This window comes from Pinus tabuliformis, chromosome 8, assembly GCF_031772625.1.
Source record: "Pinus tabuliformis cultivar Carrire ecotype Pingquan chromosome 8, CPIR1, whole genome shotgun sequence".
Taxonomy (NCBI): domain Eukaryota; kingdom Viridiplantae; phylum Streptophyta; class Pinopsida; order Pinales; family Pinaceae; genus Pinus; species Pinus tabuliformis.
The window spans coordinates 1203807717-1203951895 of NC_142294.1; the positions used below are offsets into that span (position 1 = coordinate 1203807717).

Consider the following 144179-nt stretch of genomic DNA (forward strand, 5'->3'; position numbering starts at 1 on the left):
CTTGGTTGATGTGTCTCCTGATTGGGGCTGTTTTTTCTGACAAATTCGGAATGTATTTGTGAAGATAATTCAGTACTCCAAGAAATCTTTCAATTGTCTTTTTGTCCTTCAATTCATCAGGAAATTGTGTTAATTTTGTTAGCACATGGGGCTGCATTTGAATAGCACCATTAGCAACATTAATCCCCAAAAAATCAATGCTATCCTGAAATAAGGACATCTTTCTTTCTGACAGAACAATTCCATGCTTTTTAACTTCTTCAAGAAAAATCTCTAAATGCTTTAAATGAGTCTGTACATCAGGACTATGTATCAAAATATCATCTATATATGTGACTATAAAATCATATTTAGCAAAAATATAATCCATCCTTCTTTGAAAAAAGGCTGGAGCGTTCTTCAAGCCGAATGGAACAACTTTCCATTGATAGAATCCTGCTGGGCATATGAAGGTTGTTTTGTGTCTATCTTCTGGCTGGATCTGGATTTGATAGTACCCAGACTTCATGTCAAATTTGATAAACATCGTACTGTGCTGAATCTTTTGCATAATCACTTTGGGTCTTGGCAATGGATAATTAAAATTCTGAGTGATGGCATTAAGAGGTTTATAATTAATAACCATTCTTGGTTTACCTCTTACGATCTCAGAATGATTTCTTACTAGAAATGTAGAACATGCATAGTGAGATTCACTCGGCTCGATCAGCTGCATCTTTAGTAATTCTTGAATCTGATTCTTTATTTCTTGTTCATCGGCTAGTGTGCACGGAATCAGCTTTCCCTTTACTCCATTGTCATGTAAGGTGACTATTTCTTGCATTGGATTTTCAGTTTCCCAAAATTGTTGTGGATTATCCGAGCAACTCTGTAGAAGTCTCTGGTAGATATCTTTCTGCTCTGTAGACCAATTACTGTCAATGCATGCTAACTGTTTTGTTTTATTTTCTACTCTGGCTTCATAAATTTGTAGGACTTCCTGCCAGTCATCTGAATCTTTTACCGGCTTTCTAGTTCCTACTCTTTTTTAAATATTCTCATGCCTAGCTTCAGAATTTGCAATACTCAATCTAGGTACTGATATAGCCTTTTTCTTTAAGTTTATTATCAGCTTGTCCTGGCTGATAGTTACTGGTAGCACAGAGTTTATGAATGGCATGCCTAACATCAAGCTTGCTGAAGGGTCGTAATGCTGAATTGCTGAAATTTTAATAATACTCCCCCCAAATTTCAAAGGAATATTGTCTACATAATGGGTGAGCTGAACAGATCCTCCAATTGTCTTTGAAACCAGTATATTTTTTAACGGTTTCCACAAGGGTTTGAACAGAGATGGCCTAGCCAGATTGTTAGAACCTCCAGTATCTACAAATGCATCTACAGAAATCCATTCACCTTTTACTTGCACTTGCACTGGAATATAAATCAGGCTATCTGTTTTAACAATCTTTTTTAACAAATTATTATGTTCTTCTTTAGTACCCTCTAGTTGTGACATACTGGTTGATGTCGTTATTTTCTTTTCATACGAACAGAAAGAATTAAATTGAGATACAGGCACTGTAGGTTTCTTACCTTTATCTCTACTGACTGATGCTATGCTCTCTGATTCATCGTCTGAATCATCTTCTGTCTCGCTTGTCGATTCAAGATCTGAAGAACTCTCTATGTCACTGTAATGTTGTTCACTAGAATAATCTGAACAAGATGTACATACATTCATTTTCTGTACATTATCATTTTCATCTTCATCATCTGAAACTTCTGTAAGAATATATACATCAGAAATTTCATCATCGGTCTCTACAACAGACTAGTCATCTTGAAACTCTTCAATATCTACACAAGCTTTGAGTTTACTAGATGATTTCTGGGGGCACTTTCTAGCAAAGTGTCCTTCCTTTTTACAAATGAAACAACAATTGTTGTTTCTGGGCTTGTTCCTTTTCTTCAAAAATTTGTATTTTCTAAAAGGCCTCTTTGGGTTTGATATTCTTTTGGGTTTGTATTTGCCATATGGAACAACTTTTCGTTGATAGAATCTTGCTGGGCATATGAAGGTTGTTTTGTGTCTATCTTCTCACTGGATCTGGATTTGATAGTACCCAGACTTCATGTCAAATTTGCTAAACACCTTACTGTGCTGAATCTTTTGCATAATCACTTCGGGTCTTGGCAATGGATAATTAAAATTCTGAGTGATGGCATTAAGAGGTTTATAATTAATAACCATTCTTGGTTTACCTCTTACGATCTCAGAATGATTTCTTACTAGAAATGCAGAACATGCATAGTGAGATTCACTCGGCTCGATCAGTTGCATCTTTAGTAATTCTTGAATTTGATTCTTTATTTCTTGTTCATCGGCTGGTGTGCACGGAATCAGCTTTCCCTTTACTCCATTGTCATGTAAGGTGACTATTTCTTGCATCGGACTTTCAGTTTCCCAAAATTGTTGTGGATTATCCGAGCAACTCTTTAGAAGTCTCTGGTAGATATCTTTCTGCTCTGTAGACCAATTAGTGTCAATGCATGCTAACTGTTTTTACATGTATGAAATTGTTGCAAAGTACATATTTGACTATTTTTTCTGTGACTAATTTGATTGTGACCTTGAGCAACCCAAACAAAGGCCAGTATCAAATGAGAGTTGGTTCCCTTCTTATTCAACAATTAACACTAGTTCATTTCTCATATTTTGGCATTAGTTTTTTGAGTGAAGACAACAATAAAGGAAGTAGTCCATTCATGAATATGTTGGGAAAGCCTTTGGGATACATGACAATAGATGAAAAACATAGAGTAATGAATATATCTTGCAACTATTTGCAATTACACCTTCCCACAGTTATGATTCAAGAAGTTCTTCAGTTATGTACTCGACCACTGATTTTGCAATTAATGCAACAATAGTAACAACAGAAGCCTGAAAGGAGTTTGACCAACACTGAAATAAATATTTGAAATGCCATGAACCATTGTTGAGATGTCTATTTGATTGGACTAATATTTGTTTTAGTCTCCAAAACAGAGAGGAAGCAAAAGAAGAGAATATGACAAGAGGAGTAGCACAATGACAAGCGAAGCACCCTGTTTGTCATTGATGTCAAAGGGGGAGAGAATGCCAAAAAAAGGAGGAATGACCAACAATATTACGTCAGCGAAATAAGATGGAGCAAGGAGATGAAATCTCCACCTTAACAATGCATCATAATAGGGTTACCTTTCCTACCCAAGAATTTTTCGAAAGCCATCAATCCCCTGCGAGTGCGTTTGCAAATTTGAATTTTCAAAAAAAAAAAAAAACAACAACGACAACAACCACCGATGTAATTGAATGATCTTGCCCTCATGTCAACCCCTTCACCCAACAAACGTGTCTATTCATAACAATTCTTCCTCTCCATTTGAAGAACAGGAACTCGGCTAAGATACACAAAAGTAGATCATATCTAATGAGTTCACAACTCGTGAACTAAGAACTGTTCAAGGAGACAAGATGAGGGATCAAGGAGCATTTTTTCTGGTTTTTGGTTTTACTTTTTGTATCTTGCAAACTCGGCCCTAAAAGCAGATCTATGTAGCCCGACCCTGAGGCATACTTCTACAACTATGTGTCTCAACCCCTACCATTATGTATTTCGGCCTCTGCAACCCTATATCTCTGCCATATGTGACTCAACTTGTGCACAGATTTGGGATCATTTGTCATATCGATGATTCGTCTGTGAGGCATAGGACCGAGAGTCTGAAGTAATTTTTGTGCAAGGAGATCAAGATATCTCTATGGGAAGGGGTCGAGACCCTATGGATGATATCTGAAATAAGACTGATTTTTGTGATGCGTTGATATTTATGACAGAGGTCTGAACCTATGGTTGAATTTTGTAATAAAGGGCCAAATCATTCTGAGTGAACCTGGTAGAAGACATTGAAGAAGATTCCTTTGGTGATCCTATAATAAACCGTGCAAACTTAAGAACAAGCTTTTTAGAAGACCTGTATACAAATTGACTTGTTGCAGACCTGGAGTTGATTTGTGGACCTGAAATAGAAAGCCTATTGAAGACATTATAGCAGAGAATATTGGAGACATCATTGTAGACCATTGAAGAACTGGCTAGTGCAAACATTGGAGCAGATATAGTGTGGACCTTTATTGCATACAATCCTTCTAGAAGATGTTGTAGCAAAGACCGTTGTTGCAGACAGTGTTGCAGACCCTTTGAGGATTGTAGTGCAGACCGAGTGCAGACCTTGGAGCAGGTCATTGAAGATATTGTTGGAGATCTTGGTGCAGACCTAGATGCAGATCTAATTGGAGACGTATAGTCCAAGTGGCGATATCTAAGACAGAAAGAAGTAACCTGAAGATTGCTTGGAGCATGAAGAACATTAGTTGGAGAGCAGATTGAAGACCTGAAGATCTAGACATCAGATTAAATAAAACTTGTAGTTGTGTTGGTGCTCAGCTTGGAGATAGGAGTCTCTCGTGGGTTGGTGCCCACATTCACTGAGTTGATGCTCAGTTTGGGGGATTGGAATCTCCTGTAGGTTGGAGCCTACAAAAGGTACATGTTGGTGCCTATAGTTGTTGTTGAGGATTTGTGTCCTTATGATGTAGACCAGGTTGGTGCCTGGAGTTGTATGTTCAGGCTGGAGCCTAAATGTGTTAAAGTGGTTTGGTGTCCTCATGTCCTCATACATGTACTCAATTATTCTTATAAAAAGCTTTGGAAAATAAGTATGTGTGTTCATCATTGTTTATTGTTATAATCATTGATGTCATTGTTTTGAAGTGAAAATAGTTGAGATATTGATTCACCCCTCTCAATATCTGTGTGTTCTCCAACACCAACCAGTGTTGTGTCCACCGTAAGAATGACATTTGCAATACGCATGCCAACCAGTGTTGTGTGCACCGTAAGAATGACATTTGCAATACGCATGCCAGAAATACAAATGAACTATTAGAAAATCCCTTGGCAATGGTAGCAATTGTGATCCATATTGCATTAATCATTTCATACAGAGATCTGTAACCTGTACTATCAATTCCATTAGTAATTGTCCAAGTTGAGTTAGGATCCCATATGCTTAGTCCATCATCTTTAAAGACTGATCTCTTGTTGGCTCTGTCTTGGGGCAGCAAAGATATCCTTCACATTAATTCAATAAACTGGCGAATAAAGGAGTGGATCAGTCCTGTAGCAATGCGCTCAGATGCTTGATCATGGACGCAATCTTGGAAGAAATAATGTACCTTGAGTCTGAGAAAGCAATTCCCAGTCAACAATTGCAAAGCTGGAAAGGAACTTGGCCAATTTGGCTTCCAGGAATGACAGGTCGGCTTCATCCAAAGAATAAACTCAAGTCAGCCCTACTATGATCAAAATCGTGTGAATGAATATGTATAAATACGTGATGACTCCCTCATTCAACCCCATTGAATTTGGTTAAGCAGAAGCAAGGAACTCGACGAGAAAAGAAGATAGGAAGATTCAGACTTGAGCACGATGTGAAGAGATCGAAGAAAGAAGTTTTTGGATGCTATATTCTGTTCTGGATCAAAGGTTATTGGTGAAATTTCTTCGTAGCTATACTGGAGAGTTGAGCTCAGCCTATGCATAGCAGATATCTCTGCCTTTTCGAGAACAAGAAATCGGCCTGTGGAGACTTGAAACAGACCTCGGTATGTGAACAAATCTCGGACTAGAGTGATCTGTAGCAGACTCAGCCTCTGATGACTTGTAATTAGTGTGAAAATTCGGTCTGGAACTCGTGCCCTGTACTTAGACTCCTGTGACAAATTCAGGGTCTGAAATATCAACCCTCCTATGGATATTCGGCCCTGTAGAAGAGACCTAGACTTCGGCCTCATATCTTTAACAAAAATTCAGTCTCTTTGTGGTAGAATACAGACCTGTTGACTCGGCCTCATATGTGAGAAAACTCGGACCTTATGAACAGAACTTTAAGCAGCACAATTAACTCTGTATTGGCGTTGTTTTTGAAATTTAATCTGACGATGACTTGGGAGTGTTTGGAACATAATTGAATACATTTTGAGATTTTTGAGACCTTTTTGGAGGAACTCTTAAATTCATATTTGAAGCAGATCTGAAACAAGCAAACTTGGAAACATTGTTGTAGATAGTTGTAAACCCATCTTGAGCAGATTCTTGAAAACTTCCTGGAGCAGTTGTTGAAGCTGATTTCGGAGACTTGAAGACACTTGTTGAACAGATCTTTAAGAGTCTTTATAAAAGTTTGGAGCCTTGTGAGAGATGAGGTTGGAGCGTGGATGTATATTTGAGGTTTGGAGTCGTCATACAAGATTGGAGCTTTGGAGCTTTGTGAGAAAACATGTTGGAGCTTAGATTTATATTTGAGGATTAGAGTTCTCATTAAAGGTTGCAGCGTTGAAAAAGTTAGAGATTTTGTTGTATAGTTAGGGTAAAAGAGGATTAGAGTGCTCAGTGTCTTTATTAATAAAAATATTTTTTTGTTCTACTTCTAATGTTCAAAAATATCAATTGGCATAACATAACAATTGAAAGAAATATTGATTCACCACCCCCAACCCCATCTCAATATTTTCAACATGTTAGGCATATCCAGCTAATTTTAATGGGCAATTGCATTTTTAGGAAAGAATGTGTTCAAAAATCTTAATTGGCATAATATAACAATTGAAAAAAATATTGATTCCCCAACCCCCTCTCAATATTTTCAACATGTTAGGCATATTCAGCTAATTTTAATAGGCATTTGCATTTTTAGGAAAGCGTGTGAAAGGTGAACGAGACGAAAAGGTCAAGCATAAAGGAAAAGGTCAAGCATAAAGCATATCACCCAAGCTTGCCAATAGAGTTGAGAGCACTAACTTTGGAGAATGATAGGTATCATTTGTGGCAAATTATTGTTAAATTGGCAACTAGGGCCAAACTCCATGTGGGTTGGCTTATTTCTGGCAGCTGATATTTTTATTGGATCTCTCTCGTCGAGAGGTGTAGGATTGATCCAAAGATCATCCGATTCCGATAAGTATTTATGGAGATATGAATTTATTTTGTTTATGTAATTATTATCAAGCCGATCAGCACATATGTAGGCTCTAGAAGCCCAAACGACGTGTCTATTCAACCTCTACATTTTTAGTATAAATAGATGAGGATTTTATGTCATTTAAACATATATTCTTGAGTGATCTCCTCCTCTCCATGTCTTGGGTTCTTGGAGAAGGAGTGATACACCAAGAGTGATATGTTGGCCTTATGAAAATACCCTAGCCACAGTACAACGCAGTCATGGTAAAACGCTGGTCCATACGCTGTTTATGAAAACTTATATTCATAATATACGTTGTTCACATTGGATACGTCATGGATGCTATACGTTGGTTTCATGTAGTCATGGGATCACGTTGATTATACACGGCCCTTGCAATAAACACAAGAAATTTGTATTCTTCTCTGGAATGTCGTGGGTGCAGAGGATCCGAAAAATGATGGACAGAACGTGCAATCCCTTCTGTGATCATGGAGCAGATCCGCATTAGGGCAAGGAGAGTGTAATTGCACCTCGGATGGGTTTAAGGTGTAGTAAGACTAGCCCTCGAATGGAAGCAAAAAGATTGGTTTTCGAATGGAAGGAGGATGACCCCGCACTATAGGAAGACTGGCTCTCGGATGACCTCGCATTACAGTAAGGCAACAGATCAGGTCTGACCACGCACTATAGGAAGACTGGCTCTCGGATGACCTCGCATTACAGTAAGGCAACAGATCAGCTCTGACCACGCACTATAGGAAGACTGGCTCTCGAATGACCTCGCATTACAGTAAGGCAACAAATCAGGTCTACAGATGGAATAGCATCACTGTAATCTTCACATGTCTCGACATTACAGTGTGGAACACTCAGCTTCCCAACAGCCCTAGATCATGTACATCAATGCATTCGTTACAGCAATTACTCCATACGCTGTCAATAGATAAGTCTTGGCATTTATTTATAGAGATACTATATTAGTCATATGGTCTCAGTCATATGCTGTCATAAATTCATAACACGTAGGGTCCATACGCAGTCATGAAGATACCCTTACACATGGTTCATATATATGATGTTCAATGTTGCTCATGTTATTACACGTTGTTCATATGTCATATATATATATATATATATATATATATATATATATATATATATATATATATATATATATATATAGATATAGATATAGATATATAGATACGTTGTTCATGTTATGCACAGAGATATCCAAATGCAGTCATAACAACAATCAAGGTATGGGGCCGTTGTAAATTCCTATAGCCGCAGTCATGCACTCACAATGACAAGGATCATGAGCAAAGATGGTTACAGTATCAACATAATGAGAATGATAAGAATGATATGTCTCCGATCATGATGGGCATGGGCAGCAAGATGATGCTAAGAGTAGATGAGAGCAGCTTAGTCATAGGGTTGCATGATAAAAGGCAGCAAGATAATTAATAAGATCATGGACATGGGAAACATGTTGATAATCATGATTAGTGCAGCATGGTGTAGTATGCAGTGGTGCAGCAAGAGAACCAGATGCAGCACAATGATAGGTGAAGGAGTCACCTTGGAGGATTAGTTGAAGCAGAATGTCTTCAACTGATCTCATCATTATAGGAGATGATCTATGCTCAGATCTAGACAAGTCAAAGTGTTGACTTCTGTTGTAAATGTACTCTCTCTCTCTTTCTCTGCTGAACTTTGAAGATAAAAGAAGATTTGATCAAAGGGTTTCCCCACACATTGTGGGGTTTGTCCCTGGCTCGCACCATATCTTGTGTCCTCTTGCCTTGGCTTGTCTTCTGCGTTTTATATTTATGTTCTATCTACAGTTTATCGTAATGCTGATGTGATTGCTAACTATGAAAATTTTATAAATTGCTCTAGCATAGAACATACCCAAAACTTAACATGGTATCAAAGCTGAGGTGAAGACAATGCCCAAGCAAGAGTGAAAGAGCTATCACCGAAGACAGTTGGGACAAGACAAAAGGATCAATGGGTTCCTCATAATTCACCTAGGGTGAAGTTGAAGCAGAGAATGTTATTAGAATGGCGCAGCAAAACTTCTGATGGCATCACTTCATTGGGAAGTTCAGATCTAAGGGTAGGAAGGAAAGGTAGATGTCTTGGTTATGAGTTCGGCCCTTATGCGAAGGAGTGCCCGAATGACAGAGATGCGGGTCATCAAAGACAATGGTCGATTCTTCCACGAAAGCAAGGAACCCCAAAATCTCTTTTATGTACCTAATTGAACCTGATGTCTATCTCGGAAATGGAAGTCAAAGGTTACAAGGTGGCACTTATCGATGGAAAGGTACGTGTTTGAAAATAGATTTTTTTAAAGATGTTTTTGAGTTCAGGGTTGTATCAAGTTGCAGGAAGTCCACTGGGGACCATGTCCATTGACTCAGCACCGGAGGTCTGTGAGACAGATGGTGACTAGGATGCTTGAATTCAAAAAGAAGCATGAAGGTACATGTCTGAAATGTACCGAAGGAAAATATTATAAGGGGACCATTCCCCTCATGCAGCAAGTTCACAGGTTTGGATCAACCCGAGGAGTTTGAGAATCATGATCAAGGAATCTCATGTATACAGGTGGAAGAAAGCCCTCTATGGCTTGAAGAAAAACACCTCGGGCAGAGTATGAGAGGATCAATAGCTGTCTAATGCAGCTGAGATTCACTAGGAGTGAAACCGATCCAAACCATTACTCGAAGGTTGTGGATGATAAACCTCTCGTACCGGCACTTATGTCTAACAGGTGCAGACCCTCTCATTTATAGGAGACAGAGGGAGTTGGATTCTGAATGTGAGAAGATAAGCTGCAAGCTTGTGACTGCCTCGAAGATCTTAACTTTCAGAAGTTATATGGTAATGATGTTGGACCAGATTTGGGAAATGCCTTTGAGTTTCATAAACTCATTCACATTGATGTACTTGGAGAACCTCCGTCTGGACATATGGGATGCAATTAGCATGGTGAGCTCATATTTGAGCCTCACTGGATTGGTGCCAAGAATCTTCTGAGATATCTTCAGGGCACAATCTCTCATGGATTGAGATACACTGGCGGAAATATGAAACCACATGATTATTCGAATGATGAGTGGGCAGGAAGTATGGAGGATCACTAGAGCACTTCCCAGTGTTGTTTCTCTTTGGAATCTGCCTCGATATCCTGGATGAGCAGGAAGCAGAAGTCAGTGACTCTGAGCAGAATACATTGCTGATAGCATGGCCTTCTGTGAGGCAGTCTGGTTGTTGAAACTCTTCAATGAACTGTTTGTACACATGATGGATACCACTGTGATTCTCTGTGACAACTAGAGGTGGGATTCGATTATTGAGGAATCTCGTATTCGACAATTGCTCCAGCAGATAGACATCAAATACTGCCTTATCTGGGATATGGTAAGTCGATGATCAAGGAGGCTCCATTGCACTGAGATGATGTACAGGACAAAGCCCCGAGGAAAGATCAAATTTGTGATTTTCCCGAACGACTTGGAGTCATCGAGAGACCTTTGTAAAAGGGTCCTGCATGTTGCATACATTGAGCTCTGGGAGCTCTGGAGGGCTTGCAGTTCTACTGGAGCAACATACAACCACAGGGTGACTCACCCTCCCCTGGTGGTGCGTACTGGAACAAGATGATTCGCTCTCTTGCGGGACAAGATGATACGATTTCTTGTGTATCAGGATGATTAGTTCTCCTGTGAGGCCTGGATTGATGTGTTCTCCATGGCGATTGTAGCAGGATTGATGTGTTCTCCTGTGAGGCCTGGATTGATGTGTTCTCCATGGCGATTGTAGCAGGATTGATGTGTTCTCCTGTGAGGCCTGGATAGATGTGTTCTCCATGGCGGTTGTAGCAGGATTGATGTGTTCTCCTGTGAGGCCTGGATTGATGTGTTCTCCATGGCAGCCTGGATTGATGTGTTCTCCATGGCGATTGTAGCAGGATTGATGTGTTCTCCTGTGAGGACAGGATTGATTAAGTTCTCCTGTCGAGGCATCCTACCCATGCAGTCTGGGACTCATGGGAAGTACCTCTCATCTGATCAATGAGCAGGGAAATGAAGTTAGGGACCATAGTAGTACCGATGGACGCATCGTTGTATCTATTGTACTCCCTACGCTAGGATGTCCTCCATTGATCTGGGATCAATGATATTGGTCTGGGACTAGTGGTAGGAGTTGTACATACTATGACGCTGACTTCGGGTCGGTTGAGACTGGTCTGGGACCAGTGGTACATACTCCGAGACTGACTTCGTGTCAGTGCAGTACTGGTCTAGGACCAGTGAGAGTGGTACATACTATGACGCTGACTTCGGGTCCGCTGAGACTGGTCTGGGACCAGTGGTACACTCTCTGAGACTGCGATACTGGTCTGGGACCAGGAGTGGTACCTACTATGACGCTGACTTTGGGTCGGTTAAGACTGGTCTGGGACTAGTGGTACGCACTCTGAGTCTGACTTCGGGCGAGTGGAGAATGGTATGAGACATTCTCAATCAATTCTTCTTCTTCATAGTTCAGCGGATATGAGTAGAGCAGAGCAGAGCCAGCAGGGCTGAGCAGAGCAGAGCTAGCAGAGCCAGCAGAGCTGAGCAGAGCCAGCAGAGCTGAGTAGAGTAGAGCAGAGCTTAGCAGAGCTAAGCTGAGCAGAGCAGAGCTAGCAGAGACAGCAGAGCTGAGCAGAACAGAGTTACCAAAGCCAGCAGAGATGAGTAGAGCAGAGCTAGCAAAGCCAGCAGAGCTGAGTAGAGTAGAGCAGCGCTGAGCAGAGCAGAGCTAGCAGAGCCAGCAGAGCAGAGCTAGCAGATCCAGCAGAGCAGAGTTGAGCAGAGTTGGGCAGAATAGTGCAGGGCACTGATGGCAGAGATAGTACAGTCGGACATATGGATCAGCAGATGGAGTTTCCCCTAGTTGAGAGGGAGTGTTAAATTGGCAACTAGGGCCAAACTCCATGTGGTTTGGCTTATTTCTGGCATCTGATATTTTTATTGGATCCCTCTCGTCGAGAGGTGTAGGATTGATCCAAAGATCATCAAATTCCGATAAGTATTTATGGAGATATGAATTTATTTTGTTTATGTAATTATTATCAAGCCGACCAGCACATATGTAGGCTCTAGAAGCCCAACCGACGTGTCTATTCAACCTCTACATTTTTAGTATAAATAGATGAGGATTTTATGTCATTTAAACATATATTCTTGAGTGATCTCCTCCTCTCCACGTCTTGGGTTTTTGGAGAAGGAGTGATACACCAAGAGTGATATGTTGGCCTTATGAAAATGCCCTAGCCGCAGTAAAATGCAGTCATGGTAAAACGCTGGTCCATATGCTGTTTATGAAAACATCTATTCATAATATACGTTGTTCACATTGGATACGTCATGGATGCTATACGCTGGTTTCATGTAGTCATGGGACCACGTTGATTATACGCAGCCCTTGCAATAAACACAAGAAATTTGTATTCTTCTCTGAAATGTCGTGGGTGCAAAGGATCCGAAAAATGATGGACAGAACGTGCAATCCCTTCTGTGATCATGGAGCAGATCCGCATTAGGGCAAGGAGAGTGTAACTGCACCTCGGATGGGTTTAAGGTGTAGTAAGACTAGCCCTCGAATGGAAGCAAAAAGATTGGTTTTCGGATGGAAGGAGGATGACCTCGCACTATAGGAAGACTGGCTCTCGGATGACCTCGCATTACAGTAAGGCAACAGATCAGGTCTGACCAAGCACTATAGGAAGACTGGCTCTCGAATGACCTCGCATTACAGTAAGGCAACAGATCAGCTCTGACCACGCACTATAGGAAGACTGGCTCTCGGATGACCTCGCATTACAGTGAGGCAACAGATCAGGTCTACAGATGGAATAGCATCACTGTAATCTTCACATGTCTAGACATTACAATGTGGAACACTCAGCTTCCCAAAAGCCATAGATCATGTACATCAATGCATTCATTACAGCAATTACTCCATACGCTGTCAATAGATAAGTCTTGGCATTTATTTATAGAGATACTATATCAGTCATATGGTCTCAGTCATATGCTGTCATAAATTCATAACACGTAGGGTCCATATGCAGTCATGAAGATACCCTTACACATGGTTCATATATACGATGTTCAATGTTGCTCATGTTATTACACGTTCATATGCCATATATATATATATATACGTTGTTCATGTTATGCACAGAGATATCCATATGCAGTCATAACAACAATCAAGGTATGGGGCCGTTGTAAATTCCTATAGCCGCAGTCATGCACTCACAATGACAAGGATCATGAGCAATGATGGTTACAGTATCAACATAATGAGAATGATAAGAATGATATGTCTCCGATCACGATGGGCATGGGAAGCAAGATGATGCTAAGAGTAGATGAGAGCAACTTAAGCATAGGGCTGCATGATAAAAGGCAGCAAGATAATTAATAAGATCATGGACATGGGAAACATGTTGATAATCATGATTAGTGCAGCATGGTGTAGTATGCAGTGGTGCATCAAGAGAACCAGATGCAGCACGATGATAGGTGAAGGAGTCACCTTGGAGGATCAGTTGAATCAGAATGTCTTCAACTGATCTCATCGTTATAGGAGATGATCTATGCTCAAATCTAGACAAGTCAAAGTGTTGACTTCTGTTGTAAATGTACTCTCTCTCTCTTTCTCTGCTGAACTTTGAAGATAAAAGAAGATTTGATCAAAGGGTTTCCCCACACATTGTGGGGTTTGTCCCTGGCTCGCGCCATATCTTGTGTCCTCTTGCCTTGGCTTGTCTTCTGCGTTTTATATTTATGTTCTATCTGCAGTTTATCGTAATGCTGATGTGATTGCTAACTATGAAAATTTTATAAATTGCTCTAGCATAGAACATACCCAAAACTTAACATGGTATCAGAGCTGAGGTGAAGACAATGCCCAAGCAAGAGTGAAAGAGCAATCACCGAAGACAGTTGGGACAAGACAAAAGGATCAATGGGTTCCTCATAATTCACCTAGGGTGAAGTTGAAGCAGAGAATGTTATTAGAATGGCGCAGCAAAACTTCTAATGGCATCACTTCATTGGGAAGTTCAGATCTAAGGGTAGGAAGGAAAGTTAGATGTCTTGGTTATGAGTTCGGCCCTTATGCGAAGGAGTGCCCGAATGACAGAGATGCGGGTCATCAAAGACAATGGTCGACTCTTACACGAAAGCAAGGAACCCCAAAATCTCTTTTATGTACCTGATTGAACCTGATGTCTATCTCGGAAATGGAAGTCAAAGGTTACAAGGTGGCACTTATCGATGGAAAGGTACGTGTTTGAAAATAGATTTTTTTAAAGATGTTTTTGAGTTCAGGGTTGTATCAAGTTGCAGGAAGTCCACTGGGGACCATGTCCATTGACTCAGCACCGGAGTTCTGTGAGACAGATGGTGACTAGGATGCCTGAATTCAAAAAGAAGCATGAAGGTACATGTCTGAAATGTACCGAAGGAAAATATTATAAGGGGACCATTCCCCTCATGCAGCAAGTTCACAGGTTTGGATCAACCCGAGGAGTTTGAGAATCATGATCAAGGAATCTCATGTATGCAGGTGGAAGAAAGCCCTCTATGACTTGAAGAAAAACACCTCGGGCATAGTATGAGAGGATCGATAGCTGTCTAATGCAGCTGAGATTCACTAGGAGTGAAACCGATCCAAACCATTACTCGAAGGTTGTGGATGATAAACCTCTCGTACCGGCACCTATGTTTGACAGATGCAGACCCTCTCATTTATAGGAGACAGAGGGAGTTGGATTCTGAATGTGAGAAGATAAGCTGCAAGCTTGTGACTGCCTCGAAGATCTTAACTTTCAGAAGTTATATGGTAATGATGTCGGACCAGATTTGGGAAATGCCTTTGAGTTTCATAAACTCATTCACATTGATGTACTTGGAGAACCTCCGTCTGGACATATTGGATGCAGTTAGCATGGTGAGCTCATATTTGAGACTCACTGGATTGATGCCAAGAATCTTCTGAGATATCTTCAGGGCAGAATCTCTCATGGATTGAGATACACTGGCGGAAATATGAAACCACATGATTATTCGAATGATGAGTGGGCAGGAAGTATGGAGGATCACTAGAGCACTTCCCAGTGTTGTTTCTCTTTGGAATCTGCCTCGATATCCTGGATGAGCAGGAAGCAGAAGTCAGTGACTCTGAGCAGAATACATTGCTGATAGCATGGCCTTCTGTGAGGCATTCTGGTTGTTGAAACTCTTCAGTGAGCTGTTTGTACACATGATGAATACCACTGTGATTCTCTGTGACAACTAGAGGTGGGATTCGATTATTGAGGAATCTCGTATTCGACAATTGCTCCAGCAGATAGACATCAAATACTGCCTTATCTGGGATATGGTAAGTCGATGATCAAGGAGGCTCCATCGCACTGAGATGATGTACAAGACAAAGCCCCGAGGAAAGATCAAATTTGTGATTTTCCCGAACGACTTGGAGTCATCGAGAGACCTTTGTAAAAGGGTCCTACATGTTGCATACATTGAGCTCTAGGAGCTCTGGAGGGCATGCAGTTCTACTGGAGCAACATACGACCACAGGGTGACTCACCCTCCCCTGGTGGTGCACACTGGAACAAGATGATTCGCTCTCTTGCGAAACAAGATGATACACTCTCTTGTGTAGCAGGATGATTAGTTCTCCTGTAAGGCCTGGATTGATGTGTTCTCCATGGCGATTGTAGCAAGATTGATGTGTTCTCCTGTGAGGCCTGGATTGATGTGTTCTCCATGGCGATTGTAGCAGGATTGATGTGTTCTCCTGTGAGGCATGTATTGATGTGTTCTCCATGGCGATTGTAGCAGGATTGATGTGTTCTCCTGTGAGGCCTGGATTGATGTGTTCTCCATGGCAGCCTGGATTGATGTGTTCTCCATGGCGATTGTAGCAGGATTGATGTGTTCTCCTGTGAGGACAGGATTGATTAAGTTCTCCTGTCGAGGCATCCTACCCATGCAGTTTGGGACTCATGGGAAGTACCTCTCATCTGATCAATGAGCAGGGAAATGAAGTTAGGGACCATAGTAGTACCGATGGACGCATCGTTGTATCTACCGTACTCCCTACGCTAGGATGTCCTCCATTGATCTAGGATCAATGATACTGGTCTGGGACCAATGGTAGGAGTTGTACATAATATGACGCTGACTTCGGGTCGGCTGAGACTGGTCTGGGACCAGTGGTACATACTCCAAGACTGACTTCGTGTCAGTGCAGTACTGGTCTAGGACCAGTGAGAGTGGTTCATACTATGACGTTGACTTCGGGTCCGCTGAGACTGGTCTGGGACCAGTGGTACACTCTCTGAGACTGCGATACTGGTCTAGGACCAGGAGTGGTACCTACTATGACGCTGACTTTGGGTCGGTTAAGACTGGTCTGGGACTAGTGGTACGCGCTCTGAGTCTGACTTCGGGTCAGTGGAGAATGGTATGAGACATTCTCGATCAATTCTTCTTCTTCATAGTTCAGCGGAGATGAGCAGAGCAGAGCAGAGCTAGCAGAGACAGCAGAGCTGAGCAGAGCAGAGCTAAGCAGAGCTAGCAGAGCCAGCAGAGCTGAGCAGAGCAGAGCCAGCAGAGCTGAGAAGAGCCAACAGAGCTGAGCAAAGCCAGCAGAGCTGAGTAGAGTAGAGCTGAGCTAAGCAGAGCAGAGCTAGCAGAGCCAGCAGAGCAGAGCTAGCAGAGCCAGCAGAGCTGAGCAGAGCAGAGTTACCAAAACCAGCAGAGCTTAGTAGAGCAGAGCTAGCAAAGCCAGTAGAGCTGAGTAGAGTAGAGCAGAGCTGAGCAGAGCAGAGCTAGCAGAGCCAGCAGAGCTGAGCAGAGCAGAGTTACCAAAGCCAGCAGAGCTGAGTAGAGCAGAGCTAGTAGAGCCAGCAGAGCTGAGCAGAGCAGAGTTACCAAAGCCAGCAGAGCTGAGTAGAGCAGAGCTAGCAGAACCAGCAGAGCAGAGCTAGCAAAGCCAGCAGAGCAGAGCTAGCAGATCCAGCAGAGCAGAGTAGAGCAGAGCCAGCAGAGTTGAGCAGAGTTGGGTAGAATAGTGCAGGGCACTGATGGCAGAGATAGTACAGTCGGACATATGGATCAGCAAATGGAGTTTCCCCTAGTTGAGAGGGAGTGTTAAATTGGCAACTAGGGCCAAACTCCATGTGGGTTGGCTTATTTCTGGCAGCTGATATTTTTATTGGATCCCTCTCGTTGGGAGGTGTAGGATTGATCCAAAGATCATCCGATTCCGATAAGTATTTATGGAGATATGAATTTATTTTGTTTATGTAATTAATATCACACCGACCAGCACATATGTAGGCTCTAGAAGCCCAACCGACGTGTCTATTCAACCTCTACATTATTAGTATAAATAGATGAGGATTTTATGTCATTTAAACATATATTCTTGAGTGATCTCCTCCTCTCCACGTCTTGGGTTTTTGGAGGAGTGATACACCAAGAGTGATATGTTGGCCTTATGAAAATGCCTTAGCCGTAGTACAACGCAGTCATGGTAAAACGCTGGTCCATGTGCTGTTTATGAAAACATCTATTCATAATATACGTTGTTCACATTGGATACGTCATGGATGCTATACGCTGGTTTCATGTAGTCATGGGATCACGTTGATTATACGCAGCCCTTGCAATAAACACAAGAAATTTGTATTCTTCTCTGAAATGTCATGGGTGCAGAGGATCCGAAAAATGATGGACAGAACGTGCAATCCCTTCTGTGATCATGGAGCAGATCCGCATTAGGGCAAGGAGAGTGTAACTGCACCTCGGATGGGTTTAAGGTGTAGTAAGACTAGCCCTCGAATGGAAGCAAAAAGATTGGTTTTCAGATGGAAGGAGGATGACCTCGCACTATAGGAAGACTGGCTCTCGGATGACCTCGCATTACAGTAAGGCAACAGATCAGGTCTAACCACGCACTATAGGAAGACTGACTCTCGGATGACCTCGCATTACAGTAAGGCAACAGATCAGCGCTGACCACGCACTAGAGGAAGACTGGCTCTCGGATGACCTCGCATTACAGTAAGGCAACAGATCAGGTCTACAGATGGAATAGCATCACTGTAATCTTCACATGTCTTGACATTACATTGTGGAACACTCAGCTTCCCAACAGCCCTAGATCATGTACATCAATGCATTCGTTACAGCAATTACTCCATACGCTGTCAATAGATAAGTCTTGGCATTTATTTATAGAGATACTATATCAGTCATATGGTCTCAGTCATATGCTGTCATAAATTCATAACACGTAGGGTCCATACGCAGTCATGACGATACCCTTACACATGGTTCATATATACGATGTTCAATGTTGCTCATGTTATTACACGTTGTTCATATATATATATATATATATATATATATATATATATATATATATATACATATACGTTGTTCATGTTATGCACAGAGATATCCATATCCAATCATAACAACAATCAAGGTATGGGGTCGTTGTAAATTCCTATAGCCGCAGTCATGCACTCACAATGACAAGGATCATGAGCAATGATGGTTACAGTATCAACATAATGAGAATGATAAGAATGATATGTCTCCGATCATGATGGGCATGGGCAGCAAGATGATGCTAAGAGTAGATGAGAGCAGCTTAGTCATAGGGCTGCATGATAAAAGGCAGCAAGATAATTAATAAGATCATGGACATGGGAAACATGTTGATAATCATGATTAGTGCAGCATGGTGTAGTATGCAGTGGTGCAGCAAGAGAACCAGATGCAGCACGATGATAGGTGAAGGAGTCACCTTGGAGGATCAGTTGAAGCAGAATGTCTTCAACTGATCTCATTGTTATAGGAAATTATCTATGCTCAGATCTAGACAAGTCAAAGTGTTGACTTCTGTTGTAAATGTACTCTCTCTCTCTTTCTCTGCTGAACTTTGAAGATAAAAGAAGATTTGATCAAAGGGTTTCCCCACACATTGTGGGGTTTGTCCCTGGCTCGCGCCATATCGTGTGTCCTCTTGCCTTGGCTTGTCTTCTGCGTTTTATATTTATGTTCTATCTGCAGTTTATCATAATGCTGATGTGATTGCTAACTATGAAAATTTTATAAATTGCTCTAGCATAGAACATACCCAAAACTTAACAATTATTAAGATATTTCACAATGAGCTTAAATTATAACTACAAAAAGTTGAGATTTTAGCATTATATAATGTTCATATGGATATCAATTACAATAATCTCTGGTTATATGTAATTGATTTGTTTAAAGTAATGATGGAAACACAATTGAATATTCACATATGAAAATCAAAGCATTACATAAATTAAGAAAGGTGTACTTCTTAGTGGATTGGATAATCAAATTAATTTATATACTTAATCTAAAACCTTGAAACGATGTTATAGAGTTATTTATCTCATTATGGACATTTTCACAGAAGTTTAAAGGATTTTCCTTTCTACTACATGAGCTAATACATATTGTTTCATCCATTAATCTACCAATCCTTTACTCTTAACTCTTATTTTAGGCATATCCAACTAATTTTAATGGGCATTTTTAGGAAAGCAAGTTAAATGTGGAACACTGACAGTCATAGAATTTGTTTTACAACATAGGGAATGAGAGGAAAAGGTAAGGCAGCAAGGCTATCACCAAAAGTTTGTCGATGGAGTTGAGAGAACTAACTTTGGAGAATGATCAGTATTGTTTGTGGAAAAATATATAAGTTTTCACAATGGGCTTAAATTATAACTACAAAAACTTGAGATTTTAGCATTTTAAAATGGTTACTGGTATCAATGGAAATAATGTTTGGCTATATGTAATTGATTTAACCCAAATAATAATGGCAACATAGTTGAACATTCATATATGAAAATCATAGCATTACATAAATAAGAAAGGCATACTTATTAGTGGATTGGAGAAGCAATTATTTATATACTCTATCTGAAACCTTGAAACAATACTATAGAGTTGTGTCTCATCGATTAACACAATCCCAAAAGTAGTGACATTATGCCATTTTTCTTTTAATAACGATTTATAAAGCAAACGATGTGTTTACTCTTGTTGAATAATCACATCGGAATTAATGTTACATGGCTCCCTACTCATCAATGTGAGGATAATATTAAATAAAACACATGTTTAAAAATAAGGTCTTTACATTTATGTGTTAGAAAAAATGCATTTATTTGTTAGTATGTGAATTTGATGTATGCATATGAATGTCTAGCAAAGGATAACATTTTATATTTGAAATTTGAGAAAACATTGTTACTTTAGCATTCCTGAGTGCATTTGAAAAAATTTAAAAAAAAAAAGGTCATGCTCGAAAGGAATGAAAAGTTGAGCAATTCAAATTCCAAGAAATGTTTCTCAATGCTTGCATATCCATATTCTATATCTAATACATGGACCATACACGGGGATTCCTCAATCAAGGTTGAATACCATCATATTTTCTAATTATTACGATTATCACTGTTAGAGTGAAGCGGGGCTTCTAATTGTTGTTCTGACTTTTTCTAATAAATAAATAAATAAATTTGTACACATGCTTACACTGAAGGAAAAATGGCTTAGAAAAGACACAATGGAAACCTAGGTGGAACTCCAAAATAATGGAAGTATATCTTCTAATATTTACATTTTTAATAGAAGGATAAATGTTGTCAAAACATTTCATACAAAATTTCTTCAAAGGCCAATCTTTGCAAAAGGTAATAAACCATGCACTATTCATGTTGACAACTCAATAAACAAACCATCTATGCAAAGCTTGATGTTTAAATGATTTAAGTTTGAAGGAAATATTTACTCATTTTATGCACGCAGTCACATTACTAAAATTGATTTCTACACAATAAGGAAGATATGTTAAATTGTTTTAGATTGCCACCTACTTATCCATATTTATTTAAGTCTCAATTATCTCCTCACAAATGACTCCTTTTGTGATTGTTGTGTCCCTCTATGGTAGTATTCATTGCTCTATAGCTAATAGCCCACAACCTCCCTTGCATGTGCCTTTTGGCACTTTAACTACTTGTAAAAGACTTGAGATTAAGCTATGTATCAATGTAGAAACAACATTTTTACACTAGAATATGATGTCAAACATGTGTGTTCTTATCACAACGGCAGACCTAAAGATTAAGTTGAAATTCAATCATAAACAAAATATCATTACTTAAATATCAACAACAAATCACTCTCTATCCATGCATTGAAAAAACCAAACACCTTTTCTATTGTTATTCAAACAAGTTTACTCTATTCCTAATATTCTTTCCAATAAAATCAATCTAAATGTGAGTTTTTAAATTCTTTACCTCCGCCTTATCTTTTTGAAAGCATAATTGAAAATTTTCTATTATCCTTTTAAACATTTTTGCTTTTTAATTTTTGTATGCAAATACATCATTGATTACCAAAAATAAGTCAAAATAACACAATTTAAAATGTAATTTTATTTTAACCTAAGCTATTCAAACAGGTTTACTCTGCCTTATCTTTTTGAAAGCATAATTGAAAATTTTCTATTATCCTTTTAAACATTTTTGCTTTTTAATTTTTGTATGCAAATACATCATTGATTACCAAAAATAAGTCAAAATAACACAATTTAAAATGTAATTTTATTTTAACCTAAGCTATTCAAACAGGTTTACTCTTCCTAATATTCTTTCCAATCAAATCAATCTAAATGTGAGATTTTAAATTCTTTACCTCCGTCTTTTTGAAAGCATATTTGAAAATTTTATATTATCCTTTTAAACACTTTTGCCTTTTAATTTTTATATGCAAATACATCATTGACTACCAAAAATAAGTCAAAATAACACAATTTAAAATGTAATTTTATTTTAACCTAAAAACTAGATTTTAGATGTAAAAGAAATTTTAAAATATCCACATATAATTCATAAGAATTTGAAAATGAAAATCCTATTACCTTTAAGAACTTATTGGAGATCAAATTCTTAAATTGCATAAATAAATTGTCACTGTCACCTAACTATATTAATTGGATATTCTTTTACTTTCTCGAACAAAATACTTATATTATTTCAAAATGTGACCCATCACAATAAGATTTATGGTGAATGTAAAACCTCATGAAAATAAGCCAAATTTTCAAAATATAGAATGCTGCGAATACACTACGAAATGGATGCCAACTCGAGTTTAATATAGCCAAAAGTCGGTCACAAGGTCTCCTGACTGCTCCAGGTTCTTTAATATGAGCTTATACTTTGTTTCCTCTTAACACCAATAAGTGCCTTTCTGTATTCGCACCCGTAGTGCCTTCTTGTGGTAATGCTCGCACCAAGTGGTCATTCATAGTATGTTATTGAAGAGAACACATACATATCACTTTTCAAATATCTATTCTTCATCTCATGAAGTAACAAAAAGGTTTTATTTTAAATTCAGAATAGCTCAAAAAAATTATACATCAACAATGGTCCAGTAAATTCTCATATCCTGGGTTGTGGGCAATTCAGACATTAAAATACAAAAAAATGCAGGATTGCATACTTCAATGTGAGTAGCATCCTTGTATATGGTTGGAGAAAATCCATTCAACAATTGAAGCACAGAAGCGGCAGTGTCCAACAAATTATCAGCATTTATAAGCAAAATTGAACGGCCAAAAATATAAATAAATAAAACATTATATCTGCGGGTGATAAAGGTGCTATGTAAACAGCATCACTTAGTGCTGAATCCCATCAGGGCAGGGGAAGACTCACGAAGTTAAATGTAGGGTAAACCCACCTTCCTCAAAATTGCTGATTTGATATGGCCTGTGCTTCTCAGGCCAATGAATGGAATCTAACTTTTAAGAAAAATAATCAGACTTGTTACAGGGAATAGAAAAAATTACATATACAGAACTCCAAAGGACCAGCCTAACCATGAAACAAACTTCGCTGTAACATGCTTTCCAGGTATCAACTCTCGACTATTTAGCTGAAAATCAAGTACCTGGATAGGTTTAGTTCGAGAATGAATGAATCTAATTTACATTATATAACAGGCTACACAAGTGAAACCTGCCTGCCTTATCACGGAATCAAATATTAATGATCATAATCTGACTCATTCAGAAAGATCTCATATTTGGTTCCCTTAAGTTTCTTGTACACCTCATTCCAATTCTGGACGTGATCTGAAAGAGGCCGTGTATGAATCTTCACTTGCTGGCTATTCAATTGCCTCGGTGGCACTTTCAAAAACTCTTGCACTTCAACCATTTTCTGCAAATAGCAGCCAATCTTTAAATGACCACAGTTGAAGAGGAGGTTTAATGAAAGTATCCCCTCTTTACTATCAAAAATAAATAAATAAATGCCTCTTTTTCAGGAAACGAGGCATTCACTTTTCCATTTTCTTTCAGATTTCTACAACTTACTGGAAAGGAATTACTTCAATTCCAGCAAAAAGCAGTCAGCATCAGCTTAATATGTAAATTTATTGAGGAAAAGAGAGAATGATCAGCTTCATATAACAATTGAGAATTAAATAACAGGGATACCTTTGGGTCATTGACCAGGTCTTCATAATATAGGACTATGTGATTTGTGTTCTTGAAAAACTCTACAGCATCACGAGTCACCTCTTCTATTCGATTCAAATTGGCTATCAAATATGTTGCATTGATCACTGGTTTATATGCTGCTAGCAACTCTGCCTGCAAACAATTATAAACCTGAACAGTTAGTGATCAAAGGCTCAACAAAGTTACAGTCTTGACAATCTGAATCATCCAATGATTTGTGATAGGCATTTAAAATTTGTAAAATAATTATGCATACCTCTTGCTTTGAATGTACATGTGACTTATGTGTGCCATTTAGCAGTTTTGCTTCACGGTCATAAGCATTAGCCAAAACAGAGATCAAACGTCGCAAGAGATTCCGCCTAAATAATAAGATGACAGAGACACCCCTTTTGATGAAATATTTAACTATTTCCCTGTTATACTCCATAGCACCCTGCCATGTTTATATTATATATATTGTAAGCCAAAGTGACTGAAACACTAAGCCAGAGATCCAAAGCTAACCACAAAACAAGCATAACCATGGATCTAGTTTGTCAGGCCAAAGTGAAATGATGCTACAGATATTATTTACAATGAGAATATAATCACAGGTCAATAAGCAAAAAATTGATTTAATTATCTCTAATAAAACTAGCAGACTACGTCCAGTTTTCTGCTATTTTTTTATATAGCTGGTGGTCAACACATCCCAGGAATGTACCAAAGTACATTGTATGCATTCTATTCAACTGGATACACAAACCTGCACTTCAAATTTAGTATAATTTGTATATATCACTCTGTAAAATAAGACATCAGATCCATAACACCAGTGCAGGGTCCCATGGAGAAATAGGAATTTATACTCCATCTCATGGTCAACTAGTACATTAAAATTTAAAATACACCATGGACACCAAAGTTAAGAAAAAACACGGCATTCTAAAGCACACACAACTACTTACATATGGAAAGCCAAATGAGCCAAAATAGTTTCATAAAAAATCAAGAAGGCAGAGAGAAAGGTCAGAAATGATTATGTTCATAAAAGCCATGCAACTTGCAAGCATTAAACTTCCGAAAAAAAGAACACAACACCTTTTCTTTAAGTATATATAAATATTCATGCCAGTAATAACACATAAAAATATCATGACTTAAGTAATTCCCAGGCCTTTCCATTTCCAAATAAGTGGGACATGTATGAATTCATTTATGTAATAGTTTAAACTTTAAAGTATGAGTCAAGTTCAGTCTAAAGTTTAAACTCTAGTGCTTAGATTTTAAACATTTTTTCCTCTTAATCTAGTTGAAGAAAAACAGGCTTGGTCCTTTTTGGTTGACGGCAAGAAACATGGTGTATTTATTCAACCAAGGAAAACTTCAACGACCTTGGTAGATTGTTTGCTACCCATTCAATGGGATAATACACCGTTTTCTGCAAGAAGGGCAACTTCATAGTCTTTTAAATAGTCAGCGCAGAACAAAGTATGGCGCAAAACAGCTACTAAATATAATGGAAAAATTTGAAAACTGGATTAATATCACAAAAGAAAAACACAAGCAAAAGGAATGCTCTTCACTTTCAGCCACGTAAGGCCTATCAAGTCAAACTTCTAAAGGCTTTATGGAGGCTTCTTTGCAATGCACATTTGGTTGTGCGCTCTATAGATCAGTCCTCCTCCACTGGACAAAAATGAATTGCCGACTCTAGAAAAAATAGGCCTATGACCAAACATCAGCACTTTCCCTCTAATTTACAACCAGCATAGACCCATCTTAACTTTGGATTTACCAAGTACCAAGAGGGATCCAACCTGTCAAGATGCAAACCTCTTTTTGAGTGCAAAACTTGATGAAAGGTTTGCATCTCGAGAGATTTGATTCCTCTCCACACTTGGTAGATCTGGAATTAAGATGAATCTATGTTGATTCTTAATAACACTATTTACATTTCTATAAATTTCACATCTCTCTATATAGATAGTCTCATTTTTAATTTTATCAAAACCTTAATAATACATTTTTCTTTGACATGTTTTCCTTTTATCTTTTTAAATAATTTTTTAATGTGATATACATAGATTGATTTCAAACATAGGGAGAAAGAAAATTTATTGTAAACATTTAGTTTTTACGTGTTTATTAATTTAATTTAAATATGAAGTTTTGAAATATCATGGTTATAAATACGAATCATTATTATATTAATTTATATAGAAAAATTGATCCTAATTTATATATACTATTTACATTTTATATATATTTCACATTATTCTTATTTCTAACTATATGTTTATTAATTAAATTTAAACATGATGAGATGAAATATCATGATTATAAATATGGAACATCATTACTTAAGTTTCTTTTAATGTGATATGCTTATTATGAATTTTTCTGGAAGAAATTGGTTGTAATTTTATTAATAAAAACATAATTACAATATAACAAATTGAATTGAATCAACTTTATTTTTATTATTGCTTTTATTACATTTTATTTTTTATATATTTTTAATTGAGCCAACATTGTGTTTTATTATTATTATATTTTCATCTAACGTTTCACTACAACATCTCATCTAACAAATCACTATGTCTCTACAATACCGAGTTGTAGAGCATCTCCCGGTGCAATAACACCAAAATGAAGAGAGAATAATAATGGTGATAACTCAACCTTACCAAGTTCAAAGTATGGTGATGCCATAGCTGACTCTGCCAAGTTTGGATAGGTCCATGTTCCAAGAATGGACACAATCTTCTTTCTACTTACAACATCACTTGCACCACCAAAAAGGTGGAATTTTGGCCACATCAACCGTTATAAAGGCAATACATGATGGTTTTGATGTGGTTTCCTTAGGTTATTCTAATAAAGTTTCAAGTCATGGTCTACGAGGATCTTTTCCACAACTTACAAATGATTCACCTAGAATGATTCTTAGCATGTTTTAGTGGTTTTCTCTCCTTCACATTAAGATGTTGATCCTCCTATAGTGATCGTGTAGGAAAATGTTGATGACAATGACTTATTATCACTAGTCCAAATCCCATCCAATTAAATTCACTTCTTATATACTTGTGCCCAACGTCATCTTCACCAACTTGTGGAACCATGCACATTGGTGTGGGAGATGATGTTTAGGGAGGATAATATCTAATGTCTTCTTTATGTAGCCCTTATTCAATGCTAAGGAGGGAATGTAAACCTTGTGATGTATTGCCTTCTCTCCATAGGCCCTTGTTCAAATTAAGGAGGGATGTTAATTGACGCAATCCAAGCTTCCATAGCATTCACAGGAAACTACAAAACCAGAATCATTGTTATAGAACGCATAGCCCCAGCAATTTGATTTTGGCTACTATATTAAACTAATTCAATGATTAAATCACTAAGAATAAACAGAGAGTAATTCTAGACCTACCCACAAGAACTCATAATGGATTTCAATTTTTTTTAATCATTTAGAATGTGTTGTTACATACAAGAATTCAAATATGAGAGTGGAGTCCTCAAAGTGCTTGAAATCCTATGTTGTTACACAACAATACCACGCAATAACCAAAACACCCTCTCTAACTCATACAGCAGCCAATCACACTCTCTCCAAATCATACAGCAACCAAAACCAATACCAAAGTCCAAGAGCAAGAAGCCAAAATCCCAAGAGCTCGAGGCAAACAAGCAAAAGCCAATAAGCCAAAAGTTACTTTTCTTCCTTGTTCCTACAATTTATTTTCACATTGTTGACCTCTTCGCATTCCAACTAAACAATTTGTTTCCCATACTATTGACCTCTTCACATTCCAGAGCTTAATCGATTCACTTCCTCTTAGTATGCAAACAAACCAAAATTTGTAACCTACATCCCATTTTCGTAGTGCGTCTAGTAGTGGTTGTCTTGTAGTAGTGTAGTTAAATAACTATCAATTTGAGTGTGTCAGCAACTCCATGCAACAGGTGTATCAGAACGTGATCATGGGAGTGTCAGCGACTCAAAAGTAGTTGCCGCTTTGATAAAACACAGCCACATGAGTAGCAATAACTACCATCTAGGTGTATCGACAACTAACATAATAGGAGTATCAACAACTCCAATACATGGGAGTAACACCACTTGTTACGAACTCAAACATAAACTTGTTTTTGGTTGATGAGGATTGCCCAAGGCCAAGGATGCTCCTGCATCATTAACAATGAGGGTGTAATCTTCTTTTTAGTCCATAATTGACCTTATATTGAGTTGGGTATCTATACACCTCTTCCCATTCATATTCATCAATCTTCTCCATGTCCCCTTATTCAACATAAAGGGGGATGTTGAAAATGGTGTAAGCTTTATTCCTAGCCACGACCAACCTTATATTGTAATCATAACCTCTCATACACATATGCTCATAATCCATCTTGGGTAAAGCACCCTACCCATTGAGTTGTGCGTTTATACGCAATTCTCATTTGTAATTATCATCATGTGATTCTTTTTCCTTCTTAATAATGTGGATTTCCCAAGGGCACCTATCAAGTGTTGTGATCTCTTGTTATTGGGTTTATTTTTGTAGGGCCCCAACAAGTGGCCTCAGATTTCCCTCTATTATTTTTTTTAACTAAATAGCTAGTTGTGATCTCTTGTTATTGGGTTTATTTTTGTAGGGCCCCAACAAGTGGCCTCAGATTTCCCTCTATTATTTTTTTTAACTAAATAGCTAGTTGTGATCTCTTGTTATTGGGTTTATTTTTGTAGGGCCCCAACAAGTGGCCTCAGATTTCCCTCTATTATTTTTTTTAACTAAATAGCTATACATACAAAAATGTAATATCATCAATTTACAATAGCCATATAGATGTATTACAGTATGGTTGGATCAATATTTAAAATCCAAATCTACAATACCAAAAAAAAAACCATTTCAAAGTTTATAAATATTTCATTAATACCAACAAGCTTTGCTACAAACATTGTTAACACTAAACTTCAAGTTATGCATTCTACTAAATGGTCCATACAAAAATTACAATGAGGGTACCATTCATTCAAGTGAATGTAGAATCCTTGATGCAAGTTGTCTTGATCCTCATCTCTTGCTTGAAGTCGCTCCAACAATCAATCCTCCACAATTTCCAATGCACAAGACCGAAGTTGATAACCCACTCGATTGTCCGCCCTACCAATGCCAATGTACTCTTCTTCCCTTTGGCCCCCCAAGTGGGGTTGTAGGCAAGAGAAGAGAACAACACTAGCTGATAAGAATTAGGTTGTAGCCCTAGTCTCCCTAGATCAACAAATTCCTATCCAACACACTATCCAACAATACTCAAGATCACAATTTCACAACAATATCATAGGTTCTATCTAGAAAAATTAGAATGTCGACAACCATTTTGTTGAAAATGTAACTAGCATTTGTCTTCACAATTATTGTCTAGCCCATGACATGATGTAATTCATATGTATTTGTAAAAGGGAAGAAAAAGAGAACTTCGAGTAAAAGAAAAGAAAAAATATTTTTATAAAGCATGGGTTTCATGCTCATTTTATTTTGCTTCTAGGTCCAAGCACCCATTGAGTGCTTCTAGGATTTGTGTCATAAGTCATTGTCCTTATCATAATGTACCAAGTCGACCTACCCTCTATTCAAGTCGACCTCATAAAGGGAATTCGACCACACAAAAAGACTATTTATAAGCAGTGCATTTGACCTATTTGAGTATTCATTCAAGACAAAAATTCGATCATCACATCTTAAGTTTCTAGCGAAGGTATAGAACTGAGCCAAAGGTGCAAAACAAGCCGAAGGTACAAAACTGAGCCGAAGGTGCAAAACAAGCCGAAGGTTCAAAACTGAGCACGAGGGACAGAACTGAAAAGAAAAAATATTTTTATAAAGCATGGGTTTCATGCTCATTTTATTTTGCTTCTAGGTCCAAGCACCCATTGAGTGCTTCTAGGATTTGTGTCATAAGTCATTGTCCTTATCATAATGTATTAGACCCTTCTTGGCCTTATTATGTCAAAGAAATAAAATTTATTTTATGTAATTTGGTCATATATTACTCCACCAAGTCGACCTACCCTCTATTCAATTCGACCTCATAAAGGGAATTCGACCACACAAAAAGACTATTTATAAGCAGTGCATTTGACTTATTTGAGTATTCATTCAAGACAAAAATTCAATCATCACATCTTAAGTTTCTAGCGAAGGTATAGAACTGAGCCAAAGGTGCAAAACAAGCCGAAGGTACAAAACTGAGTCGAAGGTGCAAAACAAGCCGAAGGTTCAAAACTGAGCACAAGGGACAGAACTGAGCCAAAGGTGCAGAACTGAGCCAAAGGTGCAGAACTGAGCCGAGGGTGCAAAACTGAGTCGAAGGTGCAGAACAAGTTGAAGGTACAAAATTGAGGGAACAGGCCGAAGGTACAGAACTAAGGTAACAGGTCGAAGGTGCAGAACTAAGGTAACAGACCAAAGGTGCAGAGTTTTTTTCTTGGGAGGCTGACTTGGTGGTTGGAAGAGGTCTTTGTCAAAGGGTCTCGGTTGTCTCAATCGATTTGGTTCTAAAGGAAGAGGAGAATTTTTGGGTTTTCCCCTAGAAGAGGGGTTTTTCCCTAGATGAGAGCATACATCCTGTCTCCTTGTTGTTTTGATCTTCATGCATTTATGTTTTGATAGTTGCTTGATGATAAGGAAATAAAAGAAGACATAAAAGTTAATAAGATTGCAAAGAAACCACAAGTAATTATCAAGATAAGAAAATCTTTTTGTCTTTCTGATTTTATAACACATCTAGGACTAGGGAGCTCCAAGATTTTCCCTTCACAAGAATGTGTTCCTTTTGTAGTTTCCAAAACATAATTATCTCAAACTCTCACAAGTTAACCAAGAAAAAGTATCCAACCTGAAAATAGAAAATGTCAAGACTCCTATTGCATGAGGCTATGTTGCATGAGTTTCTGAAAGGTGGGAGTGTTGGGAACCTAGGTACAAGTGTTTGGAACATCTAGAAGCTTCATGCAAATTTACAATAAATGATAATAATATGTTAAAAATAATAAATAATACAAAAAAATGAATATTAAAATAGGTTCTTTTTTATTATGCGATATATATGTTTCAATATAAAATTACAACTATAAAATAACACAAATATTAAACTTTAACAATAAATGTTTATAAATATTATTCATATATAGGATTTATATTGATGAAATATATCATTAATTACATATATATATATAGTAGATATTTTCTAAATAATTAAGTTGATAAATAAAAAATTAGCATATCATAATAATAAAGTTAATACTTGTTGGAAAAAGTAACTATGTTCGGTCTTCAATAATGTACTTGAGTCATTATGTAATGTACTGGTCAAAAGAATAAAGAAAATAATTTTTATTATTATTGTTGTGACTTATAAAAGCATGGATTTCATGCTTGGGTCACCATGTTTTAGGTCAAAGTCCCCATTGAGGACTTCTAGGATTTATTCTAAATCTATAGAATTATTGTACATTTAAAGAGACCCTTCTTGGGCTTTTAAATCATGTAAATTGGTTTATTCTTGAGTCAAATATGAATTATGGAACCTCCACACCATGTCGGCCTAAGATAAGATCAAGTCGGCCAATTATAGATTGCCCTGGTCAAGAATCTAGTCCATGGCATTGTAGTGCCTAAAATTCTTCATGGTTCATATAGTTTGAGATCTTCCATTGTATATGTACATTATGAATACCTCCCAAGTTAAGAGGGAGTGTTGGAAAAAGTAACTATGTTTGGTTTTAAATAATGTACTTGAGTCATTATGTAATGTACTTGTCAAAAGAATAAAGAAAATATTTTTTATTATTATTGTTGTGACCTATTAAAGCATGGGTTTCATGCTTGGGTCACCATGTTTTAGGTCAAAGTCCCCATTGAGGTCTTCTAGGATTTATTCTAAGTCTAGAATTATTGTACATTTAAAGAGACCCTTCTTGGGCTTTTGAATCATGTAAATTGGTTTGGTATTGAGTCAAATATGAATTATGGAACCTCCACACCATGTCGGCCTAAGAGAAGATCAAGTCGGCCTAAGGACCCATTCTACCCCACAAGAAGCCTATAAAAGGAAGGACTGTGAAATCATTTGGAGTATCACTTCTCATCTTCTCAACGACTAGGCAGAAGTGCGAAAATTTTCTTGTTGGGCAAAAGTGCGAAGTGGATAGCTGGAAAAGTATGTTGTCGAGAAGCCGAAGTGAATGTGAGTTTGGGAGAGTCTAAGGAGAAGAGAAAAATCGAAATTTTGGTGGTGATCTCACTATGTTCCATGCTCTAGATTGGGAGAACGAAGTCTTCCAAGTTGGATTGCTGGCAGAAGCTGCAAATTGCTGCATAGTCGAAGTTGTTGAGAAGAGGTCAATCTTTTAGAAGCTGACTTGGTGTGGATGGAAGGTCTGGTCAAGGTCTAGGGTGAAGAGTCTCAAATAATACATTTGAAAGGAAGAATTACTTTGATTGGGTTTTCCCTCGAGGAGTTTTTCCCCTGGCATGTGCCTACATCTTGTGTCCATTGTTTTATGTGTCGCTGCTTTTGGTAATTGTTTGATGAACTAAAGAAAGAAAATATAAAGGATCGTAATAATAAGAAACATCACAACTAATTATCAAGATCGAGAAAATATTTACTGCCTCTCTAATTTTCCAACAATGCCAAACCAAACTAAATAAATAGAAATGAAAAGAAGTTAAAAACCTCCAAGTCATGTTCTATGTAAATTAACAATAATAAAACTTTTTGTTCCCACCATTGCTCAAGCTCTACTAAGACGGCCCCTTACATCCCACGACGCCAATGCAACCTGTTATTGTCTAATTTAGCGGCCTCGACAAAGTCCTTCGATGCGCTATGGTGGTACCACGTACTATAAGTGCCCACTATCAACTCAATATGAATCTCCATGCTTTAGGTCAACTCCAACAAAATCCAATGGAGGCTTCCCTAATCTAAATATAGATAACTACACCAAAGATAAGTGACGAGTGCCTAAATGTGATGTCTAGGGTGAAGGCTAGAGTTAATTAATTAATTACTAGTTCTGAAATTTGAAATAAACTGCAGAAAAAATGCAAACCAACAAGCTAAAAATCACTCGAATCTTACAATACTTTGCTCTAATGACAACAAAAGGTGAATGATGGATGCCCTTACCAAATGATAGATGAATTCCTTAATTTACCCTTTGATAGCTAGCTGAAATTGGAAAATTGTGTTGTTGTCCTGCACTTTTCAGACTTGATCAAACCATTGAATGAGGGTTTTGCTGGATCTAGAAAAAAAGAATTATCATGCCAAACCACATATCTGCAACACTTCTTTTTATAGTCTTTCCAATGGGTGCAAGGGCCTCTTCAAGGCCGACTTCAAGGGGCTGGCCGACCTGATCTCTTAGGTGGTTTCTAAACTTTTCATGACATAAAATATTTTTCTTTACATTGATACATGAGCCCTGAAGGGGCTTTACATCATGAATTTGACTTGACTCAATATACAAACCTAGAGCACACAATGGATGTTTGACCTAGGACCGAAAACCTTAGGCAAGAAACCCATTTACAAAAAACTTCTACAAAATATTTTTCTTTTCTTTCTTTGGGATAATCTCTTCTCTAAAGTGCTTCATTAATTGCTCTTATCATCTTGTGTTGTCATTGTGAGCATCTTGTTTCAAGTAATCTAATCTTGTTGAATCATTTAATGTATTTATAATCTCATTGAAATCATTCATATCTTGCACCTTCATTCTAAGTTAGAAATGCATCTCTAAAATTTACCTCCAAGCATAAGCTTGGTTGAAAGAAAAATAGGACCACCTTCTTCATCTAATTTGAGAAGTTTAGACCCTCATTCGCAATTAACACAGGTGACCTTGCAGTTCTCTTGTGGACAATCCCTTGTAGGAAAAGAGACACTTGACTGGTTAGAAGTCCTAGGTAGGAATCGTTAATGAGGCCTTAGCCTCCTTCCCCAGAACTTCTCTCTACAACTAGCGTTGACTAGCTTCAAAATAATTGAGAGTAAGGATTCACCTAGAGTAGGCATTTAATTAAATTAACCAATATCTTGCATCACACGTTAGATCTAGGTCTTGCACTTCATTTAGGATAGAATTTGCATCCCGCAGCAATTGTTCATCTGGTAACTTGGAATATTAATCTATATTGTGCAAGTAATTAATTTAAAGGCACTGGTCTATCACTTATATCTTAAGGAATCTAATCTAATTGTGCTTAATAATCATTCTTTCCATTCAATTCTAAAACCAAGTTGCTAGGTCATTCAGTTGTGTCTCCTGTACTTATTGGTTCCCAACAAGTTTCTCATCTTCTCATCCGTAGTACTACCCCACTTAGCCGGCATTTAGGAGACAACATATATGGAGAGGGCAAGGATCAGAGTGACAACCCCTTCCCTGAGTGTTGTCGCAATTCTGTGTACAATTTGAGCAACAACAAGATGCAACATAGAACTGTGTTTTTGCCAATGATCCAAAGCCACAAACAAAAACACACGACGGGCAAGATCCAAGGACTTCAAAGCATTCCTACAGTGAGACCTCCACGTATTAATGAAGATAGAGGATTTCAACATCAGGTAATCCAACACAAGGATTTCCCCTAGAGGAATCAAGTTTATGATAAAGATGCACGAAAAAAGGATGCTTGTATATATATATATATATATATATATATATATATATATATATTAACGTAAGCAAGAGTCGACATCATTGCTAAACGTATTGACATCCATCATCCAGTTGATGTAAATGGATCCTCACACCAGCCAAATGATTATCATGACTTATCTTAGTGTGGCATTAATCTTAGATCCAAAGGGACTCCCTGCGTTCCAAGCAGTTTCCCTTATTGGGAATGACTCAACGAGCATAAGATTGGGGGTACATCGTTGATTGATCCACCAAGGAAGCTTCTCTAGGGCCAGAGAGAGCTAAGGAGAAAGGCTCCCTCATATCAAGCAAAAAAAGAATCTAGTTTTTATAAAGATGGTTGACCCAAAAGATAAATTGGAAGTTACAACTTGTATTAAAAGGTCCTAAGGGTTTGTGAAACCCTAGAACGAGACCTATAGACTTAGTTGCAGTGAAGAAGTTTGCAGGGCCATCAGTTACTTTCTTGCAGGGCAAAATCAGTGGCCAAAAGTCTTGTCTTTAGAATTATGGTTTTCATATTCACTTGACTAGTTTATGTTCTTGAACATTGTAAGTGGTTAAGATTAAAGTGTGGCATCAAATCTCTGTCATATTTAGCTATAGGTTTTAATTCAAAGTTTGAGAATCAGAAATTGATGCTCAAAATAATGAACGCTAATGTCAGGGTTTGAAGTTAAAATTATGATAGGACCATGTGTTATTACTGATTCATTTGTTGATGAATACGATCAGATCGAATATGACTATTGCATAGATCAGAATATGTATTACAAGGGAAAGCGCAGCCAGGTAAAAGAACTAGAAGATTTAGGGTTTTTAAATCCTATAGCAAGATATAGAGTGTTGAATACAAGGGTAGATATGGCATTGACGCTATCCTATTGTTGAGCTCTTATAAGGCTGGATATATCAAGGATAAAGAAACCCTAGCTCATACAATTCATACAAGGAAGTAAAGGAAAGTAGCATACATTAGTAGTTGATGAGGAGGACGAGGATGATGAGTTTGTGGACGAATTTCAATGATTTCTGCAAAAAGGAAAGGATCAAGAGGGAATTGACAACTCCCTACAATCCTCATATAAAAAGATAGGTACTTCATAACTTTCTTCCTTGAGTATTGCTTTATTTTTTTAATGATGAGCCGCTTGTCTTTGTCGTTTTTTTGCAGATACATCGTAAAGGATGCCTACATAATAATTATGGCAGCAGACAGAAGCATCGGGAAGAACAAAGCAATTTTTTGTGGCAAGAGGACTCTCCTAGGATCAAGTTCAAGAGGGAGAAATTGTATTGACATCTAGAACCGTGCAAGATGACCGAAAGAGCTCCTAGTTCAGAGGGAGTAGACTACCATCAAGTTTAAAGGATGCCATGATCAAGGAAATTGTGTTGAGACCTAGAGGGAAGCCAGTGGTAACTTCCAAGTGGATTTACAATATCATGCATGCAACATAGAGAAGTACAAAGTGAGATTCGTGAGGTCCTAGAAAGAGGGAGAGGACTATGAGGAGACATTTGCTCCAGATGCCAAGTACACTTCTATTAGAATTATTATTTCTATTGATTATGTTATGGATTGGAGGTTACATCAAATGAATATAGAGACCACTTTCCTCAATGGATTAATTGAGGAAGAAGTGTACATAGAGCTACCTCAGGGTTTTGAGATACATAAGAGGGAATATAAAGTCTGCAGATTGAAGAAAGCTTTGTACAGACGCCGAGCATGGTATTCTCGAATTAATAGATATTTGTTGAGTGTTGGTTGATCTTGTTATTATATGACTTATTTCTGACAGCAGCAAAAGGACTCACATGACAAAGCAGTGTTACTTGGGAGCGGGAGCGGGAGCGGGGAGCGGGAGCGGAAGCGGGAGCGGGAGCGACCATTTTCAGAAGCTCCCGGTTTGGGAGCGAATCCCGGAGCGATTTTTTAAAAATATATATATTTTTTATATTTTTTAATTTTTGATACATATATGTCAACAAAAACATGTAGAATGATGAAATAGACATAAAAAACATAAAAAAACATAAATTGATCATTGAACCATATCACATCAATCATCTAGAAATTATAATCGTCATCAACCTTAGTAAAATAATAAATTAAAATAACATTCAATTCAATAACATTTATCATCATTGATCACCAAAGTAACAAGTTGTACTTGTAAGCCAAGTTTAACCATTACAAGAAGTAATATCGAAGATATTTCTAAGTCCTAACTTCTAACTGTTAACATGATATGAAATGTTAAAAATTTATAAAATGAAACATGAATAATGAGATGAAATGAAACAACTTTAGTCTTTCACAAAGCATCATATTCATAATTCACAATCATTACCAATGAGTTATAATTGCCAAGGCCCAACTTCAAACTTCAAATTTTCATTGTCACAGTGATATAATGTTTACAAAAAATATCATAATGTCATAATGATATGAAAGAGTCAAGAGTCAAGAGTCAAGGACTCAAAACTCAACACTGAACAGTTATGAAAACTAAAGTGACAAGTCTAATAGAAACTAAAAAAGACAAGTAAACTGTAAATCTACAAGTGGCCCTTGCCACGAGAGTCTCCAGGAGTATAAGTAGGTCTTGGCGGTCTTCTAGGAGTCTCCCTCCCAGACCGACGACCAGAACTCGAGCCTCCACGCGAGGGTGTCGATGGAGGTGGCGACAGCAATGGAACAAGACTCGGGCCCCGAGAACTGCTACTGGATGGTGGAGGTGGAGGTGGCATGGCTGCTGCAGCTGCTTCAGCTTCATCCCGTACAAGCTCATCTTCTAGTTCTTCCATATGTACAATGCCATCCTCTAAATTGTCGTCCTCAGGGTGACTGTCCCAAATTTTATATGTGGGATCTTCATTGGCCCGATCACAGTAATGGCTCAACAACCTCAAATTGTAGTGCACATAAACCAAGCTTTCTGCTCGGTTTTCGTTGAGCCTGTTTCTTTTCACATTATGTATATAACTGTAGGTGCTCCAACACCTCTCTGCAGAAGAAGAATTTACAACCTGTGCAAGAACTTTCAATGCCAATTTTCGCAAAAGTCCGTCGCCGCCATATGTTTCCCACCATGTGAGAGAATCAAATTTATCTTTGTCGTCCATTGCATGGAAGTTACCATACAAACCACTGCCAGTGAAGTATCTGCCTATTTCAAGGCGCACAGCTGCACATTCCTCCCTGTCAGGCACCAACTTTTCTAATGCATCCAGATATCCTTTAGTTACCTCTCGATCTAAATGGGGTTTGGTCCTAACACCACCCCCTGCTGCAGGTTTGCCCAACCAAGAATCTGAGTAGTATTTTGGCGTAAGGATATACGCCAAGCAATGTAGTGGAAGGTTAAGCTTTTTCCACCGTTCACACACACAATCGTGAATCAGATTGTACAAGTCGGGATCTCTGTTATTAACAATGTCTTTTATTTCCCCCAACATGGTATCCATTTGCTCATACACCTCGCCAATCACCGGTTTGTCTGTATCTGCAAACCGAATCATGTTATAAATTGGCTTGGTGAAATCCAATACCTGTCTCACAGCTGTCCAAAACTGCCCATCAAGAGCGGCCTCCTCCACCGTATCAAAACCTGCAATGTCAGCTACATTTGTAGCCCTTTCCTTTAACACCTGCCAATTTGGACTTGATACCATGCTAGCTAAACCCTCTCTTACCTTCAAAAGGCGCCTGAAGGTGAGGTAATAGCTACCAAATCTAGTCCTCGCAATCTTCAGCAACTCCAATCTCGAGTGACTGCGGAAAAGGCCATGGGTATTGCTATGATTTGTAATAAATTTTATCATTTTTTTTCCTCTCTTGTACAAATCCCCAATCCATTGGTATTGTTCATTTTTGTTTTTGACAATATCATGCAACAGAAGGTTCAATGTGTGAACCAAACATCCAGACCAAAATATGTTCGGGTATCTATCCTCAATAATTGCTCCCGCTGCCTTACAATTAGGAGCATTATCAGTGATGACTTGGATGACATTGTATGGGCCAATACGCTCAATTGTTTCAAGCAATGCTTCTGCAATGTTGATAGCGGTCTTGAACTTGTCTGAGTAATCATGTGCAGCTAGAAAAATGGGACCACTTCGGGACACAGCAAGAACACTTATCAATGGCTTGCCTTTTACATTTGTCCATCCATCAGATACAATGGACACCCCATTGTCAGTCCAAGAACTTGTCATTTTATTCAAAGAATGTGATATTTTTGCTTTTTCATGATCAAGGCCAACTGTTCTTGCCTTGTCATACCCAGGGCTCTTGTATCCTTTAGGGGCATCATTTATGGCAGAAACCATTTCGTGCCAATAAGGTGAGCGTAGAACATTGAATGGTATCCCATTTGCATAGAGGAACCTGTAAATTTTTGAATCCACATCATTCCTACACCCCTCATCAAGGAAATCTGATATGCTTCTACGGCGTAAAGATGATGACCCTGAGCCTCCATGTCCATATCCACTGCCTTGGGAGGATGCTGAAGGAGTTCTTTGTGAGCTTGGTTCAAAGAAACCCTTGATCTTTTTGCTTTGTATTGGGCGTCCTCCTCTTCCTTTATGTATTTGGCTCTATCAACTGTTGACACCCCGTTGCAAGTTCTGATTCCTATTTGTTTCTCTCCATCCCATGCCCTTTTCCCGCAAAGGTGTCTTCTCAAACGGGTGTATGAGCCTGTGAAATCAGTGTTGCAATGGGGGCAATGAAATTTAGTGGTTCCACCCCCTCTCCCTGTTTCAGCCTCTGAACATATTTCCACAATGGAGTTTGGTCTTATTTAGTTTTTTCACCCTCATGTTCACCCTCCACATCCTCCTCACTGGGGTTTTCACCTATTTGACTTCCTCCGGCTTCTTCATCCACCTCTTCAGGGTCAGGCCCCCTCCGTTTCCTACTCTCCACCACCATAATAACCAGAAAGGGGACCAGGAAGAGGAAAATGCCAATAAAAATGCTCAGGTCCATCGTGTTTGATGTTTGTAGGGTTTGAGTCTTGAATCTGCAAATTAATTTAGTTTATTGGGATTAATTCATTTAATTTATTAATTTAATTTAAATTAATGATCTTTAAACTCAAACAGGTAAATGAAACTAACCAAATTAACTACCTAACCAGCTAAACTAACTAAATGATTAAGTTACATACCTCTGCAAGCTTGCTCCTCGCTCCTTGGCACTTGCTCCTCGCTCCTTAGCTCTGGCTCCTTGCTCCTCAGCTCTTGCTCCAGCTCTCAATCTCTTGCTCAAGCTCTCAATCACTTGCTCAACAAAGTTGTAATGACAAGTTTTTGGCCCATTGGGCTTATAAAACAAAAAAAATTAGCTAAATTTTTTTAATTTTTCGGGTCCGGCGGATTTTTTTTCCGCCGAACCGCTCCCGGCCGGTTAAAAATCGCTCCCGGAGCGTTTTTTAATGCCCGGGAGCGATTAGGGAGCGATCGCTCCCCGATCGCTCCCGGGCATTAAAAAACGCTCCGGGAGCTCGGGAGCGATCGCTCCCTGAAACGCTCCCTATCAGAGCAGGGAGCGTAAATTTTTTTAAGGGAGCGCGCTCCCGAAAATCGCTCCCGTCCGGGAGCGATTTTGGGAGCGCGCTCCCGACCGCTCCCGAGCCGCTCCCGCCCGGAGCGCGCTTCGGGAGCGGGTTCGAAGGGGGGGGGGGCGCTCCCCGCAACACTGTGACAAAGGAAGCAGCAGTGAAAGGAGGATTTGCTTCAGTGATAAAGGGAGAAATCAAGCCCTATTTCAACTTCAAAGGGAGCTGACCTCTAAGTCTTAGATAAAGGATCTAGATTAGATGCATTACTTTCTTGGTCAAGTGAAGTATATTATTGAGATCCTTCATAGATTTGGGATGATGAACTATCATGATATTGAGTTTGAGATTGTCAGGCTAGATGCTCAGAGACGGGAAATCTCTAAGAGCAACATACCTTCTATGAGTGGACCATGCCAAAAAACAAATATGCTTCAGTGACTAGAAAACAGTAGTGGCAGAGGAAGCAGCCAAGATTGCCACAATAGGATTTGTTTCAGAGGGAGCACCCAATCAAGGTGACAAGAAAGAAGTGGTGGTAACGAATCCAATGAAGGAAGTCAGTCAGTTTATGATTGAGCCAAGGCATATCACTCAAGCATGTATTGAGATATTTGCATGGCATAGTCAATTATGGATTGAGATATGTCTCAATTGATGAAGTACAGTTGCAAGAATATATAGATCAGGCAGAGAGTGCAAAAGACAGGAAGAACACATCAAGATGTTATTTCAAGATGACCAGGAAGCAGATATTTGTCACACTCAACATTACAAAGGCCAAGTATATTGCAACTAGTTTGGCGAGTTGTAAAGCAATGTGGCTTCGAAAGCTACTCACAGGATTGCTTGATCAGTTGTTGAAGACAACCCTAATGATAGGTCAAAGAAAATGGAGATCTAGTAGCACTATATCTGAGATATGGTACAGAAGGGAGTAGTAAGGCTCCAATGCATTTCTACAGATGAGCAGGATGTTGATATTCTCACAAAGCCTTTGTCCCAAGGTGAAGTTTGTATACTTCAAGGACAAGCTTAGAGTAGTTGATAATGCTTCCCTCAGTTAGAGGGAGTGTTGATGTTGTAACATCAAGGACAGACATTCTTCCTAGGTCAAAGGTACTAACCAAGTTGTCATGTAATGTGGTTAGGGAGAATGGTCCCGAGATCATCAAGGCCCATAGTGCTCCATATTGCCAAGAGGTGATTGGCTAGTGGTTGGAGTGAGTGTTGAAATGGTCCAGAGAGCATAAAGGCCCAGAGTGCTCCCCCGGTCAGAAGGTTTTGACCATATAGCCAACAGGTACTTGACTAGTGGGTAGAGTGAGTGCCTTTAGCATCAGGAAAGTGTACTTCAATTGAGATGCAAGAATGGTGATTGCCCAGGGTTTCACAATAGGTCAGGTGTTGACTATGTTCCAAGTGACAACTTGTATAACTGATGACCCGGGAGTAGTCTGGTTGACACCAGAAGATCAAAAGGCCAGTGGGTGACTAGATCCATCTACAAAGGAGAGTTGACTAGTAGGAAACTAGATCCCTTTGCATGATGTTGAGGTGGCATGCTTTCCACATGAAGTGGATGGATACATTAACATAGCAAGCTCATTCAATCTTTTCTTTGGATGGAGAAATTGCTCAGCAAAGAAGACATCTGAGAAAGTCAAATTTGAATGCCTCCCTACCCAGGTGGCTATACAATCAGTGTGCAAGTTGGCCCTCAAAAGGAGTTAAAAGGAATAAATTTATAATTTAAATTTGAATTTAATTTGCCTCCAAAATGCTCAAGTCAGCCCAAAAAGATTAGGTTGGATCAGCCATAAAGACACACCAATTTGGACACCCTCAATCATTATATAAAGGCACTTGACCTCATCATTTGGAGACCAATTCGGACCACCACCATATATCTTTTGATTTTCTATTCACACATGCCAGTTAAGGAGGAGCTTTTGAGGCAATTTGATCAAGTCTATTTTTTACTTGCATTGACCAAATTTTCTAAAGCATGGTTGACCGAATTTCAGAGGTACAGTGGACCAAAATTTTGAGGCCAATTGAACGAATTTTAGAGGCACAATTGATCGAAATCATGAGGCCAATTGACCGAATTTCATAGTTTGTTGATCGAGTTTCCTGAGGTTAATCTGACCGAGTATGTTATGGGAAGTCTGACCAAGTTGTTGATTGAGGTTTGACTTTTGGAATCTCGTGGTTTGTTTGACCTAATTTGACTTATGGATATGAGAATGTAAATTTGCTTAACTGAAGAATTTCTCCTAGAAGATATTATTGGGTTTTCTCTCGAGTTTAGGTTTCCCAAGTGAAAATTTTGTGTCTCTTCGCGTGCTTCACTGTCTCTTTATGATCCTACTACCATTATTGCATTATTGTTGAGATTTTCTATGTATAATTTCTTAATGATGTATGTGACATAAGTGAACTTGGTTAAAGAAATTATTGGAAAGTAATTATCAGTTTAGAAGATCATGAAAATCAACAATTGTAGGTGATATCCATCTAGTAGATGGAGCATATTAATTTAGATAAAGGCATTGTAGCTGAGTGCATTGTAGAAGTAGAGGCCAAAGTGGTGAACATCACAACAACAAGGAATAAGTAATAATCTCCCTTCTAAGATACAACTCATGCCAATTTCAATTCAAGTCAAAACAATGCACATAACCATTTTAACGTTTATGGTCCCTGTATTAACCAGGTTGCATATTGGGAAAAACTTCTCAATTCTTCTTATATGCAAGCGGACAACATCATCTTGGGGGGAGATCTCAATTTCTCCATTGGACATGCGGAATCTTGGGGACATAATGCACAGGTTGATCCACTTTTTGATTCCATTAGCCTCCTATTGGAAGATCACCACCTCATTGATATCCCTATGGCTCGGCCATGTGAAAATTCCAGAACCAGAATCCTTATTTCAGCAACTGATGATATTACCCCTATTTGTTAAATTCCTTTAAACAAATTACTTGCAGTTTCCTATGGAAAATATCGTAATACTTAATTAAATATTATGCAGAAACAAGAGACTGAGCAAGAAAGAAAATACAACACAATTGAACCGTTATTTTTGGACAAATATCCCCGAAAAAACCCAATGTGGGAAAACCGGTGTAGCAGTTCTAAGGGTTTATTATTATTAAGCAATAGCAAATTTTGAATACATCTCTGAATACCTCTCGGGTTATTCAATTACGGAGAAAGAAATACTAGCAGAAAGATTTGTGAGATTACCTCACACAATCACTGAGAAAATCCCAACAAATCTGAATACTAGATGAAGTGCCTTTGGCAGGCCCTACATTGCCTCTGCGTAGTCCTCACACGGTCTCTTGATCTCTCAGTGTGTGTTTTCCAATGACCCTCAAACTTCCTTAAATAATCTTCTCATTGACATTCAATGGCCCAGATTAAAAGTTGATCAATGGCTAAGATCATTTTAACTTGATCCTCTTCTTCTTCTAGAAGTTACACCCACAATTAGATTAATACCCATTAATATTTTTAATATCCTAAGTTTAGACTTAGGGTCCCATTAAAAATAATTAATAATTTTAATAAAATTGTTTCTAGGTGGAATTTCCTAAAACGCTTTCTAGGTTCTTAGGAACATGTGCCCAAGCCTCCATGCAAAATTTGAGGCCTAGAGCACATCCGATGTCACCCCAAATCAACAGGCCACACCCTACTTGGCGAACAAAAGAATTGGAGACACTATGCTTGCCAGAAGACTAGATCGTTTCCTCATAAAAGAAGCTCTTCTTGGAAGTCTCTCCCTGTACAGGCAATGGGTGGGATCGAGAGGATTATCAAACCACTCTCCTATCTACCTTGAGATTGCAGGCGTAGCTCAAAAGCCAAAAGCCCCTTTTAAGTTTAATTCGACCTGGCTCAAGGATGAGGAATACACCAAAATGGTCTCTGATTATTGGAAATCTCTTCCCCCTACTCTCGGTCAGTCTCACACTGAATGTTTTGCTAAAAAGCTTCTTTGTCTTAAGCGCAAAACAATTGAATGGGCCAGAGTAAAAAGGGTGAGGGACGATCTCATTCTCAACAATATTGAACAAGAGCTAGCTAATTTGGAAGAAGTGGATGGAAGGGGATTTGATTCTGTTGAAGCTAAAGAACACCTCACAAACCTTGAAGCAGAGAGGACCAAAATTCTTAAGGACAGAGAAGAAACCTGGAGACTAAGGAGTTGAGCCATATGGTTACAATATGGGGATGAAAACACTAAGTTTTACCATCAATTTGCAAATGGTCGTCGTGCCATCAATATGATTTGGCACTTGGAGAATGATACTGGTCATCGGGTACAATCCTTCAACCAATTGGCCAACCTCAGTACATCACATTTCAGTCAGCTCTTTAAGGCACCTCAGGAAGCTACTCTCGCTGAGATTATCAAAGTAGTTGCAATGAATCTCAACAAGCCAGTATCTATGGGAGAATTGGAAGGTACTCTTAAATGGTTCAAGAAAGATAAGAGCCCTGGGCCAGATGGTTGGTCGGTTGAATTTTATCTAGCCTTCTTTGAAGTGCTAGGAAATGATCTGCTTCAGGTCATTGAAGAATGTCGGGTCAGTGGCCGTATGTATGATGCTTTTAACTCGACCTTCATCGCCCTTATTCCCAAATCTGACTCCCCTCAGACCTTCAATGACTTTAGGCCTATTTCTCTCTGCAATTGCATATACAAGATCATTGCCAAAATCATTGCAAACTGCCTAAAGCCTATTTTATTTGACCACATCTCTTCGGAACAATTTGCCTTCCTTAATCATCGTCAGATCCATGAAGTTGTTGGCACTACACAAGAGGTTCTTCATTCTATCAAGATCAAGAGGCTAAAAGGTATGATCCTTAAGATTGACTTAGCAAAGGCTTTTGATCGTACCAGCTGGCTATATTTGAGAATGCTCTTGACTCATCTGGGTTTCCCTATAGCCTTCATTAACTGGATCATGTGCTGCATTTCCAATGTCTCTTATAGTGTTCTTATCAATGGTTTTGCCTCTCCATTTTTTCATGCTGAGCGAGGTCTTAGACAAGGTTGTCCACTCTCTCCCCTTCTTTTTTTGTTGGTCATGGAAGGTTTGAGTTGGCTCATCTCTGAGGAAAGAAGACTGGGCAGACTACAAGGTATTAAAATTACCAATAGATGCACCATATCTCACCTGCTTTTTGTTGATGATGTCCTAATTTTCCTTAATGGATCGATTGGCGACTCATCTGTATTCTTTTCTGTCCTCAAGTCCTTCTGCCTTGCTACTGGCATGGAGTGCAATCAACAAAAATCGACTCTGACTGTTGTTGGATGCTCCCAATATGAATCACACTTTGCTCATCAGAGATTTCCCTTCCCAATTCTCCCCTTTGAAGATGGTCTCAAATACCTTGGATTTTGACTCAAGCCCATTCACTACAAAATAGTTGATTGGATATGGCTAGTGGCTAAGATTGAAAGGAGACTGAATATCTGGCACCATAGATGGCTATCTAGGGCAGGGTGCCTCACTCTTATTAAATCTGTTCTGGAAGCAACACCGATGTACTGGATGTCCTTGGCTTGGATTCCAAGGGGCATTTTGTCTAGAATTCAACAATTGTGTTGTAGATTCTTATGGAAGGGGAAACAAGAAGGACATACTTATGCTTGGGTCAGATGGGATCACATCGCCCTTCCTAAGAATGGGGAGGATGGGGCATGAAAAACCTTGATGCCTTTGCAAAAGCACTAGCTGCCAAGATGGGATGGCAAGTTCTCACTACAAAGAATTTATGGACCGAGGTAGTCATACAGAAATATATCAGTCCACTCCACCTCCTTGATTGGATCAGGCGCCTTCATGGAACAGATCTAACATATCAACTATCTGGCGAGTTGTTTTGAACTCTATATCTTACATTCGTGATGGACTGGCCTGGAGGATTGGAACTAGCAACTTGGTCCGCATTGGTATGGATCCTTGGTCTGGATGTGGGAACGCATTTCATCTTCCCCAAAGCTCATACATTTTCTCTCGAACTCAGGTATCTCTCGCCTTGCCCACATTGTTGATCCAGACAACTCCACTATTTTCTCTCAAGCCTGGAAATCTGTTGATCAATTAGGAATTCCAGATAACTGGCGTAATGAATGGCACTCCTACACTAACGCTCTCTCTGAATCACATGTTCGGATCACAGATGGTGAGGATGAGCTCATTTGGGTACATGCACAACATGGTTCCTATTCTCCAAAGGAAGGTTATCCCATAATTTTCTCTGATCATAAGCCCCCTGTTATTGACTGGTGGTGGCGCGCACTCTGGAAGTTGAAGGCACCTCCTAGAGAAAAGTTATTCATGTGGTGTATCCTTCGTAATAAAGCTCCCACTGGGGATAACTTACAGAGGCACTCATTCCAAGGACCAACCTGGTGCATCCTCTGTCAACAGGTTGCAAAATCAATTGAACATCTATTTCTTCATTGCACTATCACCACATCTTTCTGGAATCATGTTCTTTCATCATTACACTTATCCAACAGATGGCAAGGTACAAATATCTTGGAGGCTTGGCAATCATGGTGGTCTGTCACGCTTCCCATCAAAATCAAGAACCTCCCCCTCCTGATTTGTTGGTGCATATGGTTGCACAGAAACAAGCTCATATTCAAGGGCATCGCTCCTCAATGGATACAAGCTTCAACTCATCTTATCTCAATTTATAACAGTATTCCGGAGGATGATCGCCCACATCCACCTCACACTATTATTGCAGAAACTATTGATAGAAACTTACCATGGGCATATTTTGATGGATCAACTCAACAGAATGGTTGTGGAGGGGGAGTGCTCCTTCATCTCACTAACAATCATTTTTTCAAAATACAGATGGGTCTGGGAGAAGGAACAAACAATTATGTTGAGCTTATTACCCTCCGACATTTGTTATACTTTGCACTTGAGAAGGGATGTAGACACATTCAGATTTTTGGCGATTCCAAACTCATCATAAATTGGTTTAATCAACAATCTGTCTGTCACGTGCACACTCCGAAATATATTGGATGAGACTTTGCTACTGAAATCACATTTTGACACTATCACTTGTCATCACATCTACAGGGAGCGCAACCAGATTTCTGACAAACTATCCAAGGAGGTTGCGCTCCAGCCTCGGGGGCATTGGATGATCCAGGAGCAGAGAGGGCACGAATACTACCAGTATTTTCACAGACCATATGATGATCAGCAGCATGTTGGGGCAGCCAAGCCCTAATTTTTTATGATTCTAAGTCCTGACAGTGTTTATATTTTTATCAGACTATCCATGTATATATTTTTTCCGACATGTAATTTTGTCTCCCATCCTGGGATATATTTTTGACAGTTTTTCAGTGGCAATAGCCACCCTCTTTTGCATATGCTTCCTGAAGCATCTACAACATGTAATTTTCAACATCTTAATGAAAATTGCGATTTTTCCCTAGGAAAAAATGCACATAACCATTACAATTATTGCAGTAAAAATGGTCACACTAAAGACGAGGGTTATAAGAAACAAAGAAAAAAAAAGAATCCCAACATACAAACACAAATAGACAAAAAGGCGGAGAAAGAAATACAAATAATTGTATTGACAAAGGAACAAACGATTTTCTATTTTTGGGTACTCATTCAGACTATTTTAAGTGTTTGATACCTTGAGCCTTGCACTTTTCTTTGACACTATTTGAACTGGAAGTTTCTTCCACTTCAACTATATGATCCAAAAACTACTGGCTAGTGAAACCATATTTTATGGTGTGGAACTAGGGTTATCTTAGATCATCCTTTTTCATTAATATTTCAATACAACAGTGCTTTTTGCCAAGGTTTATGTTGCCATAAACAATATTGGCCATAAATATGGAAACAATCGCCTCACACCTGGGAGGGACACTTACTCTCTTTCTACTGCCCACAAGGAACTAGTACACAGAGTTTACCTTCAGGATGATCGGCTATGGTTAAGGATACTGTAGATTTCTTGGAAGCGTTGGTACTATTTCCTTCTTTAGCATATACAAGGGATTTCTTGAAGACTTTATGGAGCCTTCTCCTTTGCCAAACCTAATGACCTTTGAATGGCTCTTTGCCCCATTCAACAAGGCTACTTATACTTGGCAGATATGAAATAAAAGAACTCTACATACAATTGTTGTCATATGAAGAGTTGTGTGTCTTCAAGTCTTGCTTGACTTGTCCTAAAAGGATTGAAGAGCTCGCGAGAGTAACAACTTGATACAAGCATCTTTTAGATGGTATTGTTAACAAAATTTATTGTGCACATCCAGTTGCACACACGCACTGCATATGGGTTTGATCTATTGAGCTAAAAAAATATCAAGATTTGACTTCATCAATTTTCCACATCAAGTATTTTAGATCATGTATATGGGTCCATGTTCAGGTATAGTGTCTACATTGTCCTTCCAATGCAAATGTTATATTTGATATAGTTACTATTTATGGTTCACTAGGATTGTTCATACTAATTGCAAATTCTTCAATGGATGAGTATCAACATATCTTTGTGGATCTCTTCCTTCTATATTATGATGGTGATCCTTTTTGGATGTGTTAAATGTTAATTTTCTAACACTCGCACCTAGTTAATTACTTCCTAGCTAATCAAATCCACTAAATAAAAAACATGACTAGAGTCTTAAGTTTTAACATAAACAAAATAATCAACAGAAGCAAATTAAATCACAATCACATGCACATGAGGATTTCTTCCCTTCTTGAGATAATGGCCCACTAAGGAAAATATATACAACAATAACTTGGAACTAATCCAGTTGATCAAGCCCTAGATATGTGCTTTGACCAGCTTGGCTGATCTGGATTACCCTTGCTGCCCCTTGCACCTTCATCGAACCATGCACACTTGAATGAAATTCTTTCTCCACCCAATCACTAAGATGTCCTTCGCTCAATGTCTTGTGCTCAATAGATGTCTTGTGTGTTCTCCCTTAGCCTAGCCTTCCTTTCATAAGTTTGAGTTATTGACTTAATCCACAACCCTACTCTCCAAAGTCATTGATGGTTGAGATTAGATCTCAACATCACTTAAGATCAACGGTTGTGATTCATCTAATGCAAATAGCATTTGCATCACATTAGATTAACTCACTTTATCTTATAAAAGTCAATTACTTCAATTATTAAAGTAAATGATAAGGTTTAGGGTTAATTAGGTGACTTCAACACACTTAGACACTTAGGCTTGCACAGAAATATGTACCTGAGCAACAAGCATCAACACTACACTTGGAAACATCGTGATTAGATAAAAGCTGACACTTTGTACCTTCAATCAATTAGCATGCTTCATTGGGTCGTTCCTCTATACCTCTACCAATGGGAACCTTCACCAACGTATGAGATCGTGTTGGTGTTGTAGATATGGCATTCAAGGGATTCATATCTCCACTCTATGGCTCGTGTTTGGCATTAAAGGGGAAGTTGTGATGTGTCGATGTGAGTAGCATCGGAAGGTCTTCTACAATTGCTTGGTGTCTTAGCATGTGGAAGACATTATTTGCCTCTTCTAGTGATTTATGTCTTATTTCCTAAGTTTAACTTAGGAAAAGTACAATAATTAAAGTCAATTAATTATTGTGGACTATTGGGTTATTTTCTAAGGATAAATAATTTAATTATTTAAGTGACTTAGAAATAATCTCAACCGTTGATCTTCAAGATGTTTCTAGAAGGAAGATTCAAGATGTTTCTAGAGGGGAGATTGGGGTTAGGGATTTGGACTCAATGAAGATTATAAATTGTGGCTAGTGATGAAGATGAAGACACAACGACGTGCACAAGTGTGTGAGCAAGACATCACAAGAGAGAGCGATTTCCTTTGCAGTGCAAGTGGCTCAATGACTAGTGCACAGAGAACGAAGAAGTGCGAGTGGGTTTGAGCAAATCCAAAGATACCAGTGATTTTACTTTTTGGTGATTCAATTATTATTTTGGTAAATAAATAATAAACTAGGGATAAATTAAATTGACATGAAAAAATAAATCTAGCTAGTATCAACGCTATCTAGAAGACTACGAAAGAGAGATCTAAGATCACGAGGGATTGTAGGAAAGAGTTTTCCTTTTTGCAGCAGCAGAATTATTTCTAAACATTTTACAGTTGGGTTTTGTGGTCATGGTTGATCTGCAAAGATGGCATCATTAAATAGTTTGAGATATGAAGACAGTTTGAGCTCCAGTTTCTAATTGAGGAAGGACGAGTTAGAAGAGTCAGTTTGACTCGGTTAACAAATCAATCACAAGTCCGAGCTCTAAAATTAACTTGCCAGATTTAGCATGATCGAAAAGCTTACAAGGAGGACAAAGGCACCTTTGTAATTCATTTTTGTATGCACAAGTTGTGTGTGTGAGAGTTGTTGCTAGGAGAGCGTGTAAGGAGAAGCCTATACGCAGTTCAAAAGAGACAAATTCCTTGTAGAATTACGCTAAGATTTAGGAGTTAATTCCTAAAGAATAGGGCCCTGTTAAGCACTAGAAAATAGGATATTTCCAACAAGGTTGAGACAATGCAAGAAAAGAGGAGTTGGTTCAAGGTTATTTGCAGGGGATTTCAGCTAAGGATTCGAGGAGGGAACTAGTTTTTTCTTCTATTGAAACAGTGTTACCTTGTAAAAGAAATCTGATTGCTCAGACTTTTCTCAATAAAATTCAACAGCGAACAGAGAGTTTTCCTAGTTGGGTTCCCTAGAAGATATTGTGTTACTATATTGTGTGACTGTGCTTTTAATTCTTTGTTTATTCCACTGCAATTTTTTTTAGTAGAGAAATTATGGGTCTTGGTGAATCGAACCTAGTTTCAGTTGGTTCATCAAACAACTCCAAAATTTCAAATAAATTCTACAAAGGGATATGTGATATGTAAAAGAATAGTTGGACAAAACCCAATTGGTAGAATCATCAAATTCTCAAGGGCATTTGAGAACCAAGCAATGGACCAAGTCAACCTTATAACTAGCCATTAAAGTCAAACAAGGATGAATGTTGGGGGCCAAATCTAGTCGTTTGAAGGTCAAGCTAACCATCGCATTTCAAGTGGAAAAGAAAGTAGTCATAAAAAGTCAAGTCTTCATCCAAAGGACCAAGTCGAGTTCTTCATGGGCCAAAATCACTCCAAGCAAGCAAGTTGAGTCAAGCAAGCTAGTCGTTGGGTCATCCATGTGGAACATTGAGCATATTTTAACTATTATTTCCTACCTTTTACCTTTCCAAGGTCAATGCAATTGAAACATTGGACTTCCAAGGGACATTTGAGCCAAGTTGAATTTCTTAAGTGGACAAATTCATTTACTAAAAAAATATTTTGACATAATTTACTTAGTCTCTGACATGTGAATGAAAAGTAAAATATTGTTTTTGAGAGAGGTTAAACTAGCCATTATCTAGTTGTTACAAAGAAAATTATAAAAAGCTAACATCTTTCAAGTTGTTGTTGAATTGTGTGATCAAATATACCCTAATTTAGAACTTCCATTTTTGCGAACACTTTATCTCTACTGCGCCAATTGGTTCTTTCTATTTCATGTTTTCTCGATACGTGTTGTAATGGGGCTTTTAATAAAATAAGTCATAACTAGTAAGGATTATACAAATTTGGAGGGATGATCAATTGAGGGGCTACTTAGCCACATGGAGAGAGTGAACAATGTGTTAGTCTTCTTCATTGCTTTTGGTGTAGGTGGAGCAACTTGGAACTAGGGATTGGACCAATCCTTATAGGGGATAGCTTCAACCAGGTCAAGGTCTTTCCACCCAGGGTTTGGGGGAGTGGCTCCCCCCCCCCTTCAAACCTGCTCCCGAAGCGCGTTCCCATTGGGAGCAACTCGGGAGGAAAATTTTCGCTCCCTAGTATTTTTTGCAAAAAAAAAATTGTAGTAACATTCCAAATGTAATTTTTTTTCAAAGAAACAATTAATTTTTGAGTGGGGCAGCCTAATGATCAAGCCTATGGCCCTAGTATTGATATGTGATTCATGGTAAATTGGTAATGTTAAATTCTTAAAGTAAAAGTGACATTCTCCTTAATCTTCATTTTCATCTTTTTCCTTTTACTTAAATTTTTAACATTACCATGAAATGACTCAGGATGTTTGAGAGTGGTTCTGACCTCATTGAATTTCATATGGAGAAAATAGAATTTTAGATCTCATTCAAAATCTAGCAGACTTGATGTTAGTGACATTGGTTGTCAAACTCCTCTATCATGACCCTACTAAAAATGTACCCATCACTCAAACAAAATCTTGACTTGACATGCTATGTTTTTTCTATCTTATGTTAACGCTTAAAGGGTGATATTAATGACAAAGATCCCTATACAGATCCAGAGGTAATGACAAAAATACCTCTGGATTTTAATGCTTAGAGGGTGATATTAATGACAAAGAACCTGATTTTCCAACAAGTCTAAAAAATTAAACATTTCTCGTGGCGGCAAGACGCCCAAGCATTAGCAATAAATAATAGATTTACTTGTCTTTTCTACTTTCTAGTAGTTTTTATCACTGTTGACTCTTTCATATTTATTATGATATTTTTTGTAAACAATATACGAAAATTTAAGTTTGAAGTTGGCAATTATAACTCATTGGTAATGAATTATGAATATAATGCTTCGTGAAAGTTGAAAGTTGTTTCATTTCATTTCATTTTATAACATTTCATTTCATGATAGATATTCTTTGTTGTAATGGTTAACTTAGCTTACAAATACAACTTTGGTGATCAATGATAATAAATGTTATATATTGAATTTTGAAAGATTGAAACTTTAAGATTGATGAATCATGAGACTCAATATGTTGTATGTTACTAACTTGTGGACGTGGTTGGTGAAGATTATAACTTCTAGATGATTGATGTTATATGGTTTAATCTATGTTTTTATGCTTTTATATCTAATTCATCATTCTACATGCTTTTGTTGACATATATGCATCAAAATATAAAAAATATATATTATATAAATATTTGCTCCCAAACCGGGAGCTTTTGAAAATGTCGCTCCAGCTCCCGCTTCCCGTTTTTGCTCCCGCTCCCAAGTAACCTTGTTTCCACCAAACAGTCAACACCAAGATTAGAGATGTCTGTTGGAGACCAGTCCTGGTTGGATCTCGAACATTATGGAGAGTTTTCGACACAAGTGGGGCAATACACTCTTCTCAAGTCCAAGCCCACCTTAGTGTCCAAAGTGCATGGTCAACTTAAATATGATTGCGATTCACAATGACTCACAAACCGGCAATCTAAACGGTACAAGTTGTGGCCAAGGTAAGCCATTGATCAACAACCAAACTTTATTTTAGAATCCAAAACCTTTGATTTCCTATTTTAGTTAGCTTATTTCACTAGCTTGCTTTTAAAATTTTATCATAATTTAGCTAGTAACCCTTGGAATTTTAAACAATAAAATTATATCCAAACCAAGTGATCAATATACTTTGATCTGAGTTTTCGTACACGTTATCTTCATGGATATATTGAGTTACATCTTGCAGACTTACAGTGAATTACAGCAACATCATATTCAGTTTTTGTAGAAAATTTAAATTACAAGGCTCCTTTAAAGTAAGTTTTATCATAAGAACCATGTAGTTAGTTCCCACATTGATTTTCCTAGTTAATATGTTTTAGTTTAGGCTAAAATCAATTAATTCCAGCCATTAAAACTCTTATTTCTTCGTCAGAAATTATTTCTTGGTTTTCACCCACTGGGGTTTGACCCCAAGAACTCTACAACTAAATTTCCAACTTACTGGAAATTCTTTTCTATTGCAGATTTGAGGCTTCGGAGAGATTTAATATCATCTAAATTCATCTCCTAACTTCCCCACCCCTAGATCTTCAATCTAGAGTGCTTAGGCATTATTGGGTGGCATTTTTAAGGGATTGTTGCTATTGTTTTCTGTGTTTTTTTACATATTTTCAAATCTGCAATTGCAGGACAACAAGCAATTTAACACAATAACCTCTCTAACAAAGGTCTAAACTAAGAGCACCTTATATTAATTGGTTAGTACATTAAATCTAAACTCATTTTGACTATTTTTTATGTTATTTATCTTCAGTGTTGAGTGACTTATCTTGATGATTTATAATTTTTTCTGCATAATTTATATTTTAAATCAGTGTAGGAGCAAACAATCAACTCCTCTTTTCACCCAAGACCTCATATAAGGCACTAATCATTCTTTGGTTGGGTGAAGTTATCTTAAAGGTATCCTCCCATAGCCTTTTAAGAGAGTTGAACTTAAAGAGTAAGGACTTGAGCCGAGGTGATAATGGACCCATCTTGTGTGTGCCAATCTTAGCAGGTTGCAAGCACCTTGGCAATCTTGCTAATTTGATCGATAACAATCCCAAAGGATGCTCAACAAGAAGCATTACAACTGAATGTCTGTAACTAGTTAAGAATGCAACCGAATAACTTGTGCAGTTTTTAAATTGAAGCAAGACAATAATAACAAATAGAACTTAGATAGATGACTGGAAAGGATAACAGTAGAAATTAGAATCTCGACCATTGCAATTGGTTGTTGTGAGATCTTGATATTATATTTTACTTTTGTATGCATCCAACTACTAGGACATGCTTAGAACTAGAAGACATGGTAACAAGACACTCCCACATGATAACGAAGAAAAAAAAATCCCGCAAACAATCTGCGTGTATCTACTTTCTACTACATGATCAGGGTTTAGAGTCTAGACCCTACAACATACAAGTATGTATCTCTTCCTTTCAAAATTTCAGGAAAAAGAGAAACAAGGGATACTGAAAAATAGAAAAATGCATATTTAAAAAAAATACAGAAAATCATAGCCATTAATATTTATTTATTTCATCATTTATGTTGAAGCTTGTGGTAGCTTTGGAAGGTCTTTTGCATAGGCTTGGTGTCTTAGCATGTAAAAGATGATTAATTGCCTCTTTAGGTGCTTGCTTGGTGGAGTAAGTGATTTATGTCTTCTTTCCTAAGTCTAACTTAGGAAAAGTACAATAATTAAAATCAATTAATTATTGTGGATTATTAAGTTGATTTCTAATCTAAGGATAAATAACGAAATTATTTAAGTGACTTAGAAACAATTTCAACCATTGATCTCATAGATATTCTAGAAGGGAGATTAGAGTTAGGGATTTGGGCTTGATGAAGATTATAAATGAAAGCATATGGACAAGGTGAAGACACAACAACACAATGAGAGAAAGCGATTTTCTCTAGAGTGAGAGACTTAGCTAGATTGTAGCGCAGAAGAGGAAGAGTGCAGGTTGATTCGAAAGCGTTTCCAAGAGGCCGGATTCCTGGAGATTGCAGGGCTAAATTGGTGCAGCAAGGAGGAGGTCGATTTGTTAGAGAGGCCAATTTTCCAGGGCCAAATTTCCTAAGGCGCAGAGGTTGTTCGAGGGAAAGACGCAGGGCCAAGTTGCTAGTGAAGAGGTGGACCAAAATTCTCCAGGCTGAATTTCTTCAGAGGCTAATTTCCAGTGGCCAAAATTCCTAGAGCCGAATTCATCTAGTGGGGCTGAGTTATAGTATCTAGTCAATGCATATTTCTTTGTGATTTCTCTGTGGTTCGAAACCCTGATTTTCCTTGGATAAATTAATGGAGAATTGTTGAGAGTGTTTATTTGTTGTAATGTGTAATTGAACTCTCTCTGATTTTCTTTCTGCTGCATATAAATTTCTAAAAGTTAAAATACCAGTGATTCTATTTTTCAACAATTCAAAATTTATCTGGTTAATAAAATAAATTGCTGGGAATAAATATTCGTTGCAAAAAAATAAATCTGGGCTGCTGATATTAAGAGATTTAACAATTTGAACAACATGAAAATTCATAGGGCTGAGTAGAACAATTCATATATCAGACAACGTAACATGTAGAGTAGTTTACAAATGAGTTCAATCATGTGTTAAGTTCCCCAGAAACCCTAGCTAACTTCAAATCCAATTTAGAAATTTTAAGGTCCAACTAATTAATCTTTCAGGCCGACGAGGTTGTTACAGTCTTTGCATGGGACCTACAACTCCCTCCAACTTTTAAAAATGACCAAAAAAGAACCTTGGAGACATTTCCCAAGCATTTCCAGCATCCTGGAAAGAACAAGTGGCCAATTCCTGGCATTCTCAGAGTTTTTACAGGAGTGTACCCAAACCAGAAATGTTTATGGGCAGGAAACACCACCCTAGGTAGTATTTCCTATGACATAGGTTAGGGCCCCTCTGATACTCAACAGAAACATTACAGCTCTATGTTTATAACTGCTTAGACAGCAACCAAACAACTAGTGCAATTGTTTGGTAAAAATTACATAATAATAATAATGAATATAAGTTAGATAGTTGGAAAGGGATGACATTAGAAACTTGAAGTTGTAATTTGTTGGTGGGAGATCCCAAGATGATATTGTACTTTTGTATGAATACAACTAACAGGACATGCTTAGAACTCGGATATGGCATAGTCATAGTTTTAAAGATCGGATCTGCATTTTGAACCGGCCACCTATCTAACCGGGATTCGAACTAGAACCCGATCAAACCAAATCGAACTGGATTCAATGAACCAGATATGAAAATAATACATAAAATAATTAATTTTTGATATATATATATATATATTAAGATTTCAAACCATGATTCCAAACCATTAGAGATAAAATATGCATAATTTGCTCATCCATATACCGTGTAAGTGTGAATATATCAAAATGGCACAGAGTGCAATACATATCAACAACAAAATACATAATCAATGAGGCACTAACTGGCCTCTAGAATCCAAAAACAATGCTACAAGTTACTGGTCCACTGACCTACTATAAATCACTGATCAACATGATCACTCATCAAACTCGTTACTGATTCACAACTACTAGAAATGGGATCATCAACAAGAACTACATAAACATCATCTAGATCAAAGTCTTTAGACTTGGATTGCTCAACCTAACCAATGGTTTTGGTTTGAGTGAAGGATTCATCTCCTCAACCATATAGTCAGGTGGAAAAAGCTTAGCATGCCTAACCAATGGTTTTGGTTTGAGTGAAGGATTCATCTCCTCAACCATATAATAAGGTGGAAAAAGCTTAGCATGCCTAACCAATTATTTTGCTTTGAGTGAAGGATATGTTTTTGTTAAGGCCATGGTAGAGGAGTTCAACAATCAATTCCACCAACATCAACGAAGTTCAACAATCCATACCACCAACATCAATGCACATAAAGGGCTTCATGCTCTTGATGAAATGCCAATCCCATACCCTCACACACGACAAAATCAATTGGAAACATTGCAATCCCCAAAATAGTGAAATCCTGAAAACTATTATGTTCGCTGGATTTTGAGTGAAATGTAAAATTCTAGTTTCGCCATATGAAATCCAACAAGGTCAGAACCACCCTCAATAATCCTGAGAATTCATGGTAATGTTAAAAATTTAAGTAAAAATCACTTTTACTTTAAGAATTTAACATTAATATTGATTGCTAGCATTTCTAGGGTTGAGTTAGGTTTTTTGTTTAGGTTTAGGGTTTAGGAGAGGAAGGGTTGGTTTTATAGCCAAAGGGGGGTGTTTTGGAAGGAAAACAACCCCAGGTTTCCTCCAAAACCACTTGAAAAACTGCCATCAGTAGTCCTGGACTCCCCCACAAATGTGAGATCTAACCACGCCGACTAGGGTTGGAACCAGCCCTCGAACCAGGTTTTTCTACAAGTTTGTTACCTGGGCCTATCTGACTGGCCAGTTTGACCAGTTTCCAATTCAAATCAACTGGTTTTTAATATTATGGGCATGGTAAGAAGGTATTAACATTATAATGATAAATCTTATCATTTCATGCCAACAATCAACATGTACCGTGTTAAAATTAGCAACTAGGGCCAAACTCCATGTGGATCACCTTATTTATGGCTTCTGGTATTTTTCCTAGATTCCTCTCATCGAGAGGTGTAGGATTGATCTAAAGATCATCTGATTCCGATAAGTATTTATGGAGATATGAATTTATTTTAATTATGGACAAATTGTCAAGGTCAGCCAGCAAACTTATGTAGGCTCAGAGGCCCAACAGTCATGTCTATTCAACCTCAACGTTTGCATATAAATACAAGGAGCATTTTCTTCATTTGGAAAATTCAATTCGATCTTCTCTCTCTCTCTCCTACACATAAAAGGAGACTCTCTCTCTCTCTCACACGTGTCGCTGAAAGAAAGACGTCCTAGGGCAAGGAAGACGCAGAAAGAAGGATGCTAGGGCAGCAAGTCATCTCTTTGACCAGCATTGACCAAGCGTTGACCTTCCAGAAGTGGGGATTGGGTGTGGTTGCCTCTCCTAGGCAGGTCGCAATTTTTGGCACAAAAATCGAGGTGATCTGACCTCTGGTTTGTCCGGTGTTGACTGCCCTAGTTTAGGGCTGCAAGTTGACTTCAGAAATCTGCAAATTGACTGAACTTTTGGGGCTGTTCAAAGGCTGTTTCTTCAGGCTGTTCAAGGACATGTTGACTGGAAATTGACCAAGCATTTTAGAGGTCAATTTCAGCTAGTTTGACCAAATTTGACTTTGTTGATCTAGGGTTTGCTACTGCTGATATAAAATTACAGAATTCAGACTTTGTACTATTTCTCTCTGCTGAACTATTGAAGATAAAAGAAGATTTCATCAAAAGCTTTCCCCGCATTGGGGTTTGTCCCTGGCTAGCCGCCACATCTTGTGTCTCTTGTCTTGGCTTGTTTTCTGTTGATCATTTAATGTTCTATCTTCACTTTACTTAATGTATATGTGATTGCTAATCTGTGGCTAATAAAAAGAAAAATATGTAAACTGCTCTAAGCATCGAACATACCATAATTTAACATACTGTCTACTACATGACAAGGCTTTAGACCCTTCTATAAACAAATATGTATTTGCTCCTTTTAAACTCTCAGGAAACAGGGAAATGTGGGATATCTAAAAATAGGATGATTATAGCCATCAGTAGAGAGCCACTTCATAGTTTGAAAAAACTTAAGTAAAATAGTTACAAATGAGTTCTCATGTGCTTTGGACACCCTAGTCGACGTCAAATCTGATTTTATAAATTTTGAAGTCCAATGAATCAATTTTTAGAGCTGACTGGTCATATTTATCGTTCTTAAAGCCTCTGCATGGACTGTGCAACTCTTGACAACTCATAAGCAAATAAAGGAACCTGGGAAACATATCCTGAGCATTTCCAGAATCACTAGGCAGCCATTTCCTGGCATTTTGAGGGAGTTTCCAGGGGCATACCCATACAGGAAAGCTTTCTGGACAAGAAAGGCCAGACAAGGTAGTGTTTCCTGTAACTTGGGCAAAGGATGCTCAACAAGATGCATTATAGTTGTATATTTGTAGCTAGCTAGGAATGCAACCAAATAATTTGTGCAGTTGTTTGGTAGAAGCTACACAACAATAATGAATATAACTTGAATAGATAGTTGAAAAGGGATAATGTTATAACCTAGACAATTGTGATTGGTTGGTGCGAGATCCTTATTATATGACATATTACTTTTGTATGCATCCAACTACTGTGACATGCTTAGAGCTGAGAGATGTAACATATTAACCAAACATTAACATGATCATGAAGAACAAGATTTCCTACCAATAATCTACATGTTACAGTTTCTATCGTCTTCCCTGTGATTGGCTTATGATATTTAATTCATATCATTTTCTTTCAGCGTTCTAGCTTCTTTATATCCTTTGTGATACTTGTGCTCTATGTCTTATGCTTTTATGTTTTTCTTATTAACCTTCTTAGCTTGATTAGCTAGATATTTAGCTGATAATCATGAGCATAGATTTTAGGTTTTGGCATCTTTTAAAGAATTGCTTTTGCACTCCCACATTGTACCTTTTGCTACTGGATATATCTTTTAGTCCCATTGACCTAATTTTGAGGACATTTGTCAGATATTAATGAAATTGTCTTAATCTTATTTTATCTTATGTGCTCCTTTACATGATGAAGGTTTAGACCCTTCTCTAAGCAAATAGATGATATGTTTAGTCACTAAAATGAGAGCTCCTTCAAGAATCATGCTCTTTGGCGTTAATAATAAGAAGATCCAAACTGACGCAATTTTGAAAACACCTTTTATGTGGGAAAGGCATTCATCCACTAGTTCTTCACATGATAAAAATCATCACACTATCCTAAAGTACAAATGTGCACTTCAAATAGCAGATATGTAAACTATGGCGTAACTGCTATTCAAAAAAGAAAAAATCTTCAATTATTTTTCAAGAAAAAAGTAATCTTCAATTATACTCAATTCATTCTGTTCCTGAATTCTGAAAGTCATACCTGATTAAGCATCCACTTGAGGCCTATTGCAGCTGAGCAGTCATTCTTGGCAGCACTACTAAGCCATTCCATACTATACACTTTATCTAACGTCTGCAAAATGGTGGAAACGTTTTGTCTTCTTTCTTTCACTGAAAAGACTTCCCCGTTAGAACTAATATTAGGATGGCTGTTCAACAATGTCTCAAACCACCCACTCCCAGACCTTTGCATTGATAAAATGGCAAAAAAATGCACTGGTGTGCATGAACATTCCTTCCTGTTGAAACAAGCTAGGCATTAAATGTAATACCAATCTACAATGTAACACTACCATCAACAAGAAATGAATAGTGATGCTTATCAGATTGTTGCAATACCTACTATATGTGGTGGGCTGTGGGTAGTGCCTGTGCACATTTCCCTGCAGTCCTGCATCTGACACCTGACAAGAGCTTTCTTCTCTTTGTTCTTGACGGGGAAGTACAACTTTTGGTTTAACATGTGTACTACTTTGCTTAAAGCAGATGAAACATATGTAAATTCCACATAACATCGCAAAAATTAACAATAACATTCTCCATAATAATGGTGACTTCTTGGATGCCTTTCCAACCTGTAAATCCTGCATAGAAAAAACATACTTCAGTACTGACTGCTACTAACATAATATAATCCTCTTTTGAAATTGAAAATTTACAATGAAAACAACTCCCATATCTTTGGAAATAGCCAGAGTATCAAGGATGAAGCTATGAAATTTCTTAGTCTAAAAATAGTTTCAGTCTAAAGAAAAAGAACAAAACGCATTCATGTGTAAAAATTATACAATTTATTCGTTAACCATTCCTAAGATAAAGGTTACCACGTTCTTCTTTCTATGTTTATTCTTTTTCCTTTGCGTTCTCAATTTTACTTTTTAGTATCCTTCTGCCCAGGCATTTTATAAGGCCTTGTCATTAACTTCTTGATGGTTACTAATGATCCTTCTATACTGACTAGTAGGAAACTAAGTCACCTGACATGGGGACACCGGACACATAGGACATGCAAATATGAGAGTCCGACATGGGACACGGAGACCCCCAGAACATGACATGTAGGACACGTTATATATATATATATATATATTAAAAAAGTTAATAGATAGTACACAAATTCTCCTGATGATACAAATTCGATCATGATTCACACATGTACATTGTAAGATTATGCATACAATCATGATTCATCAATGATACAAATTTACAACTAGCACTTACTACTACATCAATGACGAATATGATAAGTTAACATTGGACAAACACAAGAAATTAACCATAAACTGCAGTTTTCTCATTATGTCATCAAAATCAAAATGTATTGCATAGGTACTAAGGTACTCCTGACTGGAATGCCAATGTAAAATAGTAAATACAAAACAAGGTAGACACTAGAACCCGGAAACATAGAACAGGAAGGAAGAATCATAGAACAGGAAGGAAGAATCTCATAGGCTGTAGCCAACAGGCTATAGGCTATGCCTATAGCTCATCAACATCAAAATCAGCATCAACACCACCACTGCTCTCTTCTGCATCCTCCTCCTTTGTATCCAATGCAATCTATGCATCTGTTGGCGTGGAGGATGGCCCCTTAAGAGTATCACCATCATCCAAACACTCATATCTCCTTTGTTGGTCACTTCCACAATCCCGCAACATCCAAACAACAAATGCAAATGGACAAATGTAGTCTTGGTCACTTTAAAGCAGACACATGTCCAAAAATTGGGATTCTCTCTTAGCATGAATCAGACTCCTCCATGACACGAATCCCAAACTTCGGACACTCACCAGCAGCGAATCAGACACGTGTCAGTAGAGAATTGTGTCCGACGTGTTGGATTCACAACAAGTGGGGGGGAGGACAAATCTGGCGACTTAGCTAGGAAAGAATAGGGGGTTCATTTTGTGATCATTGAAATACAAGTACATTTACCTTCAGCCAAGGCTTATCTCATTGACTTTTTCTTCCTTTTGTTTAGAGAAATGCATATGATATAATATTACGAGAAAATTTAAACAAAAAAATTAATTAATTAATAAATTAATTAAAAAACATCAATAATGATACACACTAATCCCATCCCCACACCAACCCCACCCTACCAACTTGCCCCCAACATAAACTGTGGAGGACAAGCATGTCCACATTAGCTCCAATACCTAAATAATCAATACATTTCCTAAGAATATCCATTCTGGCTAAGATCTGCATAAGCCAGGTTAGATCTAAAAGTTGTTAGGTCTCCCAAATAGAATGGCATAGCCACTTCATGAAAGGTTGCTCAACAACTACCCCTTCCACATTCGCTGGACAAGGGATGTGCCCTCTAGAGTGTTGATTTTCTTAGTGCAATTAGGGTTAGCACAATATTTTTGAAATTTTGATAATTACTTTTGATGTAGACCTTCTTTTAGCTTATTTCAATATATCATTCAACAATTATACTTTAGAAATTCAACCATAAAGAACAGTATAACAGTAGAGATCAAAACACACAAGAGAAGACAAGATTTACCCTAGGAAAACCCACTACAAGGAAAAACCCAGCAACCTTTTTAATAGAGAAATTATTCTTGTTCGATGAGAGACACACCTCGACCTATGATCAAACCTGATCTTCTCCTCCAAATCAAGTCACCCAATCTAATCCTGCACTTCACTCTACCTATCTGACCCAGAATTTCATCTCCTGTAATAGCTAGTTGCCCCAGAATTTCGACCCTCCTGTAATAGCCAGTTGAGCCAGAATTTTGGCCCTGCAATAGTTGCCCCAGTAACCCAAAAATTTTCGCCCCTGTAACAGTTGCCCCAGAAAAATGTGAACCACAAAGAGAGAGATTACTCCACACGTGTGAATTGTTAGAGGGAGAGAGAAAAATCAAAATTCGGCCTTCTTTTCGTCCTTCTTGTCCTTCGCTCACTTGCCTAGAAACTCTATTGAGTGAGAGAATGCGAATGTCCAAATGGAGGAGGTCAAGTTGCCGTTATATAGTATTTTGTCTTGGGTGAATGGGCGTGCCTCTTGGCCAGGGCTGACCTGACGTGGAGGGAGACCGAATTGTCACTTTTGGAGCCAAAATTTACATTTCAAAAATTCAAACTTTCATCTTTTAAAAGTCGCAATGGGACTTTGACTCAAATAAATTTTCCTTTGACTCAAGCATTTATAAATATGCTTTACAATGATAAACACAATTACATCAAGTGACCAAATAGTTACAAATTCAACACGGGGTGGGGGGCGCACTCCCCACGTTTCCCATGCTCCCAAGATGGGGGAACACCAGAGGAAACTCGAGGAGACACAGGGGGAACGTTTCCCCAATGTGGGGGTCATGCTTCCCCAAAAGGGGTGCTTGTCGGTGTCCCCACTCAAAAAGGATTGGGCATCCTCCATAAAATTTTCTTGAAAATAATAATTTATGAGTGGGGAATCCTAATATTCAACCCTAGGGCTCTCTTATTTCTATGTAATTAATGGTAATGTTAAATTCTTGAAGTAAAAGATATTTTTACTTAAATTTTTAACATTACCATTAATTGTTTCAGGATGTTTGGTAATGGTTCCAACCTCATTAGATTCCATATGAAGAAAGTAAAATTTTAGATCCCACTCAAAATCCAGTAGACTTGATAGTTTTAGAGATTTCAGGATTGGCAAGATTGAAATGTTTCCATTGGATTCTCTCATGTATGAGGGTATGGAAATAGCATTTAATCAACATCACCAAGCCCTCTATGTACCTCGATGTTAGTGGCATTGATTGTTGAACTCCTTTGTCATGACCCATAGTAAAATTGTACCTATCAGTCGAAGAAAACGTTGATTTGACATTTTAAGATTTTTCTATCTTATTTTAATGCTTAGAGGAAGAAATTGATGATGAGGATCCCAATATAGACAATGATTTTGATGATGTAGGATGAATTTTTTGGACTACAAAGACCAATCTAGAGCCTCTTTGTGGATGTATTTTTGGTTGAAGTATGGATTGCAGTTGGTGCTAATTTGGTGATATGCACCCTTGCTATATATATGAGAAACTTTCCATATTTGTGTAAAATGGTTTGAACTTTGGATTCATATTTATCCACATAAATATTTACGATTTTTTTTAAATTTGAATAGTTATGTATTTTTTGGTCAACCAATTTTTTAGTCCCGTTTTTTTTTTCTGGTTCCCAATTTTGGGGTCAACCAATTCGATTATCAATCCAATTCTAATAACATTGGTTCATTGTCGATTGTTCATTTTCAATTTTAACTTTTGAGTCTTGAATCTAGATATTGATGACCTTAGATCAAGTCTTTGACTCATCAAGTTTTTACTATTTTTCAGTCTAAGTAATTTCAATTTACTATAAACATTATACAAATTCAATAATGAAATACATTGATTCATACATCATAAATGATTTAACGAAATAGAAATAATAAAATTTTGTATACATTGATTTAAATTCATCATTCATTATTCTAGAATCTAATTAGTACTAAGGAAAATAGTAGATACTAAAGTATGAAGACTGGAATAGTAAATTAAAATTACTCAAACTCAAAAATAGTAAAAAGGTGACGAATCAATGGTTGGGTCCAAGATCAGCAATATCTAGAGTCAAGACTCAAAAGTTAAAATTGAAAATGAACCAATGTTATCAGAACCAAATTGGTCATTGAACAAGTCAACCCCAAAACTGGCAACCATAAAAATAAAAAAATAGACCAAAAAGCTCGTCAACCAAAAAATACATAAATACTCAAATTTTGATAAAAATGCACAAATATTAATGAGCATCAATATGAATCCAAACCATTATACACAAATATGCAAAATGTCTCGTATATATAGCAAGGGTGCATATAACCAAAATATGCACCGACTGTAATCTGTGTTTGAACCACAATACATCAACAAAGAGGCTTTAGATGGCCCTCTATAGTCCAAAAAAATCATGTTAAAAAAATACCTACACATCATCAAAATCATTTCCTATACTGGGATACTCATCATCAATATCACCCTCTAAGCATTAAAATAAGATAGAAATGTTCAACATGTCAAATCAAGATTTTGTTTGAGTGATAAGTATAATTTTACTAAGGTCATGACAGAGGAGTTATACAAACAATGCCACCAAACTCGAGGTACATAGAGGGCTTGGTACTTTTGATTAAATGCTAGTTCTGTACACTCAGACATTGCAATCCCCATGTTGCCACAAAATCTAGCAGGTCTTGTAGAGGAGTACCCTACAAGGCAAGCACTAGACCAAGTAACAACAATAAGGTAGTGGTCCACTGTCACCACAGTCGCTACCCCCTGCTCTTTATGAATTTTCACCAATGGGAGGAATCCTAGTATATAGGTCACCTACAATTGATATTCTAGTCTTAAAGTTCTAAGGTGGTACAATAGGCTTCCAAGGGATGACTTAACTTAAGTACAAGGCTCAAACAATGATGAAGACGCAATTGGCATTCTTAAGAGAAGCCAAATCTAGGGCACACGAGACTTAGGGCTTGTGTGATAGCGTGTAATATGGAATGGCCTAAGGTCAAGGTACCAATAAAAGGTTTCCAATAATATATTCTAGCAAGACAATGGTGCATGAAACCTTCAAGAAGCCCTAAAGTTGAAGCTTAACCAAACTCGAGTTTCTCCTAGGGCAAGAGAAATTATGGAGAAAAATGGAGAGATTAGCCACCCAAAGGAATGATTTTGAGACAACCACTTTACTCTTGATGTTAAATCCTTCCAATGCCAAAACTTCCTCCTAAGCAATTTCGCACCAAGCAATGGTTGGGCCACTTGTCCTTACGAGGGCTTAAAATAGAGAGATAAGGAGAGTGGAAATAAATTTATGGATAAGATAAAGGTTGATCACCTATTAGACAAGGCTAGTGCCTAGTTCTTGGGTGGATGGAGTCTATGGGTGTTAAATATTGGCTTATCCTTGCAAAGGAGTAAGGATATTTTGATGCCCTAGCAACAAAACCCTAACTATTACCTTTGTGAGGGATCGATTTCACTTAGGAGAGCTAATTAAAAGATTCGCCAAGGGGATTGTCATTTGCATATTATATATGAGTAATGCATGCAATGATGATACCTAGCTTCTAGGCAATTTATCTTCAATAACAATGGTGCGATCAAAAGACCCTAGATCATCAATACATTCCATAGATTAGACATAGAATCATAAAGTTATTCAATAATGAAGCTCACTTACAAGATAATATGCATGTACAATCCTTTCATTGATCCAAGATAACTTCTTCAAATACAAGAATATAGCAATAGACAAAATGCTCCATAGATCACACCTCTCCAAAGATACAAGAGGACCGAAATTATCTAAGAGAGGCCAAATTAGTCCAAGTGATGATGAATGAAATGAAAGATCCTTTCCTCTATTTATATGAGGAGAAGTCCTAATATTAGACCTAAAGCCCCTAAAAACAAGTTTGATCATGAGAAACCCTTGGGTTAAAAGCCAACCCACTAACTTTAATCATAGATGCTCTCAAAATCCCACACGTGTCAACCACTCGCCTTCTAGGGCTAACGTCGCGCATGAAAAAGGCTCCAAATGCCATGTGTAAGTGCCATGTGGTGTGCAAAGTGAAGTAGAAGCATGTAAAAATCATGATTTGAGTGTTTGCCCTCAAATCCGCCTCAATGGCTCCTTGTGGTCCCAAAATCTAGCTAAGGCACCACAAAGTGGTCTCCGTGGGTCTCCAACTGCTCAAAGTGTCCATCCCTGCTCCAATGTTAAGGGCTTTCCAAGTGCTACTAGCCCTCTCAAGCCTCTGAAGGTGAGACCATCCTCATCTAGGCACTAAATCAACTACCATCCCTCATAAGGTGCTAAGGCCAACCTGGGGGCATGCTAGGTCTAGGTGTGTCATCCTAAATAATTATCAAATCCAGTGCAAAGTGGCAGAACATCTTGGGTGCAGGAGGTGTTGGGGGTCATGTTTGATGTGTTGCTACTGCTATGAGGCCCAAGGCTCTCAACACTTCACCTATTAGTGCCAATATACTTCTTTAATGGCCTAGGTACCTGTGGATAAGGTGCCCAAGGCATGGGCTGCTAAACCACCTAACAATCACAACACAAATTCTAATGAAAGCAACCAGTCATTAGGAAACAAAATCATTGTTGCATCTAAGTGATTCAAGCTTGAGTGTCATGGGCTATTTAATACTTCAAATAAAGATCCCTTTACAAAATTTGGGCCTTGAACAGTAATGGTATTTTACTATTTTCTCCCTGAGTAGGAGTGGCTAAAGGACAACCCTATCAGGTGTTTCCATCCCCTAAGGGGAAGTTACATTTTCTCATTCCACCCTTCAATTGATAGGTGTTAGTGAATAATAATGATGGTACTAAGGGGATAAGACTTCATGGCCAAGTGCCATGGTTAAAGGGACTGACTGATGGGGGTATCCACATCCTGAGCGTATAGATGTAAGGAGAGAGCATTCGTGGATGCATGAGATGCCAACTCGGCCTTTGTTTTTCCACCCCTCTTGTGCACCTTTTAACTTTTCTTGAATTTCCTTTGTATTATTGCTCATAGCTCAAGGGTTAGAGATTGATTTGAATGATATAGCAATTGTATTACCCATTAATGATGAGTCAACTCATTGATCATCAAGGTTGGGACACGCAAGGGTTCCTTCTTTTGATGTAATGGAGAAACATGTGCTCAAGAACCAAGTAATGGCCACAATGAGTGAGGTAGACATCATGCTAGGCTTTTTCCCACGTGCTAATTTGTATGTCTTTGACCATCTTTTGAATTTTGATATTCTTTCATTTTAGTTTTATTGTGGCCATAATATGCTCCTTTTGTTTCTTTTAGTTTCATCAACCTCCTAGGGCAAAGTTTCCAGACCCTACCCAAGTACGTGATGTATGGGCACCAAATCCCAAAGAACCAATGGTCAATTTAGCCTGAAGAATGGATGTGAGATAAGGGCTTGTTATATATGATGGAAAGTGTTAAGTATGATAAGGATAGATGGAGCTATGCTATCTCAATCAGTGCTTCCTAAGTAGTGCCCCTCCAATACCCATTGGGTCATTAGACGAGGTCCCACTGGACTAGGATCAAAGATTAACCACCCACTTAAAATAAGAGAACAAGATCACAGTCAAAACCCATCCTCCTTCCAGGTCACCTCATAATCCATATCAAATGCCCAAAAACAAAAAATCATAAGCACCCGATTGCACAATGATTAAAGTACATGTTAAGAGGAAGCCCACCTTCGTCCATGAGCTCATGCCAGATGGGTGAGAAGCATATGGTTGATGCAAGTGGTGGAGATATATGGCATGTCATCAACCAGTGGTGGCTATCAAGGGTTGTTGGCTATATGGTTGGCTTATTGGCTATGAAGAATAGGAGAAAATTTTCTCCTATAAGGTTACCCATTTTGGTGGGTAACACCCCCAATCTTGAAATCCTGAAAATTGTTAAGTCTACTTGATTTTGAGTGGGATCTAAAATTCTACTTTCTCCATAAAATCCAATGAGTGTTTGGAACAACTCACAAATATTCTGAAACAATTAATGGTAGTGTTAAAATTTTAGGTAGGGCCCTAAGGTTGAATATTAGGATTCCCCATTCAAAAAATTTGGGCAAAATTCAAGGGGGTCAACCAGCTCTTTCTGAGGGGGACGCCCACAAGCACCCCTTTTGGGGAACACATCCCCCACATTGAGGAAATGTTTCCCTCTGCATCTCCTTGAGTTTCCCGCAAAAGGTGACGTGGGGAAACATTACCCCAGGCATCCCCCCATCCTGAGAGAGTGGGAAATGGAGCATTCCCCCCACCTCAGGGGACGTGTCCCCGTGGAACATTGTTCAAAATCTGCCAACATTGTAATAGCTTTGAAGAAATATGTTGTAGTAATTCTATAAAAAGTGGTGTTACCTCCATGATCACATTAATATATCATCTAGCACAGGTAAACACTATATGGATCCACAATCGCGTACTGGATTTATGACCCTTAAACATAATCAAATTAAGAATGTGGATCAATACTTGCACACTGTGAGCACAAAGTAGCAAATGAGGAAGAATCATTTAGCAACAGAGACAAAGCACTTGACATAAACTCAAATTCAATCACCGTAATAAAAGGGAGCAACAATGTGTGTGCGTGGAAAGATCATCCAAGAAATAAGGAATAAGGTGAAGGTGCATGTTAGGATTTCACCTTGAGAGAGGGCTCCACCATGCATTCTACCCACAGATAAGATTTCCCACATTACAAGGAATGTGAGTATAGCAAAGAAGGCAAAGTATCCCACAAATGATACTTCAATGAGAAGGTCGAGGTTTTATCATGTGTATTGTTAACTACTGAGTTGCACTTAGCAAATATGAAGACTCCATAGCCCATGACACAGAGTGCACATCAAAAATTTTCAAAAGTTCAAAAGTCAGTATGGCATTTCAGCCCCTTTTTTCTCTCATCTTCTTTCTTCTACCTTCGAATTCAGCAACTCTGCGAGGAATTGTAAAAATGTTGCTAGCATGATGAATAAAGCTATGTAACAGGCCTAGGAGACTTGGGACTTGATCAGCAAGTGAGTACACCCTAGAGTGTTTTTTTTCACTTAGCTAATTATTCTCGCTTTTTAGCAGCGAATAATTAACTGAGTTTTTTCACTCGTGCATAAACCCAAAGTTTGGGTGACAGCTTGAAGGTTCAGCCCTATGTCCATCTTAGTGTCTATGGTCGATGTATATTACCATGCTAGGTCATCTTTGAAATTTCGCAGAATTTGAGTAAGTCTAGATAAGAATTTTAATAATTTAAAATTTCACACAGGACAAGATTTTTTAATTATTTTTTATGTAAAATGCAATAAAGTGATGCCAGAAGATGTTGAGGGTGTGTGAGTACTCAAAATTCATCCTCTCCACCTCAACTTTCTTCTAGGACATACTTTAGGGGCCAAAAAGTCACTTCTAACCCCTCAAAACCCACATTTCCCAAAGTCTAGTGGGAAAATTGGAAATAAAATTGCCAAAAAATTGAAGTGGAGAAAATTTCCACATGACAAATGAAGTGGAAATGACATGGAAAATCAAGTCAAGTCAAAAGTTAGTCAAAGAACAAATTTCATAGTGTTTTGCCACACACATCAACATGTGCATTATTGCACTTAAGCAAGTCGAGTTGGTGGCCAATATTGGGGTTTGATTTGCTTACTTGGCAGCTCGAATCTCCTAAAAGATAAACCACTCAACCTTACACTTGTACACATGCTATCTACCTCAGCCTATACGCACAACGAATCATCCAACACGTTGGCAGCCACATGCAATAGTCTATACACAAAGTTGAGGGTAGTTGGTTGGCACTTGTAATAGGTGTCACGCATATGGTTATTGATTGATGGTCTGTTGGGAGTTTGCTCCCTCTTCACCCACTTGATCACACACATGGCAACCTCAAGAGAAAATGCATATGGAGAAAAGTACGCTACAACCTATCAATAATTCAATTTGCTTGATGGCAGACTTGTCTTGGCAGCTCATACACTTGGAATTCGACTTGCTCTTGGGATCTTCACCATTTTTCCACTTGTCATTGGTCATTCTCATTGGGATCTTCTCCTATTGTTATATAAATCAACCATTTGGGCTCCCATTTTCTCATGGTTGGAAGTTAGATGCTTGTTGTTACTATACTCAAATTTCTATTGAATCAATAAAGGAAAGTCTTTGGGGGATACATGCTTGTCTTGTGATGCTATGCTTTGAGGATGAGGTAAAATGTATCATTGAATTTGTTCTCATATCATGATTGTGTTTCATTGAGTTTATATTGCATAGCTAATTGATTTTGTGTATAGCCTGAGGGCATTTTTGTCTAGGGAAGGAAGATTGCAATTACTTGCAATCTCCCTTGAGCTTGGCATATCTTGAGCACTTGTTGCAATTTGTTGTTCTCAGTTGAACAACAAATTCAACTTTGCCTTCATATGAGAAGTCTCTTTTTGCACTAATAGTTGGTTTTGCAAGTGTTGATTGTGTTCAAGGCAGGTTACCAGGGCCCTTTCGAGATTGGGGATGCCTTCAGTTGGACCATCCATCTCCAATGACCTCAAGGAGCTCATAGGTCACTCAAGCTAAGGATTTTCCAAAGACATCTAAAGACGTTGAAAGGGGATTTCTATAAGCCTCATATTCTTCCTTCCATCAAATTTGAAATTCAAGTTTTATTGGTTACTTTAAATTGTGCTTCATTTCATATCAAGCGAAGAAGGCTAGCATATTGGGCTTACATTAGGGGAATTTTGAAGTCTAAAATGGACCTCCTAAAAAAATGTACAACCAAAATAAACTTTATAAGAACCAATAGGATTCAAGATGATAATGTCAACCATGGGGGATGATTCACCATTTTTGGAGTAAAAAAGTAAAAATATTAAAATAATAAAACTACTTTTTCAACTCGTATTTTAAACTTATCTCCTTAAGGTTTTACTCAAATTTCGAGCGGGAGTACTCGTTGGATGAAAAATGTAATTCCGCATCCAAGTAGTACCCATGTTGCATACTTTCTATGGACCCTACTACACGGAAAATGAGAAATAAATGAAGAACGTGATTGCAATCACGTTTTTCATGTAATTCTCACTTTTCGTGTAGCAGGGTCCATCGAAAGTATGCAACATGGGTACTCTTTGAATGAGGAATCAATTTATGCATCCAATAAGTGTTGCCACTTGAAATTTGAGAAAACCCATAAAGTGATAAGTTGAAAATAAGAGTTGAAAAAATATTTTTTTTCTTTTTTCCCTCTAAAATTTGATGATGTAATCTAATCTTATTTTATTATTTCCACTACTATTTTATAATTTCCTTAGGAGGCCCATTTTAGACCTCAAAATTCCCCTAATGAGTCCTATCTCTTCATTCACCAAATCAACTCATGCGAGTTGGCGTAGTGGACGAAGTTGTTGTAATATAAGTGTGTTTGAAGTTGTATTTGATCCACAAACTTCTTCCCATCTCATGCATTAGATTTACTCTTGCATATTTGAGCCTCTTACTTATCTTGCACACTAACTTGTCCTCTCGTTTTGCATAGGGATTGGAGGTGATTTCGAGTTGGAAGAAGGCTTGGAGTCATTTCCATTCGAACCTTCAAGACTAATACCCTCTCCTCTCTATTCGTCCTTTTCTTCTTCCAAGAGCCTCACAAGTGTGAGGAATTGTAACCTTGATATTTTCTTCATTCAAGGCTTTCAAGCCTTCACTCAAGAACTCTGTCTTTTGTAACATTTCTCGAATCACTCACTATACCTTTGGGAAAGAGTATTTTTTTAGTTTCCCAAAGCAATATTGTAAGCTCTTCCCAAAGCTAAGCCCTCATCTTTATAAGAGGGCTCTCACACAACTAATAATAAAAAATTATTCTTCCTTGGGAGCATGGGGATCATCCCCTTGGCATCTCATCCTTCTCTCTTTTGAGGGAAGGAAACCTTGAGTGTGTTTGTTGTGGTCTTAATCTTTCATCTTTTTTCATTTCTTGCAAGCAGATTAACTTTTCTTTCTTTATGCTAATGTTCTTGATCTAATTGCATGCCATCTCTCCATTTTACTAAAGCACATTTGAGCTACTTGTTTATTTCATGTTTCATCTCACTTAGCTATCACTACTTGTTAATATTCATTTAATCATTTTGCATGTTAGTTTTTGTATAGAGAATAGAGAATAGGACCCCTTCCTCAATACAATTGTCCCAAGTTTGTGAGAAAGGTAAACACGTGACCAGGCAGTTCAAGTTTGGCTTATCCAACGTTGGAGTGTTGGCACGTGGGTTGACTTAGTGGACAAGGTGGATACTCATTAATGACGCTAAGCTTCTCCACTTGAGGCCCCTTGCAACCATCCCTATCTTTACGAGGGTAAAAGTTTAAAGAGGAAGTTTCACCTTAGAATAGGTAGAATAGGCCTAATAAAATAAACCAAGAGCACTCTACATCACATCAATACATCTTATATGTTTATGTTATCTTGAAGATCAAGTTTTATTTGCAAGTATCATTTACATCCAAGTAGCACTTCACATTTTGCAAGTATTGTGGATTTACTTTTACAAGCATTTACATTCTTGTATTTGGAACATTTCATTTGAAGTTCACTTGTTTATCTTGAAGTATTTGGAGCTTATTTATTTATCTTGGAGTATCTTTCATTTCATTGAATGCAACTTTTCCTTCAAGTATATTTCATGTAAGCACATTTTACTTTCAAGTGCAATTGTATCTTTACTTGCTATCTTTCCATTACATGTTCTTACTTTACAAGTACCATTTCCTTCCTTGAGCATTTATCTTTTGCAAGTTCACTTATTTGGCACTGGTCTTATCATTTCAATTCTTCCAAAGGATCTCTCTTGTTGATATCATTGCTTATATATTTGTTCATGAATGGTTATCTTTACATGCTCATGGTGATATCATTTACTTGTTGAAGTATATACTTGTTTCAAGTGATCTATTGCAATCTTGTAATTTGATGGTTGATGTATCTCTTGGCTAGCTTAATCATTCATTTCCTAGAACTTGTTTAGTATAGCACTAACCAAGCCTTAGATTTTCCTTAGGATCTACCCCCTTGGCTTCGACTAGGAGAGAACCTAGACAGAGGAGTTAGAAATTGGGTGACAGCCCCAACTCACAGCTTGCCCCCAAGGCCATGCCAAGTGGAGTTAGGGATTTTCTCCATGCTAATCTTAAGTGTGGATTCAGACGGCAACATGTACCATACATTCCTATGACTATCACAAACACACATTCTCATGTTGGTTGTAGACACAAAGCATTTTCCAAATCATGATATCGACCATTTTAAGGAATTAGCCATCAACACTACATGAAATAGACACTCCACTCCAATAAGGACGCTTTACAAGAACATGCCATCGATAGTATAAGTATAAAGGGCAGGGAAACTAGAGGTAGTACACGATTAATCGATACCTATGGACATGAACTGACAAATTTGGAGAATGCATGCAATATCTTTAGAACAAGTAAATCCACAACTTTAGTAGATGCCCTTATGTAAGTGATTATTGAAGATTATGGTTATGGTGTCGTTATCTTTTCAACCAAATCGCGGCCCAAATCAAAGGTCAACATGATGCAATCATTTATGGATTTCTCTGTGACAACCACCTCACAGTTCAAAATTTGAATGTCAATCAAGATGATATTGCAGGGGTAGGAGGAGCTATAGTAGGATTTGGAAAAGGGCCCAAGGATAATCAACCTCTTCTCCATATTTCCCACCCCAAGAAGTAACAGCTTAAGTGGGCCAAAATGACATAGTCAAAGTTGCAGTGGACCAAGTGATTATTGCACTTTCTCATGCAATTGTTATGGAGTTTCCAAAAACTAGAGAAGACTTGAAACAACACAGTATTTCCCTCGAATTTGCCAAGGATCAATAGGAACCTACAATGAATTCCCAAAAGGATCTAATTACAGTGATAAAGCATGAGATGAGAACACCATTGCAGGCAATTGGGGTTGTTAGTTCTTTACTTGTGAAGTCCAATCTCAATGAAGTCCATAAATGCGTAACAAGTATTATGCAGAGAAGCAACAAAGTTATATCTAAGTTTATGGATGAGATACTCAACTTTTCAAGTCGGAGCTCAATAGAGTTCACGTGAACTCTATCAAACTTCTCCTTCAAGAGCTCATTCATGCAACTGAAATTTTGCTTGAGACCACTACCACTTCTAAGAACCCTCAACTAACCTTTATGATGCACAAAAACCAGAACAAGATTGTTATAGAAGATGAGATTTAGATTCTTCGTGTTTTGCTCAACATTGTAGGTAATGTTATCAAGTTCACTAAGAAAGGGAATGTAAGAGTGAATATTTCTATTGAGTTTATAAATAACAATAGCTACATTCAAAGGGACCACCATCCGAAGGGGAACTTGACTTTGATCTATTATTGTACGATTCATGCAACTATGGAACAAATTTCAATAGCTAAAGGAAGGTGGCTTCAGAACAATGACCCTACTACAGAACTATGATTTTTGTTGGAGAAATAGAGTCGCCTTGAGGCCACAAAATAAACTATTAAACAACACCTTCTCAAGCTTAATAAAGAGCACCTGCAACACCACAAAGCGGCTATGGAATAAGGGTTCCAGTGGCTTAATATATGGCTTCCTTCAAAGCTATTAAAGACATTGTAGAATAGAGACTTCAATAACGTAAACAAAGAGGGCTCCCACACCATGAAATTATCTTTGAATCATCCATAGAAACATTTTCAACACCGTGAAGAATTGACCCAACTAAGGAGGTGAGATTTTCAATAATCTCCACATAGTGTGCACCAACAAATCAAGTGTTGAGAGATCAATACTTGTAGGAATTAGGGTTTTGATTCCTCTTCTTGATAATTACTTGTGAATTATGTTGGATTCGTTTACTTCTTTATTAGATTATGTTTCATCAAGAAATTACCAAATTATATGTGTATGAAGATCACAAGAACAAGAGACACAAGATGTAGGCGCATAGCCAGGAAAAACCCCTATAAGGGGTAAACCCAGTGAAAACTCTTCCTTCAATAGTTTCAAGGACAAGATGAGACAATCCAAGACTCTTTTGACCTAGACACAGACTTCCTCCAATCACCAAGTCAACCCTTCCTTCTTCTCCAAGCGACAGCTTCCTAGTAGCAACTTTGACCTTCCAGCAGCAAAATTCAGCCCCCCAGCAGAACTTCAACCTGCAGTAGATTTCAAAATTTCGGCCCCAGCAAATGCCCAGTGACTTCACACATGAGAGAGATAGATAGCCCAAAACTTAGATTTAGATCCTTCCCAGCACACTTCGTCCTTTTCCAACTACTTCGCACTTTTTCTGCCTCTCTTGCTTGTATATCGAACTTGTTGAATGAATGTTGCAAATGGACTAGACTACCTCTCTATATATAGCTTTTATGTGGGTCGAATTGCCCTAATGTAGGCCGACTTCATAGGGACAGGGCCAACTTGGTGTGGAGGTGTCAAATGACCTATTTGATTCAAAAATAATTCTGGTTACATTGATACAAAAGCCAAATAAGGATCTAATAAAAAATGACAATGACTATATTGACTCAATATAAAACCTAGAAGCCTACAATGGAGCCTTTGACCTAAAAATGATGACCCAAGCATGAAGCCCATGCTTTGATAAGTCATTTTATTAATAATAAAATTTATTTTAACAAATATATTACATCATACAATTATGAATGAAGACCGCACCTAGTTACATTCTTCAACACTTCCTCTTAACTAGGGAGGTATTCATATATATACAAGTGCATGGAAGATCTCAAAAGACATGAACGACGAAGAGTTCTAGCACACTCAGTGCTACGAACTAGATACCTGACCAGGGTTATCTATCCGAGTGGAACTAAGATGGATTTAAGCTTTCAGCTAGTCTAGGTACCATCAAGCTTACTTGCTAACCATCAACCTAGGGATCTAGGTGTGTATCCAAGGTCAGAGCTCCAAGATCAACGCCACCCTCCCTGTTCGAGATCTAGACATCAACACAAAGGCCGCCCAAATGTCCTCCCAAGCATCCGCCATTAGATGCTTCATCTCTCCCTATCAACTAAATTTGTAATATCGACCAATCCAAGCATGCTTCTAAAATACTCAAACTTCTTATTCGGAAGAGACTTCGTCAGCACATCAACTACCCGTTCATCTATTGGAATATACTGTAGCTTTACGACCCAATCTTGTACCAAGCTTCTAATGTAGTGGTACTTGTTGTTGATATGCATCGTCCTTGCATGGAACACGGGGTCTTCGGACATCTTGATGTTGCTTTGATTATCACAATTTATTATTGTAGGATCTAGAGGCTTTCCAAACAAATCTGACAAGAGTTTTCTTAACCAAATAGATTCCTTTCTTACTTCACATGCAGCAACATATTGGGCTTCAGCACTACTTAACGCAACGGGATCTTGTTTTCTATTCATCCATGAACTCATTACGGGTCCCAAACTGAAACATCCACTGGTAGTGCTTCTTCCATCAGTCTCACTACCACCCCAATCGGAATCTGTAAAACCAGTCAACTTAACTTCCTTTCCATCATACTTTAGGCAGTGATGTAACTTCCTATCCATCATACTTTAGGCAGTGATGTATAGTGCCACTAGATATCTCAAAATATGCTTAGCAACTATCCAATGGTCATGACGAGGCTCTCACTAAAATTGACTAAGAACATTTACAGCAAAACATATATCAAGTCTTGTATTTACCAGGTACATCAAAGAACCCACAAACGTATGATAGCTAGTAGGATCAACGACACTAGAGTCGAAACTTCTCAGCTTCTTGAGATAAGTGATCATGGGAGTAGTCATAGGCTTGGAATGCATCATTCTGAATCTCTACAATAACTCGGTTATGTATTTACCTTGACCCAAATATATCTCTCCAGGTTTCTGCCAAACTTCCAAACCCAAGTAATAGTGCGTAAGTCCCAGATATTTCATTTTGAATTCAATTTCTAGCATCTTCTTGCATTCTTGTATTATGCGCTCTACACCTGTAATAGACAAATCATCCACATATAGTAATATAATGATTGGTTCATTGTTCACTACCTTGATGTAGAGATTTGGATCTGCAAAACTTTTGGCGAACCCAATTCTTAAGAGATATGCATCCATCCTTGCATACATTGCCCTAAGAGCTTACTTCATATAGGGCTTTCTTAAGTCTGCAAACATGTGTGTCCTTGCTATTTATTTCAAAGCCTTCTGGTTGTTCAATGTATACTTCTTCATCGATGGTTCCATTCAGAAATGTCATTTTTACGTCCATTTTATGAATATTCCATCCCATTGTAGCAACTAGCGAAACCAAAGATCTTATAATATTATATCTAGCAGTAGGTGCAAAGGTTTCTTCATAGTCTATACCTTCTTTTCGGAAGAAGCCCCTTGCAAGTTATCTAGATTTGTATTTGTCTATACTTCCATCAACAACATGTTTGATTTTGTAAATACATTTTGAGGTGACAATTGATTTGTCACTTGGCCTATGAACGTTTTCCAAACTCCATTCTTCATGATGGATTGATATTCTTCTCGCATTGCCTTCTTCCATTCTTCTTGATGAGCAACTTCTTCAAATGTAGTTGGTTCAGCTTCTATCAATTTCGTCATATATGTTGCATGTCCTAAATATCTCTTTGGTCTTTTGCTTTCTCTAAAAGTTCCTTTAGTAGCTCCATGTCCTTCAGCATCTTCAAGAGTACCTTTTAACTAGTTTGGCCTCTTCCCTGTTTCGGGTATGATCACAAGGTTGAATCGGCTCACTTGGTCCTTCTTCTTCTTCTTCTTGGTTTGTAGTTGACTTATCATGATGCTTTTCTTCTTCAAATAGTGGTGTATCTTCGTCATCGGAATCGATTGGAATACCCTTGGATCTTTTGTAGGCATGGTTCTCATAGAATATAACATCCATGCTTACTTCAATTTTTCTTCCTTCCTTGATGTAGATTCTATATGCTTTTGAAGAAAGACTATAGCCAATGAAGATCCCTTTAATGCTTGTAGAATCTAATTTCTTTCGCTTGTCCTTTGGAACATGGATGTATGCGGGACACCCAAAGATTCGAAGATGGTCCACACATGGCTTCTTCCCTGTGAATGCTTCTTTAGGTGTCATATTCTCAAGGATTCTATGAGGACTTCTATTTTGTATATATACTATTGTCATAGTTGCTTCTCCCCATAAAAACTTTGGTAGATCTTGATCAAATATCATAGTTCGTATACATTCTTCAATTGTTCTATTTTTCCTTTCTGCAACTCCATTCTATTCGAGATTGTAGGGAACAATGAGCTCCCTCTTAATACCTGCTTCTTTACAATATGCAATTAGTTCTTTTGAAGTGTATTCCCCACCATTTTCGGATCTTAAAGTCTTTATCTTTCTTTTGGTTAAGGTCTCCACTTCATATCTAAACTCCTTAAACTTTTCAAATACTTCGTCCTTTGTCTTGAGAAGGTAGAGCCATGTCTTTCTAGAGTGATCATCAATGAAGGTCACATAATAAAGATGGCCTCCAAGAGACTTGTTAGACATAGGCCCACACACATCGAAATGAATGAGGTCTAATATTTCCTTAGACCTTGTATCACTGCTTCTAAAAGGCTTCCTGGTGTTCTTTCCCAAATCACATCCCTTACATACTCCTTCACGATCTTCCTTGATGTTAGGGATGCCATTTACCATTTGATTGAGAGAGGGAATGATCTTGTAATGTATATGCCCATATCTTCTATGCCATAATTCGATAGGATTGATTTCCATGTGAACTAGGGCTTGAGGAGATGGTGTTATAACTCTATATAGTCTTCCTTCACGAACTCCAATAACCTTCGCCTTTTCAATGCTTGAATCCTTTCCCCGAACCAAGACTTTAACATCTACAACGGTAACCCTATATACTTTATCTTCTAAACAAGAAATTGAAAGTAAATTCTTTTTCAAACCTGGAACATAGAGTATATTGTTGAGGTGTAGCTTTGCTCCATTTTCTAGCTTCAATGATGTAGATCCAAGGCCCTTGACTGCATAATTGTTGTTGTCTCCTAGCTCCACTGCATGAGATGATTGTTCCTTTGATAGAGTATGAAGTTGTCCACTTTCTCTTGTCATATGTCTTGATGCTCCACTATCAATGATCCATGCATTGTCATCATCAAGAGTACCTATAAGTGCAGCCAAGAACCCTTCGCTTTTGACTTTCTTAGATAAGTTGTAGATGATCCTTCCAATCCAGCTTCTTGCAATTCTTATGATATTGAATCCCATCTTCAAGTAACTTGTCATAGAGGGAGTAACCTTTTCTTCCAAGCCAACAAAGTGATCTCCAACCTTCTTCGTCCTTAGCTCTGATACCATGTTGAGAAATCAATACTTGTAGGAATTAGGGTTTTGATTCCTCTTCTTGATAATTACTTGTGAATTATGTTGGCTTCTTTTACTTCTTTATTAGATTATAATTCATCAAGCAATTACCAAATTATGTGTATGAAGATCACAAGAACAAGAGACACAAGATGTAGGCGCACAGCCAAGGCAAAACACCTACAAGGGGAAAACCCAGTCAGAACTCTTCCTTCAGTAGTTTCAAGAACAAGATGAGACAATCCAAGACCCTTTTGACCTAGACACAAACTTCCTCCAATCAACAAGTCAGCCCTTCCTTCTTCTCCAATTGACAGCTTCCCAGCAGTAATTTCAACCTAAAACTTCGACCTTCCAGCAGCAGAATTTCGACCCCCCAGCAGAACTTCAACCTGCAGTAGATTTCATAATTTTGACCCCAGCAAATGCCTAGTAACTTCGCACGTGAGAGAGATAGATAGCCCAAAACTTTGATTTAGATCCTTCCTAGCACACTTCGTCCTTCTCTAGCTACTTCGCACTTTTTCTACCTCTCTTGCTCGTATATCGAACTTGTTGAGTGAATGTTGCAAATGGATTGAATTGCCTCTCTATATATAGCCTTTCTGTGGGTCAAATTGCCTTAATGTAGGCCGACTTCATAGGGACAGGGCCAACTTGGTGTGGAGGTGTCAAATGACCTATTTGACTCAAAAAACATTCCTTTTACATTATACAAAAGCCCAAGAAGAGTCTAATAAAAATAACAATGCCTCTATTGACTCAATATAAAACCTAGAAGCCTAAAATGGAGGCTTTAACCTAAAAATGATGACCCAAGCATGAAACCCATGCTTTAATAAGTCATTTTATTAATAATAAAATTTCTTTTGACAAATATATTACATCATACAATTATGAAGACTGAACCTAGTTACATTCTTCAACATCAAGCCACAACGAACACACCAAGAATTTGAATATTCATTCACAACAAGACTTCTCTATAGAATTGCAAAAACATTATTGCCTTTGGCTATGGATATGAGATGCAATGGCTACGGAACCATCCAAGATCAAGAGTCTAAAGAAAAGAACGTGGACTGAAGGCTAAGTAATAGAAATGCAAAAACACTATTGCCTTTGGCTACGGATCTAAGATGCAATGGCTATGGAACCATCCAAGATCAAGAATCTAAGGAAAAGAATGCTAACCAAAGAAATAAAACCAAACTACTATAAAATTAAATTAAAGAAACAACAACAACAAAAAACTATTGCTATGCTCAATAACTGATTGATCTACAAAAAATATTGATCTAAGCAAAACTAATACAAGTGCCTAGTAAAGAGATTTAAGAAAGAAAAGATATTCAAAGGCATGCCACGAATCTCTCCTTAAGGAAAGGAAGCAAAGAAAGCTATGTAAGCTTAATTGTTTGTGTGCATGAAAGCACCAAAGCAAACAACACATGTAAGGAAAAAATATCACTAAAGCAAGTGGACTAAAGTAAGCAAACACATGCAAATATGTACCAATAGCTCCAGTTAGATATTCAACTAAGCCCTCCAAACTTCTTCAAACTTATTTGACCCCCTTTTGGCATATGAATCTCTTGGTATTTATATGCCTCTAATTCACACAAACCCTAATTAGGGTGCTCCTCCATAAGGAACCTTTATGGTTTGACAAGTGCTCATGTCACGTCAAGGCTCCTAATACTAGGATGCATTTCCCAAGGCTCGTCTAAACCCTATCCCAACTGTTCTCTTTCCACACAAGCACTCCAACAATAATGATCTAATTATTCACTATTTTATACTTTTTTTCTCCTTTTTATTAAAACCAACATATTCATAACTTAAAGTTTTCAATAATTACTTTTCATTAGGTCAGGACTTATTTTCATTATGGCCAACTTGTTCATAACTTATATACAACACCCATGTTTCAAATTGTATTTGGCCTCTTTCTTTTTAAGTGTTCCTCCATAAAGATCATTTATTGACTCCTTTAGTAGCCACATAGCGATGAAGTGAGTTTTGACAACATCAAGGGGCTTTTAGGCTCATTCCAACAAGGTTGTTCTCCAAATCTATAAATCAAAAGCTCCAAGTAATAACAACTTAAAGGTGAGGAAGTACTTGGCTCCCCCAAAAAGGGTTTACAAGCACATCTTAAGATATCCTTTGGAAAGGACTCTAGGTGTTCCTTACTCATCAAACATCCCTTGCAAACACCACTAGTAGAATATATTTGTGGAAAGCCTTCAACAAGCTTAAGGTGACTCATGTGCCTCCAAAATCCATAACTGGTGTGAATAAGACAAATGTGCCATAGCTCACTGCCATCATTTGCATTGGCCACCATTTCAATGAACTTATTTGAAGCTACGAGTGAAGATGTCCCCACCTTGTACATGTGTTCAATTTCATCACAACAGCCAGAGGCAACAAATTTGGAGTTATCATCGATGTCTTTAACAACCCATTTATCTAAAGCCAAATTTCACGATTTTTATTGGCATGAGTGATGCGGTAAATAGAGAAAAAATTGTGGCCAACTCCAAGAACATGGATAACATCGTTTATTGAGCATTATCAATTTGAACAGTACCACAACCAAACACTAAGAGAGTGGAGTCATCACTAATAGTTATTTGGTCACATTTATGCTAATCACTGTAATCGAAGTGTTAATTCTTTTATACCAAATCTGATTTATTTTACTTCAACAATTTATTTAAAACCCGCAAAAAAATATTTATTTCAAATATTTCTAAAATTGTTGATAAAATAAACATATTGGTATATTAACTCGGAAAATAAAATGTAGCAGAAGTGAACTAGGGAAATCAATCACACTACAATAGCAAATTTGTACCCAACACAATCTTCCTTCATATTAAAGTTCTTTGGAAATTTGGAACTAGACCCACAAAAAAATATTTAGGAAAATAAAACTATTGGGAACCTGGAAAACCCCACTGGGAAAAATCGACCTCAAGGAAATTGGCACTGCTAAAGAAAGTCGACCTTTGGAAACTTTAGCCCCCCTCACCAACAATTTGGCCCCTCTCTTTCCCCTCATATGGCCCTTACACACTTGAGAAATTCGGCCTCAGGATATTTCGGCCCTCCTCCAATAATTTGGCCCTCCTTCTTTAGTTGACTCGACCTCTCTCTCCTCGCTTCGACTTCCCTAAAATTTCTCCCAAAATTTGCTACTGCAATTCTTCTCACTTCTATGCAATCTAATCAAGCCTCTCTCTCTTGAAAAAATCACTTCCTCAATAATAGTGTATCTTCACCTCTCCCTTAAGCTTATTTTACAATTTCATTAAGCCAAAAATTTCTAACCATAATCTCCTAAGTGATAAATGGTTGAGATTAGAACTAAGTCACTTAAATAATTTTATTATTTATCCTTAGAACTTTGGCCTAATAGTCCACAATAATTAATTATTGTACTTATCCTAAGTTAACCTTAGGAAAGAAATCATAAAATCACTTACTCCACCAAGCTAGCACTTAAAAAGGCAATCAAATAACTTCTACATTCTAAGACACAAAGCCAATGTAGAAGACCTTCCAAGGCTACAAAATCAACACAGGGAGGAGGTGTTGATGCTTTGTTATATGTCTAGTAGCCCTAGAACCCACAACTATTCTTGGGTGGAGATGGGTGGTCACCATAGAGGAGTGTACATACTCACCAAACTTACTTCGAAGAGATCATTATTTCCAATTGTTTTCTAAGCACTATTTTCAATCTTTCGAAGATGAAAGCAGTAGTTTTTGAACAGATGTTCCTTCTTATGGCAATATGAACATATTGCCCTCTTCTTTTTGGAAACAATAGAAGCATCCCTTAGAGACTCACGCATACATGAGGCAGTAGCCTTGATGTAGACATAATCCTAGAGAGAGAGTTCACCCAAGTTTCTCAAGGTGACTTGATGCTAGATAAGATTACAAAATGCATCTTCCAAAGTAGGAGAAACAGATTCTGGAAGGAAAAGTAGTTTACCCATGTTGATGAAGGTGACTTGATGCTAGATAAGATTTAAAAATACACTCTCCAAAGTAGGAGAAGCTATGTTTAGAAAGAAAAGAGCATTGCTACAACAATGATAGCAAAATTTTGAATAGAGGATAGAGTAGAGATTAATACGAAAAATATTAATATATTCAAGGTCCACTTTTACCTTTACCACCACTCGTTAAAGTGTCTTCTTTCAAGTTCTTGAACTTGGAAATGTACTCCTCAACGATAGCAAAAACACCCATTTTAAGATTAGAGAGTTATGTCTAAAATCTATTGATTTGAGTGATGCTCACTGCACCAAATAGAGTTTGGAAAGAATCCCAAACATGCTTTGCATTTTCATCGTTTTATTTGATGGGCTAAATTGGGTTCCATGAATAGAGTGATCAATTCAGGAGCTCCATCCTTCTTCAGAGATATGAGATCATAATTGTTGTCAATTCCAACAGCTCCAAATACATCCATAAAACTTTACTGCAAAGTAGAACTGCCATCTGAACAACCCATGTATGATAGCTAGCCCCTATTGAGGTGGGGGGAAGCCATTTTCCATGCATAGATGTCATAGTACTAGTGCAGATCAGCAGTGACTTGTGGTTGAATTAGAGGGGAAAGGAGTGTATTGCCCTTAAGGAGGAACCAAAATCACAACAAATTTCCTTAAATTCACCGGAAACCCACGAAAAACTAGCAAGTAGGGATGTGATGGTGAAGATAAGAAGTCTGAAAACCCCTAAAAAAACTTATGTGTGTTGAAAAATATGGTGTTGGAAAACCCTAATTTCAGATATATAACAACTTTGAAACAAAGCTGAAACCCTAATTTCAGATCTAAAAAAATGATGAGTGTTGGATAAGGGAAGCAAAATCCACACTAGATCTAACACCATGTTTGAAATCAAGAGGTAGAGGATCTACAGTGAACTATCCAACAAATTGTAATCCAATAATGTTAAAATTGGTAGCTAGGGCCAAACTCCATGTGGGTTAGCTTATTTATGGCATCTGTTATTTTTATTGGATCCCTCTCATCGAGAGGTGTAGGATTGATCTAAAGATCATCCGATTCCGATAAGTATTCATGGAGTTATGAATTTATTTTGATTATGGAATTATTATCAAGCCGACCAGCAACTTGAGTAGGCTCAAAAGCCCAATAGACATGTCTATTCATCATCTACGTTTTAGTATACATATAGAGGACTTCAAGTCATTTCAACACATACTTGGGATCTCTTCCTCTTTACTTGTCTTTGGGTTTTAGTAGGAGAAGAGATCCTAAGGGATAACGCTGCCCTGATCCAGAAAGCCGGAAAAGCCAGAACTGCCGAGAAAGCCGCCATTGCTGAAAAAGCCAAAACTACCGAAAAAGCCAGAAAAGCCGAAACTGTCAAAAAAGCAAAAAAAGCCAGAACTGTCGGAAAAGCCGGAACTGCCGAAAAGCCGGAAAACCAAAAAAGTCGGAACTGCCGAAAAAGCCGAAACTGCTGAAAAAGCCGGAATTGTTGGAAAAGTTGAAACTGTCGGAAAAGTGGAAACGTCGAAACTGTCAGAAAAGCCGAACTGCCAGAAAAGCCAGAAAAGTCGGAAAAGTCGGAACTGTCGAAAAAACCGGAAAAGTTGGAACTACCGAAAAAGCCAAAACTGCCGGAAAAGGCGGAAAAGTCGGAACTGCTAGAAAAGTCGGAAAATTCAGAACTGCCGGAAAAGCCGGAACTGCTGAAAAAGCCGAAACTATCGAAAAAGCCGGAACTATCGGAACTACAAGGAACAACCAGAACTACTGGGAAGGCAACATGGTGCAGCAATGGCACATAATGTAGTACAATGATGATGGGTGTAGCATGGTGCAGCGCGGTGAGGTGCAGCATGATGACGAAATGCAGCACAATGATAGGTGAAGGAGTCACCTTGGAGAATCAATGGAAGCAGCATATCTTCAACTGATCTCATGTATCATCTTCTTAGAGATGATCTATGCTCTTATCTAGATAAGTCAAAGTGTTGACTTCTATTGTAAATGTACTATCTCTCTCTCTCTTTCTTTGCTAAACTTTGAAGAACATAAAAGAAGAATTGATCAAGGGTTTCCCCACATTGTGGGGTTTGTCCCTGGCTAGCGCCACATCTTGTGTCCTCTTGTCTTGGCTTGTCTTCTGCGGTTTATATTTATGTTCTATCTGCAGTTTACTTTAACGCTGATGTGATTGCTAATCTGGAAAAGATAATGAGCTAACTGTGAAAATTGAAATAAATTGCTCTAGCATAGAACATACCTAAAATTAACATGGTATCAGAGCTGAGGTGAAGGCAACACCCAAGCAAGAGTGAAAGAGCAATCACCGAAGACAGTTGCGAAAGGACAAAAGGATCAGTGGATTCCTCATCCCTCTTCAAATTCGCTGAGGGTGAAGTCGAAGCAGAGAATATTATCAGAATGGCGCAGCGGAAGTTTCTGATGGCCTACCTAAAGATCACTTCATTGGGAAGTTCGGATCTAAGGGTGGAAGGAAAGGCAGATGCCTTGGTTGCAATAAGTTTGGCCATTATGCGAAGGAGTGTCTGAATGGCAGAGACACATCTCTTGATGAAGATAACAATCATTCCAGGGACATCTTCAATGATCAAAGGAATGACGGGTAATGCAGGTCATCAAGGAAATGGTCAACTCTTCAAAGAAAGCAAGGAACCCCAAGTATGAAGAATCAAATGTTGTTTCTTATAAGATAAAGAAGTGTTATCTTGTATTGGCCCTCTCCTTCAGATTCTATGGGAATCTGGCTTATTGATTATAGTGCTTCGAGGCACTTCATCAGATAGATGGGTGCACTCTCTAATTTGGCAGAGATAGAAACAATCGTGGAATTATACTTGGAGCCCATGCCACCTATCCCGGAAAGGGTGTAGGGAATGTTATCCCTCAACTAAATGAGGGTAACTCAATTCATTTATAGAATCTCTTTTATGTACCTGATCGCAAGAAGAACCTGGTGTCCATTTCAAAAATGGAAGTCAAAGGTTTCAAGGTGGCACTCATCGATGGAAAGGTATATGTTTGAAAATAGAATTTTCAAAGATGTTTTTGAATTCAGAGTTGTATCAAGTTGCAGGAAGTCCACTGGGGACTGGGACCATGTCCATTGACACATAGCACTGAAGGTCTATGAGTCAGATGGTGACAGGGATGCTTGAATTCAAAAAGAGCATGACCATTCCCCTCATGTAGCAGGTCCACAGGTTTGGAACAACCCAAGGGGTTTGAGATTGATGGTCAGGTATCTCACGTATGCAAGTGGAAGAAAGTCCTCTATGGCTTGAAGCAAAACTCCTCGGGTGTAGTATGAGAGGATTGATAGCTATTAGATGAAGCTGAAATTCACTAGGAGTGAAACTGATCCAAACCATTACTCGAAGGTTGTGGATGATAGACCTCTCATACCAGCACCTTATGAGGACGACCTATTTCTGACAAGCGCAGACCCTCTCATTTGCAAAAGTAAGAGGGAGTTGGATTCCGAATGTGGAATGATAAACTGCAAGCCTGTGACTACCTCAAGGATCTTAACTTTCAGAAGTTATATGGTAGTGATGTCGGACCAGATTTGGGAAATGCCTCTGAGTTTCATAAACTCATTCACGTTGATGTTCTTGGTGAACTTCCGTCCGAACATATGTTTTGCAGTTAGCATGGTGAGCTCACATTTGGTTGAGCCTCACTGGATTGGTGCCAAGAATCTTCTGAGATATCTTCAAGGCACAATCTCTCATGGATTGAGCTACACTGCCGGAAATATGAAACCGCATGATTATTCGAATACTGAATGGGCAAGCAGTGTGGAGGATCACTAGAGCATTTCTTAGTGCTGGTTCTCTTTAGATTCTGCTTCGATATCATGGATGAGCAGGAAGCAGAAATCGATTGCTATAAGCACTGCCAAGACCGAATACATAGCTACGAGTATGATCTCATGTGAAGCTGCATGGTTGCAGAAGCTCTTAAGTGAGCCATTTGTACACATGATGAATACCACTGTGATTCTCTGTGACAACCAAAGTGGGATTCGATTATTGAGGAATCTCATATTCGATGATTGCTCTAGCAGATAGACATCAGATACTGCCTTATCTGGGATATGGTAAGTTGATAAGCGAGGAGGCTCCATCGCATTGAGACTGATGTACAGGTCGCAGACATTTTGTCAAAGCACCGGGGAAAGGTCAAATCTATGACTTTCCCGAACGACTTGGAGTCGTTGAGAGACCTTCTTATAAGGGTCCTGCATGTTGCATGCATTGAGCTCTGGGAGCTCTGGGGGGCTTGGGGTACTTACTGGAGCAACATACGACCACAGGGCGACTCACCCTCCCCTGGTGGTGCGCTATGAACAGGATGAATAGTTCTCCTGTGAACCGAGATGATTAGTTCTCCCATGGCAAATATGTAGCAAGATGATTAGTTCTCCTGTGAGGTCTGGATGATGTGTTCTCCATGACGATTATGTAGCAGGATGATTAGTTCTCATGTGAAGTTTAGATTATGTGTTCTCCATGACGATTATCTAGCAGGATGATTAGCTCTCCTATGAGGCATGGATGATGTGTTCTCCATGGCGATTGTGTAGCAGGATGATAAGTTCTCCTGTGAGGACAGGATTGATTAGTTCTCCTGTCGAGGCATCCTACCTATGCAGTCTGGGACTCATGGGAAGTACCTCTCATCTAATCAATGAGCAGGGAAATGAGGATAGGGACCATAGTAGTACCAATGGACGCATCGTTGTATCTACCATACTCCCTATGCTAGGACGACCTTCATTGATCTGGGATCAATGATACTGGTCTGGGACCAGTTGTAGGAGTTGTATTTACTATGATGCTGACTTCAGATCGGTTGAGACTGGTCTGGGACCAGTGGTACATACTTTGAGACTGACTTCGGGTCAATGGAGGACTGGCCTGGGACCAGTGAGAGTGGTACATACTATGACGCTGACTTCGAGTCGGTTGAGACTAGTCTGGGACCAATGGTACAAACTCTGAGACTGATGATACTGGTCTGGGACCAGTGGTAGGAGTGGTACCCACTATGACACTGACTTTGGGTCGGTTGAGACTGGTCTGGGACCAGTGGTACGCACTCTGAGACTGACTTCGGGTCAATGGAGAATGGTATGAGATATTCTCGATCAATTCTTCTTCTTCATGGTTCAGCAGAGCTAAGCAAAGAAGAGCTAAGCAGAGCAGAGTAGAGCCCGCAGAGCAGAGCAAAGACAGCAGAGCTGAGCAGGGCACTGATGGCAAAGATAGTACAGTCGGACACATGGATCAGCAGATGGAGTTCTCCCTAGTTGGGAGGGAGTGTTAAAATTGGCAACTAGGGCCAAACTCCATGTGGGTCAGCTTATTTATGGCAGTTGATATTTTTATTGGATCCCTCTCATCGAAAGGTGAAGGATTGATCTAAAGATCATCCGATTCTGATAAGTATTCATGGAGTTATGAATTTATTTTGATTATGGAATTATTATCAAGCCGACCATCAACTTGAGTAGGCTCAAAAGCCCAATAGACATGCCTATTCATCATCTACTTTTTAGTATAAATATAGAGGACTTCAAGTCATTTCAACACACACTTGGGATCTCTTCCTCTCTCTACTTGTCTTTGGGTTTTAGTAGGATAAGAGATCCTAAGGGATAATGTTGCCTTGATCCAGAGATCCGGAAAAGCTAGAACTGCCGAAAAAGCCGGAAAAGCCGGAACTGCCGAAAACGCCGGAAAAGCCGAAAAAGTCAAAACTGTCTGAAAAGCCGGAAATGCCAGAACTGCCGAAAAAGTCGAAAAACCAGAAAAGCCGAAACTGTCGGAAAAGCTGGAAAAGTCAGAACTGCCAAAAAAAGCCGAAAAAGCCAGAACTGCCGAAAAAGCCGAAAAAGCCAGAACTACCGAAAATCCAGAACTGCCGAAAAAGCCGAAACTAATGAAAACGCCGAAATTGTCAGAAAAGCTGGAACTGTCAGAAAAGCCAAAAAAGCTGGAACTGTCAGAAAAACTGAAAACGCTAAAACTGCCGATAAAGCTAAAACTGTCGGAAAAGTCGGAAAAGCCAGAACTACCAAAAAAGCCAAAACTGTCAGAAAAGCCGGAAAAGTTGAAAAAGTCGGAACTGCTGGAAAAGCCGAAACTGCTGGAAAAGTCGGAAAAGCCGGAACTAGCAGAAAAGTCGGAACTGTCGGAAAAGCCAGAAAAGTCGGAACTGACAAAAAAGCCGAAACTGCCGGAAAAGCCGGAAAAGCCGGAACTGTTGGAACTGTCGAGAACAGCCGGAATTGTAGGAACAGCTAGAATCGTCGGGAAGGCAACATGGTGCAGCAATGGCACATAATGTAGTACAGTGATGATGGGTGTAGCATGGTGCAGCGTGGTGAGGTGCAGCATGATGACGAAATGCAGCACAACGATAGGTGAAGGAGTCACCTTGGAGAATCAGTTGAAGCAGCATGTCTTCAACTGATCTCATGTATCATCTTCTTAGAGATGATCTATGCTCTTATCTAGATAAATCAAAGTGTTGACTTTTCTCTGCTGAACTTTGAAGAACATAAAAGAAGAATTGATCAAGGGTTTCCCCACATTGTGGGGTTTGTCCCTGGCTAGCGCCACATCTTGTGTTCTCTTGTCTTGGCTTGTCTTCTGCAATTTATATTTATGTTCTATCTGCAGTTTACTTTAATGCTGATGTGATTGCTAATCTGGAAAAGATAATGAGCTAACTGTGAAAATTGAAATAAATTGCCCTAGCATAGAACATACCTAAAATTAACAAATAAACATGCTGAAAATGGCAGCACGACAAAAGACTTCAATGGAGCACAAGATAAGCAAATTGGTGTTGATGCCCTTAGGCAAAAGAATGATGAATGTGATGTTGTCACATACGAGGAATGTGGTGCACTTATACCACTCCACTAAGGTTGGGAACCAACCCCAAGCAGAAGGCCAGGCTAACATTACCCTAAATTATAATGAATATAATAAAGTGGAATAATCGTGTAACTACCCACAGGTTGGCTCAATAAGAGCCTTAACCAATCACAAGGAGGGCTGGCACGCGGCCACAAGTAAAGATTAGACAAGAAATCCCAACAGCCACATAAATGGCAATTACAAATACACTAAGATACAAATTTTACAATAGTACAAACATTTACAATTTGGAATAAGTAATGAGTCCTAAATTAAAATGTTTATCAAAATATGGGATTAGACGTTAGCCCTTCACTGAATAATTGCATTAGAACAGGTTTAAATATAATAAAATACAAAATAAGTGCCACCGCTTTGTGATATGGAATATATAAGCATTAGTCAATAATAACATGTGGGATTGGACATCTAGTGATTCAACATGCATATATTACATAGAAGGACCTGATTTGGAATAACACCATATAAATTTTAAATTGTTCATTTACAAGTATGTTGTCAGTGATAGACTCCAAACATGGTGTTACAACTCTGACCTGTTTTAAAATCTTTCAAAGACTTTTGAGCATTCATAAGCCTAGTAAGTGTTCTTGAAAAAAGCCTCCTTACTAGTAACCAACTTCAACGAAGCTACTGACAGTAGGAAAAGTGGCTTGAAGCATGTATCTCCTTCCAGGTTTTCCAAGCAAAGTATCTTACTTAATCCTGATATATATAAGCCCCTTGTATATACTTTCCCTTAATGAATCCATGCTTCCTGTACAGAGGATTTTTCTTATTTTGCATCTAAAATCACAAATTCTCTTCATGAAGGTGGAAACCTATCACCATTTCACTCATAACAGACCTTTGGAGGCCTGCTGCAGAATGTCCATACCAATATCATTAGCTCCTCAAGTAATGTTTAAAGATGGCTTAATGATAGTAATACTATTAGCACCTATAGTTCCGGGCAGAAAGTGGATGGCTTCCAGCTAATACAGTCTTTTCACATCTAGTTTCTAGGCACCTTGCCACTTCCAGAATCCTTAGCAATAGGTATGACTGGGTAAAATTTCAACGCAACCTTGACAGAGTTGACAGAGTTTTCAGTTCCATAATTCTATAAATCAGTGTTCCAATATCTATGTAGCTGTGCATATGGAACAAAAGACATGGACGCAGACTCCCAATTTACCAATATTGCTGAAAATGCATAATAAAACCTGAGAAACACCCTGATTTGCATTATGCTGATTTCACTCTTATTTATGGTACCTGCCAGTATGGCAGTATTAGATTTTCGAACATATATTATTTTTGCTATCATGCTATGTGGCATTTTAATCTTTGGACTGTGATGCTGGTAGATAGATACTTAATGAGGCCTTTATTGTCTTGAGCTAGTGCTAAGTGATGGCCTGCATATGCCGCCTGCTTTTTGTATTAAACTCTATGTATATTTTGCGCTATATTAATAGAAATTTGAAAGCATTTAACAGAGAAACTGTATTACTGTATCCACAGGAGCTTTGAGGCCAGATCCACAAATCCACATTTTGGATCCGGATACAGATATGGATCCACTCAGATCCATATAGGATCCACCACACAAACAGATCTGTCAAGCCCAGAAATGGATCCTGTGCCACTGGAACGGATCCTGTGCCAGCTAGCCCTCACATGCCAGATCCCAAGAAAATAAAAAATAAAAGTAGAGTTTCGGTCTTTCTGTTTCTCTAGGATGTTTGCCACCTGTTTGAAACACTAAGCAGCGGATATTCTAATTACTTTTAGTTAGATTACTTATTATTACTCTGTAGACTGTATAGCTGAATAGGTAAGTTATTAATCACCTGACAGCCTGTAGGCTGTACAGCACATAATAATGCTAGCAGGAAAGGTTTGAAGCATTAAAATTTTTATTTTCGGTTTCTGGTGATGCTAACAAGAATGCTCTGGGAAAGCTCTGAGAAAGCTCTGAGACATTATATTTCCCATCCAACTCTAGGTGAAGGCTCCTCTTAGAACAGTATGATCCAAGGGCTATAGCATGTTGTCAAACAGTGTACAAAATTCATTTACCATCATACCTAGCTGGGAATCTTTAGACTTTAAGGCAGATTTCAAGAAAGATGACTGGTTGATCATGATGTAGAGTTGAAATATCAGAAGGTGAGGATGTAGACCCATTTCAGGATATGTAGTTAGACCTACTCTACATTACCATATCAATCGAGTGATCATTGATGAGACACTCAATTTTGTATTTTCCAATTATCCCTATGAGGCATGATGCATCATGATTTCAGTCTTCAGATTTATAAATATCTAATGATTTCAGTCCTAATATTGTGATCATGGATGGTTTGATTCTTAATTTGAATATGTTTTTTAAAACATAAAAGTTATTATTTTTTTTTTGTACATAACATTTCCCAGCCATATCCAGATCCTGGCTTTTCAAAAATCTGGTGGTTCCATACCCATTTCCTGGTAACTTAGCAGAAAACCTGTTGAAATACAAAACCCTAACACAGCAACCCAGATCCAAATCGGAACAGGTCGACCCAAAGGCCTTACCCTCGTATAATACACCAACCAAAATTGGGAGATTAGTTCACAGCAGTTGAAATTACAACATAAATTTTGAAAACAACGTTTGAAATGGGAAACAAATGGTCTGCATCATGTTATTGGAGAACCCAGTTCAGATCAAGTGAACATAATATATCCTTTTGACCAAGTGGGTTTGTGATTGTCAACCTTGTTTTAGGTCTATAATCAATGTTTCAGTATCTATGTTACTGTGAATGTGGAACAAATGACTCTCATGGATGTGAGCTTCCAATTTACCAATTCTGTTGAACATGCATTATCAAACCTGTGAAACAGCCTAATTTTACTTCATTAGGTTGACTTCAATCTTTGGCAGTATTAGATTTTGGTAAATAGGTTATTTCTGCTATCGTGCCATGTGGCACTTTGATCTATTGACCGTCATGCTGGTAGATAGATAAATAATTAGGCCTTTATTGTCTGATGCTAGTGCTGACGATGGCCTGTATATGCCGCTGCTTTTTGTACAAAACACTGTAGTACGTACATTCTTGTGCTATCTTAATTGAAATTCTGAAGCATTCCCAAAAACCTGAGAAATATAAAACCCTAACATAGCTACCAAAATCCAAATCAGGAGAGGACAAGGGCTGTCTGATGTAATATACCAATTGAAATTGTTCATCGAAGAACCTGATTTGGAATTCCTCCATACACATTTTTATTTGAGTATGCTGTCAGTTGCCAACTTCAAACATATAGTGTTACAGCTCTGTGTGGCCTATCTTCAAATCTTTCAAACATTTATGAGCTTTCAATATCCTTTCAACTGTTCATGAAAAAGGCCTCCTTACTAATTTCAATGAAGGTAGCAATAATAAACAAGAATGTATCTCCTTCCAGGATTGCCAGGCAGAGTATATTGCATAAGCTTGATATATACAAGCATATTGTTGCCTTCCGTTTGATCACTCCATCCTTCCAGTGTAGAGGATTTTTCTTCCTTGTAAATGATTATCCAAAATGCCAAATTATCTTTATTAAGACAGAAACCTGTCCCCATTTCACTCATGAGTCATAACCAACCTTTAAAATCCTGTGGTCAAAACCTCCTTACCATCAGTTTTTTAATATCTAGTTCCTAGGAACCTGGCCGCTTACAGAATCCTTAGCAATAAGTGTGACCGAACAAAGAATCAGCTCAAGGTCAACACTGTTTTCAGTTCCATAATTCTATAAATCAGTGTTCCAATATCCACGTAGCTGTGCATGTGGAAAAAATGACTTCATGGATACAAACTTCCAGTTTAACAATTTTGTTGAACATGCAAAATCAAACCTGAGAAACAGCCTGATCTTCAATTTATTTTCATTATGCTGATTTCAATCTTCTTTTTGCTACCTGCCAGGATGGCAGTATTAGATTGTGGGAAATATGTTATTTTTGTTATCGTGCTATGTGGCATTTTGATCTTTGGACTGCGATGCCGGTATATAGATAGCTGGTGAGGACTTTATTGTCTTAAGCTAATTCTAGCGGTAGCCTGCGTACGCAAGCTACTTTTCGTACCAAGAAGTAACATTTTTGTGCTACATTAATAGGAATTTTGAAAGCATTTAAAAGAGAAATCCCGAGAAATATAAAACCCTAACAGAGCAACCCAGATCCAATCAGGAGTGGAAGGAATAACCCTTATATAATACACCAATCAAAATTTGGGAGATTAGACCACAAGAGTTGAAATTACAACATAATTTTTTAAAGCAATGTCTGAAATGGGAATCAAACTCTATGGTCTGCATCAAGTTACTGAACAGCTCAGTTCAGATCAAATCAACACATGTCCGCCTGACCAAGTGGGTTTTTGATTGTCAATTAGTATTTAACTCTAAACCATTTATAATTGACGCCCACGGAAGAAATGTATGCAAACCATGGAGCCTAACAAGGAAGCAGAACCCATAAACCAAAAATATAAACAAATCAATAAATCAACATTTAATTTCTGGCATTCATGGAAGAGATCCATTGAGTGCGCTGCTTAAAAGAAGAATAAAGTGACCTTATCTGGGTTCCAGCAGTCTTCAGTCATAGCTTTGAAATTGGGTTCTCAGATATCTGCCATCACGGACATTTGAATTTTAGTTTTTACTTGCAACAGATAATTAGAGAAAGACAAAGAAATTTTGATGGAAAGGGATTGCAATTACTTACAGGCTACAGTACTGATTGTCGCGTAGAAGCTGCAAATAGCGTTCTGCGGAGTAGGGATGCAAGGGGCAGACAGTCATAACGAATTGAAGATAAAGGCAAGGTCCAGAAGCCACGGAGGAGATATGGCATTGTGTTCGACTTATAGTTTCTCGTAAATGCCAAAAACACGGTGCATCCGGGATGGCCACTAAATACCCTCCTGGATTAGATATCGATTTTGGAGGATTCTCTCTCGATTGTTACAATTTTTAAAATAACAAACACTCCATTTTACCACCGCCTACGATCACAAAACAACAAACAAATTGACCGACTGACTGGAGTTATTGAATTAAAGTGCACGCAAATCGAAACTCCAAACTCCCCTTCTCTCCTCCTCAACATGCAGATGCCACTTTTTAGCCCTCTTCCGAATTAAATACTAATGGGCTTCCAATCTCGGAGAATTGAACCTTCTCTTAGAAAAACAACAACAATTACCAAAATCCATAAATTCTATACCTGGCGCATGTCTTGTTTTTTCTGGAATCGAGCCCTAAAACAGACATCATGTGAGCTTCTACATCTGTTTTTAGCATATCAATAGATTTTATTGGAACAACCATCCCATGGTTTGATGCTTTAAAAAAAATGATATGAAATAGAGTTTGACTAATACAGGTTTTGAATTTGAATTAGGTTGAAATTTGCGAACAGCGTAATATGTTTTTTTTTAACTTATAAAAATAAAATGGTTAAAAGTGTGAGTGTTTTTTTAATATATTGGGAAAATTTATTATAATTTGGTTGTTAAAGTTGATATAGTTCGCAAATTTATTATAATTTGGTTGTTAAAGTTGGTATAGTTATTGTTGTTTGTTATTTATTGATGTAGGTTGATTCATTATTATTATTCAAGCAAAATTATATCAATTGTAATTATTTATTGGTAAATTGTAAGGGGTGGATTTTCATTTATCCATGTAAGTTGATTCATTATTATTATTTAAGAAAAACTATATCAATTGTAATTACCTATTGGTAAATTGTAAGAGGCGGGCTTTCATCCCTGCCCTATGTTTTTAAGTCTTGAGTCATGAGTTTTACTTAATAGTATAATTTAAATATTTTAAGTTTGGTTTTTTAATATTTTTTTATTAATATTGTTCAAAATGTGATAAAAAAGTGTTGGAAATGCAAGTTTGAATTAGTACTATGAATCAATGATGTTGGAAAGGTTTTTGAGAAGGTTGTTTTTTTTCTTTTTTCTACTTTTTTCTTTTTTTTAGACCTAGGCTTTTTTTTTCTTTTCTTTTTTCACCTAGGTTTTGAGAACTTTGAATCTATTTATATATTTAAAAACACAATTTAAACAACTAAAAATACAATCTCACCAAAAATCACATCATTAGATTATAATAAAAAGGAGTTGTCTTTAGTGCGACTTTTTCGACTTGCGGGAGAAAAGTTTTGAGGTAAAATAGTGATTTGTGTTATTTGAACTCGTTTTTTCATTATATGAGGTAAAATAGTGATTTGTGTTATTTGAACTGGTTTTTTCACTGTATATATGGATTTTGAGGTAAAATAGTGATTTGTGTTATTTGAACTGGTTTTTTCATTGTATGAGGTAAAGTAGTGATTTGTGTTATTTGAACTGGTTTTTTCACTGTATATATGGATTCTTCGACTTTCAAGTGCCTGAATAGGGCAGAAAAATTTGAGATAAAATAGTGATTTGTGTCATTTGAACTGGTTTTTTCACTGTACATATGGATTCAACACCCTGAAAAACTCCTAGGACACTTTGATTGTGCAGGTGTTACCCATCAAGTTTGTGATTTCAATAAATTCCTGCAAGATCTTAGAGAAATCAAGTTTGTGATTTCAATAAATTCCTGCAAGATCTTAGAGAAATTAGACCAAAAAAACCCACCTGAAAAGCTTCCAAAAATCACATTAAAAACAACTCCATAAAAAAACAAAAAAAATCAACTAATCAAATTACATTGTTAAATAAAAATGGTGTGCTTTTGACTTTTCAAATAGTTTAAGTTATGTTGAAAATTAAAAATAATATGATATCATTTTCTTAAATTATTTAAATTATAAAATAAATTAAGTGTGAATGTGACCGAACTTTAAGAACGTTGAATCTATTTATATATTCCAAAACACAATTTAAATAACTAAAAATGCAATTCTACCAAAAATTATATCATTAAATTATAATAAAAAACAAAAAATAATCCAATTATATTGTTATATAAAAATTATATAGATATATTAAATGTGATTTTGATTTTTCTAATCATTTAAGTTATATTGAAATTTAAAAATAACATAATATCATTTTTTTAATTATTTAAATTATAAAATTAAATAAAAATTTGTAAATTTGACATTGCTCATAAAATTGAATTTGAGAATAATATTATCTCTTTCTGTTTTTTTATTAGTCTCTCCCATCTAACATGAGACTATAGCAATCTTCCTGTTTTTTATTAGTCCCTCCCATCTAACATGGGACTATAGCAATCAATTTGATACCTTTTCTAATTTAGAAAATGATACCTTTCTAATTTAGAAAATGGATTTAGTGTGAGTTTGGTTTTTCTTTACGTTGAAATTTAATAAGTACATAAAGATTTTGCTCATGCATTATAGTGTAATTTTGAATTTCTTTAGATATTTAAATTACTTTACCCGCCACGATTCGATTGTAACATATGGATCGATTTTTTGTCCAACCAATAAGAAGATGAGGAGTGTATAAATATTATTATTTTTTAATTTAGAATGAATTAAATTTAAGTGATTTTTTTTAATTTAAAAATAATATGAAGGCCTCTTGGCAAAGTGTGAGATTGACTTTTCTTTATTTTAAAATTTGTTAAATGTATAAAATTTATGTAATGTAGATAAAGTGTGAATTTCACTGTCTTGAAATTAAAACTTCATAAATTTATAAAATTATGTACATGAATTGAGTTTGATTTAAATTTTAATTAATTGTTGTTTTTATTGAAATTTGAGAGTGGCATAAATATATTTTTGAAATTGCAAGTTGCACGTGAGTGCACAATGTAATGTTCGGGGTAGTTGGTTTACACGCCCCGACCAGTATCGAGTCCTGGGAAGCTGCGCTGCAACATATTTGGGCCATGGCCAGTGATGTATGTACTATGTACAGAATGTATTTGAGGCCCCGCCCCTGGAAAAATAAATAAATAAATAAATATATATATATATATATATATATATATATATATATATTGAAATTGCAAGTTACGTTAAAATTTGATAAGTTTATAAGATTGGGTATATGGATTAAGTGTGATTTCGATTTTAACTAATTATTTGTTTTATATTGAAATTTGATAATGGCATGAATATCTTTTTTTAAGTGTAAGGTAGGTTATGAGGTGAGTAAATTGTGAATTTGATTTTTCTTTATGTTAAAATTTGATAAATGTATAAAGATTGTGTAATGAGGTGGGTAAAGTGTGAATTTGACTTTCTTTATGTTAAAATTTGATAAATTTATAAAGATTTTGTACATGGATTAAGTGTGATTTAGATTTTAACTAATTGTTTATTTATACTCAAATTTGAGAGTCGCATGAATATATTTTTAAAATTATAACATAGATTATGTGTGAGTTGGATTTTTCTTATGTTAAAATTTGATAGGTGTATAAAGATGATATATATGGATAAGTATGATTTTGATAATTGATCATTTTTATTTTTATTTTTATTTGAAATTTAAGAGTGAAATGAATATCACTCTCGACTTTGTGACACTATATGTGATTTTGATTTTTCTTTATATTAAAATTTAAGAAATATATAAAGAATGTGTATATATTTGTAAATAGATTATTTCTATAAAACTCATAATGGAATTTTTGTGTCTATGTGTTTTGAACCATCATTGTGGTTCATTGTCATCTTAGACCTGATGATGAGCCACACTGGATGGTGCCACACTGGATGGTTCGAAACAGATAGACACAAAAATTTCCATTGTAATTTTTACCGAAAGAATCAATTTACAAAAATATGGATCACAGAAGCTTGAATTCAAAAATGTGTATATAGATTAAGTAGGTTTTTAATTCGTATTGTTTTTTTAATGTTGAAAATTAAGAATAGTATAAGTAATGAATTATAAATTTAATTTTTTATGTTAAAAATTGATAAATATATAAAGATGGTGTACATTCATTGATTTTTGGTTAATTATTTATGTTGATTTTTTTTTTATAAGTTTGGTTGGACTACATTTTCATCATGTCCAACTTTTCACTCTAATCAAGAGATAGCACAAGATTTAAACTCAAGACTTCTAATTAGATGAGATTTCATTTCAACAATTATTATCAATTGAACTACCTCAAATAAACTATTTATATTGAAATTTAAAAATATTATAAATATTTTGTTTTGTACAATTCAATATTGAAATTTGAAAATAGTATAAATATTATTTTGTTAAATGTAAATTTAATTTATTTTTTATTATTATAATAAAATTTAATAATTATATAAAAATTATTTATAGCCCAAATAAATAAATAAATAAATATATATATATATATAAAGTAGGATTTGTTTTGAAATAAAGTAGGATATTGAATGTTAACACTGATTTAAGGAAGCAATATCTCTTAATTTATGTAATTTAAAGCAGTACTAAAAGCATTTGAGAAACGAGTCATCACTACTCATTTAGGTATAGCTTGTACAACTTTCAAACAAATCATGATGGGTCTAAATCTTAAAAAGTAAAAACCTTACGATGACTAGTGAGAAACTATTCAATATTATGAACAACGTCCTCCACCGACTATAAGACTTAATGCACTTCCTCCACATTTCAACACCTTTCAAGTAGTTGATCATGATGGAGTCCAAGCAGGTCTTTATTTCTGGTATAAATGTCGATTTGGTGTTTAAATGTTAATAGATAGTGAAATTAATATTTGAATTTATTTAAAAATAAATTTAAATCTCAAATTAATGAAATTATTTTTTTATTGTTTTATTAAAATAATAAAAATAAAAATAGAGATTAAGTGAAAGTGATAATAAAAATTAGAGTAGTCTTTCAGTGTGATTTTTTGAAATTTTTGGCGGATTTGTGTTATTTAAATTAGTTTTTTTCACTGCATATATAGATTTAACACTCTCAAAAACCCTAGAGCTCTTAGATTGTGAAGAGTTCACCTATGAAACTTGTGATTTCAATGAATCATTGTGGGATTCTATACAAATTAGATCAAAATAAACTGGAAAACTTTCTAAAAAGTAGCACTTAAAGACTACTCTATAAAAAAATTAAAAATGAAGATTAGGTGAAAGTGAAAATAAAATCATATATATTATTGAAATATGTGAAAATCAATATGTATGTTTGGGGAAATTTTCAAACTTCTATCTTTAGTTTAAAATATATGAATTTTCACAATTTTTTTAATTTTGAAATGACAAGTATAAAATATTTGGCTATATTTTCAATCAATTGTGGTTATCTAAGGTGATTGGGTAGAATGGTTGTTGTCTTTTGCATCTATATTCAAATCCCCACTACTGATATGATCTTCTTTATTTTCTTTTTAATTTAATTTTACATTTGACGTGAATTGCTTTCAATTTAATTTAATTTTACATTTAAGGTAAACATCTCCCTCAAAATGAGTAGTAGAGATGTAAACGTTTTTTTATTCCTCTCTGGTACTAGAAACCTCACTCTATCCCTCATCTCAAGATATAAACCTCTTCCTCTAGGCTTGATAGATCCATAATATAAATGGATTTATGCTAGCTCCTAAAAAAAATTATTGGAAGTATTAAATTTTTATATGTTTAAAAAATAAATCAATAAATCCTAATTTTTTATTAACAGAAAAAAAAAAAAATTACATTATGTATATGCATCCATGTACATACAACTATGTACATTCCATTCTGACCGTGTGTGCATTCAATTCTCTCCGAAGACCAAAAAAAAAAAACAAACAAATAAACAAACAAATATTCAAAAAACATTCGTCATGTAAACCTGATTTATCTCATATATATATATATATATATATATATATAAAACTATGTTGAATAGTCATAACAAAAACTTAAGTTATATATAATATTCGTTACTATATGAAGTCAATGATAAAAAGCATGTAATCCCAGGAAAATTGCAACAAGTTGCATCTAAATGTTTCGAGTTTTACCCAATGCCTAAGGTTGTCTAGTATCTATAAGTTTTTTTCATGGTTTCATTACTTGTAAATGGAGTAACAAGATATAGAATCAAAAGTTTGTTTCAAGTTTAAGATTTTTTCCAAAATTGATAGCAGTGTGTGATTGTGACATTTTTTAGTAGCATTAAACTAGTTTAGTAAGATTGAAGGCGTCCCCAAAGACTTGAAGAGAATAGTATTTTTTCTCAAGAGCCCAACAAAAAAGGATTTTAAGAGAAAATTTACTAATTAAATTTAAAAATATGAAGTTCTAAAATATTATGGTTACAAATATAAACCAACATAAATCCATCTTAAACACGGATCTAACATGAGCCGAAAAGGATCAAATTTCTTTAAGTGCAACCTTATTTTAGAGTGCAAAAAATAATGTGTAATTTTTTATTGTTTGAATTGTATTTTTGAATGTTACAGAGATTGCATAACATGCATATTGAGCCATTTTATCACTACACTGATTTTTTTAATTATTAATATATTTTTAAATATATGTCAGTATTAAATCATATTAAAAGATTTTACTCATAACCCACATTGAATAATCTATTCCATTAAAATATTTTCTTGATATCACCTGTGTGTATATATATAAAGTTGATATCAAGTGTTACATTTTTTTTGAAAAGTATAAAGTTTAAACATTTTATTCACATTTTTTTTTTTTCTAATTACTTTACATTAAATTATATTAGGTCATTCGAACAATTTTTTTCTTTTTTATTATTGTCCACATTGTTTTTCTATTTAGAGAATATTTTATTATTATTATAAGAGGGACAGACATACTTACACATGAGCATATAAGCTTGATTACTATTATTTATTATTTTAATATCATATACATATTATGTTTTTTATTTCCTTTTTAATTTAAATTTACATCTAATACTAGCAACCTCACTCTAACCCTCATCTCAAAAAGCAAACATCCTTTTGATTCCTCTAAACACTTGTACATCTGAAGTATAAATAGATCTATGCTCATTTTTAGAAAAAATAATTTATTGTAAGTATTAAGTTTGTGTATTTTTATTGATTAAATTTAAAATTATGAAGTTATATTATAGTTACGAATATAAATTACTATTATTTAAATTTATTTTAATGTCATATTCATATTATGTTTTTTTTTTTTTTTCTTTGTAATTAAATTTTACATGTAACAATTTTAAGTGAACATCTCCTCTATATTGAGTTGTAGATAGCCTCAACACAAAAAGGTGAATCTCCCCCCTATTGAGTTGTGGAGAGCCTCCATGTAAAAAGGTGAATAATTAAAAATAAATAAATGAAAATATGATTTTTTTTTTTTTTTTTCTGAAATAAAGCATGGAAAAATAATTATAGGAAAAATGTAATTTCTACCAAATTAAGATGAATATGAATTGATTTTTATATTATTATTTATGTGTGAGAGAGAGATTAAATATTTTGGGCAGAATTTAATTATTTGAAGTTTTTTCATTTTTGTTGGAAATGGATGACACAATTTTTTACTAGATTGTGTTTTTTTGTTATTTTAAAATGTGTTTCTGAATACATAAATAGATTCAACATCCTAAAAAATAAGTCGAATTCTACATATAACATAGTTCAAACTTATAATTAAATAATCTTTATTATTTCCAGCAAAATTGATCCTAAAATTCACACGAATAAAGGCAAAAAAGTCCAATAGTTTAAGTACACTAATATTTTATACATATAATATTTATTCTTATTTGTTTTTTATTTTTTTAATATATTAATATATAGCAATATTGAAATACATATATATATATAATCTTTTTTACAATCAAATAAAAAAACAAACAAACAAACAAAAACAAAAACAAAAAACACTTTTCTATCCTATTAAAAGACCAATGAATAACAAAATGGGCTATAATCTAAGTGCCTATGGTTACTACCACAACTACAAATATTATTATTACTAAAGGTATTAAGTTCTATATATTAAAAACAATCTAAGTGATTATGATGACTACTACAACTACAAAGATTATTATTACTAAAGGTATTAAGTTTTATATATGAAAAATGTGAAATAAATTTAATAAAATAGATTTGGTTGTAGAAATTTAATGAACTAAAAAACAAGAGACGCAGTTCTACTTTACTGATGTGCAGAATGGAAATCACAATTTAGAACAATATGCATAGACATGCAACAAACAAAACCACAAGTACATAATGATTTCTTGGGGAACCCGATTGGGAAAAACCCCTCAAGCCTCTTTTCATTAATAAGTGTTCTCTCTGTTGAATGAGAGCCTCTAGCCAACATTTAGCCAATTTTTGCCTCCTCTAGCCTCTTATTTCCTTACGCAATTCTGAGCAAATTCGAGCTCCTAAACGATAGGGAATTCCCTATTTCCTTGCGTAATTACCAAGGAATTTGATCTCCTGATTGCATGCAACCATTGTACACTCAACTAGTATACAACTCGTTACACTGGCCTTGTCTTCTCCACCTCAGCTGAGCAATTCAAATTCCATGTATGCATGAGCTATTTTGGGTTGATTGATTAATTAGCTGACAGATCTCTGAGTTCGATTGTTGTCCTACTACATAATTGACTCTATCAATAGTTAGAGGTCAGTTAATTGAATACAACTGAAAATAACTGAACTAGATTGCTAACAATTTGCAATCACACATGCATGATTGAACTCCAAACCCACTAACTCGAATTTACCGAGCTAACTGAGTGACGAGATCTATGTCACACTAGTTAACTGCCTCCAAGTTGTCATGTTGGTGTGGAAATATGATTTACTCAAATTGAGCCTTTCTTGCTACATTTTTTAACACTTCCTATTAGTAAGAAAGGGATTTTTCACCACCAATATCTTGCACCTGTGGAATTCAAATTTACCTCTTGACAATGCCTTTGTTAAGATGTCAACATCTTGCTCCTAAGTTGGAATGTACTTTCACAACATGATTCTCCTCTACACACAGTCCCGCAAATGATGATATCGGATATCAATGTGCTTGTACCTGTCATGAAATATCAAATTCTTAGAGAGCTTAACGCAACTCTGATTATCACAATATATCATTGTTGGATCCATCTCTTGACTGAAAAGACCCGCAAGTATTTTCCTTGTCCATCTGGCATCACATGTTGCTTGACTTGCAACCATGTATTCAACGTCTGTTAAGTTGAGTGTCACAGACCTCTGCTTCCTACTGTACCAAAAAATAGTTGTGGACCCAACATTGAAGATAGCACCTGAAGTACTTTTCATGTCTAATGGACTCCCCACCCAATCTACATCGGTGAAGCCTTAGACCTTCACTCCCTTTGTATTCTTGTACCATAATCCAAAATCAGTAGTGCCTCTGAGGTACTGTAACACGTGCTTTGTTGTCTTATAATAAAGCTTGGTAGGCCTCACCATAGCTTGACTAAATTGGTTTACTGCATAGCACATGTCAGGTCTTGTGTTCATAAGATACATTAAAGACCCCACAAGCTGCCTGTAAATGGTAGCATCAACCTCTTCACCTGAAGTGGAATTCTCCTTCCTCCATTTTGTAACTAGAGGTGTGTCCATAGGCTTACAATTATCCATGTGAAATATATGAAGTATTTCAGAGGCATACTTCCCCTAAGACACAAACAATTCACTATCACCTTGCCATACTTCCAACCTGAGGAAGTAATGCATTAATCCCATTTCTTTCATATCAAATTGCCTTGCAAGATCCTCTTTGCAAGAGCGGATCAATTGCTCATCACCTAACAATATTAAATCACCAACATACAAAACAAGAATAAATAACTTACCATCTACCACAATGTGATAGAGGTTCACATCTGCTTCACTTTTGGTGAAGCCCAATCCACTAAGATAACTGTCAATCCGAGTGTACCATGCTCGGGGTGCCTGTTTGAGACCAATCAATGCTCTCCTAATTCTGCACACATGTGACTCCTGATCATATGTCTCAAATCCTTTAGGTTACTCTATGTAAATTTCCTCCTCAACGACACCATTGAGAAAGGCGGTCTTCACATCCATCTAGTGGATTTTTCACCCCATCTACGCAGCTAATGCAAGAATTGATCTGATGGAGGAATACCTTTCCACAGGGGAAAATGTTTCCTCATAGTTAACTCCCTCTACCTGAGAAAATTCTTTGGCCACAAATCTAGCCTTGTACTTCTCGATGCTCCCGTCAGCTGCATGTTTCACTTTGTATATCCATCTGGAACCAACCACTGATTTCACTTTTGGTCTCGGCACCACCTCCCATACACTATTCTTCATGATGGATTCATATTCTTCCACCATTGAATCACCCCACACAAGTTGAGAAATTGCTCCCTCAAATGAAGAAGGCTTTGAGTCAATGAGATCTGTCATGAGAGCCATGTAACCAATGTAACTCTCAGGTGACCTCCTCTCCCTGTGTTGTGATCTAGGAGCTCCCACATGCTCCCACGCATCATGTATCAATCTATCAGCTTCTCTGGTTCTCGTTCTCCCTTCTCTGGATTTTTCTGGTTGAGTGGGTGTCTCCACTTGACCTCCTCTCTGCTCCTCCAACTGTGGTTACTCCACAACATCTTGAAGCTCATCTTGAGGTTCCTCCTTTAGAGCTAGAAGCTCATGCTCCTATGGGATACTCATCTCTTATTCTAGAGAGCATCTCATAGCCTTCTCCTCATCGAACTTGACATCTCTCCTCACAATTGTCATCCTCAGTGAAGGTAAATACACCCGGTAATTGTGTGGAGTTTTGGTGTATCCTACAAAAACTCCCAACTCTATTGTAAGCTCAAGTTTCTTCCTCGAATCCTTGAAGACATGGCAATAAATGGAAGCTCAAAAAATTTTGAAATGAGACACATCAGGGTTTCTCCCAGAGAAGGCCTGCTTCGGTGTGATCATACCAAGTATTCTATGATGACTGTGAATCTGCAAGTAGATTGTTCTATTACATGCTTTTTCCCATAAATGCAATGGTATCCCCTGATCATGTAGCATAACTCTTGTCGCTCCAACTATGCTCTTGTTATTTCTCTCAGCTATCCCATTCTGTTGTGGGTTATGGGTTGTTGTCAGTTCTCTTCAAACAGCTTCTTTGGCACAAAATCCTTGAAGACATTCAAAACAAATTCACCTCCATTGTTGCTCCTAAGAGCTTTCACCTTCTTCCCAGTCTCCTTTTCAACTGATTCTTTGAATTCAACAAATTTTGAGAAAACTTCATCCTTCTTCCACATGAAGAAGATCTAACATTTTCTATAGAAATCATCAATAAAAATAACATAGTACTTATGTTTTGTTGTGGAGGTTGTAGAAAAAGGTCCACTAACATTAGAGTGGACTCGCTCTATTATTGTACCTGCTCTGATATCTCGGCCATGGAAAGTGGATTTGACATATTTCCCCAATGTGCAACCCTTAAAGACAACATGTTGGTCAAGGGAGCCTTTAGGGAGACCAGTGGTAATTTTTTGCATGGCTTTTAAAGAACCATGGTGTAGATGACCTAATCTCTTGTGCCAAAGTTCTCCAACATCTCTACTCTGCACTTTTTCTGCCTTATTGCTCAATGCAATGCAATCTCCCACCTCAAGTTTGCATGGGTTCTTCACTTGAACTCCAATTTGCTTCACTTGCCCAATAGCTATGTGTCTAAGAAAGGCTTTCCTTTACTGAAAATAACATCATAGCCTCTATCCTCCAATATTTTTAAAGGTATCAGGTTCTTCTTTAGGCCATGTACAAACATAAAATCTTTGAGGCAAAGAGGAGAGGTTTTCTCCCTCTCAAAGGTGACAGTACCAATTCCTATAGCATTGTACCTCCTGTCATGCGCCATTTTGATATGCATCTGGAGATCCTTCTCCTCCATGCTATTGAAAAACTCCTTCCACCCTGTCATATGGAATGAGGCACTGGAATCAAGGTACCACACACTCCTTGGAACAGTGTTGGCCATGCTTACTATTTAAAGACATTCTCCTGAATCTGAAGAAAAATTGATGTAGTAAAGCTATAAATTTGAAATTCATGATGGACAAGTTCGAAATACTATTTTTAATGTGATTTTATGGCTCTGATACTATGTAGAAATTTGATAGAAATTACAATTGTTCAAGATTTTGAATTGAAAAACAAGAGACATAATTCTACTCTATTGATCTGCGAAATGGAAATCACAATTTCAAACAACATGCATAGACATGCAACAAGCAAAACCACAAGTACACAATGATTTCTAGGGGAACCCAACTAGGAAAAACCCCTCAAGCCTTGTTGCGTTAATTAGTTGAATATAGAAACTATTGCAATTGCTTGCTCCTTCTCTAAGCACAACCTACAAAAGAATAATTGTTCTCTCTGTTGAATGAGAGCCTCTAGCCAACACTTAGCCAATTTCTGCCTCCTCTAGCCTCCTATTTCCTTGCACAATCCTGAGGAAATTCGAGCTCCTAAACAATAGTTAAGTCCTTATTTACTTGTGCAAATCCGAAGGAATTGATCTCCTAACTGCATGCAACAATTGTACACTCAACTAGAATACAACTCATGTTACGTTGCCCTTGTCTCCTCCACTTCAGCTAAGAAATTTGAATTCCATGCATGCATGAGCTATTTTGAGTTGATTGATCAGTTAACTAATAGATCTCTGAGTTAGATTGTTATCCCACTGCATAACTGACCTTCAACTGACTCTATCAATAGTTAGAGGTTAGTTAACTGAATACAACTGAAAATAATTGAACTAGATTTCTAACAATTAGCAATCACACATGCATGACCGAACTCCAAGCCCACTAACTCAAATTTACTGAGCTAATTGAGTGACAAGAGCCATGTCACACTAGTTAACTTCCTCCAAGTTGTCCTGCTAATGTGTAAATTTGATTTACCCAATTTGACCAAGGCTAAAGTCAAATTGAGCCTTTCTTTCTACATTTTTTAACATTGATCATGATGACAAGGAGAAGGATGAAAACGAGGAGGATGATGAATGGAAACCATATTCATTGACCATGATGATGACGATGATGACAATAACAACAATGGTGACAAGGATGACGACGAACATTCACTAAGATTGACTTTGGTATATTGGACCTTAAGAAGGTAAGATCTTGCTTAGAAATATATAGAATTTTATTTTTATTCTCAAACAAAATGAAGAGAAGTGAACCCCAAGGGTTAACTCAGTTGGCCAAGTTCCCATTGTTAAGTACCTCACCATTGGGAGGTCGTGAGGTCAAATCTCCTCGACACCCTTAAGGTTAGGCTTTGCTTGTTTGGCTAACGGGAAGACCCCTTCGATTTGATCTGCCTGGATTTTCCCGTGGATGTAGCGGCCACCCAATGTCCATGAACCACCCTTAAAAAAAACATGAAGAGAAGTGTTCCAATATCACCATAGTTTTATTGAGTTAAAAGGCTAGGAAGTTTGGTTGTGTGATAAATATTTTGAAATTAAGATCTAATGCGGGTATATGTTAGACAATCTAAGAGAAAATTATTTTCATCTCAACCCTCTTGTGTCACAAAGGTGACAAACACTTTCATCCCACGACGTTACAAAATTTTTCCAATGTTCAATTTCACCATGGAACTTATGAGAAATTGTTCTTATTTTAATTAAGAGTATTTTCTTCTTTACACTAGTTAAGATAGAGAGATACTTTTTCTTTTTGAGATTAGGGTTTATCATCTCCTTATAATGTCTTAATTTCGTTTTTCTCTTTGATGCTTTATCGCACCACAATTTCTTCTTAAATTTTGATATAGTAATTTTTTTAATACTATCCTTATTCTACAATATATTCTCTTGCTTTATTCCCTAATGGTACAACCAATATTGGGCATCCTTACACCATCCTTACTTGAGTTGAAGGTGGTTTTGGTTGGAGTTTAGGAAGCCTCTTATCTTACAAGATATTTAACTTTTTCTTATGCATTATATACCTAGTCATAGCCACCTCTTAATAGGGGAAAGACTCAATTTGATAATGCGGATAAGAAGGCGTAGTTCCTTTAATTTTGAGATTCTAGGCTATACAAATGTTTTTGGATGTCTTTTATCTTTCTATGTGACTCTCTATAGATATTATATCTCCAAACCTCACATCCACATAAAATAATAGGGGTAGCGAGAATCTGAAAGAGGATTTTTTTTTAACGCCATATCCAAAGATTCATTGATTTACTGTTATTTTCAAGCCTATAATAAGTTTTCCACCCTCCATTTATCCTTTTCTCAATTCTATACTTGTAGTTGAGCTTATGATGGATATTGTTTTTGAGATATTTGTATAAAGACACTTCCTCCAAGTTGTTGTTGTCATATACGAAAGTATCACATGCGATCATTTTGGATTTAATTATCATGACATTCGTTTTGAGAGTATTAAAAGTCATACTTATCTTGGAGCAAGAATCCTAGAGGATTCTTAGTTTCTTGTCAAGATCATAAGTACTCCTCACCATAAGAATAACATTCTCACTGTAAAGAAGAAGAGTGATGCTTATACCAACGAAAGTTGGGCCAACACAACTTGCTTCTTCTAAACAATCTTCTAACTTGTCAATGTATATGCCAAAAAGGGTAGGAGATAAGGGGCAACCTTACTTGACTCTAATATTATAGTTAATTTCTTTCAACCGGCCTTCAATGCTCATAGATTTGGAAATAATGTTGTTATACAACCTTGTCACAACAATCCTAAAGGAACCTTTATCTCTTCCAACCTCTTCCAAAGGTTTTCCTTGTGTACTAAGTCAAAATCTTTTTTAAAGTCAATTAAACAACACTAGAGATCAATTTTATTATTATGACAGTAACAAAGTGTTCCATAGTTGAATTTATATTTTGTATATGTAAATTATAATATATATATTTCATTTATTTACGAGAGATTCACATTTATGAATAATATGTGTTTTATCAAAATAATCAAGTAAATTAAAAATATTATCTATTGTTTAACAAGGAAACTAAAGGTGTTATACATAGGAATTGATTTTTTTTAAGCATGTATAAAGTGGATAAGATATATTAGTTTATATCTGATGTATAATATTTATGTTATATAAATATGATATTAATTATTGATTTTATGGTATATTTGTCAACCATTGAAAGTGAGAATAGTTTATAATGTAAGTATATGGTCGTCATTCTATAGTGAAGAGTGTGGATGAAGGCAAACAAACATGTACTTGTGGAGTTTCAAATGCATTAATCAAATAAATTGAGAAGGTGTAAGATATACAAACTCAATTGGACAACAATTTTAATCAAATAAATTGTGGAAATACAAGAGATACAAATCTAATTGAAAAAAAATAAAGAGAAGTTGTAAATGTAAATATATTTTTAACATAGTAAAATTTAAGAAACATTTGCACTTTATAAAATAAATTATCCCTCTCAATATACTAAAAATCTAAGTGATATATATCACCATGGATAACATTAATAAAAATATTTCTATTTTGTATGATCATTTAAAATAAAAAATATTCTGTAGTGATTTATGATAATAAAACTAAAAATTACACTAAAAGTATCTATGTTTGAAGGGTATGAAAATGAATGCACATTGCACTTGATATTTTACGTTCGAAGACAATGAGACACTAATTTCGCAGAGTATCAAAATGAAATCCAAATAGTGTATATCCTCTTTAGTGTTTATGCTCAAAGGTAGCTAGAAAGTAGTAAAATATTCAAAGATAACTAGAAACCAAAATAATGTTTTTCTTTCTTCATTGTTTATCCTTGGAGGGTACTAAAATGAATGCAAATATCACATAACCATTGCACTTAATGTTTATCTTCAAAGGCAATGAGATGCTAATTTTGGAAGCTAACAAAATGAAGTTCAAATAATGCATATCTTTTGGTGCTTGTGTTTAAAGGTAGTTAGAAACTAGAAAATTGTGTTTCTCTCTTCATTTTTATCCATAGAAAAAGAAGCCCAAAAACAAAACAAAAAAAACTAAAATGCCATGTTGGAATTCCAAGATAACTTTCTTGGTTGTTTTTAATGTCATAACAGACTAGAAATAAAGATGAGAAAACCAAATACTAGGAATTTGGGTGGTTATTATTGAAGCGGACTTATTATTATTAGTAGTAATTCAATTATGCTTAAATGGATAAAATAGATACTTAACAATTATAAATAGTCATGTCAATGTATCTATGACTCCATGTAATTTTTTATATTAAAATACCATACTTATAAGCATAAGTTTATTGTTTACTTTTTATAGATTAATTAGTATATTTACTTCAAATGAATAATTAACATTACTCCAGTTATAGTTCTCTTCCTAAAATGACGCCTTAGATTTATGACAATTTATATAGCTTCTTAACTCAATCAATATTGATAGTTGTGAATGAAAACTTATAAAAGGTGAGAGTAACTTTCACTAACTTTCCCTTTTACTAATATGTGACTGGTACATCGGAGAAATGTTTTAACATGTAATATATGTGTTTACCATCAATTAATTGTAATATATGTATATAAAAAGTGTTGATTTGCTATGTAAAATTTATGTTGATTTTTTTTTTTAATATCACATATGAGCTTCATGTTAATAGGAATTCTAACTTTATGTATTGTTAAATTTTAAGAATCATTAAAAATAAATATAAAAATAAAAAATCAACAACTCCATAAACCACATCTCTCAACCTAATTAATTAATAAAACTATAAATTATAATTTTATGTTAATTAATTAAATTTATAAACTTTAACCTCTCACACACACACTCATATATATATATATATATAGATAGATTATATAAACACTTTATATATCTTTTTATAAAAAATATATACAAATTATCATGAAACAATCTTTATACTTTTTTTTAAAGAAAATGGTGAAACTTTTCAAAATTAAGTTGTCAAATGATAAACGTGAGTTGACTTACCATGGAGAAGGAAAATCATGACAATTTGAAATGACTAACCAGAGATTTATAAAAGAGTTTTCTCTTGTTAAATATCTTTATCTATTGGATTGTTAACCTATTTCTTTACATTCAAAAAAGAGAAGCTCTTAATTAATCTAAAACAATTTTAAGTATTTTTTTTTAACCTAAAAGTGATTTTAATCTAAATAATTTGCTTAAAAAATGACATTCTTTATAGTCATCCTTAAAATTATCTGAAATGAAATGATATACATTATAATAATAGACCTTAATCCCATAAATTAAACCCAATTACTTCCCATTATAATTTAACTTCAAAAACAAATAATTTTCACCCTATTCAAGCATATTTTTAAAATAAAATATTAACATTTTCATCAAATTTAAAACTATTTTTTCTACACAATAAATATAACTAACGGGTTTAGAGTATGCTCTAAAACTGCTTTTCTTTGGCTAAAACCTCGTCTTCCTGAGACATAAGGAAATAGGTTAACAACCCAAGACCTAGAGGTATCTGGCAGGAGTGAAAGCATGCCCCCTTACAGACCACCAACATGTGATTCCAAGTAGTATAGTTTTCCTTGATATCCGATGAATCGACCTGCATTTACAAATAACAACCAATGATAATTATTCTCACTACTAATTTAACAACTAAATTATGATACATTTTCCTACTATATAAAATATAACTAAAAACCCTACTATAAAATCATAAATAATAATAACTAAAACCCCTAATATAAAATCATAAATAATAACTCTGTCATCAACACAATTTGAAGAAATTTGGAAACACACACCCTGCGCTTTGCTATTGACATTCTCTCCCAACAAAAACTAAGCAGTTTGTCATCTTATTGCCCCTCTCTCCAACTGTAACTTGGAGTAGTATGTAATCTCGAGATTCAAGCCCCTCGTTTAATGTGCTGACACATACTTTAATACAACATCAAAAGACTAGGTAGTATAAATATAGATTCACATCCCTCACATGTTCCTTAACGTATAAAGCCTTTGCATTTATATCATAATAACATCAAAGGACGAGATTTTGTTTTAACAACATTAAAACACATAGTTTAATATAAAAATGGCAGTGATGATTCTTAAATTTATACCGAGTAAAGTTTTCTTTTATGCCTTTTCTAAAAAGAAGGGACAACCCAACATTGCCAACCATACATCTCTTTTATACCCACTTTGGAAAAGGAAAGGATCCAACATGATCTTCAATGTTTGACCTTTTCCTAGTGCCAAGCACCCATCACTTTCAAAAGATAGAACATCCTTCTTGGTTGTTTTTTTCATGTATGTCACTTTCAAAATAGGTGATAATGATGTCCCTTTCACAACAAATAATCATGATATTGGTCCACAGAGAGACACAGCCCTATCATTACAATTTCTTGGTTATTCAAAAACTTGAATTCTCAAACTAGCAAATGCATGACTCATCATTATTATTATAGCAAATGCATGACTTATCATTATTATTATAATGCGTGGAGGTCTAATTTATTAAATATTATGCTTTTATATCTAGGTTCACAACACTTGTTGCCCATTTGCTTGTCAATGAAGGGTATTAAGTCTAATTTATTAATGATTATATTTTCTATGTAAGTTTTAATTTATTATACAATGTCCTTTATATGAGGGTTCACAACTATGGTTGACCCTGGATGCTTGATAGGGAAGATTATTTGATATCAAACGTAGTAATAATTAACATATAATTAAAGTAAGCTGCTTGATAGGGAAGATTATTTGATATCAAACGTAATAATAATTAACTTAGAGTTAAAGGGGTTACGTGTTTTTTAATTTTAATTATTTGGTTATTTTTTAAATAGAACCATTTTAAAAGTAAAATGTTATAGTAAAAATTTTCATTAATAAAAAAATATAATTTTAACATTTTTTTATTAAATTTAAAAAAAAATTTAATGAAAAGATGGTTGATTTTGTTTATTTTAAAATTTACTCCATTTTGTTTTGTTTTGTTTTGTTTTGCTTTGTTTTTGTTTTTGTTTTGTTGTTATTTTTTTGTTTTTTTTTTTTTTTTTTTTTTTTTTGTTTTTTTGTTTTGTTTTTTGTTTTTTTTTTTTAAATTAAAATGAATTAATATTTTAATAAATTATTTAATTAACATATCAATTGGATTTAGTTTAGGTGTTTAAAAGAAATGTTGCTATCCTTCTTATTCTAGTTTTATCTCTCGATACAATATCTTGAGCTCATAATGAATATTTCTTGTAATAGCTTGAAGTCTTCTTTAAGAGGAGTCCTAAAAAATTGTAACATGTATATTCATTACATAGAATATAAATATATTTCTTAGAAAAAAAAAGACTCAATTAATCTTATATCTAATGTCCAAAATGTTTGCTTTCTATGAAGCATTATGAAATATTTTTCCATTTTAACTACTATAAATATATTTTAATGTGTTTCTATGTGCGTTTATACCATTATGTTTATATATGGAAAATTTTGAGGATAAAATTAAAAGGGGAAAAGTTAGAAAGGTTAATGGTTATTAAAATATTTACAATTTTCTTTAGAAAATGAGAAAATTATTATGGGGAGTGGGTAGAGACAACCATTTGGTTTAAGTAGTAAAATAAGAGTATTTAGATGTGTTTGTTCATTCACGAGAGCACAAAATATGAGGGATGCGATTAAGTGTGGGAAGAGAAGCAAGCTTGGAGGTTAAAATAACATATTGGTGCATATAAGAAATACAAGGCACAAAATAATGTGCACACAAGAGAAAAGGAAGAATATGTAGAACGAGTAAATTAAATGCAAGATATTAAAGGTTGAGTTAGCAAATGTGTCCTACCAAGAAAGGGTGAAGGTGAATCATTAAAAGAAGTTAGCTGAGATTGTTGGAAACCCAAGAGACATAGTGATGGAGAGTACATCAATGCAATGGAAATATGATAATGTTGGTTTCCATAAGAAGCTTGGTCAATGAAATATAGTTGGTCCTCTATGAGAAGTTCACTTTGAGAGAGGAAATATTAAGGCATATTTGCTTACAATAGCCATTGTGAAAGGGAGAGAGGTGTGAAGAGGCTATTACCAGGGCAAATGAAATTAGTTATTGAAAGAAGAAGTTCAGTACTTGAATGGTTGGATGTTGAAAGGGGGGAGGAGGGGGGGAATACAAAGTAGCAAGGGTTTATGTAAAAGTAGTGGATCTTAAAAGAGAAAGAAAAAGTTCAAGGTTGTTAAATGTATGCAAATGAGAGGCATAGAAAGGGTATTCCATATGCAAAAGGAAATGAGGCCAAAGAGAGGAGGCTAAAGAACTTGTAAGCCTAAAATGTTCCCAAGCCTATGCATATGTAATTTAATAATTCATAAGGAGAATGAGTAGACCCTTTTAAATATTCTATTTGATTTTATATTTTTTATTATGTGAGTGCATTTATATCTTTCATTCTTTGCTTTAAATATCTTAGGAGGTTCAAAATCATGTGCAGGAGGACTATTTTGAGTCCAGCCCTTGGTAATTGTAGGATATTTTTTCTTGGAGCACATTGAACCTTGGAAAAATTGATGAGTGAAAAGTTTCGGTGATCAAGAAATTTTAGAGGTGGAATTCCCTAGAGTTTCTAGCCATCAAAAGAGTGAGTATTTTAGAAATTGCAAGAAGAGGCGGTGGGACTAGTGTAAATTGAGAATTGCAAGAGATGAGAAGGAAAATTAAAGAACTAGAAATAAGAGTGCAATAGAGTGGGGAAGTAAAGGCCAATAGTTCATAGCCATGAATTGAAGAAGAACAAAACATTGATCATGAAGGAGATGTTGCACCCCAATTAATTAGATTTATGAAGACTAGAACCATGGTAAAATTTTCAAACTCCAAGGATGGAAATGCTAATAGATTGAATAGTAAAATGGAAAGATGCTTTTGAGTATGATAAGATAGGCCAAACAAGGAAAAGTTTGTCATTAATTGATTGAGATTTCATGCTACTATTTAGTGATATTTTGTTTAGCACAAGAACCTTTTCAATGGTAAGGAGATGATAAGAAATTGGAGTAAGTTACAATCCAACTTGAGAGAGACAATTTTCCATTGGACTATAAACAATATATTTTTAGATAGATGGAGAACTTGTGACAAAGAAACTAAAGTATGTAGGAGAATATAGAGGAATTCTACCATATTTCCATTTGTGTGGGTCTTTATGAGGAAGAGAATAAGAATATCAAGGTGTTGGGCATGGAATCCCCCCAAGGCATGCTTTGGGGCTTAAAGCCCAAGTTTTGACCAAGTCCATTGTAAAGGCTTCGCGATTTGTGGGCGCGAAGCGCGAAGTCATAATAGAGTCACAGGGTTGTCCGCCCTTGTTTTTGTAATGTAATGTGACCTACCCATGGTCCGCGGACCATGGGATTGTATAATTAGAGCGAGGCTCTAAGTGTAGAAGATAGCTAATCAATGAATAGAACAAAAGCATGATGAGTTTAAGAGATTGAGTCGAACTGTAAAGTGTGTCTTTGGGTCGTAGAGTAGGAGAAAGCTCTGCAGCTATGTGCACAGAGGCCTAGTAGTCTGCAGCTGAGTGCGCGGACCCCTGCAGTTGAGTGCACAGGGCAGGACGAGTTTGTAACTGTGGGAAGAATTAATAAAGAGAAGTTTTACCATATTTCTGTGTATCTTTTCCTGCTTTATGTATTATTGGGTATAATTTGCAAGTTTACTATTTATTTGTTGCGCGAACTTATATGAATGTGTTGTATAAATAAATATAACACAAGGCATCTATTTATGTGAAGATAACTAACTGGTGTAAAAAGGTAAGTAAGATCTTGGGTGTGATTTAGGGGAATAGTGCAAAACGCTGCTCTAGTAGTGCGGAAGCTCCACAGCCCCTGGTTAGGGCTACGCGAAGGCGAATCTATCAGGGAGCGAAGGCCAGGTAAGTGAACGAAGCAACCTATGCGCAGGGACTAGCAGTTGGACCAATTCAACCTCTCAGACATTTCAAAGGTGCGGAAACTTGGTTCCAGCACCCCACCATACTACTTCGGGTGAGACATCAGTCCACGATCTGCAGATTATTGTCGAAAGGGCGAGTAGTACAGGGATTTGTTTGGCTAATTAACTGCGAACCTGGGTCAGGGCCCGACAAACCAACGAATGGTTTCATTGTTGGGACCAAGATCTACATAGAGATGTCTAATGTCGTATCACTGGAATCCAACAAAGAAAGGAATTGAAGATTGATTGGATAGGAAGATTCACAAATTCGAGGCGCAGGAAAATTGGAATCCGCAACTATTAAAGGAAGAGTGGTTAGACTGCTACTTATACAAAGAGATCCACGAAATTTTCTTCGCATCTTTCCCTACTGAGCTATACGAGTGGATCGCAAAGCTAGCATATAGCCAAGGAAGGTGTAAGCTCGACAGACCTATTGTGTGAACTCCAGAATTAGTGCGTAGATTGGAAGCATCAGAGGATAAGGTCGCATGCGTTGTTGATCACTGGCTCGATCGAATTATAGGAGGATTCATCACTGAGTTCGTGGTAGATACTTCAGTCAGCTATAATGAAGTAGAGCGATGCTTCCTTAAAGGACTGCGAGGTAAATATGTTAAGTCTTTGAACACTTGGATTAAAATGCTACTGTGTGAAAAGTAGGTTATGAGAATAAATTGATGTTTAGGGCTACGCGAAGTGGGAGAATCTACGGAAACGAAGGTAGTGCAGAACTAGAAACTAGCACCTTGATTTCACCTCCACGAGGGGACAAGGGAGAGCTCATGAAGGTCTCACCAAGAAGTGTGATCAATTTGATAAGGCAGAGGATTCCGCACATACCACCCCCACCCACGCCATCGCCAGTTTCACCATCTTCACCCCCATCTTCGCCCATACCACCTCCACCACCACTGCGAGTCAATATGGCAAGCGTGATAAAGTTGCCAGTATTCAAGGGAGTAGGGAATGAAGATTCAGACCAGTTTTGGTTCGTGATAAAAGCTGTATGGGAAGCACAGGGAGTTACAGATGACAATATAAAGAAAGAAACACTGGTCAGCGCTCTGCAAGATTGCGTGCTGACCTGGTACATTAAGCATTCCAATGATAATCCGAATGCGGGGATCACGGATATCTAAATTGCGCTAAACAAAGAATTTAGCAAGCCGAAGTCAGAGGGACAGTTGATCATTGGGTTCAAGGAAATCACAATGCTACTAGGCGAGACCCCTTGAGAGTTGGATCAGAGACTAAAGTGCACAATTCGCGAAACTAACATGACATTGACAAATGGACAACATCGTGAATGGTTTGTAGCATCATTAACGCCACATCTAAGGAACGCGTTGTCACAACAGAGGCTAACAACTAAAGCCGAGGCCTTAGAGGTCGCGATGAGATTGCACGAGACCCCGATACAAGATCCCAACTTGGGAGTTCAGCAGATTACGCGCAATTGAAAAACCTGTGCCTTGAGATGCAGAGTCTGAAGAAAGATAGGACGGCTCGCCCAGAAGTGTGTGACAAGGTATAATGCATAAAGTGCAAGGGTCAGGGACATGACAAGGACCACTGCCCGGTGTTTGCGAATTACCTCACGGGAGGAGGACCAATGCCATTGAGACCGGAAGCACAAGTAGGACTGAGCGTGACGCCTGCATTATGGTGCGTGATTTGTCAGATAGGAGGAAAGCATGCTACAGATAACTACCATTTATTACATAAGTACACGCAGAATTCACAGCGGTTGTTCTATAATTTCTGTAGATCAGTGGGACATGATGAGCGCACCTATAGAAGTTATGAGCTAATGATGGATCAGACTCATACCTATATAGTTTAGGCTGAAACGCGGCCCCTTGACTAGAATGTAGGAATGGCGCGAACTAGATTTCAGGGGCGCGGACGAGGCCGAGGTGGAGGAGGACCTGAAAGAGGTCGCTGACAACTGATATGTTACAATTGCGGAGGGCCATGACATTATGCTCGCAATCGTACGAATCCAACACGTCTGTCATGCTTGTATTGTACATTGCTTGATCATGAGATGGAGGATTGTCCCACACTAATATCACTGCTGCGCGATAAAGGAGCGCTTCAACCTCCCCCGACTCAAAACCTGCAAATGATGAGGTCTGAGCTGCGCGAGGAAGATCCTAATGTGAATATTGTGCTCTGAAGTGGAATCACGACAGGGGATGACAAAGGCAAGCAGCCTGAAGAGAGTACTTGGGTTTGCAAGGCTCCAATGAAGGAACTAGAGTTTGATTTGGAGCGTGTTAAGGAAACCTTCATGGAAGCTAAGAAGAGCTTCGCAGATGCCTCCACTTCAAGAAGTAAAGACAAATCGGAGTCGGAAATGGACCCTGATGCTCACAATGTTCCTGGAAACATGCATGAAGTTGCTGCACAATAGCAAGGTTGTAAAGGGGTTGTAGGAACCCATAAATAGATGCGCTGAGACTGTACCAGGAGAATCGTGTGTATTTTGGAAGCTCGGAAAGCACACGACACAAATGGGAAGGGAAATGAGATTGACCCTGCATATTGGATAATATGAGATGGACCAAGTGATTTAGGACCTAGGATCAGACGCGAACGTTCTGTCGAAGCAAACATGGGAGCACATGGGAAGGCCTACACTGTAATGGTCTCCTATCCAATTGCGAATGGCGAACCAGCAAAAGATCCTACCTATGGGGAGATTATAGGGAATCACAGTGGATATCGAAGGAGCAAGCACACTAGCAGACTTCGAAGTAATAGAGATTGTTGATGACAACAATCCCTACCCCACGCTATTAGGAATAGATTGGGCCACTCACATGAATGGGGTGATAAATATGAAGAAGCACAAGATGATCTTTGAGAAAAAGTATCTATGCATAGTTGTACCTTTGGACCCTATAGAAGGATCGCGCTACATGGAGCCAGTGCGCAACAATGACAATGACGACGATTTGGACTGCATCTACAAGATAACCGCGCGAGAACAAGACTGGGTGAATCCAACTGTGGATGGACGAATCTCATGGGAGTGCGAAAGCTCTTGCACATCGGACTCTGACGAAGAGATAGAGCAATGGCAAAATAGGTTACACGAGGTAACCACGCTGAACTTTAACATGATGACGAAATCCCTGGATTGTGTATCAATGGAGGTAAGGGATCTACCTATGTATGATGGGTTAACTGAGGTGGATGACTTCCTGAACAAATTTGAAAGAGAGGTGCCGGAACAACAACATTTCGAAGCTTTGAAATGGGTATTGCGCGCTACGCTCGCGAGGTGGTTGGTTATGCACCAAGGAAGCTTTGGAGACTGGCGCAGAATGCAGGAGAACGATGCACACACAGTTTGGGAAGCCTCAAATGTGATTAACATATAATATTGCTGGACGAAACGGTCTGCGCACCCACCTGTCCAGATGGATACATGCATATGGTATGAAACCTGCGCGGATGCACACAGTCTTCGCGTTAGGAGACACGGTCAGTAAGCATGTGCAGGCGAGGCAATGGTGCGAACGACCCCTCCGGTTGGAACCACGGAGTATGGAAAGACCAAGTGTACAGAAGGTTATCCACGCAGAAGCCTTTAACAAAGTATGCGAAGCGCTGAACAAGATACACAATGCGCATTGGAATGATTGGGACCTGCACGTACTAGTGGTTCTATTGGCTTATAGGACCACGTGCAAGAAATTGACGGCGTAGGTGCCTCCAAGGCTGGAATATCGATCGAACGTTGTAATCCCCATAGAGCGTAGAATGCCTAGTCTGCACATGGTAGCACCGATAGATACGACAGTTTACAGAGCCTTGGAATAAGGGATCGCACAGCCAAAAAATGCAAAACACTTAGGACCTGAGGAAGAAATCCACTAGAATAATTTTAGGCTCCAAGAACTTCGCAAAGAAAGGGTGCGATTAAGGGAGAAAAGCGCTCTGGTGGAAGCAGAAGCCAAGAAACTGGTGGACAGAATCAAGAAGGATTATCTCGATAAAAAGACCAAGGTGATAAAGCAGGGTGCACACGATCATGTTGGAAAATTTGGGGACTATCGCCACGAATTGATCAGCCTGATGCCTTGGATTGGACCACATATTACTAAACGGATCGACCATGGTGGTGCACTGCAGATGGTAAGATGTGCAACACAGCCAGTAACGATAAAAAGTGGGTATGTTCCAGGACAAGTGATGGATGACTGGATGAAACCCTATACTGGTGGCACGACCACCTGATTAACCGTAGGAGGTACAGTCTTAGCGCTCAAAGCAATTGAAAGGAGGCGCAGGACTATAAACTACACTGCCAGGGAGCTGCGCGATGTTGGAGTTGCACGCAGGAGCAAAGTGTCACAAGGTCGCGACCATGAAAGGGGGACTGCACTGCCGCGTGGGTTGGCTGGAAAGTGACAATTGGAGTCACTATTCATGATGTGATGCTCGACTTGAGACCAAATGGAACGAGCAGCAGGAATTTAATACACGCTTTATGGGCAAGATTTGGGAAAATCTGACGCCAAGGGAGCATTAATGAACCAAATTTGGGGGGAATGGTCTAATTCAAATTCAAAAGGCGTTATAAATTACAAAGGGCTTCCCAACAAACAACACTCGGTCATTTGCAAATTGAGTTGTTGTATGCCCCTGCGTATCCTGAGCCAAAATCTGTTTTCCCTGTGTCAAGCATTGATTGAGCCCCTGATTATGCAATTGAAAGATTCCTGGAATAGCAATATGGCATCGTCACATGAAGTTAGGGAAATTGTAGAGATGACCGCTGAAGAGGCCACGCAGACCCTAACTGTGGGGGATGCCCCTGAAGGCACCAGGATTGTGCCGGAAATCCCTAAATCACCATGCACGCCGAGGCCGAAGAAAGACAAACGGTTGATGATTCCTGTGTGTATGTCCCTGCGAAACCCGTTGCGCACCAGGTTAACGATGGAGGAGAAAGGGAAAGCCATTAACTTGGAAAATGACGAGGAGGAGGAAGACCTGGAGAACCTTATCATTGAAGAAGACGAGGACGAAGGCATGGAGGAAGAAATTGAGCCTACATAACCTCCAACAAAGCTGCCCGCCTATATCCCCCCGCGGAAGGGGAAGGCAAAAGTGCCCAAGGATCTCGATGAGAGCAAGATCTCTCTCCAGACTCTGCTCCTCTTGGATGACATCATCTTTGAGGGCACACACCTAGAACGGGTGCCTAGCTTGAAATTTGGGGATTGGGATCTCGCTAACCACAAGAAGTTCCCTCATCTAGAAACCGCATAGCTCATGAAGCCCAAGCAGAACACTGCAGCGGGGGTTATCGAATTGGAATCGTGAAAGTGGTTACGTGGAGTGGAAAAGGCATGGTTACCAAATTTGCTCTGGGTGCCTCATTTCCACCGCGCCCCCATAACAATATTTGTCATCAAGCAGCTGCTCTGCCTGGTGCATGGTGGGTGTTTATGGCTGGAGGAGCCTATCCCCATCACGGACCACTTACTCCACTACATTACATGACTCCCATGCAAGGGAGAGGGCCCCAAAGTGGGCAATCAACTTTGTAGGACCTATCAAACGTCAAGGAAAGACGGGCGTGAGATACATTATCACCGTGAAAGAGTACCCGACTCGTTGGGTAGAAGCGCAGCCGTTCAAAGACTGCATGGCCTCCATGGCTATAAAGTTTTTGTTCGACACGTATTGACTCGATTTGGATGTCCGAAAATCTTGATGAGCAATTGCAGTACACATTTATTGAATGAAACAATCAATGCGCTAACAGAAGTGTTTTAGGTGTATCATCAGAAAATCACACTATATCACCCACAAGCCAATGGGACAGTAGAAGCATTCAACAAGATATTGGAGACTGCGCTGACCAAAGTATGCAACGCGCAGCGGAGTGATTGGGACCTCCGCGTACCTGCAATACTATGGGCTTATAGGACAACGTGCAAGAAATTAATAGGACAGACACATTTCTGGTTGGTTTATGGTGTGGAAGCTGTTATGCCAATGGAGTATATTATGCCTAGTCTATGCATAACAATGCTCACAGGTATGACGGACCGCGAAGCCCTGGAAGAGAGGCTCGCGCAGTTGGAAGAACTTGAAGAAGAACGGTTCCTGGCTGGCTTCCATTAGCAGGTACAAAAGTAGCGCAAGAAGGCCTGACACGATTGCCATATTAAGTTGCGCACCTTCAAGGCAAATGATTTAGTGTTACTGTATGACAGTAAGTTTGATAAATTCCCGGGAAAATTCAGAATGCATTGGCTAGGACCATACGTTTTTAAGGAGGTCACAGATGAAGGCGCAAGACTATAAATGAAGGCAGGGGATGCAGGAACAGATGTAGGGAAGCAGTTCCGACACCGTGGTCTCGGAACAACGATTCAACAAGTAGTCGCTCAGTGTGCTGCCGACCTTGCAGCTGTTCGAACAGAGTTGGAGGGACTCTGCACGAATATCTCCGCACTGATAGAGTGACTCAAGGGTGAGTCACAATGTTTGTGTTGGGGGCCTGTTGGGCATGGAATCCCCCCAAGGCATGTTTTGGGGCTTAAAGCCCAAGTTTTGACTAAGTCCATTGTAAAGGCTCCGTGATTTGTGGGCGCGGAGCGTGAAGTCATAATAGAGTCACTGGGTTGTCTACCCTTTTTGTAATGTAATGTCAGCTTGATAGACCTACCCATGGTCCACAGACCATGGGATTGTATAATTAGAGAGAGGCTCTAAGTGTAGAAGATAGCTAATCAATGAATAGAATAGAAGCATGATGAGTTTAAGAGATGGAGTTGAAGTGTAAAGTGTGTCTTTGGGTCGTAGAGTAGGAGAAGGCTCTGCAGTTGTGTGCGCAGAGGCCTAGTAGTCCACAGCTGAGTGTGCAGACCCCTAGAGCTGAGTGCACAGGGCAAGACGAGTCTGTAATCGTGGGAAGAATTAATAAAGAGAAGTTTTACCATATTTCTGTGTATCTTTTCCTGCTTTATGTATTATTGGGTTTAATTTGCAAGTTTACTGTTTATTTGTTGCGTGAACTTATATGAATGTGTTGTATAAATAAATATAACACAAGGCATATATTTACACGTAGATAACTAGTTGGTGTGAAAAGGTAAGTAAGATCTCAGGTGTGATTTAGAGGAATAGTGCAGAACGTTGCTCCAGCAGCGTGGAAGCCCCATAGCCCCTAGTTAGGGCTGCGCAAAGGCCAGGGAAGCGTGCAAAGCAACCTGCGTGCAGGGACTAGTAGTTGGACCAATTCAACCTCTCAGACATCTCAAGGCTGCAGAAACCTGGTTCTAGAACCCCCCCCCCATACTACTTCGGGTGAGACCTCAGTCCGCGCTCCGCTGACTGTTGCCGAAAGGGCCAGTAGTATAGGGATTTGTTTAGCTAATTAACTCTAAACTTGGGTCAGGCCCCAACAAGCCAACACAAGGTATATGAATGAGTTGAAATTTTCCATCCAGCATGAGATGAGCACACATAAGAAAATCATAATGGAGAAATCCTATAAGTTGGGACATTTTAGAGCAAGAGATAAGATGGTGCAAAAAATAGTAAGAGAAACATTGGTATAGGAAGAGGTGGTGAAGGTAGCAAAATAAATTCAATGTTAAGCATAAAATATTAATGCAAATAAAAGTTTGATAATTCATATGAAGCAGAAAGGTAGAAATTGAGATGGATATTAAGAGAGAGGAAAAAATATTGGTGGATACAAAAGGAAGATTTAATAACACACATGTGGAGATGAAGGCCATAGGTTATTTGAATGCCCACATAGGGATGACATGTAAGATAAAAATATGTAGTTAGCTAGAGGAAGAATGCAAGCAAAAAATGTAGTGGTCACAAGAACAACAAATACAAGAGAGAACCTAATGATGCATAGAAGAAATATTACAAAACCACAACAACAAATAACACAAGAAGGCACATACTTGTGGAAAAACATCTTCATGCCTAATTACAATTCTAGAGGCAAGCATTATAAAGTTGTGCTTAATTTTGGAAGTACAAAATTTTGGTGGCAATTGAAATGAAAAAGGAACTAGGAAATTGAAATGACAAAAGAGTCCTTGACCTTATAAATTAATTTTATTTTTAAAAGGATATGAAGCAATTGTAATTCACCATTGAAAGATATATCTTTCACATTAGTGAGTACGAAGATGAGATATTTGTGATGTGATCTTGTTGAGCTATTTTTGTGTGCCACTACCATCACTCTATATGATATATCATACCGTGAAACAAACATCATGTGCAGAAACATCTCATTACCTCACACTCTACACATCTCCACTCTCCACACATACTTCTTTCCCCACACTTCTTCTCGTCCCCACATACAATTAGCCATTTTAATGTGTGTGGAAGAACTACATAACCCAACCCTCCACACACCTCTCCCATTGCACATTCATTTGCTCTATATAATTCATTCTCTGCACAATTCAACTTTTCACATATCCTTTTATTTGCACAAGTAATATCCCACACATATCAAAGTTCCGCACACTACAGGCCATAAAATCCACTTCATTTTCTTTATTCCATACTTAGTGGAAATTGGGTGTTCTCTCCTTTTGAGGCTAATCCAAATCTCATTTAAGAAAGTTTGATCCTAGAAGTAAAAAAAGGTGCTTGATATCATACTACATGAATTACCTACCGACACACTTCTTAAAGACTTGTGGTAAGTTATTAACTTCCCATTGTCTTTCTCCCATGGCTTGATGAAGGTGGTATGTGAAGAATTAACATCCCACTAGATGCTACCATAAAATGAGGATTTAACAACTAAGAGTTCCACCAAAGCCTCATTTATTTTATCATGAATTCTTAAGTATATTGAAGAAATAAGCAAGATGGTGACAAAAAGGAAGAAGGATCCAATTTGTGGGGATAAAAGCAACTCACTCGTTCATAAGGATAAGAACTTCCACTAGCTAGCTACATATCAAGGTTATTTAACTTTGGCCTCAAAGAGAAGTAGAATAACAAAATTTGGAGCATAAGGATAGCTACCATTGAATGCATATGAAAAGTGTTTGACATCAAGGAAATAGTTAATTGGTGTGCCCATGAACTCAATGGCAAGACTGGAACCAATGATCCTGACTTAAAGAAGAAACCAAGTCAATTAACTCCTAGGGTTTTCAGGGAGATATTGAAGCTACTAAAGCCCACAAAGCATATGAAATTATCTAAATTTGATGCTTTTCTAAACTCCCAAGGTGGAAGAATGAATATAATTCAAGACTTCATGTCGTGTTCTACACAGGTCCTATCTAACTTGTCTTTTTTCAATATCTCTAAACTCATTGAGCGTTATAAATATTTATCATGGTTATTTGCTCGATCATGGGATGTGAAATTACTGCTAATGTATTGAGGTCAGTTATGTACATACTTTATTTTTCTTTCAAAAAGGATGTTATATTTGACTAGGTCGAAGTCATTTAAAATGAGATTGCCTTTTAGTTAGTTAATTTCTTCAAGACCCAATGATTCTTTATGATAACCTACCTAGTAATGGCCATTGTTTCTTGTAATTCATTCCATGGACTACCCCATAAAATCAATGTGAATCTTGACATAGAGCAATTGCAATTCTAGTATCCATTCCTCTGGCAGCATAAGCCCCCCTTCCATTTTTGTCAAGTTCGAGACCTGTTTGTCAAAGAATTCAGTCATCTAGTAACAGGTTAGGAGCCCAAGAGAATATTTTCATAGGCATAAAAGTTCTTCTGGGGAAGGGGATACACGAGGAAAAAGAAGACCATAATCTCATTAGATTGTATTGTAAACCTCGGTTTCTACACAAATTCATTCTAGACAAATATTTTATTGTAGAGGTTTGCAGATAGTATCACCTCTGACTTGTTTTATTTGAAGAACTTTATAACATTTTCATTTACTATTGGAGAAATTAAAACGTTGGTTTTTCTCACCTTGTAGAAGTTCGTAAGCTATTGAAGCCTTTTAATTTGGCCGAGGTTGAACACAACCAAGGATTCAAACTTGAAGGGATATTTTCAAAACACCCAGCATTAGTTAAATATGGAAGTTTGTTTACCAAAGTTAATGAAGAAACGAGAGAAAGTCACACTGACCCATCCAAGGACAAGGAAGCACCCACACCTATTGATGATATAATTATATAAGTAAGCATCATTACTAAATAAAGAACCAAGGAAAGAGGAAATAAGCCTACTAGTACTCAATCAATTTCAACTCCACAGGCTTGTCAAAGTTCCTCCTCGACTCAAAGAAGAAAGGATACTATAAAAATTCAAGGAGAGAGTAATGATCAACATTTGGATGAAGGAGATGGAGAAGAACCAACCCCACAAGCCACCCTAGAGGTTCCATGTTGGTACTTTATCAAAGAGTAAAAGCTTTGGGAAAAAGGGGTCACTGTTTAATTTCCACGACCATGGGTCTAGGTTAGAGTCTTAGAATCACTGATGGTACCAAACCAAGAATCTCAACCATAAACTACTTTGCACAGTGCAAATATAAAGTAGTAAACCATATATGCACAATATGCATAGTTTTAAACTAAATTGTATAGTAATGTAAAATCACCAATCTTCATTATATTAATCCAAACCTGATAAATACAACAGTCTATGGTTACAAGATACAATTACAAACTTGATTGTAGCACTGCTATGTCGTATCTTGTCCTACCAGTTCATCGCACCTGTACTGCTCACTAGTAGTGCCTTAGTCCATCAAGGCATCTACACATCGAGACTTCAAGACGACTGCCTTCTATCACTGTTGCAAGTCATGTCTACTACAATGAACACAGGCTCATCAATTGCTCTTTGGGTTGGCCAATTCCCGAGCTCCAACATGCCACGGTAGCAACAAATTTAGTCCATCAAAGTGTTGCACTTTGGCATTGTCCTTCACCCAACCTTCAACTTCTCTTTGTCCTTCAAGATAGCTCGTCTAGGGCTACTTTGGGTAGCCAACACGCTGCACTTCAATAGTCCTATGGCACCCAATCTTGTCACTGTCAGATTTGTGCCTAATATGACTTTTCCTCACCTCAGAATGTCATATAAATGGCTCCAACAAGCTACAACAAGTCTGATCCAAACACGGTCAAGCCTTGACCCAATACATATCTCCAAAACACTGTTGTTCACCATGCTTGACTGCTGCACTCTGCAATTCTGGTTAGGGAATCAATTACAACCCTCAATCCTCCATGCAGTCATCAAGTCAAGCCTTCTAAGGTTGTGGTTCACCAAGGGGAGACTCTCCACTTCTGTCCTATAAATGCGGCCCAAGAACAACACCCAAACAACCCTAGATTCCCACGTTTTCACCTACAACAATCCTGAAATCCTCACGATGTTCCTAGGGCTTCTCCATGTTATTCTTTAGGCTCCTTTTCTCCATTGAAATGTCAGAGCTCACTTGGAGATGTATTTCTCACAAATGGATGCTTAAATCACCTTAATACGCCTTGTATTTATACACATACAATGGTTCAACATCTCACTTGAAGTGACACATATTAAGTCGGCCTACTTGATAACCAAATTAATTTGTCAACTTCAAAAATTCATATCTCTCTAACGACAACTCATATTTGGACGATTTTTGATGTGATGGAATCATCTTTCCGAGCACTATCATCCTCATCCATCACATGTCATAAATCCATCATCGTTTTGTCCCAAATATCGATGGATTCCAAGCCTACAAGTTGCCCTTGTGGCGTTTTGTCCTCCAAACCCTAAACCCTAGGGATTGGAGTACCTCCCAAGCTACACAATTCAATAGTCACTCTTCGTGAGGGAGGTACTTCCAAGACTAGGAAGTATCTCATCATCATCATCACTGCTCACAACACTTTCCCAACTCTTGGCGCTCATAATCGCAGCAATCCCTATACGGTGAACTACACCCTTCTCGAAAGTGTCGTTGTCACTGCTAGAAGCAACCTACTTCTTATTATCCTGTAACGTCTTCCATCATTTACATGATTCCTTCTTGGCAGTTGTAGGAGCACCCTTTCTCACCAATGACCATGCACTCTTCTTGGGTTGCAGATTCTCCATCTAAATCTACAAGCTCCCTCTCGAACTAGACTTCTTTTGAGTCTCTGGAACCTGGACCTTCTCGGAAAAGTGTACCTTCTTCTCGGGGACCTATGCCTTCCCTTCTGAAGCCTGCACCTACACTTGCTCATGCTTCTCTGGAACCTGCACCTGTCCGTGCTTCTTTCCGTGATCCTTAGGCTTGGCAGTCAACCTATAGAGACCATGCTCTCTAACTTCGAGTACAATCCCATCGAACTTAGAACCTTTGAGATTGAGTCTTGCCTTTCCATCCTGGAAAAAGACCTTAAAACCCTTCTTCTCCGTCATCGAGACAGAGAGCACATTATATCTGAGTCCTGGTACAAAAAATACATCTTGGACCTGTATCATAAGTCTTGTCTCCATTTTGAATGGCACAACACCCGATCCTCGGATCTTCAAGTGACTCTTGTCGCCCAACACCATGTGCAACTTCAATTCCCATATAGCTAGAGTCTAAAACATATCCTGTGACCCTGTCATATGCTTCATCACACCACTGTCCACGTACCATCCATCCTCTTTGATAGTACTCTATGAGAAATGATAAATCATAGAAAAATCCTCCTCTTCATCTTCCAATCTTCTAGCGAGCTCATCCATCTATGATTTATTGGCAATAAGGGTTGCATGCTTCCTTTTATTTTCTCATCATCTCCCCTCTTCTTCTTCGGAATTCTCGACAAAAAATGACCCACATCACCACAACTGAAACACTTGACTTTACTCAAGTCCTTCTTTTGCTTTCCCTTCATTCATGATGCAAGTGCCACATCATCGTCTGAAGCTTTCTGCTTCGGTTGAAGATCCTCGTCTCGCAACTCTTCCTGAATGAATTCATCCCACAACCTATCCCAGTCTGGCAACTTCTCCTTGGCAACGATTCCTTTGATGAAGGGTTTCCATTCCTCGGTGAACCTTTTCAAGGCAATCCTTATCATATCTCCATCTGAGACAGTCACACCGATGGCAACAAGCTCATCCTTGACCTGAGACAATCTCATCAAATACGAGGTCACTCTGTCACCCTTTAACATCTTAGTGGACTTCAAATTATCCTCCAATACTAATACCCGGTTCACGTTCTTATTTTGGAACAAATTCTGAAGAGACACCCACATCTCATGAGAAGTGTTCTTCCTAGACAAATGAGGTATTAGGGTATCCCTCACACCATCTAGGATGGTCAGTCTCACCCTCACATCCAAATCTTCCCATATTTCCAACTCCTTAGGGTCAGTTGGCTTCTTGATCTCTTTCTCAGAAAAATCCCAGAAGGTGTTGACCTGCACTATAAACTTGATCCTTTCCTTCCATGGACTATAGTTGGACAACCCCTCCAACCTGTCCTCATATCGGATACTTGTCTACAAATTCGACATTGTAGTGAACCCTTCACCCATAATTTGACCAAATCCCTCTCACGCTGTACTTCCCTGCACACAACTCTGATTTACTACTTCCAACGTAGCTCAGACATGCTGTGATACAATGTTGAATTTCTAGGACCTTGGGTCTCGATTAGAGTCTTAGAATCACTGACACTACCAAACCAAGAATATCAACCATAAACTACTTTGCATAGCGGAAATATAAAGCAGTAAATCATATATGCATAATATACACAGATTTAAACTAAATTGTACGATAATGTACAATCCCAATCTTCATTATATTAATCCAAATCCGATAAATACAACAGTCTATGGTTACAAGATACAATGGAAAACTTGGTTGTAGCACTTCTATGTCGTATCTTATCCTATTGGTTCGTCGCACCCATACTGCTCACTAATAGTGCCTTAGTCCATCAAGGCATCTACACATCGAGACTTCAAGAGGGATGCCTCCTATCACTGCTACAAGTCACATCTGCTACAATGAACACAAGCTCATCAACTGTTCTTTGGGTTGGCCGATTCTCGAGCTCCAATCTGCCACGCTAGCAACAACTTTAGTCCTTTAAAGTGTTGCATTTCGGTATCGTCCTTCACCCAACCTTCAGCTGCTCTTCATCCTTCTAGATAGCTCATGTAGGGAAACTTTGGGTAGCCAACACGCTGTCCTCCAACAGTCCTGTGGAACCCAATCTTGTCACTGTCAGATCTGCACCTAATATGACTTTTCCTCACCTCAGAATTTCATATAAGTGGCTGCAATAGGCTACAACAAGTCTGATCCAAACATGGTCAAGCCTTGACCTAACAACATCTCTCCAAAACACTATTGTTCACCATGCTTAACTATTGCACTCTACAATTTTGGTTAGGGCATCAACTGCAACCCTCAATCCTCCACACAATCATCAATTCAAGCCTTCTAAGGTTGCGGTTCACCAAGGGGAGACTCTCCACTTCTGTCCTGTAAACCCAACCTAAGAACAACACCCAAACACCAACACAAACAACCCTAGATTCCCATAGTGTCATTTACAACAATCCTAAAATCCTCACGTTGTTCCTAGGGCTTCTCCACGTTGCTCTTTAGGCTCCTTTTCTCCACTGAAATTTCAGAGATCACTTGGAGATGTATTGCTCACAAATGGATGCTTAAATGACCTCAATACACCTTTTATTTAGACCCATACAATGGCTCAACGTCTCACCTGAAGTGACACATATCAAGTTGGCCCACTTGACAACCAAATTAATTTGTCAACTTCAAAAATTCATATCTCTCTAACGATAAATTAGATTCGGACGATTTTTGATGTGTTGGAATTGTATTTCCAAGCACTATCATCCACATCCATCACATATCATAAATAAATCATAGTTTTGTCCAAAATATCAATGGGTTCCAAAACCCCATACTTGGGTTCCAAGCCCACAAGCTGCGCTTGTGGCACTTTGTCCTCCAAACCCTGAACCCTAGGGCTTGGAGTACCTCGCAAGCTACATAATTCAACATACCAAACACAGAAAAGGACCCCCATTTATTGAAGTGGACAATGTCATTTCTCCAAATTGGGTGGTATCACACATGGTCAAGACTCAAAAGTTAGTTGAAAAACTTGTTGTTGAAGAGTTGGTCACCTTTGAGGACTAGTCTTTTACAACGCACAATACCTACTATAATAGGACCACGAAGAAGATGCAATTTGAGAAGGTACTTGTGCAAAATAAGAATGTTACAATCAATGGAAGTTTGAGGCAAGCATTTTAGGAGTTGGACCTATTCTTAAAATTATACCACATTACAACAGATTCCCTTCTTCACTCTGTCACTGAGCAAGAAGCAGATAATTTGAGGCTGAAAATAAGAATAAATGAACTTGAAGAGGCTCTTAGCCCCACTGCCATATTCATTATCCATCTAGCTATCCAAGCACCTGAAGTTGTAGTAGGTACACCTAACACAACCCAAAAAGTGAGAAAATCAACAATTACTAATATGCATTAGATCTTATGTTACATCAAATATAAATAAACAATTGGAAATTATTGAATAAGCAAGATAGGTTTCTCGACATTTAAGAAACTTGTCTCAGAGAATTCATTTGTCAATTGTATGAAGAAAGATCTTGAACATGATTAACAATTTGCTGACAATGATTTTTCAACCTTCATCAATAAAATCAATACTCGAGTGATTTCCAAAGAACCCCACAAAGGCCTCCTTGGAGGAAAAATGATTAAACAGATCAAGGCAGGATGGTTTGCAAGAACAAGAATGTGATATGATAGAGTGCTCGAGTATTGATTACCATAGGATTAATGCCTTCCTTAAATCCATTAAAGTTGTTGAAGATTTGTGGGGCCCACAAATGATTAGGGACTTAATGTTGACCCCTAAAAATGTATTGGAAGAAGAATTTGATATTATTAAAGTCTCATTGGGTGCTAACTTTGAAAACTTAGCTGAGTTTCCTGAAGCTTAAATCAAGAAATGTTTGGTCGCATGTGTTAATGGCAACGAGGACCATTTGGCTATGGTGGATCAACTATGGTCAGATGCACAAGACTTGGAGGAAGAAATATTTGTGTTAAGGGTTAAAAAAACATAATAGTCCTATCGATAAGGGAATAAAATTGAAGAGTGGCTTAGAATGTCCGTAAATGAAATTGATAATCTTGAGTAAATCCTTAAGCGATTATATTAACGAGCTTATAAAGCCACATATATACATGCTTATACAACAACCACAAAGGATCATCATTGGTTCATTCCACACATTGTTCTTTTGCAATTTTATGAGTGTTCTTTACTTATTTTGAAGCATTTCCCCACTTTCTTCCTAAGGCTTTGATAATACATCTTTATGAATTGTCTTATATGTTTCTAAAGTTAATCCCTAAATATAGTTTCTTTTTCTCTTCTAGGTACCCTTATATTAATTGGTCCATGGGAGCTCGATGCTAGTCCCTTAGGGGCGAACACATTTACATTTGCTTTAAGTATCATGATTTTATCAAGTGCTTTAGGCATTTAACTTTATTAAGATCTATAAACTTATTCTTTGACTCTCATAAAGAGACCTTTTCGGGAGAGCATCTCATTGGTGGTTATGAGACTGTAGTAGGAATCTCATGTACGCTTTCCTATTCCTATGCTCTTATGAATTTAAATGCTTGAAATTATTTTATAGCTCTTTGATGTCCAAACCATACTCTTTTTTATTGTCTATTGAATTTGCATCAATTTTGACCTCTCATGATATGTGAATGGATGAATGTAGTGGAATGAATCTTGAAAAAAATATTTATTTATGATGTCATTATTTCATTTTATTGAGAGAACACGTAGTCCACTCTAAGGTGTATGTGTTGAATGTTTACATTTTGATATTTAATTTATTTTGAATATCCGAGTGAGAAAAAGAAGAGTACCACCTCTATAAAAATGTTGATGGAACCTAAAAACGGGCCCTAGGAGGTTGACTCTTTTCCCTAACAAGAAAAGACATCAATGAATCTCTATAGATGTGCACTACTCATTTGAAATGCCATGAGAATTTGATCATTGCATTATGTTTAAAGAAAAATTATACCAATGTTATGGGTTATTTTGTGCTAATTATGCCAATATCTTCTGCCAACATGTTGGAACTATTGGTGTATATAAAAGGTTTAAAGGGTGTTTAAAAAGGGTGCTTGAGGTAGTACTACTTCTTTCTTCTAATGTGCAATGACTAAGTAACTCCTTATGTATATCGTTGATGATAAATAAAGGTAAGGGGGTGTTGTCGCTCCTAGAGACAACCTCGGATTGATTACAAGACTTGTTCCTGGGCACATCTAGAGTCTATGTGTATCGTATGATTCTTAGGAAATAGGAGACACACACACACACACACACACACACATATAATAAATAACCTAGGTTGGTTCATTCATATAAAGGCATAAGCCATGTATTTCTGGTACTTCTTCACATATACAACTCACAGAAATATATGCATAAAATAGTGGAGGCCGAGTAGTTCAAGGACGTACAGTTTAATAAGCTTTGGCAGAGCAATGAGAGAGGATAAGGAGAAGAAATAAATCATCACATAGAGCTTAAATCATCAAGAATTCTACACTTAACACGTAGAGCTCGAAACATCAAGAATTTCTAAACTTCTCTGAGTTATAGGTGGATATAATGGACAGAAGAGAGACTGGGTGCTATGATTCATGGAGCGCAATTTTAAAGATATAATTTCAATAATCCATACAGGCACATGCATTAACAAGTCAATACAATTGAAATTGTGAGGAAGTTTGAAATATTTACAGAAGTTATGATTACATGAATTCAGAGAAGAAACATGAACATAAAGGATTTTAATAGAGGGAGAACATATTGTGTATTCGAAGGGGGAATCACCACCATTTTCTTTATATTCTGAAAGATGCATATCATACAGTAATATAGTCTGGAAATAACATGTAGCTTTTTTCTTTAGGATTTCTAAACCTTTGTAGAGTGTTTCTTCCCCCAGTTTATCTAGAGATGGGAGCGTTGAACATTGATTACAGCAAAATATCTTCAACCGAGTCTCAGCCATCAAATTGACTCGCTGTCTCGGCTAGGGATGGCTCTGTGGCCCAAAAACATTACAAAAGAAAATTTTCCTCATTAGATGGTTGACACATTACATGATTAAAAAAACAGGCCAATCAAGCAGATGAACACGTAAATAAACTATCTTCGTGCCCATCCCTATGATCGCCTCTGTTTCAGGTTGTAGTTTGCTCACTGACTGGCCTTCTGTGTTGCTCAGCCAATTCTTGTTGCTTCTGCCTTTATTGCTTGAATCATTCATCCTTTAAAGTGGGGAGTGGGAAACTATCAATTTAATGCCATAGTACATAAGCAGAGGTCACCTGGGCGGTACTTTGTCTTCCCCCTATATGGGGCAACATGCTGGATAATTGAGTTGTCCTGAGCTTCCAAGCCATCATTTACTTCTGTCATCGTTGACCCTGGTTTCATGTCATAAGAGGTCTTTCTGGGTTAGTCCATTCCGAGTTTGAATGCTCCATCTCCTTCCTTAAATGCCACAACTGCCGACCCACCACGCCTTTAAAGTTATGCACTACTTGGTCGTAGAGTTATGACAACGGGGTTTTACATTTAACAGTCTTTGCAGGATGGGGCCTTCCAATCCACTTTAGCCCCTTTTGCTTCATCTGACCAGGGTCCATGATCAAGTGCTTATTCCTTGGGTGCTAGGGCCTTGGACTGCCCTCTAGGGGTCTTTTTCCTTTGTTACATAGAATTCCACACACTGGTGCTTTATAATGCTCGCCTTTGAAATCTCTCCTTGACACTTGAGATCACCAATCTGCAGGATTGGGCCCACCCTAGGTATTGCAATTGCCATACGAGAGAGAGGGCCTCTTTACCTCCTTTCAGAGCACTGGCCAATTGTCCGGACGCGAAACTGTCATAAGGCATGACACATAAAATATCGCATCTGGGAGGGTCTTCTCATATTGCAATTGTAAGTCGGAAAGGACTTCGGTGGAGGACGAACTTTGATTTGTGCGATTGCTGATTGTCGATAGATTGTACTCGAGACCCTCCGATCACCTATCTGTTTTTCTTGGACCCATCGATCGCCGATATGCCGTGTTGCCCGAGTGCGATATGCAATTGTGATGACCATGGGCCTTTGTAGTTTGCAATTGCCAATATCAGCGATCGCCGATCACAAGTTTCTCTGTCCTTCCCTGCCGCTGCTCTTAGGAAACTGTGATTGTGATTAGCCTCCCCTTGGTCTTTTCCTCTCTTTTTTATGACTTTCAAAGGGTATCTTCAATCTACTCTAACTTCTGATTCAGGAGTCCAATCTTGGACTTCCACCTACCGTTGGAGAGATTATTCTGAGAACTATCCAGTGGAGAGGGTCTGATTTGTCTTTGAGAGATTTTGCGGCTTGGAAGATGGCTGCAAGATTCTTTGTTCTTTGGTACTCTTTGTACAACTAGAAATCTGTTTTCAGAAGGTGACAACAGGGGGAATCTTCACACCAAAACCTCCTCTTTAAACTTGCATAAGATATCACAATAGTGAGTATAGAGATGAGATATTTCTGATGTGATCTCTATATAAGTATGTTACTTGTTAGGAAGAACATGAGAATTCAATCATTGCATTATGCATGAAGAAAACTTATACCATTATTGTGGGTTTTTTTATACTGATTATAGAAAATAGCTTATGCCAATAGGTTGGAACTATTGGTGTAGATAAAAGGTTTAAAGGGTGCTTAAAAAGGATACTTGAGGCAATACTACTTTGTTGTTCTAATGTGCATTGATTGAGTAACTCCTTATGTATATTGTTAATGATAGATTAAGATAAGGGGAACCTTCATGCCAAAACTTCCTCTTTGATCCTACACAAGATATCACAATAACAAATGATATTCAAACTTCACACATTTTTAACAAATCAGAATAATACAAAGATGAAACAACCAATATAGAGCATATTTTGTAGAAATTAGGGTGTAGAATTGCAACTATAGAATTTTAATCTAAATCAAGAGACACAATTCTACTCTACTGCTCTACGGAATTCAATTCACTATTTAGAACAACTTTTGCAAACATGAAAATAATGAATAACACACATGCACAATATTTTTCTAGTGGGAAAGCAACTGCTAAAAACCCCTTAAGGCTGCTTGCATTAATCAGATGAATAAAAAATGTATTACAATTGCTAGCTCTGTTTGAGCTCAACCTCCAAGTGAATAACCTATCTCTATGCTCAATGAGAAGCTCTGACTCAGATTTAGTCAATTTTTGCCTCAGCTTGAGCCCCTATTTCCTTGCACAATTCCTGAGGAAATTTGGCCCCTGCTATTTAGGAATTTCCTCCAAAATGCTTGCGCAATTCCTAAGGTTGATCATCTGACTGCATGCAACACCTGTGCACTCAAGAGTAGTCTATAACTGATGTTACATTGCCTTGGAATCTCCACCATAGCTGGGGAAATCAAATTCTTTGCATACACTAGCTATTTGGGCTGATTGATGAGTTAACTGGATGATCACTGAGTTAGACTCTTGTCCCACTGCACAACTGACCTTACACTAGTTCCTCCAACAACTAGGACTAGTTTAACTGAAAACAACTTGAAATAACTGAACTTGATTGCTACAAATTAGCAATCACACATGCTTAACTGAACCCCAACTCTTCTAACTCAAATTTACTAAGAAAATTGAGTGACAAGAGCCATGTCACACAAGTTAACTGCATCCACGTTGCCTGCTGATGTGGAAATTCAAATTTTCTCAATTTGACCAAGGCACAATCAAATTAATACTTTCTTATTGCATTTCAACACTCCCTCTTAGTAATAAAGGGATTATCAACCACCCCTATCCTTCACCTGTGGAATGTATTTTAGAAACACATCTCATTGCTACTGTTTCTACTGCAACATTTGCAACTGAGAAGCATAAAAAAAACTAAATCAACTATGTGCAACCTTCTACAGGGAAAATTGTGTTGCTATTGACTCTGCTACTGAGCCTCCTGCTCTGCTTTCAACACTCCTCTGCACTCCTCAGTATCTTAATTACATTGATCTTCCTACTATTGAATATTGTGGGCCCCTATAACAAGGTAATGATTCATGAGGAGAACACCTCAATGGACCTTGCCCAAATTTCTACAATTTTGGGGCTACAGGTCTACATCACTCCACCTCACTCTTGAAGGTATAGCTGCGAATTATCCCTCTTCCCACTAAGCTCAAACTCTCCCCCTACTAGAGGTCTCTGCTTGAGTGGGTGTCTCCACTCTGCCTCCTCTATGCTCCTCCATTTGTGGCTACTCCACAACTTCCTAAGGCTCCGTTTTGAGAGGTTTATCATGCTCCCTCTTAACCACCATATCTCTAATATTTGCCTTGCTCCTCAAGGTTCTACATGCATCTTCTACCTTAAGTGAATACAGGTTCTCGACTTGAACCTCGATCTGCTTCACCTGTCTAGTGAATATGTGCCTCTGGAATGCTTTACCTTTGTTAAAGATCATATCATAACTATAGTCTTCCAAAACTACTATAGAGATGAGGTTTTTATTTAGGCTTAGAATGAACATGACATCCTTGAGTCGAAGAGGGGATCCTGACTCCCTTTGAAAGGTGATTGTACAGATCCGGTCGTGTTGTAACTTTTTTCGTCCCCAAACTCAATATGCATCTTGAGATATTTCTCCTCCAAGTCATTGGAAACTCTCTACACCTTGTCATGTGGAATGATGCACCTGAGTCCAAGTACCACACACTCCCCATCACTGTCCTGGCCATGCATGTGATAAGGGTGAAGTCAAACTCGAACTGTGAATCCAAGTCTTCACCTACTGCTCCTACTACAAGCTCCTTATTGTTAGAATTTTTGTGTGGAAACTTCATGGCATAATGCCCAAACTCATGACAATTGAAGCATTTTATTTTGGAAAACTCTTTCTTCTTGTCCCCTTGGCTAGATTCAGTCTCACCTTGGGACTTATTTCCCTTGGCCTTCAATCCTTTTCCAACTAGAGAAAAGTACTCTTCCGCTTCTGTGTATGTTACTCCATATCTGGTACTTCGCCTGATTTCTTCTTGTACCAAATTAGACCATAAGTGTTCCCAATTCAGTAATTTCTCCCACCCATTCTCCGAGTCTTGGTAGCTATGCCAGCTTTTGGGAAGGCCTAGAAGAGATAGGCTTACCAAGTAATCTTCTACAATATTAACACCAACCCCACCAAGTTCATCATGAACTTGTGTGAATCTTCTCAGATAGTGGGAAATAATGTCATTCTTTTGCATCTTGATATTTTGAAGTTTATCCTTGAGTGCCAGTTTCCTGTGGTCACTGTTATTCTTGAACAACTCTATCAGTGCTTTCCACATTGTGAAAGGATTTTTTTTCCCATGTATATTTGAGACAATGTGGTCTCGCACTCCCTCCAAGATTATTCTCCTCACCTTGGCTACATCGTTCTTCCACTGAGCTAGGTTCTGGGCATCAGCTGATCTTGGTTTTGGAATGTCTGTCCTGACATATTCCAAGAATATGTTGTCATACAACATCGCCTCCATGCAATCCTTCCATGCAATGAAATTAGAGTTGCCTTCTAAGGCAAACTCTAACCTTAGCCCATTGAAGGGAATCTTCCCAAGTCTAAAGAGATCCTACTACACTGAACTGTAAATTCGATCCTATTGAGAAATAACTTAGAAATCCCCGTTCTAATGTGAATCCTGCTCTAATACCATGTAGAAATTATGGTGTAGAATTGCAACTGCTCAAGAAATTTTGATCTAAATCAAAAGACACAATTCTACTTTAATGCTCTGCGAAACTCAATTCACAATTTAGAACAACATTCAAAAACATGCAATAAGAAATAAAAAACATTCACAATGTTTTTCTAAGGGAAAGCAACTACTAAAAACCCCTTAACCCTGCTTGCATTAATAAGATGAATAGAGAATGTATTAAAATTGCTAGCTCCGTCTGAGATCAACCTGCAGGTGAATAACCTATATCTCTACTCAATGAGAATATTTGAACCAGATTTAGTGAATTTCTACCTCAACTTGAGCCCATATTTCCTTGCACAATTCCTATGGAATTTAGGCCCCTATTATTTAGGAATTTTCTCAAAAATGCTTGCGCAATTCCCAAGGTTCAGCATCTGACTACATGCAACACATGTACACTCAAGACTAGTCTACAATTGATGTTATATTGCCTTGGAATATCCACCACAACTGGGAACTCGAATTCTATGCACGCGCTAGTTATTTTATGCTAATTAAATAGTTAACTGGATGATCACTAAGTTAGATTTTTATCCCACTACATAATTGACCTTACACTGGTTCCTCCAATGGTTATAACTAGTTTAACTGAAAACAACTTGGAATAACTGACCTTGATTGCTACAAATTAGAAATCACACATGCTTAACTGAACTCCAATTCCTATAACTTGAATTTACTGAGCTAATTGCGTGAAAAGATCCATGTCACACTAGTTAACTACATCCAAGTTGTCGGTTGATGTGGAAATTCGAATTTTCTCAATTTGACCAAATAAAAATCAAATTGAGACTTTCTTGCTACATTTTTCAACACTCCCTCTCAGCAAGAAAGAGATTATCAACCACCCCTATCCTGCACATTTGGAATTTATTATAGAAATGCCTCTCACTATTGTTGTTGCTACTGCAAAATTTTCAACTTAGAAGCATGAAAAAAAATTGAATCAACTGTGTCTACAACTATCTATTAGGAAAATTGTGCCGCTATTGAGTCTACTATTGAGCCTCCAGCTCTGCAGCCAACACTCCTATGCACTACTCAGTATCTAGCTGACACTAATCCTCCTGCTACTGAATATTGTGGGCCACTGTAGCAAGTTAATGATCCATGAGGAGAACAGCTCAATGGACCCTGCCCAAATTTATGCAATTCTAGGGCTACGAATCTACATCGCTCCACTTCATTCCTGGAGCTATAGTTGCAATTTATCCCTCTGCCCACTTGGCTCAAAATCTCTCCCTACTGGAGGTCTCTACTCGAGTGGATTTCTCCACTCTACCTCTCTTTGCTTCTCCATTTTTGGCCATTCCACAACTTCCCTAGGCTCCATTTCGAGAGGTCTATCCTGCTACCTATCAACCACCATATCTATAATCTCTGTCTTGCTCCTCAATTCTATACATGCATATTCTACCTCAAGTGAATACAGGTTCTTAACTCAAACCCTGATCTACTTCACCTTTCTTGTGGCTGTGTGTCTCAAATGCTTTACCTTTACTAAAGATCACATCATAACCATGTTCTTCCAAAATTGCTACATGACATCATTGAGTCAAAGAGGGGATCTTGACTCCCTCTAAAAGGTGACTGTACCAATCCTGGTCACGTTGTACCTTATGTTGTCCCCAAACTCAATATGCATATGGAGATCTTTCTCCTCTAGGTCACTGAAACACTCTCTACACCTTGTCATGTGAAATGATACACCTGAGTCCAAGTACCACAAGCTCCCCATCATTGTGTTGGCCATGCATGCGATAAGGGTGAAGTCAAGCTCGAATTGTGAAGCCAAAGATTCACCTACTGCTCCTACTATAGGCTCCTTCTTGCTAGACTTTTTGTGTGGACAGTTCATGGCATAATGCCCAAATTAATGAGAATTGAAGCATTTTGTTTTGGAAAAGTCTTTCTTCTTGCCCCCTTGGCTGTTTCTAGCCTCACCTTAGGGATTCTTTCCCTTGGCCTTCAATCCTTTTCCAACTAGAGCAAATTCCTATTCTGCTTCTGTGGATGTTACTCCATCTTTGGTACTTCTCCTCATTTCTTCTTGTACCAAATTAGACCATAAGTGTTCACATTTCGGTAATTTCTCCCTCCCATTCACCGAGTCTTGGTAGATATGCCAACTTTTGGGAAGGCCTAAAAGAGCTAGGATTACCAATTCATCTTCTGTAACATTAACACCAACCCCACCAAGTTCATCATGAACTTGCGTGAATATGCTCAGATAGTGTGGAATAATGTCATTCTTTTGCATCTTGATATTTCAAAGTTTATCCTTGAGCACTAGTTTCCTATGGTAGCTACTATTCCTGAACAACTATGTCAGTGCTTTCCACATTCCGAAAGGAATTTCTTTTCTCACGTAGATTTAAGACACTATGGTCTTGCTCTCCCTTTGATATTATTCTCCTCGCCTTGGCTACATCTTTCTCCCACTGAGCTAGGTTCTAGGCATCAACTGATCCTAGTTTTGGAATGTTTTCCTTGAAACATTCTGACAATCCATTGTCATCCAACACCACCTCCATGTGATCCTTCCATGCAATTAAATTATATCTCCCTTCCAAGGCATACTCTAACCTCACCCCATTGAAGGTCTTCTTTCCAAGTCTAAAGAGATCTTGCTACACTGAATTGCAAATTTGATCCTCCTGAGAAACAACTTCAAAATTCCCATTCTAATGTGAATCTTGCTTTGATACCATGTAGAAATTATGGTGTATAATTGAAGCTGCTCAAGAATTTTTAATCTAAATTAAGAGACAAAATTCTAATCTACTGCTCTGCGAAATTCAATTCACAATTTAGAACAACATTC

The 144179-nt window shown here is 37.5% G+C and overlaps 1 protein-coding gene across 2 annotated transcripts; it reads right to left on the minus strand.

Annotated features, from left to right (window-relative positions):
- Positions 1 to 22780: 22780 nt before the first annotated feature.
- On the minus strand, positions 22781 to 96891 carry LOC149239688 (uncharacterized). Of its 2 annotated transcripts, XM_089373486.1 has the most exons (8): positions 96773 to 96891; positions 96272 to 96551; positions 96120 to 96175; positions 60820 to 61064; positions 60461 to 60719; positions 23990 to 24169; positions 23710 to 23865; positions 22781 to 23431 (listed from the first exon to the last, which is right to left on the minus strand). In XM_089373486.1, the coding sequence occupies exons 3-8, from the start codon at positions 96147 to 96149 to the stop codon at positions 23255 to 23257; spliced, it is 1047 nt and encodes a 348-aa protein (XP_089229612.1). In that variant the 5' UTR covers positions 96150 to 96175; positions 96272 to 96551; positions 96773 to 96891; the 3' UTR covers positions 22781 to 23254. The 2 variants fall into 2 exon arrangements, with proteins under 2 accessions (XP_089229612.1, XP_089229611.1); XM_089373485.1 differs by having other exon boundaries at positions 96272 to 96873.
- Between the last annotated feature and the right edge of the window lie 47288 nt (positions 96892 to 144179).

Excerpts from the sequence above, each read along its gene's own strand:
- LOC149239688 (XM_089373486.1), bottom strand. The coding sequence starts at position 96,149 with ATGACTGAAGACTGCTGGAACCCAGATAAG. Across the intron at positions 60,720-60,819 it reads CAGCCCACCACATATAGTAG|GAAGGAATGTTCATGCACAC; the intron begins GTATTGCAACAA and ends TTGTTTCAACAG. Across the intron at positions 24,170-60,460 it reads TCAAGTGGATGCTTAATCAG|GGTGCTATGGAGTATAACAG; the intron begins GTATGACTTTCA and ends TAAACATGGCAG.